General features: G+C 38.7%; 1 protein-coding gene across 10 annotated transcripts; it reads right to left on the bottom strand.

The window, feature by feature from the left end:
• Positions 1-33,374: 33,374 nt before the first annotated feature.
• On the bottom strand, positions 33,375-125,905 carry A1CF (APOBEC1 complementation factor). 10 transcript variants are annotated; one of them, XM_006072976.3, is made up of 14 exons: positions 125,782-125,905; positions 94,349-94,492; positions 78,003-78,137; positions 76,059-76,189; positions 70,776-71,014; positions 64,236-64,400; positions 58,247-58,344; positions 49,690-49,963; positions 47,513-47,718; positions 44,327-44,463; positions 43,464-43,615; positions 40,484-40,581; positions 39,355-39,477; positions 33,375-38,809 (listed from the first exon to the last, which is right to left on the bottom strand). In XM_006072976.3, exons 2-13 carry the CDS (start codon positions 94,445-94,447, stop codon positions 39,397-39,399), a joined length of 1,815 nt encoding a protein of 604 aa, XP_006073038.1. In that variant the 5' UTR covers positions 94,448-94,492; positions 125,782-125,905; the 3' UTR covers positions 33,375-38,809; positions 39,355-39,396. The 10 variants fall into 10 exon arrangements, 8 of the variants coding, with proteins under 8 accessions (XP_006073038.1, XP_006073039.1, XP_006073037.1 ...); XM_006072977.3 differs by having other exon boundaries at positions 33,375-38,726; XM_006072975.3 differs by having other exon boundaries at positions 33,375-39,477.
• Between the last annotated feature and the right edge of the window lie 18,274 nt (positions 125,906-144,179).

Raw genomic sequence — 144,179 nt, 5'->3', positions numbered from 1 at the left:
TGAGAATGTCTGTCTTCCTAGAGCCATGCAAATGGTATATACTGTCATGTTTTCTAATTCTTACTAACCAATTGTAAATGGTGGTATTTCAATGTTATTATTTTGGATTTCTCTTATTAAGACTGAGATTTCTTTACATTTTCCCATTTATTATTCATATATTTTTTCCATTTTAGTTAGTTGTATGTCAATTTTTCTTAGGTTTTGTTTTATTAATTAAAATTTAAATTATTTTATTGACATAAATATTATATATATGTTGTATTAATTTCAGGTGTGCAATGTGTTGATTTGATACTTGTACGTATTATGAAATATTATAAAATGATCACCACAGTAAGTCTAGTTAACATCTGTTATCATACATAGTTATACAACTTTTTTCTTATAATTAAAACTTTTAAGACCTGTTCTCCTAGCAAGTCTTGAATATCCAATACAATATTATTAATAAAATGTATTAGCACATGTATATACATATGTTTGCATGCGTGCATGCATGCTCAGTCAATTCTAGCTATTTGTGACCCCATGGAGTCTGCAGGGCTCCTCCATGAATTGTCCAGGCAAGAATACTAGAGTGGGTTGCCATTTCCTCCTCTAGGGAATCTGCTTGAACCAGGGAACGAACCCACATCTCCTGCATTGGCAAGTGGATTCTTTACTGCTCAGCCATCTGGGAATTCCCATGTATATGTATATCACATTTTATTTATCCACTGATGGACACTTAGGTTGCTTCTATATCTTGGCTGTTGTAAATAATGCTGCAATAAACATGGGGGTACAGATGTATTTCCAAGTTAAAGTTTTCGTTTTCTTTGGATAAATACACAGAAGTGGATTTTGCTGGATCGTAGGGTAGTTTTATTTTTAATTTTCAAATATACTCTGTACTGTTTTCCATAGTGGCCCCATCTGTTAACATTCCCACCAATAGTACACATGGGCTCCCTTTACATCCTTACCACACTTGTGGACTTTACTGCATATGTTTTCTTCTAGGCTTTTAAAGTTTCAGGTCTTGTGTTCACGTATTTAATCCATTTTAAATCTAGTTTTGTTCCATAGTGGGCCAGTTTCACTCTTTTGCATGTCCTGTCTTCCCAATGCCATTTATTGAAGAGACTGTCCTTTCCTACTTATATATTTTTGGCTCCTTTGTTGTAAATGTATGCACTGGTTTATTTTTAGGCTCTGTGTTCTATTCCATTGATCTATGCGTCTGTTTTTATGCCAATACTATACTGTTTGATTACTGTAACTTTGTATAGTTTGCAATCAGGAATATTTTTCTCAAGTTTTAGACACTCTTTACATATTTGGTATATTGGTCCTTATTCAGCAATTTAATTAGTTAATTTTTTCCCAGTTTGTTCCTTGTCTTTTGACTTTGCTTATAGTAGTTGTTTTCCACATTAACTTAAAGTTTTATTAGCTGTATATTACTTATTATTTTTTGGTACCTGGATTTTGAGTAAAGAAAATTTTCTCTGCTTCTAAGCCTTAAAGGAATTTACCCATATGATCTTCTCATGCTTACCTGGCTTCATTATTTATATTTAGAAGTGTAATCCATTTGAATTTACCTTGGCACATGGATCATACACCATTCTGTCTTTTCAAATGACTGTCCACTGTCCTAATACTAACTCAAGTCTGTCTTTTCTTCACTGATTTGAGATTCTGTTTTTATTAACTACTAAATCTTTAACGCACTTGGATATAAAGACTTGGACTTCTAGATATTTGTCAAGAGTTTAAATTCCAGTATATTGCTTCCTTGGCATCCATCCTGTGTGGTCACGTGTCTTGCAGGGGCCATCAGCTGACACTGGCCCATGCTGCGCCTGCTCTAGATAATTACCCACAGAGTCATAAGTAGATGTAAATTCCAGATATGACTTTCTCAGTAGTCCTTACGATAGAACAATGCCCCTCATCTTCCAGGGCACTCACAATTTGTGCCCCTTAGATAAGACCTTGTAGAGCTCACTGAAACCCTGGTCTTTTTGGGTTTTAATTAACCAATCTGGCCTTAGCCTTGGCATTCTTTTTTAATTTTTTTGGTCAAGTATCTTTCTGACATCTATGGAGTGATTGTACGATTTTTCTGTTTAACTCTATTAATACGATATTCCATATTCATACAGCTTCTAATAAAAATTCTTGAAATAAAAATAATTTTGTAATGATGTACTTTTTAATACATTGTAGCATTATGTCCTCAAAATATTTAAGATTTCTGCAACAATATTAATAAATGAAATTGATTTGTTTTGTGTGTATGTTTTCAGTATTTTCCTGGTTTTTAGTAACAATGTTATACTGAATTTATATAAAGATTTTGAAAATTTGAAGCTATTTTTCCCTTTTTGTACTTTAGACCATTTAAAATGTTTCAAGGATTACATAATTATTTAATGTTTTATATAATGCTTTTGTGGAAACATCTAGGCCTGATGGCTTTATTTTTATTTTATTTTTTAAAATTTATGGGAAGCTCTTTGACATTATTACTTCTGTGGAGATAGGTCTATTTAAACTTTCAACTAATTTCCTAGGGAGTCATCAATTTTTTCTGTTATATTTATTTGATAGCATTGTACAAAACAGTCTCTCATGATATTTCAAAATTTCCCTTTGGTTTTCCAATGTGTTTTGCACATGCTCTTTCTCATATTTGTACTTCTCTCTCTTATCTTGGCTTCCCTGGTAGCTCAGCTGGTAAAGAATCCACCTGCAATGCAGGAGACCTGGGTCCATTCCTTGGGTTGGGGAGATCCCCTGGAGAAGGGAACAGTTACCCACTCCAGTATTCTGGCCTAGAGAATTCCAGGGACTGTATAGTGCATGGGGTCGCAAAGAGTTGGACACAACTGAGTGACTTTCACTTTCTTCCACTCTTATCATGTAATTGAATTTCCCCTTATCAGAGGCACCCTCCTTGATCACCCTATCTAACATAGCTCCCTCCCCCTTTTTCTCTTGTCTGTATTATTTCCTTCCCAGCAATTGTCACCTTATGAAATTGACATATGGAACTGTTTGTCTTGTTTACTGTTGTGGTCTCAGTACCTAGAAGATGGCCTGGTTAATAACTTTTCTGAAATGAATGAGTAAATGAAAGAGTGAACGTATCTTTTATGTGCCCAGAGATAGACACAAGTTTTAGAAGAGAAGAATACTACAATTTCTGTCCTATTTTTGGTGCCTTTCTCCCCAGGAAGAAATTATATAGCTCCTTAATCTGCTCTAGAAGGGGAAGGTCAGTCTTTTGATTAGGCCTTGATGTATCTTTGAAATTAAAGTTCTTTCCAAATACAAGGGTACTCACTGCAGATGGTGACTGCAGCCATGAAATAAAAAGACTCTTACTCCTTGGAAGAAAACTTATGACCAATCTAGACAGCATATTAAAAAGCAGAGACATTACTTTGCCAAAAAAGGTCCATCTAGTCAAGGCTCTGGTTTCTCCAGTAGTCATGTATGGATGTGAGAGTTGGACTATAAAGAAAGCTGAGCACCGAAGAATTGATGCTTTTGAACTGTGGTGTTGGAGAAGACTCTTGAGAGTCCCTTGGACTGCAAGGAGATCTAACCAGTTCATCCTAAAGGAAATCAGTCCTGAACGTTCATTGGAGGGACTGATGTTGAAGCTGAAACTCCAATACTTTGGCCACTTGATGTGAAGAGCTGACTCATTTGAAAAGACCCTGATGCTGGGAAAGATTGAAGTCAGGAGGAGAAGGGGACGACAGAGGATTAGATGGTTGGATGGCATCACCGACTCAATGGACATGAGTTTAAATAAACTCCGGGAGTTGGTGATGGACACGGAGGCCTGGTGTGCTGCAGTCCAGGAGGTCACAAAGAGTCAGACACGACTGAGCGACTGAACTGAACTGGTGTATCTTTGAAATTAAAGTTCTTTCCAAATATAAGGGTATTCATTTCAAAGTGTAGTCACCTGGGACTGTGGATAACTCTGTGGACAAGCTAGGTAGGAGAGAAAATGGAAGAAAGCAGTCAAGATCCTGGCAAACCTGGATGCTCACTTAGCTGCCCCAGATAATTTGTTTATGTTCATCTAGGCAGAGAGAACAAGGTTGGTCAAGGTAACATTGGGGCTTTGGGTCCTAAACCCTAGAGACTAAGACAGGACCAGATGTGAAGTGTAGGAACTCTAATACATATTTCCTGATAAGTCTACATCAGTGTTTATCAAACTTGAGTCATAAATTAACTGCAGTTAAAAGGAAAAACAAATTTATTATGGATACTATAATTTTACTTAAAACCTGTTAATAAAATATTGTTTAAATATGCTGAAACAAAATTAGGCATACATTTGTTTTATTTATGGGACTTCCGAGGAGGCCTTAGTGATAAAGAACCCACCAACCAATGCAGGTGATGCCAGAGACATGAGTTCAATCCCTGGGTCTGGAAGATCACCTGGAGTAGGAAATGGCAACTCACTCCAGTGTTCTTGCCTGGAAAATTCCATGGACAGGGGAGCCTTTTGGGTTACATTTCATGGGGTCATGAAGAGTCAGACATGACTGAGTGACTGAGTTTCCCTCTATTTTCTCTCTCATTTTATTCGCCAATCTAAAAGCTAAATACATCAAAAAATTTTAAATGTACTGAAAAACCACAAACTAGTAAAAATCAAATAACAACAGCTATTAAATGTTATTGCCTATACTGTTTTGCTGAAATTGAATGCCACTTGTAATGTGATTATGGTTCTGGCTGGTTTGTATGGACTCTTTTGAGCCTTTCTGTCTCTACTATAGTGAACAATGGTGCTTCTGCTGCTGCTAAGTCACTTCAGTCGTATCCGACTCTCAGCGACCCCATGGACTGCAGCCCACCAGGCTCCTCCGTCCATGGGATTTTCCAAGCAAGAGTACTGGAGTGGGGCGCCATTGCCGTCTCCTGAACAATGATGCCTCGCTTCTAATCATCACTCTTCTCTGTTTGTTCTGTTGCAGAGTTCGTATCTGAGTAAATGCTATGGCATTGGTTGGTCTTCACGTGGCACAAAGCACTGATCACATTTAAGCTCATCATCTTCTCTTAGTTGGAGAAGGAAATGGCAACCCACTCCAGTACTCTTGCCTAGAAAATTCCATGGATGGAGGAGCCTGGTGGGCTACAGTCCATGGGGTCACAAAGAGTTGGACACGACTGAGCGACTTCATGATGTTATTTGGTGACAAAGTAATGCCATTGTAGTAACATTCCAAGGAGTAGCATAAACTATTGATTATAAGGTGAACCTGGGAGCTACGTGGTTTGGGTTTTAATCTCAGTGTCATTAGGTATCAGCTGTGCATTTGGGGGCAAGTTAGTAAGTGTTTTATGCTTTTTCTTCATCTCTAATACGATTGAATACTCTATCCCATGGCTGTTGTAAGGATGAATGAGGTATGTATGTTAAACACTTACCAGAGTGCCTCCCATATAGCAAGCACTCAATATAGTCCTTTGAGGCTTGTGTAAATTTTGTAAGACTTTGCTTGGCATCAAAATGTAAAATATAGAATTCTTAAAGGTAATTATTGAACTCCTGGAAAGACCTCAGTTTGAAAAATACTGACCTATAGTAAAAGCAGACAAAATAGCCATTTGACTCATTTTTCTTCCCACAGCCTAATATGAGCTTTTTGGATTGCAGCTTCTAATCTTTCAAGGTTCACAGTATTTTTAGAGTACTAAAAGTGATACATTTGAAGTGATTAAAAAGTAATCACTGGTATAGATAAAGAGCAAATTTCAGGGTGAAAAAAAAATACAGGTTCTTGTATTTATTCCAGAACCTGAGATTAGACAATACTTCATACTTTGATAAATGGGTGCAATTTATTTTTTACTACTGACGAGAATATAAGCCATAATAATAACACTTGTTGGGTAGAACACTGAGTTGAGTGAGGATTTGTGTGACACGTTGTAGAGCAGTAAAGGGCATTTAACTTTCTGCAGGTAAGAGGTATTCAAAACACTCAGCTAATGTGAAAGAAATACATCATCAGTAGAATCTGGAAGGACTTAGCTTTGGGGTTGTATAAGCACACAGTCATTTTCTCGGGCTCCAAAATCACTGCAGATGGTGACTGCAGCCATGAAATTAAAAGACGCTTGCTCCTTGGAAGAAAAGGTATGACCAACCTAGACAGCATATTAAAAAGCAGAAATATTACTTTGCCGACAAGGGTCCGTCTAGTCAAAGCTATGGTTTTTCCAGTAGTCATGTATGGATGTGAGAGTTGGATCATAAAGAAAGCTGAGCGCCAAAGAATTGATGTTTTTGAACTGTGGTGTTGGAAAAGACTCTTGAGAGTCCCTTGGACTGCAAGGAGATCAAACCAGTCAATCCTAAAGCAAATCAGTCCTGAATATTCATTGGAAGGACTGATGCTGAAGCTTCAATACTTTGGCCACATGATGCAAAGAACTGAGTTCTTGGAAAAGACCCTGATGCTGGGAAAGATTGAAGGCAGGAGGAGAAGGGGACGACAGAGGATGAGATGGTTGGATGGCATCACTGAGTCGATGGACATGAGTTTGAGCAAGCTCTGGGAGTTGGTGATGGACAGGGAAGCCTGGTGTGCTGCAGTCCATGGGGTTGCAGAGTCAGACACGACTGAGGGACTGAACTGAACTGAACCGAAGCACACAATCAGTGCAGTAAATGTTTCTACACAGATAACAACAGACTGCTCAGGGTGATCAGTTAGAGTATAAAAACAATATGTATCTTTAGCTGGAGCCCAAACCACTGTGCACATTGAGCACATTGGCAGAGTTCAGCAGTGCACCACGGCCCACACCGAGGCTCACCGCTGCCCTCAGTGGTTCTCAGCCCTGTGGTTCTCACCATTGCTTTGAGGTTCTCAACCTTTTCCGTACATCAGAAATACCCAAGGAATACTTTCAAAATATACTGATGCCTTGAACCTACTGTTGACATTTTCCTTTTATTGCTGGGATAAGAGTCCCCGAGTCAGTGGGCTTTTAAATATCCCAAATAGGGGACTTTCCTGGTGGTCTATTGGCTAAGACTCTGTGCTCCCAATGGAGGGGGCCTGGGTTTCATCTCTGGTCAGGAAACTAGATCCGACATGCCACAGCTAAAGATCCTGTATGAAGACCCAGTGCCACCAAATAAATTAAATAAATCGTAAAATCTCCCAGGTACTTTGAATGGGTAGCCAGAATTGAGATGCACTGTTAAAGATATTATTACTACATTGTAAGAAGAATAAAGGCGTGATGGACTCAAGGGAGTTTGTGTCAACAGTAACAAGTGATATCTTGCAATTCACCTTATTTACACTTCTTCCAATACAACCCCATCTTTTAGTAATGGGGCACAATTTTAATTTTATCCTTGGAGTGTGTCAGTTCTTTTCTGAAGCTATCTAGGGGATCTGGAACTCCCCCTAGAAGCTAGAGGAGTCCACTAATGAATTTCTGGTAGAACTTAGAAAACTCTGGAGAATTCAAGAGAGCACATATTGGCTGAGCTCCTAGGAACAAGGCATTGTACGAAGTGTGGACATTAGGAAAAAAGCCACATGAATATGATACTGGGGAGAAAGGCTATTGATTACAGTATAGTTTTTAATTTTGAAAAATTGCAAAGTAACCTGTCTTTCAACAGAATAAATGGATTACTAAACTATGGTATTCCATACAAGGAGATGCTATAAAAAAGTTAACGTATGTGAACTAGGGTGGCCTGTCTCAAGATAATTTATCAAAATATGAGGAAAAATATGGTAAGTTGCAGATCATATGTAGTACATGTTAGTAGAATACCATTTAAATAGTTCTAAAATGTGCAAAAGAACAGTGTATACTATTTTGAATATATACAATGTGATAAATGAGAAAAGATATGAGAAAAAAATTGGAATGGTACTTCTGTGTGTAAGCTCCATGGAAGCAGAGGGTTTTGTTTCATTTACTGATGTACTTTCATTCCTAGACCAGTGCCTGGCATTTAGTAGTGCTTGAAAAATTTTTGTTGACTAGAGCAGTGGGTAAAGGGGAGGGAAATGAAGTCAGGAATGAATTTACAAGGTCTTCAACTATAAATGGTACTTTTCTTTCTTAAAAAAAATTAAGGAATAATAGCAAAACACAAATATTTGATAGAGCTTAAGGTGGATACATGGGTGTCCATTATGTTATTCTTTTTATTTTTTCTATATGCTTAAAATACTGCATTGATAATTTTGGAAACACCACAGATGCAGGACAGACAGGAATGAATATAATTGATGAGAATGGGGTGAGGGGGCTTCCCTGGTGGTCCAGTGGCTAAGAATTCGCCTGCCTAGACAGAGGACACAGGTTCAGTCCCTGCTCCAGGAAGATACCACATGCCACGGATGAACTAAGCCCATGTGCCACGGCATCTGAGCCAGCGCTCTAGAGCCCTCAAGCCTCAACTACTGAAGTGCGCATGCCTGGAGCCTGTCTGTGCTCAGTAGCAAGAGAAGCCGCCGCAACGAGAAGCCTGCGCACCGCAACTAGAGAATAGCCCCTGCTCTCTGTAACTAGAGGAAGCTCGTGTGGCAGCAACAAAAAGCCAGCACAGCCAAACATAAATAAATAGATAAATCTAAAAAAAAAAAAAAAAAAAAAGAATGGGGTGAAAAAAAGTGGGAGTTGAAAATGATTGAGATTTCAAATCTGGGGAACTGAAGAATAGCAATGCCTCTAAGTTGCCACCCTACTCCAGTACTCTTGCCTGGAAAATCCCATGAATGGAGGACCCTGGTAGGCTGAAGTCCATGGAGTCGCTAAGAGTTGGATACGACTCAGCGGCTTCACTTTCACTTTTCACTTTCATGCACTGGAGAAGGAAATGGCAGCCCACTCCAGTGTTCTTGCCTGGAGAATCCCAGGGATGGGGGAGCCTGGTGGGCTGCCGTCTATGGGGTTGCACACAGTCGGACACGACTAAGTTGCCATTGCTAAATGGAAATCAGGAAGGAAACAGGATGACGGCAGCACTTTGGGATGTATAATGCTTAACATTCAGGCTGCATTTCATCTACAAATGCCCCCAGACCTCCTGGAAATGTTCATTCTGATACCATCAGTTTTGAGAAGAAAAGTATCAGGATGTCATTTAAGGGCTTCACACTCAGCTTTTCCTGATGTACTTTCAGAGCAACACAATTAGAAGTTTAAAACTGTGGAAAGTTCCTGAAAAGCAGTATTGATGAAGGGACCTGCCATTTGGCTCAAAATTAATACCTGATCACCTTAAGCGCCAAGGGATTAAAAGCCTTGGCATATGGAGGTGGTGAACTCTGGGGATGGAGTGACTAGAGGGAAACAGAACAGGATTTTGTTGGATCAAGATAAAATTGGCCTGCCAGGCTGGTTGCACAAATAATACTAGGCCCCACAGGCAGCTTTTGGGTTTAACTTCTCCCTATTTTTGCCTACCTCATTCTCTCCAAGTGGGTAATTGGTTCGTGTGAAAACAGAAAGACCCCTAGTACTTAAATTATCTGGACTTGGTTCTTAGGACTTATACTTAAATAGCCTGGCTCTTAGCAGGAGGAGATGAAGACTGGGTGGAATGAAAACTCTTCAGTGAGAGTCAAAAGGCCTGGATTCCTGTCCTGGTCCTGTGATAAACCAGCTGGTAAGTTTCGGATAAGTTTGTGTCTCACCAAGCATTTGGCGAAGTGTCTGAACTCTATGGCTGGTATTATAAGTAGATTTCATCTTTAGTGCTCTTGTAGACTGATAGTAGCTACTTGGAGACCTGTACAGAAGAGAACTGAGAGGTGGTGTCTGGGTCCAGTGGGAAATTGTGATCTCATTGATTTGCACTGTCTAACGTGTGGGGACTAGATTGTGTGTGCTTGTGTTCAGTCATGTTTGACCCTCTGCGACACCTTGGACTGTCGCCCGCCAGGCTCCTCTGTCCTTAGGATTCTCCAGGCAAGAGTACTTCTAGTGGCACCTAGGAAGCCCCGGGGTCTAGATTAGTGATCAAATAATGGTCTTTGCCCTTCCTGATCTACAGAATTCTATAAATGAACCTTTTCAGGGAGAACATATGTGTGTGTGTGTGTATATATATATGTGTGTGTGTGTATGTATGTATACATATATACATATACATATATATAGTTTCCAGAAGGGGAAGAAAAACACTTCTTATCCAACTTCAACCTTCTTCCCCTCCAGCAAAATATACCACTGATAGATAATAGCCTCTCCTAGAGAGAGGAAGGGTGAATCTACATTTACTCTGTGGGATTTTTTTCTGTGTTAAATCTACAGTGCCATCTACTGAATCAGGTAGGAAATAATACAAAGACTGTAAAAGCATTTTACAGTCAAAGGATAGGATGGCTGGATGGCATCACCGATGCAATTGACGTGAAATTGGGCAAACTTAGGGAGATGGTGAGGGACAGGGAGACCTGGCGTGCTGCAGTCCATGGGGCTGCAAAGAGTCAGACATGCCTGGGCAACTGAGCAACAAAAAAGCATTGCAGATGACAATGAAAGGAAATCTGCTCTTCATTTAAGACCATATATTTTAATCTCATAATTTAGCTGCAATTTCATTATCATATTTTGATATGAGAACACTTTTGAAAAACTCACAGCATTTTTAAATCCATGTAAACAATCATTAGTATGTTGTCGATACATGTTGAATCACCTGTTTCCTTTTTTTAAATTAGTTTTTAAAATCATAGAGTCGAAGATTAAAAACTCAAAACCCCAAAGTATGTTTCTAATGTCCTTGTAGCCACAGTAAGGGTTGAGTCTATTAGGTTTTGCTCCAAATTAGTATTGGCAGAACTGTTTATACCAGTGTCATGAAAACTGTTTCACGATCCAGTAAATTTGGGAACTACTGTATGCTCAACCCCAATCTCACAGATTCACAATGTACATTATAATCACAGAGGCTTTCAGACACTCTGAAGGCCAAAAATTTATTTAACCTGTCTAATTCAGTGCTTTCTAAAATTAGTTGAAGCATTTCAAATATTAGGCTTCACTAGGGGCTCAGTGGTAAAGAATCCTCCTGCCAATGCAGGAGACTTGGGTTCAATCCCAGGTTGGGAAGATCCCCTGGAGAAGGAAAACGGCAACCCACTCCAGTATTCTTGCCTGGGAAATCTCATCAACAGAGGAGCTTGGGAGGCTACAGTCCATGGGTTCACAAGAGTCGGACATGACTTAGTAACTAGATGGCAACGATTTCAAATATTGGTCTTTTGTATGCCAGACACGGTGTTGGGTGCTTCACATATGTTAACTGATTTATGCTTCCTTACAGCCATTTGATTCTAAATTGTTGAAATGGTTGAAACATTTGTGGAGCGTATGATTAGAATGTGGCAGTGTTAGACCTAAAACCCAGGCCTGCCTGCTTCCTCAGAAGCTGCTGTTTCTAACTGTATCACAGGATCTCTCAACAAGGCCTTTCAGGTACCAAATAGCTGAGGACAGAATCTTCTGCTTGACAAGGGGGTGCGAGTCACAAGAGCCCTGCTTTTAGTTGGCTTTTCCCTGGGGTAGAGACACTTGCAAAGCCTGCTATTGTAGAAGCAGCTGATTCTCATCCCCAGGAGGTAAGAAATCCTGGCCTGCTGAGCCAGCTGGTCTTTGTGTGTTACTCCTCAGAACCTTGACCACCTACTTCCACAGCTGCCCTTGTTTTGCAGAATACCTGGAGAGAAACAGTGTCCCTAGGGCACTCTTAATTTGCATGAGATGTTTTGCCTCCAGTCTCTTTCCAGGTCTGAACTAGGCATTGGTTTTGTTAGCCATGAAAGCAGAGTTTATAGTCTAATTCTCTGAGATTCAGTTTTCAAAGTCACTTCCCTGAAGAGATCATAGCTTTTGTACCTTACTAGTGAAGAACAGCTATTAAAGAACAGATAACTTCAGAAGGTCACTTTTCAAGAAGCTATTTTTAGGGATACTATTTTGGGTACTTTCTGTAGGAAAGTTGGATGAGAGCGGGCCTTTGGGACAGAGGACAGGAAAAGATGGGCTCTTTAAAACCCTGCTGAAACTCTTGCTTTCTGTGTAATTCTCAGAGTCTCGGTTTCCTCAGGTATTGAAAGGAAGTGAATGTACCTAGTACTTGAGGCTGAATTCAGTACCAAATGAGATCCTGAAGATCTACATTCTCCCACTCCAAGTTGCTATAAGTCTATAAAATCCAGCAAAGACAATGTGGACAAACAATTGACAAGGTTGAGGAGATCCAACCAGTCCATTCTGAAGGAGATCAGCCCTGGGATTTCTTTGGAAGGAATGATGCTAAAGCTGAAACTCCAGTACTTTGGCCACCTCATGCGAAGAGTTGACTCATTGGAGAAGACTCTGATGCTGGGAGGGATTGGGGGCAGGAGGAGAAGGGGACAACAGAGGATGAGATGGCTGGATGGCATCACCGACTTGATGGACGTGAGTCTGAGTGAACTCCGGGAGTTGGTGATGGACAGGGAGGCCTGGCGTGCTGCGATTCATGGCGTCGCAAAGAGTTGGATATGACTGAGTGACTGAACTGAACTGATTAATATGGCGAAGGAAACTTGCATGTCTGACCCATGATGTAGAAACTATTTTGGATTCCCTCACCTCTTCAAATGGTAGATTAAAAGGAAAGTGAATTTTAACAGTTTGATTTGGAGAGAGGCAGCTAAGATGGTGAAATAGGGAGACCCTGAACTCGTCTCCTCCCATGGGTACACCAAAATTACAACTACTCACCGAGCAACCATCTATGAGAATGACCTGAAGACTAGCAGAAAAGATTTTTCCATAACTAGACACACAGAATGGAATCACAATGAGACAGGTAGGAGGGATGGAGACACGGTATAGTCAGGACACCCTCCCTGGGGTTGCTGCCCCACAAACAGGAGGAGTATGACCATTGTAGAAGTCCTCCTGCTCAAGGAATGAGGGGTCCAAGTCCCCCATCAGACTCCGCACCCTGGGAGTCCTGCACTGGGAAGACAAGTTCCCAGAATGTCTAGATTTGAAACAAACATCAGGGCTTATGTTTGGGAGAGCCAGAGAGTTATAGGAAATAGACTCTGCTCTTAGAGGGTACAAGCAAAATCTCACACTCTTGAAGTCCAGGTAGAGAGGTAGTAGATTGAAAGAAACCTGGGTCAGACCCACTTGCTGATCCAGGAGGCAACAGGGACTGCCTCTGGGGATGGAGATGCTAGTGGCAGGCCTATTTGAGAGCTCATTCTACCATAATAACATTGATTCTGGCAAGCAGTATTTTAGAATTCTCTCTTTAGACTATTAACCTTAGAAGTCCAGTCCCACCTTCCAGAAGACTGACGTCAGCTCCATGTCCCCCCATGCCAGGGTCATACAGCCAACCATGCAGGAAACCTACCTTTATCTCCAGCAGTCCTGCAGCCACTGCTCAAGGCTCAGCCTTACAACCAGCCAGACTGGAGGCCATCCTTGCCTAGCCACCCAGAGGAGTCAGCCCACTACAACAGAAAGGCACGTGCAGCCCACATAGAGGGCACACCTAGAGCACGCAGCTCTGGTGACCATAGCGGACAAAGCTGTTGAGCCACAGAGGACATCTATATGAGGCCACTTGTCCAAAATTGGGAAATATAACCAACCTACTAGCAATGGCAGCCCACTCCAGTACTCGTGCCTGGAAAATCCCATGGACAGAGGAGCCTGGTAGGCTGCAGTCCATGGGGTCGCTAAGAGTCAGACATGACTGAGTGACTTCACTTTCACTTTTCACTTTCATGCATTGGAGAAGGAAATGGCAACCCACTCCAGTGTTCTTGCCTGGAGACTCCCAGGGACGAGGGAGCCTGGTGGGCTGCCGTCTATGGGGTCGCGCAGAGTCGGACACGACTGAAGTGACTTAGCAGCAGCAGCAACTACCTAACACAGAGACACAGAATTGGGCAAAATGAGGACACAGAGAAATATATTCCTGATAAAGGAATAAGACTTAATCTCAGACAAAGAACTAAAAAGTAGAGGTATTCCATCCAATAAAGATTAAAGGTTATGATCATAAAGATGCTAACTGATGCAGCAGAAAAATGGATGAACATTGAAAATGTCAACAAGGAGATGTTATAAAGAACCAAACCAAGTAGGGGGTTCCCTGGTGCCTCAGATGGTAAAGAATCTACCTGCAATGTGGGAGACCCAGGTTCAGTCTCTGAGTTGGGAAGATCCCGTGGAGAAGGGAATGGGTACCCACTCCAGTATTTTTGCCTGGAGAATTCCAAGCACAGAAGAGTCTGGCGGGCTTAAGTCCATGGAGTCGCAAAGAGTCACACATGACTGAGTGACTAACACTCAACAGAGCAGAAGAATATAATGACTGAAATAAAAATTACAGTATAAGGAATCAACAATAGATTAGATGATAAAGAGGTATGAATCGGTGAACTGGAAGACAGAGTTGGGGAAATCATCCAAGCTGAAAAGAAAAAAAGAATTTTAAAAAATTAGTATAGTCTGCGACCTCTTGGACAACATCAAGTGTACTAACATTGGCATTTTAGAAATCCCAGAAAGAGAAGAGAGTAAGTGGTATTTCTTCTTATTTGAAGAAATAATAGCAGAAAATTTCCCTAATCTGGGAAAAGAAATAGACATCCAGGTCCAGGAAATACAGACAGTCCCAAACAAGATGAAGCCAAAGAAGTCCACATCAAGACACATTATAATTTTAAAAATTAAGTAATTTATTTTAATTGGAGTATAATTACTTTATAATATTGTGATGGTTTTTGCCATCAGTTCAGTTCAGTTCAGTCTCTCAGTCGTGTCCGACTCTTTGTGACCCCATGAACTGCAGCACACCAGGCCTCCCTGTCCATCACTAACTCCCGGAGTCCACCCAAACCCATGTCCATTGAGTCAGTGATGCCATCCAACCATCTCATCCTCTGTTGTCCCCTTCTCCTCCTGCCCTCAATCTTTCCCAGCATCAGGGTCTTTTCAAATGAGTCAGCTCTTTGCATCAGGTGGCCAAAGTATTGGAGTTTCAGCTTCAACATCAGTCCTACAAATGAACACCCAGGACTGATCTCCCTTAGGATGGACTGGTTGGATCTCTTTGCAGTCCATACATCAACATAAATTGGCCATGGTATACATGTGTCCCCCAATCCTGAAACCTCCAACCTCCCTCCCCGCCCTATCTCTCTAGGTTGTCCCAGAGCACCAGCTTTGGGTGCCCTGCTTCATGCATTGAATTTGCACTGGTCATCTATTTTATATATGGTAATGTACATATTTCAATGTTATTCTCTCAAATCATCCCACCCTCAGCTTCTCCCACTGAGTCCAAAAGTCTGTTCTTTACATCTGTGTCTCCTTTGCTGCCTTACATGTAAAATTGTCAGTATCGTCTTTTTTTTTTTTTGTCACCCTCCCCACCCAGAGCAGACCTCAAGCCCAGCCCCTTTCCCTCTGGCCCTCGAAGGTTTTTCTTGTGGAAACAAGGTTCTAATTGCTGATTTCTGTTTTGTTTTTATTTTTTTGCTTTTATTTTTTTATTTTATTTTTTTAAATTTTATTTTATTTTTAAATTTTACATAATTGTATTAGTTTTGCCAAATATCAAAATGAATCCACCACAGGTATACATGTGTTCCCTATCCTGAACCCTCCTCCCTCCTCCCTCCCCATACCATCCCTCTGGTTCGTCTATTAAAATTCCATATATATGCAATAATATACAGTATTTGTCTTTCTCTTTCTGACTTACTTCACTCTGTATAAAACGGCAAAGTTAGAGATAAACAGAGAATCTTAAAAGCAGAAAAAGGAAAGCAACTAGTTACACACAAGGGAAGTCCCATAAGTCATGTGTGACTCTTTGCAACCCCGTGGACTTAAGCCTGCCAGACTCTTGCTGACTTTTCAGCAGAAACACTGCAGGCCAAAGGGAGTGGCATGCTATATTCAAAGTGATGAAATGAGAAAAACCTATAATCAAGAATATTTAGCAAGACTATCATTCAGAGACAAGAGTGCAGACAAGCAAAAGCTAAAAGAGTTCAGAACCACTAAACAAGCTTTACAAGAAATGCTAACATGACTTCTCTAAGTGGAAAAGAAAAGGCCACAGCTAGAAATATGAAAATTATGAAAGGAAAAATCTCACTGGTAAAGCAAACATACATTGAAGATAGTGTATCAACCACTTATGAAGATAGGAGGGGGTTAAAAAGACACAAGTAGCAAAATCATCTGTCTCTATAATAAGTAGTTAATGGATATACAAAACAAAAGTATGCAAAATATGTAATCGAAAATGTGGTGGAGGGAGGAGTTAAAATGCAGGGTAGCTAGAGTGCATATGAATTAGACCAGTTTAAAATAGTTATATGTAGGTTGTTACATATGGACCTCATGGTAACCACAAACCAAAAACCCATAATAGATGCACAAATGAAACAGAGAAAGGAATCCAAACACAACACTAAAGATAGTCATCAAATCCTAAGGGAAAGGAGTAAGAGAAGAAGAACAACCAAGAACTATAAAAACAACCAGAAAACAAGCAACAAAATGGCAATGTGTTTAAAACTCCAGAGATTCAAGGTCAAACCTGACACAGGTCTAGTTGCCTAAGAAATCCAGGTGCCTGTGGTGAGAGAAAATTGACCCTTGCGGCTCAGCTCATCTGCAAAACTACTCTTGGTTCTGGGGAAATCATTTAAACATCACAGCCTGCACTTGATGGGCAAGGAGTTCAGTCTGTTAGGGGGATGCTGTGCATCTTCTTCCTGGAGAGATGAGACCAGCTGCAAGGGAGGGGTTAAGGAATGTCTCAGGGTGTGGGGGTCCTCAGCTTGGCTTCTGGCCTAGCTTCCTGCAGAACAGCTCTTTGTCCTTGGAGGAGGGGAGCTGTAACAAAAGATTTAATCTAACAGAGTGTTTGTGGTAGTTTGGAGTAGATGAGCAGCAGCTGCTGGGTATTTCGCCTTTACAAGAGCCCAGTAATAAGCCCAGAGCTGATTCTTATTAGTTCTTATTAGTGAAAGATGGAGGCAGGATGGTCAGAGAGATTTGAAGATGCTTTACCACTGATTTTTAAGATGGAGGAAAGGCCTTGAGCCAAAGAATGCTGGCAGCTTCTAGAAGCTGGAGAAGATAAGCAAACACATTTCCCTTTGGTTTCCGGAAGAAATACAGTCTTGCCAACACCTTGATTTTAGCTGGTGAGATCCATCTTGAACATCTGATTATACTGGTAAAATACTAAATTTGAGTTTGTTTTAAGCTATTAAATTATAGAAGCACTAGGAAACCAAACTGATATCCTGAGTTTGGCCCTTCTCTAGGGATTTTTCCCAAAATGTTACATTTTATGTTTCAAAAATGCTTTTGAATCAGCTCTTTCTTTTTTAAAAAATATGTATTTGGCTGTGCTGGGTCTTAGTTGTGGCTTGCAAATGCTTGGTTGTAGCATGTAGGATCTAGTTCCCTGACCAGGGATGAAACCTGGGGCCCCTGCCTTGGGGACATGGAGTGTTAGCCATTGGACCATCAGGGAGTCCTCAGTTAATTCTTTCTTATCCAGCCTCACACTTTTGCCCCTGGGTCAAGCACACTCACAATCTAACCCCAGGGTCTCTGAAGGACCTGCTCATACCTACAAGGTGATTCTTGCTATCCCTTCTGGGGATATAATTTCTTTTCTCTCTTATTGAGCCCAGCATGGTCCAAGCTGAATTATGCTGGATTTAACCCTATCTGTCATCCTGGCAGTTAGGAGAGGAGGTGGGAGCATCACTTTGGGAGTTACCTGTTGGAGTAGGAAGGAGAAGCTTTGGTAGTATCTTCTCACACAGGAGAAGTAGTAGTTCTTACTGTGGATGGGACCTCTGGAAACTTTTGGGGGAAGGTCTATGGAGTGAAATCCTTGAGGGAATCCACTCAGATGTCTCCATCCCACATTTCTAGAGTCCCGTGTTTTCCCAACCAGAGCCCTGGCTTTAGCTTAACTGACATATTTTGGCTGAGTCGTGAAATGTGAGTAACTGTATAAATCCAAGGGCGGCACTGCAAGAGTCAGGCAAGTTATATACTGTGCACAGTAGACAATCAGTATTAATGAAATAAAGAGGAATAGAGTGGACACCCTCCGATACTTCCGAGAGGAATATGTGGACTCGAGAAAAAGATGAGAACAGGTGCCAGAGCCACCAATGATGTTTCTTACTGGAATATCTTTGGAGTTTTGCAACACTGTTGACTTCTAAACATGCTCTTCAGCTGTGTCTGCTTTTCCCCTGCAAGAAATAAGCTACCAAAGAGGCCCTCTGCTGCTCTCAGCCAGCTAGCAACCACCACACCTGTTTCACATTACCCCTCTGTGGAGCACTAAAACAACTTGGTAACTAACTCAAGAGACTAATTCTCTTGTCTTTGTAGGAATTGTTCCCCAATATCTTTCAAATACCTGAGTCATTGTGTGGCCAAGAGCATTTCCTTCCCACAGAGCATTTTCCAGATCAGCACCGGTGAAATCTTCAGCAGCTGGACTGGCCTCTGTGCCAGGGACTATCTGTGCCCTGCAGTCTCTTCAGAATGGAGTCATCCCTGACATTCAGTTAGTGAGTGAGCCAGTCCCGACACTTTGTAATACTGCCTGTTTTCTTGGACCATTTCTGGTATCGCCCGTGTCATCCAGGAAGCAGATACCAAGATGAAATGAAACATCCAAGAGATTTATTGGGGAAAATGCACATTTAGGGAAGGGACCAGAAGCAGGTTAGAAAACCTATAGGCTATGGTGCAGACCTGGCATTTGTAAAAGGAGAGAAGAAGGGAAGGAATGATTGCATAGGAAACTCCCCAGACCATGATGCCGTCCTGGGAAAGGCTTGGTTAGGCTGATAGGGAATCTCTGAGCAAAGTCTGATTGATAGAGGAATCCTGTGCTGGGCAATGATGGCCCGGTTCTAATATCTCTGCTGTGCTCATTGTCTGGGAGCATCCTGGGGTAAGTGTAGCCTTGTCATGAATGACATGGTAGATCCAACCATGCTTCCTGTTCTCTTAAAGAAGGTCTGAGTGGTGGCCTTCCATGGCCATGACAGTGCTCAGGGTTTGAAATTTGTGCCACTTATTTGCTGTTTGGTTATTCATTTCTCTAAGGCCTAGTTATCACATCTAAAGTTGTGAGGTTTATAGTAAACCTCACATATGAAATGCATATGAAATGCATAGAAGACAGATTTTCACATGGAATAATCAATGATAGTAGACAAAATAGAATTGGTGACTCTGGAACCTATTCTCTTCTTTGAGTCTACTTATTGCTCTTGTGAATATTGTAGGGTGTCCACTCTATTCTTCTTTAGTTATTTTACAAATACTAGAAGTATCCTAGGCACAGTATAGACTATTGCTGACTCTTGTAGTACTATTTTAGGATTTTTGAGGCTCAGGAGTGAATTCTTGGAAATCCTCATAAACTTGAACTGTGGGGCTACCACACAGGGTCCCTTTCTCGTTCTTACCTAGATTCTTTCCTCCTGTGGTGTTTATATGGTAGAGAAAAATCTCATTTGTGCACATCAGTATCTCAGGTAGTTTTTCCTAGGAATTTGAAGTTTAAAGCTGTTCCTATCTCCTCATACTGTGCAACACCAAATTAGTTCACATATATTTTATTTCATTCTTTCTTTCTTTGGCTGTGCCAGGTCTTCAGTCTTTAGTTGCAGCGTGTGACCTCTTCGTTGCAGCATGCAAGATCTATTTCCATGACCAGGGATTGAACCCAGGCCCCATGCATTGGAAGTTCAGAGTCTTAGCCAGTGGGCCATCAGGGAAATCCCATTCCTCAAATGTTTATTGAGTATAGTCAGTGGTCAGGCATGAAGATGAAATATTAGTAAGAGGATTGAAATACTCAGAAACTCTAGTCTCCAGGCAAAGATAGATAAGGACACTACTCTGAATTTAATGTGAAAAGCCCAATTAGAAGAAAAGCCATGAAAAAGACAAAAAGATATAGTGAAATGATTCCCAGGAGACTTCAAGGAAAACACGGCAGCAGGGACAAATCCAGAATCATATGTAAAGAATGTCAGGAGATTTTGCCTGACTGCAGTTCAAGCATCTCAGAAGACTTTATAGCAATATCACATTCTTCTTCATATATTTCTTCCAAAGCCCTTTAGCAGATAGTATCTTAGGAATAGTGCTGGGGATACTGTGGCTTATGAGTATGCAAAGTGACTCTGATAAGAGTTTAGGGCCCTGTGTATATATGTGTGTAATGTGATTTAGCAATACAAGTAATACATGCTTTCCGTGTTGGTGATAACCTACAGTGGTTCCTTGAGCACCATTTTAGCTCTAAAGTATTAGCTAGTCAACCTGCTATTGGGCTTCCTAGGTGGCTCAGCAGTAAAGAATGTGCCTGCTAATGCAGGAGACTTGGGTTCCAATCCCTGGGTCAGGAAGATCCCCTGGAGAAGGAAATGGCAACCCATTCCAGTATTCTTGCTGGGAAATCCCATGGGCTGAGGAGCTTGGAGGGCTATAGTCCATGGGATTGCAAAAGAGTCAGATACGACTTAGTGACTAACTACAATAGCAACCTGCTATCACTTTTGCAGAGGTGGAGCAAGAATCCCCCTAGTTAAAGTTAACAGGAAATGAATAAGAGCAGTCTTATATCCAAAGCCGACATGGAGCAGCACTTTTGATATTGTCACTCCAATAGATGAATAATAAAATCCCTGGAAAGAACTGAGTTTTGTGCTAGAAATACTCTTTTCACAACTGGCCCAACACAGTGCAATCCTTCAATTAAACTATAAAGTGGCCTGGGTGGGGCATTTCTTCCCATCAGAGGAAATTTTAGGTGGACGTAATTTTTTCCTTTTTGGCCACACAGTAGGGCTTGCAGGAAACCAGGGGTTGAATCCACATCCTTGGCAGTGGTAACACCAAGTCCTAACCACTGGTCCACTAGGGGAGTCCCTAGATATACATTTCTTTGGAGAAAGGAACACATGAGGACAGGACTCTGAGCAAAATTACTGAATTCATGTGGGATTATTTTCATTCTCCTAGATGCCCAGATTTTTCTTGATTTAAATTAGAGGTGTTAAAAGATAGATTGAAGCATATTAAAACTTTTCAGATTTTTTTTGAGCAAAAATCAATTGGAATTGGGCAGCACCAGATTGGAAGTGCGCTCTGGGTCCACAGGAACCAAGAGAAAGACATATATAGAAAGTGCCAAAGCAAATTATTTGATCAACTACCACTTGGCTATGATCAGTTATCTATAGATTTCTATTTCATATCTAGACATTTACAGGGTTAGAGTTAGGTTTCCTTATATAGGCCCTCATAGCATTAGAGACACCTCAGTCCAATGGCCTCCTTGTTTAACAGAAATAAATTTTACTTCCAAAGATTTTTCTATTGGAGATTTTGAATTTGAGAGGCAGCAGTTTTCAGGAAAGAAACAGTTTTATACTGATCATGGTCTGGATTGCCTGTGGAACCTGAAGAACCAACCCACTGGAAAAGACCCTGATGCTGGGAAAAATTGAAGGCAGGAGGAGAAGGGGACAACAGAGGATGAGATGGTTGGATTACCTCCCCAACTCAATGGGTGTGAGTTTGTGCAAACTCTGGGGGATGGTGAAGGACAGGGAAGCCTGGTGTGCTGCAGTCCATGGGGTCATAGAGAGTAGGACGTGACTTAGCTACTCAACAACACAGAGCATTGTAATGTGTAAATGAAATAGTTTAAGTAAACTCATTTAGTAAATAATCCAAGTAAAAAGATGCTCCAGAAGTGCTAGCTCTGTTCTGTTTGATAACACACATGGCAAAAGCTTAGCCAACTGGGAACTAGCTTTCCAGAAAACGCCATTAAACACATCCTTTCATCTGCATCTCACAGAAGAAAAGCTGGTATATGGTATAAATATTAAGTTTATAAACTTCAAACCCAACTTCATACATTCTAAACTTGTATAATTACCAAGAGAAAGAGAAAGGGAGAGAGGGAGAAAGAGAAAGAAAGGGAGAGAGTAAAAGAAAGAGAATTTTTGTTTACCATGGAATCTTTAGCACTTAGAATTACTTGGCACATTGTAGGCACTCAGTAAATATCTGTTGAATGAATGCTGCTGCTTCTAAGTCACTTCAGTCGTGTCCGACTCTGTGTGACCCCATAGACGTCAGCCCACCAGGCTCTCCTACCCCTGGGATTCTCCAGGCATTTCCTTCTCCAGTGCATGAAAGTGAAAAAGTGAAAGTGAAGTCGCTCAGTTGTGTCCGACTCTTAGCGACCCCATGGACTGCAGCCCACCAGGCTCCTCCATCCATGGGATTTTCCAGGCAAGAGTGCTGGAGTGGGGTGCCATTGCCTTCTCCAGTTGAATGAATAAGGACCCAGAAATCCTTAAGGAGCTTCTTTCTTTTTTGAACTTTCTACTTTGTATTGTTGTATGGCTGATTAATAATGTTGTGATAGTTTTGGGTGAATGTGAAGAGACTCAGCCATACATATATATGTATCCAATCTCCCCAAACCCCTCTCCAATCCAGGCTGCCATATCAAGTTGAGCAGAGTTCCATATGTTATACAATAGGTCCTTGTTGGTTATCCATTTTAAATACATCAGTATGTACATGACCATCCCAAACTCCCTAACTATCCCTTCCCCCCAGCAATCATAAGTTTGTTTCCTAAGAAAGAGCATTCTTTATTAGGAGTTCAGTGATGCTGTAAGTCAGAAAAGGAGACAAACTTATTTTACCAAGGTTTTCAGTGAAAGATGTTGCAAGTAAAATACTTAACTGGAGATTTCTCTGAGTTTCTCTGAAATGTTCTGTTTAATCAGCAACTTATAAGTATTCAAAAATTCATTAGTATTTATTTTTTGGTTACTATATGCAAAACAGCAAGATATAGAGTCACTTTTCTCAAGGAACTCAGATTCTAACAGGAAGATAGAGAACATCCGGCCTCATTGAAAGAATGAACAAGCATGAACTAAAATTGAAGCTGTGATACAGTAGAATAAGGAATTCCCTCTTAGGGAGAGGCACAGGGAGTTCTGTGAAGGGGAAATTTTACTGTATTTGAGTCAAACCCTAAAGTGGGAGTTAACTCATTACAAGTGGGAGTGACTAAACTGATAAAGAAGACTAGAAGGGGGATGGTTATGAGGGGAGAAATTCTAGGCATAAGATAAGACATGGCTGGTAAAAAAGCAGAGAAAGCTTGTTCTGGGGATTTTGAACGGATAGGTCCCAGAGAAGACACAATATGTTAGAAAAGTAGAGAGGACAGGTGATAAGTTTTACCAAGTTCACTGCAGATTTTGTACTTGGATGCCCTTCAGAGTCACTTGGGAAATATAAAGAGTAAAATTCCTTATAAATTGTTTCTTGAATGTGAGTCTGAGACTGAATTGAAAGAGACTAGATTTTATCTGGGAAAAATAGGCAAAGGGTATTAAAAAATAGTTCCTTAAATGGGAATGGTGCCCCCATATTTGTAGCCTAAACCAAAGACTAATGGCAGAAGAATTTCTGGCCAGACGATGGATGTCATCTGACTATGCCTGCAGACTGCTCTCAAGGGTTTAGAATGTGGCAAACTAAAGCCAGTCTTTGAGATAAGCTATTTAACTGCAGAGAAAATGTTCACTCATTACTTTGGCTGTTAAATCTTTCTCAATTAGATTACATATTTCCTTACTTGATTAAACATAGAACTCTAAGAATAATTTAATTGCTTTAATGACTCAGGGGTCATCATTATGGACATTAATTATTATGCCAGGTTGTACAGAGTGAGACCTTTGGAACTTAGAGTGTGTCAGACTTCTTGCCTCTGTATTCATGATATTACCATCACATTAAAGTTGTTTTTTTTTTTAAAATTATTGCTCGTTCCTTTCTCTCCTTTCTGCTGCCAATGCTTGGTATGAAGCAGAAGTTCATTTCTAACCTTCCAGTGGTCAGAGTGGGAGCTTTTCTCTGATATAAAGCAAAGGGTCTTTGTATTTCAGGGGCCCTGGTGGAGATAAAAGATGTTCTGTTTAGTGCAGTTTATAATGGAAATATTAATTGGTGGGTCTTCTGTAAGACTTGAGTTTTAGCCTCAGCCTTTTCCCTAGTTGCTATTAACTGTTTGGCATCACTTAACCTTCCTCAGACTAATTTCTACATTAAAAATAGAAATTTGAAGACATGTACTCTATAGTCCCATAATGATGGATGCAGCATGGATTCAGGAGTCAGACAGTATTTGCAATTTCTTTTTTCCTTTTTCCCCCTGCATTTTTTTTTTAAATTGGTGGGTAATTGCTTACAATGTCATGTTGGTTTCTGCCATCAACAATGTGAATCAGCCATAAGTATACACGTGTCTCCTCCCTCTTGAGCTTCCCTCCCAGCCCCCACCACATCCCAGCCCTGTATTTACAATTTCTTCCATGCAAGCTTGACAAGTTACTTGGATAAGTTAGCTCATCTCTATGCTTCCTTCTGTTCCCTTTTCCATTTTGGTGGATGATAACACTGTTTTCACTGTGAAGTGTGGGTAGGCTAAATGGGGAAAGTTCTCACAGTGCCTACAACCCAGGGGAGAATACTTGTTAGTTCCAGTTCCCCTTCTTCCACTGGAATCTTTTCAGCAAAATTGAGTGCCTGAAAGATCAGAATTCCCCAAGCTATTGAAAGTCTCTAAGTGTCATTAGCCAAATAGGCCACTGGATGTCACACTTGATCTAAGCTACTGTACCTACCTTGTCCAGTGCACTCTGGCTCTGGACAGTCTTGGGCTTTTAAAGCTCAAGTGGAGTTTGTCTGACAGCCAGGAAAAAGTGGACCTTAGTGATCTTAGAATCAGAGTTTGAAAACTGAAATTTGTTTTGCATGTGTTTCATTTTGTGAAGTTTTAATGGAACATAAATGCACTCAGGCAGAGGGTGCCCTATTCTAATCTGTAGAGCCCTATTTGGGCCTTTGATTCATCTGGGTTACCCACCTGGTTCCTCAAGGCAATGGGGTGTAGAGCGCCTGATCTCATTTTACAGAGGAGGAGACTGACCACCCAGACACCTTACATGGTTTGACCGAGGACATGGGTTGAATTGGTGGTAAATCAGGCCACTTGCCTTCCTGATTGGTCCCTGATGTTTAGCCAGGTATCCTTGATTCCATCAAGATTATGCACCTTTAGAAACTTTCTACTGCACAAAAGCAGCTGAGAGGGCTCATTATCTGACGCTCTCTCCTAAGCTCTGTTCATCCACAAGCCTCAGAATATTTTGACTTTCACCACAGCACTAGATGGGCAGTTTTATCTCATGAATGTTTTATCTCATGAACTTGGCTGGGGGGTTGGGATGGTGGTTGGACATTGGAACATGTTTCCCAAAGCACTTAGCAGAGAGACATTAGGCTAACAATAAAGTCCACAACCTCTAACAGGAAATCAGTAAGACAAGCCAAGGGTCATGATTTATACTGACTCTTATCAGAAAAAACATGACAACAGAGCTCACTCTGAGGATTAATAAGTTATAATGTAACCGTACACAACTACACAGGAGTTTAAATTTTCATAACTACCAGACAGAGGATAAACACTAACATTGCTCACGCTCTACCCACCACGTTTGGAAAAACCAGATCAGAGAGAGTAATTATCTTGCAAATTTAGATTTCCCTGGTTGTGTTCTCTTGAGAATAGAAGAAGGTTCTTTCTGGGACAGGGTCAGCCGAATCGTAGGCCTATAGGAATTAACAAGAGTAAATCAGGCTTCCATTGAGAACATTTTACTGCCTAGGTCAGGGGTCCCCAGCCTCTGGGATCTAGTGCCTGACGGTCTGAGGTGGAACTGATGTAATAATAACAGAAATAAAGTGCACAACAAGTGTGATGTACTTGAATCATCCTGACACCATCCTCCTGCCATCCCCTGGCCCATGGAAAAATGGTCTTCCATGAAACCAGTCCCCAGTGCCAAAAAGGTTGAGAACCACTGGCTTAGAACACTTGTTGGGATATTCTGCACAATTTGGGAAGGCTGTGATCCCTTCCCTGGCAGCCAGGAGTGTGGAGGGTGAAGCAAACCTGTCTCTTTAGTTGATAAGGATTTTGAAGGTTCTAAAAGGGAGCTTGCTGGCAGTCTCTTTAAAGTCTAATTTGAAGAACTCACGTCAGTGATCAGAAATTGTAGCGCAGTCTGTTAAAAGGGGAACAAATGTTAAAGAGCATGAAGTCTAACCATTTTCACATTGTACAACCAAAAACAGGTCCAGAGGAGACAGAGGCCCTGGGTTCCACAGCGATTTAGCCGAGCCAATACTTTTTTCCTTTCTTTTTCTTTTTGTCAATACTTTCTTGTACCCATATCATCAGAATCTCATCTCTTGATTTCTCGAATTACCCTGATGCTTTTACTATTCCATACTCATTTTTAAATATTGAGGTCTTATTGACATAGACCTATACAAATATACATAATAAACTATACAAAATAAAACTATACAATTTGGCAACTTACTCCAGTCTTCTTGCCTGGAGAATCCCATGGACAGAGAAGAGTGGTGGGCTACAGTTCATAGGATCACAGAGTCAGGCATGACTGACTGAGCATGCATGCATGACATATATATACTCACTAAGTTGTCCTTGCTGTCTGGATGATGAACATATTCATCACACTCCAAAAGTTTCTGACTGCTGCCTGGTAATCCATCCTTCCTTCTCTCCCTAGCCCCCACCCCAGGCAAACCCTGACATGTTTTCTCTCACTATAGAAGAGTGTGCATGTTCTAGAATTTTATATAAATGAATTTCTTTTGTCTGAGTTCCTTCACTTAGCATACTTACTTTGAGCTTCAGTCATGTTGTAGGGTGTATCAGTTGTTCATTCTGTTTATTGCTGAGCAACAGACATTACTTTGTCAACAAAGGTCTGTCTAGTCAAGGCTATGGTTTTTCCCGTGGTCATGTATGGACGTGAGAGTTGGGCTATAAAGAAAGCTGAGCACTAAAGAACTGATGCTTTTGAACTGTCGTGTTGGAGAAGACTCTTGAGAGTCCCTTGGGCTGTAAGGAGATCAGTCCTGGGTGTTCATTGGAAGGACTGATTTTGAAGCTGAAACTCCCACATTTTGGCCACCTAATGTGAACAGCTGACTCATTTGAAAAGACCCTGATGCTGGGAAAGATTGAAGGCAGGAGGAGAAGGGGATGACAGAGGATGAGATGGTTGGATGGCATCATCGACTCGATGGACATGGGTTTGGATGGACTCCGGGAGTTGGTGATGGACAGGGAGGCCTGGAGTGCTGTGGTTCATGGAGTTGCAAAGAGTTGGACACGACTGAGCGACTGAACATTCATCTGCTGATGGACCTCTAGACTTTTTCCAATTGTTGCAAATAAAGCTTCTATGAATGTTCACGTACAGGTCTTTGTATGTGCACGCCTGCATGCGTGCTCAGTTGCTTCAGTCATGTCCCACTCTGTGAAACCCTATTGACTGTAGCCTGCCAGGATCCTCTGTCCAGGCAAGAATACTGGAATGGGTTACCATGCCCTACTCCAGGGAATCTTCCCGATCCAGGGATTGAACCCACATCTCTTAAGTCTCCTGCATTGGCAGGCAGGTTCTTTGCCACTAGCCCCACCTGGGAAGCCCTGGTCTTTGCATGCATCTATACTTTTGACTGAGTGACTGAACTGAACTGATACTTTTGATTGGATCAAGACTCAGTAAAAGAATGGCTAGATAATAGAATAGGTATGTATTTAACTTTTTTAGATGAAGCTTAACTGAGTTACATTTGATCTATAACACACAGTACATATTTAAATTACACAGTTTGATGTTTTGACACATTTATACACCTGTGAAAACATTACCATATTCATACTAGTAAACATATTCATCAGAAATGTTTCCTCAGGATCCTTAACTGTCACTCTGCCCTTCTCAGCCTCAAGCTCAGGCAACCACTGTTTTTTCTCAGTATGGATTAGCTTGTGTTTTCTAGAATTTTAGAAAGTGTAGGCATACAGTATGAGTTATATGATGTTTATTTTCTTTCACCCAGCATAGTTATTTTAGAAGTCATCCATGCTGCAGAATATCAATACTTCATTTCCTTTTCTTAAAGAGTAGTATTATATTATATGGATGTATTTTTGTTTATTACAGATAAAGCTGGTAGGAACAGTCATGTATAAGCTAATACTTTGGCCACAACTCATTGGAAAAGACCCTGATGCTGGGAAAGATTGAAATCAAAGGGAGAAGGGGGCCACAGAGGATGAGATAATTACAGAGCATCACTGACTCATTTGACATGAATTTGAGCAAACTCTTGACAGATTGTGGAAGACAGAGGAGCCTGGTGTACTGCAGTCCATGGGGTCACAAAGAGTCAGACATGACTTAGTGACTGAACAACAAAATTCTTAGATTTTTCTTGGGCTGGATCATATAGTGCATGTACATTTAACTTTCTAAGGTGGAGTTTTCCAGAGTGATTGAATCATTTTACCTTCCAAATGTAGTGTGTAAGAATTCTGGTTCTTCCACATTCTTGCCAATGTTTGGTAGGTCTATCTCTTTAAGTTTTGGTTACTCTAATAAACGTATAGGGACATTTCCTATGGTGTTAATTTGCATTTCCCTTAGGACTAATAATGTTGAACATCTTTTTATGTATTTATTTGCCACTTCACTAAAGTGTCCAGCCACATCCTTTGCCCATTTTTTTATTAGGCTGTTTGTTTTCTTAGTGTTAAGTTTTGAGAGTTCTTTACATAGACTGTGGTGTTGGAGAAGACTCTTGAGAGTCCCTTGGACTGCAAGGAGATCCAACCAGTCCATCCTAAAGGAAATCAGTCCTGAATATTCATTGGAAGGACTGATGCTGAAGCTGAAACGCTAATACTTTGGCCACCTGATGCGAAGAACTAACTCATTTGAAAAGTCCCTGATGCTGGGAAAGATTGAAGGCAGGAGGAGAAGGGGATGACAGAGGATGAGATGGTTGGATGGCATCACTGATTCAATGGACATGAGTTTGAGTAAACTCCAGGAGTTGGTGGTGGACAGGGAGGCCAGGTGTGCTGCAGTCCATGGGTTCACAAAGAGTCAGACACGACTGAGCAACTGAACTTACAGCCTGGATACATGTCCTTTAGAAGATACATGCTTTGCAAAGATTTTCTCATTATCTGTGTCTTATTTCAGTCTCTATTGAATGCCAGAAGTTCTAAATTTTGATGAAGCTCGATTTATCAGTTTGTCTTTGTATGGACAATGCTTTTGATATATCTAAATAATCTTTGTCTAAGGGTCACAAATTTTTCTTTTGTTTTTTTATTCTATAAGTTTTATTTTAGGTTTTAAATTTTATTCTGTCATTCAATTTGAGTTAGTAGTTATGTACAGTGTGAGGTAGGGATCAAAATTTGCTGTTTTACATATAAACATCCAATTGTTCCATCACAGGTTGTTGAAAAGGGTAGACTTTTTTCACTGACTTGACTTTGAATTTCTGTCAAAAATCAGTTGTGTGTGTGTATATATTTAAACTGTTTCACTCCATTGATCTATTTCACTATTCTGATGCCAGTACCACAAGATCTGGGTTACTTTAACTTTATAATAAGTCTAGAAGTCAGGTAGTGTAAGACCTCAAGCTTCATTGTTTTCAAAGATGTGCTAACATATTCTTTGGAATCATCTTGTCAATATCTAAAATATCTTCTGGGATTGAGATTTTGATTGGGATTGTATTGAAACTATAGATCAGTTTGGGGAGAACTGACATTTTTAGCAACATTCAGTCTTCTGACTCATGAACATGGTGTATCTATCTACTCATTTAGACTTTCTTTAACTTTTTTTACTTTGTTTAATCTCGGAAGTGTTCTGTAGGTTTCACTGTATAGGCCTCACATCTTTTGTCAAATTTAAGTCTTTGTATTTCACATTTTTTGATGATGTTGCAAATTGTATTTCTTTTTAAATTTCAACTTTGGATTCTTTGTTGCTAGTACATAGAAATATAATTGATTTTTGTATTGATCTTATATCCTGCAACCTTGCCAACTAAATTATTAGTTCTAGTAGCTTTTTTCAGAGTCCTTCAGGTTTTTGGTATAGACTATCATGTTGTCTCTGAATAAAGACAGTGTTACTTCTTCCTTTTCGATCTAGATTTTTAAAATTTCCTTTTCTTATTGCACTGGCAAGAACCTCCACCACACTGCTGAAGACAAGTGGTAGAATTGGCCATCAATGTTTCTGCTGTTACAGCCTTTTTCCTTTGAGAAGTCCCTGCTGAGGTTGGGGGCATGGGTGTCTATTCAAGCCTGCCTGAACTTGCTCTGCAGCCATTCTTCTCTATGATCTTATTACCATCTGGTGGGTGCTGCTTGGATGCAGAAGCCAAATTCCCTATATTCTTGGCTTTTCGGATCTCACTGTTCTCTCTCTCCCCATCCCCATCCTCTCTCTTCTCTATGATAGTCTGTCTATACTATGAATCACTGTCTCCTACTCTTTCACTTCTGTAAATTCTTTGAATTGATAAAGCTTTTGGAAAAACACAGTCAAATATCCTTGCATGGAATCTCCAATGTGTGGCCAGATACCTTTACTGAAGCAATGTAGACAAATGGACCTGCTGAGAAAGGTGGACAATACAGTGAGAGCAGAAGTGAGTTAATGCCATCCCTTCTTTCCCTTTTTTTTTCTCTTTCCCTTTCTCCCTTTCTGCTTTCCTCCATCTTTCACGCTCTCCCTCCCTCCATCCCTCCCTTCCTTTCTTCTTTCTATTCAACCAGCAATTCTGAGCACCTCCTGTCAGGTACAGCCAACCTCCTTAGCTTTAATCCTCTGCTGTAGTGGGCAAGTGCTCCTGCATATGGACAACAGCAGAGTGATTCACAAATCCAAAAACGGAGTTGGGTTCTCTGATTTTTCTAACAGCTTCAGTGACTCTTAGATAATAAGCACAATTTACATTCATTCTAACTTGATAACTTTTCACTGTTTTATTATTATCTATTTCTTCCCAATGAATTATCCTGGAGCTTAGCAACTCAGAAAAGACTTATTATCTCCTATAAGGATCCAGGGATCCAGTTGCAGTTTAGCTGGGTCCTCTGCTTCAGAATCTCTCATGATCTGCCATTAACCTTGTTAGCCTGGGCTACGGTTCTGTCAAGGCTCTGCTGGGGAAGAATCTGCTTCTGAGTCCATTCATGGGTTCTTTGCCTGATTCAGTTCCTCACAGGCTGTTCCTTGCCATATGGCCCTTTCCATAGCACAGCTCACAACATGGCACTTGGCTTCACCAGAATGAGCAAACGAGATGAACTAGCAAGATGCCAATGAATGGAAATTGTAATCTTTTATAACCTTGTCTCAAAAGTGATACTCTATATTCTCTTCATTAGAAGTGAGCCACTTGGTCCACCTTGCGCTCAAGGAGAAGAGATTATTTAATGGTTGTAAATACCAGGAGGTGAGACCAGTGGAACCATCCCTACCATAACTATACTTTGAATGGGTGCCAGTATCTCAAGAAATTGAGGTCAATTGGCAGTTCTTTTTTGTTTGGTGAAGGGGAAGGAGCCAAGATTTATATGCATCTACCTTGTGTCAAGCCCAGTGTTGAATGATCTTATGTGCCTTACTTATTTCACTCCCACATCTTTCCTGTGATATATTTGTGGCAGATGTATTGAGGCTTTCCCTCAATATTCATTCTTCCATTCTTTCCTGTTGTTGTTCCCTCGCTAAATCATGTCCAACTCTGCAACCGCATGGACTGCAAAATTTCTGATGGTTGCCCGGGTGAAGACTACATTTTCCACTCATTTTCTGCAGCTAGGGATGGCCATGGGCCTAAGTTCCAGTTGATGGGTTGGAAGCTGTAGTGTTGTGTGGCAGCTTCCAATAAACCCCCTTTTGGGACAGCTAGTAGGTATCCTTTCCTCTTCTTTGTCCTTCCTCTACCCTCCTATTTGGAATGCATAAAGTACTCTTGCCTAGAAAATCCCATGGACGGAGGAGCCTGGTGGGCTGCAGTCCATGGGGTCGCTAAGAGTCAGACACGACTGAGCGACTTCACTTTCACTTTTCACTTTCGTGCATTGGAGAAGGAAATGGCAACCCACTCCAGTGTTCTTGCCTGGAGAATCCCAGGGACGGGGGAGCCTGGTGGGCTGCTGTCCATGGGGTCGCACAGAGTTGGACACGACTGAAGCGACTTAGCAGCAGCAAATGCCATAATTTTAGGTCATGAGATTGACACCATGCAAGTAAAACAACTAGAAGAGAGACCTTCTGTTTATGACATTGCTGCTGCTAAGTCACTTCAGTCGTGTCTGACTCTGTGCGACCTCATAGACAGCAGCCCACCAGGCTGCCCCGTCCCTGGGATTCTCCAGGCAAGAACACTGGAGTGGGTTGCCATTTCCTTCTCCAATGCACGAAAGTGAAAAGTGAAAGTGAAGTCGCTCAGTCGTGTCCGACTCTTTGCGACCCCATGGACTGCAGCCAACAAGGCTCCTCCGTCCATGGGATTTTCCAGGCAAGAGTACTGGAGCGGGGTGCCACTGCCTTCTCTGGTTTATGACATTGGGAAACACAATATCAGCATTGTATTGCCTTTTGGGACTTTAGGGGAGGGACACTAAATTGCTATCTTATTTAAACTGCTATTTTGGGTACTGTCAAAATGTCTGGTTTTGGTTTAGCGCAGGGTTGGCAAATTTTTTGTAAAGGGCCAGATAGTAAAGTCTTTAGTCTGTGTGGCCCATCTATGGTCCTTGTCACAAATTCTTCCTTTCTTTTTTCAAAACAACTTTTTAAAATGTAAAAATAGTTCAGTCCTTTAAACAACAGCAACCATCCATAGCTCAAGGTCCAACAAAACACAGGCAGATGGATTTGGTCATCAGGGATGGTGTGCTGACCTCTCTGCTCTTGTCTTTTAAGGGAACAGTAGGAACCCCAGGGTAAATGTTGACTTTAGGGTCCACTTACCTTCCTGGAGCCATGTTTTCTCATTATTTTTTGTTTCTGAGTATTCTTGTTTTCTTTATTGATTGGGAAATAATGCATTCAATCATTAAAGTTACATTTACTCTCGGAAGTTGCACCAGAAGAAACTTTTATAAAAGATGTGAATGCAAAGAAGTCACCAAAGAGACAGTGCAGCTATGGATCATTAATATTTAGGTATTTACTCAAAGGGGGAAATTTTTAATTTTCAGGAAAGGAAAATGAATCAGCAACACATGTTGATACTTTTAAAAACTTTATAATGGTACTTGAAAATTTAATTAAAATCATTTTACCATCCTGGAATTACATAATCATTACAATATCACATTATTGATTATCTTACGAGATTCATGCTTCTATAGTGCACATTATATCTTCCAAACCAATGATTACTTTCCCAATGAATGAATGTTGTAATTTTACTCAGTATGTTTAGATAGATCACAGAGTTTTATAAAATATTGTACACAAAGTACAAAAATAAGTGCCTTATGCACACTCTTTAATACTGTTTTCGTTTCTTTGGTACCTCAGCTAACTAACTTCACATAAATAATGTCAATAATAACAAGAAGGAAAAGAAGCAAGAAATTGCTTAACATCTAGAAACTAGAGATGCATTTTGCAGACAGCATGCTTTTTATCAAGAGAAGAGATAATATCTGGCTATATTGTAGTCAGAAAAGTAGAAAAAAAAAAGAACTCATGAAGAAATAGGGATAAAATGCCAATAATTACATCACATATTTAAACCACTGATAATAACAAATTGATTTAAACAGACTGATCTTCAGCCTAGGAGCTCAAATATCGCTTATGAATTATTACAGAAAATGCAAAGTTTCAAAATTTACGTTTGGAAAAAGTATGTATACTTCATTGTAAATCATCTACTGGAAAGAAATAAAGGTATAGACAAGGCTTGTTAAACATTGTTAAATTTTATAAACACAGGTATATTTAGAAAATAGAAATAGTTAATAACCAAAATGTTCTCAAGTAAATAAAAAGCATGGATCCCTGCTCATTAAGATCGTAAGTCAATATGTGAATTTGTCAACTCTATGTTTTAAAGCTCCTCTGGAACTCTAACTATATTTTTTTCTTCTTTGAAAATTTTTGGATAGTCTATTATGTTTCTCCTGGGGAAAATATTTGAAAACTCATTTTTACTTAAGTAGAAATAACAACAGATTGAGTTAAATTTGTCTTTAAAAAGGCCTACTGTACCAACCTAGTGTTTGGCCGGAAACAAAGTTTAGAGCAGAGTTGATTTATTTTGGGGATTCCGACTAAATGACAAAACCTACCAGCTGATGCACTTAAATATGTGCAATTATATTCATTTTTTAAAACTGCATAATGGATCATTAGGCTGTGTACCCCACTGAGGGAAAAAACTTTTTAAAAAATTTGTATTCACAGTTTCTGGCATAAGAGTAAGTGCATAGTAAAAACAGACTCATCATACATTCTATAAATATTTTTATGGGCTAATAGCAATAGAGACTAATAACACTCAATATTAGTAAAGAGAATAAAGGAAGAGTGAAAGACTTTCCTTTTTAACAGGAATTTCTATCTATTAATATTATTTTCCATTACAAATAATAAAATCTTTATATGGGATTATATGAGGATTAGGGGTGAAGAATAGTTGATGAATAACCATAATGGTGAATTAAATGCAAGGGAGTTAGTGTTTGAGCAAATCTGTAAGACACAGAAGGAGGGGAAAAGGCAACATGCCTCTTAATTTGCAGCTTTATATAGGAAATCCTTTCTGTTTTGAGGTGCAGGTAACTTGATTCAAGAAAGAAAGAAACCAGCAAGTGCTCTAAGACCTTGTTAATGCCCTCCGGATTTTGACAGACCAAGCACATGCCTCTAAGGGCTGTTTTTCATCTTTTCTGCTGCACTTTTTGGCCAAGTGGCTGTGAGTTCAGTGAATGAAAGGCAGGACTCAGGACCCAGCACCCAGGGGCAGTGGGAAGCAAGCAAGGGCCAGAATGGGGTCATGGAGACTCAGCTAGACAGACAGTGGATCGAGGGTAACCCTGGAGGAGAAGAAGATGCATTCTTATGTTCACCATGCTCCTACCCCAGTCAGAAAGAAGTGGTCAGGTCTTTTAGTTTAAGCTGTATCTGCCCTAGAGACAATAAAGCCACAGTGACAACATCAAGAAAACAAAAAGAGCCATAAAGATGGAGTCACTGTATAATTTGTTGTCTAAACTGAGACACATTTGAGAGTAAGGGGGACAATTGTTAATTTTAATTGTTGATAGTTAATATTTATAATGGGACAACAGATGTAAGCCTACACTGTCCTGGCAAACTAGGATGTACAGTCACTCCAGAGAGATGCTATTAAACAATGAGTGGCATGGATGCTCTTTGGTCTCTAAGAAATTCCTGCTGGCAGCTTACTTTCTTTAAAGAGCTGTTTCTTGCTATTTCTCCTCCCCTTAGCAAAGTAACATATGTGAAGAGAGAGTGGGGGCATCTTCTTTTCTTGATTTCTCCCTCAAAATAGGAGAGATGTCCATATGAGAGAGGTAGATGCAGAAGTGTTCTACATTTTATTCCAGGCATTTTTGAATGAATGAAGCCTTCTGGTTTCATATTGTTTTTTACTTCAAGATTGGTTATGAACTTCTCTTCACTACTAGCTAAAGTATAAGGTATTGCTTTATCTTTCCTAGAAAACTGAGGACAACGGGGGATGTGTAAAGCCTGCTATCTCCCATAAATGAGTCTCTGTGTCCAAGGTATACATTGCTGTCCCTATTATACCTGTTCATTCTATATTCTGTATAACATTGCAAGAAAGAGCTGGCTTTTAAAGTGTTGGCATTTGAGGGGCAATAGAATATTCTATACCCATTTTTTTATTGAGTAAAAAAAAAATTTAATGTTTTACCCCATAAGTAAAGAGATAGGTATGGGGGGAGTCAGGAAAAAAATCTTATTTTCCTAGTAGTTTTACTCATTATAGCAGGATATGTTTGGCTTTGTTCTAATGTTGGCAAATACAAATATATAGCCTGGTGAATACTTGACATGTGTTATGACTATGTCCTCATTTAACAGAGTATTTTTAAGATATTGCTAGAATGAAGTGAAATATCAACATCAGATTTGACAAATTAACAAAACCAGTAGACAACTGTTGCTTGTCAGGTAGGAATGTCTATTGCCTTGTTTCTCTTTCAATAAGTATATTAAAATTCCTAAGTTGTGCTATTAATATTTTCTCTTAAAAGTGTTTATCACAAAGTTCACTTATGGTATCATATTTGAAACTTAGTTTATCTTTAATAGATGTCTTTACAATATATAAAAATGTATCTACAAAATATAAAAAGTATGGATTCTCTAGTTTAAACTGTAGCTATGTTTTCACCTCCTGGAAACTTCTATATGAGTTCAAGGGTGAAGGGGATACGTGACTATGCACTTGTATTGTTCCCTTTTAGTTGTAAGTTACTTTTGGGAAATCTGGGATAGGGCTGGAGTTGCACAATAGTAACAAACTTTATCAAACTTTGTAGCTTTGAATACAAGACAATTTACTGAAAAATCCTAGCTTTCTTTATTGACCCTTATTCTGCCAAGCCACCCTGGAAAATCTCCCTATCCCCATGAATTCAAATTGTGACCCAGTTGCCCAAGAAAGAACTATAAAATAGTCATTTAAAAATACAGTGAAAAAGAACACAAGTTAAAAATTAACATCGAGGTAATATTTCTGAAAAGCTAATCTATATGATTGGAAGAATATTTTTATTTTTTGAAAAAACTTTTAAGTTAGACTGAAAGTGATTTCCTGCATGTCTGTTATCAATACATAGCTATAATTTAATTTCCATCCACCATTAAAAAGTTAAATATCTGTGGTTTGGAAATATGTTCTCATTTGTTAGATATTTTTTGAAGTTGATGTTTTCTTACCATGAGGTAGCTTCCTAGCAGCATTTTGGGTGCTGTCACCCAAATACAGTGTGGTTTGGCATGATACTAGGTTTGAGCAGGGTTGGCTGGGTATGGATAGTCATCTAGGAAAATTGTATTTTGTGGCAGTTAAGGGCAGTTCTAGCTATATTAATGGGGTGGGAGAGAAATTCAACAATTTAAGAAGAGGAGCATTTTTACAGAGAAGAATTTACATCTAATTTCACTGCTATTTCATTTCCTCCTAAGAACTATAGGACTGATTTTAATTCTCACTAAGCTATTAATCCCCAAATTTAGAAACCCAATTCTAACATACTAGATGTTTCTAGATTATTGGCTTGGGTATTTTGTTATTATCACTTGGTAGGTTGATTTTAAATTTTTCTATGAAGATTTTTTTTCTACTAAGCAATAAATTAAGAAATAGGAAAATATCAATACACAAAGAATGATAGGTATTAGATAAGTGCTAATTTCTGAAGTCCAAAAACAAGAACATGCAAAAAGAAACTTTGGTTCTACATTTGCTTTTTTTAAAAAAAATCTCAAGTTTTAAAGTTTCAAATTTATCATAGTGGGACTTATTCTACATTATTTAATTTGGGCAAAGGAAATGAAAACATATGGTATGGTGAACACACTGAAACTTTCATGATTTATGTTCTAAATGGGATTCCCTAAATTTTACTAGCATAAAGTTTTAGCAAAAAAATAAAACTATATCTACTCACTTGAATAAAACTAGCACTTAGGAAGTAAATGTCATGAATGCTTGTTTTCCCTTGAGCAACAATGAGCTGATATTCCAGTGGAAATTTTCTTTATACTTTGGTATTATTGTATATTTATGTTTCTGCTCTTAACCTTTAAAAAAGTGATTATGATTTAATTGGATTATGATTATTAATTAATTTTTAACTAATAATTTTTTTCCTCATAAAGAGATTCTTGTATTAACTAATTGTTCTTTTTTATTACATTTTAAAGTACTCTGGATGGGACCTTCTATTGTACATATACTAGCCATGCAGAGTGACTTTTTCCGTTTATTTTCAAAGATTTTAAAGAGCATTAAAACTTTTGTCCTTGGAATTTGAAATGCTTCTTTGGACTGAGTAGAAACTTGCCTGCCTTCACTGTAATTACTCTCCATGACTATGAAAGCAGATCCATGGGGGAGTATAAATTTAAACCTAAGAATTGCTTAAGGAGATATTTTTCACTTTCTTCTATGTAGAATTGCTTTGGCCCAAGAGTTAGTTTGAAGCCAGTATGAATTATAGTCACATCTATACTTCTTATGAGATGAATATATGTAAAAATAAGATCTGGCTATTTGTTTTCATTTATTAGACATTTTTTTTCTTGCATCTTTCTACTTAATGAAAGTGAAATTAAAAAAAATTTTTTTAAACAGAGTGGAAATACAAAGAATACAGTTCCCAAATTTAGCTGCATACTTGAATCACCTAAGGATCTTTAAAAAAAAAAACAAAACAAACAACAACCTACTGATGTCAGGCTCCGATCCCGGGACATTCTGATGTAATTGGTATGAGGTGCGACCTTGGCTTTGGTGGGTTGAAAAGCTCTCCAGGTGTTTCTAACGTGCAGTCAAGTCTGGGAAACACTGTCCTTGGAAATAGGAACAGTAAAACATAAAATTGAAAGCACGAAGCCTTTCAGTGTTTCAGCTGTAGCCTGGAAGCCTTCGATACCTGATTGGAGTTAACAGAACTGGAAGGTTACAAGGACTCGTAATTGTTGTTGGAATTTACCTGATTTTGACTGGAATCTGGACTGATCATTTGGATCATAGAATTCCATTCAAGAGTTAACAAATTTTTCTACGCTTTGGTGTTTATGTTTGCCCGATAGTCTTGCAGAATTTTACAAAGCCCAGGGGATTTTTGAACTGGAAATTGAGTACTGAATGTCTTTCACCACCACTGAGACTGCAGTGGGTCATAATAGGTATTCTGTGTTTGGACTTTGCTTATTTCTGTTTTGAACAAAAAGCCATCCTTTACAAGTACAAAAAGAAAGCAGCGCCTTCTACTCCCATCTCCATCCCAGTTTCTGTAGCAGTCTCACCTCAGATGTTCTAGAGAAGAGGCCCCAAACTCTGGAGATTTTGATAAATAGCACCTTTGCTGAAAATCTGAAGACTCAGCTTCTAATAGTCAGTGATGGACATGAGGTTCTCCTGTGATAATTTTCAAGACCAAAGGACTCAGATATGGTAAAGCGGTCTGATACTTACTGAAAGTAAAAGGAAGAAAAGGCAGTGGATTTCTCAGCAGATTTAGTACAAGTGGGTTAGAGAGTCCATGGCTGAACGTAAGATGATATAACTGTCTCTGAATGCTGGATGGTGGGCTAGGTGCTGCAAAAACATCAAAAAAATAAGAGTAAATCTTCACTCCTCTCTTAGTTTGAAGTGACTTTTTCAGCCAATTTGAATAGGGAAAAGTATCATAAATGGTATTCTGTAGATTTGATTTAATTTTTACAATATTGGAGATGAGCAAAATGAGACTGAGAGGAAAATAAATCAATATGAACAAGTCAGGATGTTTAAAATGAGAAAAAGTCATTTCATGTTGGTATGACAATTATCGTCTGGGGATCCTTGGGATTGGTAGGAGTTCTAGGGAAAAAGAGGTATGGGCTAATGAGTTAACAAACAATGGGCCTGAATTTGTTTTAACAATAGCTATAACAGATCACATCAGTTACCAACTCCCCAGGGGATGAGAAGATCCTGACCCACAACCAAATGACTGGATGGAATTTTCAGACTGATGTGATGCTGATTCCCTTAAACCTTGGACAATCTCTCACAAGCTCCAGGCTGTGAACATGCCCCATGCAGTGGGCAATGGGAAATGGACTTGGAAACGCATCTCCTACCTTCCCTCTGTCTTTTGTGACTGTGTATTAAAGCTGTAAGCCAGGGGCTAACACTCTGGAACTACTTGGCTCCCTTGGTTGGTACTGGTTGCCCAAGTCTGTTTAGCTCCTGAATTCTTGCTGGCTAAAAGGTCTCTCTCTACTTTGTCAAGGTTTGTAAACATGCTCCCAAAACCCTCAGGAACCCTGAAAGAAAAACTTTTGGGGAAAATAACTCTTTAGCTATCTGTTAGATAAATGGCTCCTTAACATTGCATTTAGTTAGAAATAAAGTTCTCTTAGCATAATTTTACAATTAGTATAAGCTGTACAGTCTCAGGACAGGCATCACTTGGGACAAGTATTGTGATGATTGGGGGACTGAGTTAGAGGTTTATTTCTTCTGGACTGAGTTTGTGTGTTTTATTCTTAAGACAAAGATGTCTTCAGAAGGTTCCATATCCATCCCCTCGGGCAGTCACTGCAAAAGTGGGGTAGACCTCATACGCTGCATATGCTGCCAAGTCTTGTCCCAGGGTCACCGCTTGCTTGAGCTGGGCTGCAGACACAGATGCAGTTGGACTGGGGACAGCGTAGCCTGGAGGAGGAGGCAGAGAAAACTTCATGAAGGGGGTTTAGATTTGCTTCCTTTTGGCTTGCTGTCTTCTTTTTGAAAGATGACAATTTAGCATGGTTGCTTAAAGCCCAAAATTAATATGTACATTTTAAAAGGTGCCCTCTGAAGACATAATATCTGGACTCATTCATTAGGGAACAGTGTTTCTCAGAGTAGGGTCAACCACCTAGGTCAGAATCATTTCACTTTTAGGAAACTAGAAACATTGGGGATAGATCCCAAGAAACAGATACTTCACAGGATGCTGAGATGAGAAAAGCTTGAGGTTCAGAACTTTTTCAGAGGGTCTCAAAACTTATAAAGGAGGGTTGGCACGGCATGAGGGTTGGGCTCTGTGGGTCCGGTTCTGCTGCACCCCCACCTCACCTAAACAGAATATTAAAAATCATTGCTGTACTCAGGATTGTAAGGACTGCGTAGACCAGTAGGATAAATATTTAACATTTTAGCACATTTCTATGTAGCAGCATAAAAGCAAATACCTAGTGTGGCCATATTTTGACCTAACTGGACAGGGCCAAAAATACCTAACCCCACCATCAGTCTGTCTTGGGTGTATGTGGAGGCCTTGATGCTCATCCTGTCAGAGAACCAAGGGATTTGAGTAATAAGGACATAATCATGTACTTTCCTATTACTGCTTTTCTAGCTGATCAGTATTCCCTTTTGAAGAAAAGAGCATAATAGCTGTTATCTACAAGCAATATTTCCCTGTTAATGTTTTAGATCAAAACCTGGTTCTTTCTGAGATGATTCCCCAAATTGTGAAAGATAACAAGAAAAAGGGAAAAGTGTGCTTAAGCCACAAAAGGGGACCTCATTTTTTTACTTTTTAAAAAGCCCATTGGTTTCTGTGTTGTGGAAGTCTGCCCAACCCCAGACACATTGATTTCTTTCTGGTGGCTTCTCAGGAAGTGGTGGCAGGAAGCTGGCTGGACTAGTTTTTAAAAAATTGAATCCTCTCCCTGGCTCATGGCCTTGGGGTAGTAATGCTGACTAATGCACGAGTGGAGTTTGGTACATTTTCCACGGATATGAGAAATGTGTTAAGAATTACTTTCATAACTTTGGAAACAGTATTTCTAAAGTAAGTAAAGTGTGTGTGTGTGTGTGTGTGTGCATGGGGCATAGATTTTATCTTTAGGGATTTTGAGTTTTCTTTTTCAATTTGGCTAATTTCTAAAGTGCAAGAGTATTTGTGTTCCAAACAGAGTCTTCCCTTGGAGCCTGTTATTGCTTGACTTCATAGTGAGTTATAAAAGATCATCTCAAATTCTTCGGCATTCCCAAGATGATCCTCCTGCTCTAAACAATTTTTTATTTCTTGTAGGGGCAAATAAAAGTGAGGATAAGAGAAAACGTTTTTGAGTAAAAAGCAAATCCTTTCCAGTGTGAAAGCAAACTTTAACATTCTTCTGGCAGTGGCTCATTTAATTTTACATGAATTAGATGTCTTTGGGGTACAGCTCTCTGTAAGGCAGGGCTTTAACTTGCTGCAGGCACTGAGAAGCCTGACACAAGTCCCCAGAAGATGGATGAGTCAACCCCCTGTTGTATGGAAAGCCAGCACAAAGCTTATGGCCCCAGCACAACCCAAGAGGGACCTGGCCCTTGGCAGTGGCTGCCGTTGGCTTGGTAACCTTGAAGGCATGCGTCACACATCTTCTCCACATTCTACAGAACAAAGCTGGAATTGAGATCAACCTTGTGTGTGAAGTGTGATTAGTTCTAGCTTCACTTGCCAGAATGGAAGACATATTGGCAAGTTTTGAGAAATAAAAGGAAATGAGAGTAGGCTCAGGTGTTACGGATGTGAGGCATATAGCAGTTCTCGTACCCACATGCGATCAGTATATAAATTAATCAATTGATAGGAATGTCCTATTTCTAGGTCTAGTCTGATTTGGGCTTATGGGAAGTACGCCAACAGTGACAAGTCAGAATGATATCTTTCTTTGAAAGATACAAACTTTTATTATTAAGAGTGGAGTTGCTCAGACTAACTGCTGAAGGAAAATTTCCAAAAGACATTTCTTGTCTGGTCCTCTTTAATCTCTAGAGGATTCATTTTAATTATTAGCATTTTTTGTGGGTACATAATAAATGGGGGAAAGTCTTTTAAATGTGACCCTGAAGGCATGTTGAGCTACAGATAGGCTTTACTTTAAGTGATCAGCATACGCCCCAGACCTAAATTATACAACAGATAAAATGAGCCTGATTATCCCCTTATTGAAAGGGTCTCTCTCTTTTCTCTCCCTCTCGCAAACATACAGAATTTACTTCAAATAATAAAAAAAAATCTGCTCTACACGTTTCTTTCAGAAAGCAAAGTAATAAAAGTAGGATTGAATAGAACTGAAGATTAGAACTGGGGAGGGAGTCCAAGGATTGCTTCAAAGCTGATGAACCTTGGCCAATGGCTTAATCTTTCCTGTATTTGGTTTCTTCATCTGTACAATGGGCATGATGGTAGAGCCTGTCTCTTGTGGTGTCGTGAGCGTTGCTGAGATAGGTGAGTGCCTGGCACATAGTTAGAGTTAAAATAAATATCAGCTATTCATAGGCAGTTCTAAACTCTCTTACTAAAAGTAAAAACCAAAACAAAGCCAGAGGCAGAGTGACTGCTTCATTCTCAATCACACAGATACTTATAGCTGAGCCAAGACTAGGTGCCCCCGTCCCTGCTGCCCAGCCCTATTCTCTCGCCTATACATTAATGGCTCACTAATCAGATTTAGAGTAGATGTAGTTCACTAACAACTCTGTGAGTCCGTGGTACCCAAGAGGGTCTCCCAAACACTCTCTGTAGGGTGTCATTTCTAGCGCTATTTTTTCCAAACCTGGAAACGCGGTAGCAGAAGCGGCGGCAGCAGCTGCGGTCTGGGCGTCGGCTCCATCAGTGGGGATGCCCAGGGCCTGCAGGGTGTACTCGGCCGCGTATGTCTTTGCTTCATCCACATAGGCACTTAGCTTCGGAGGTGTGAAAGGATGGCTGGAAAGCAGAGTCAGTCAGGGTGCACATTTTATTAATAAATGTGTGCTGCTGAGACAGATGAAAAGCTAAGGCGCTGTATGCTTTTTAAGATGATCGGATAATGGAAATTTGTGTGGGTACTTATCTTTCTTTTTGCTTTTAAACGTTTTAAGTATCTATGCATGTCGGAATATTTGTGAACTTATTTAGAACATGGGCGGGATGACACTCCTGGAACGTACTCGCAACTCATTATAAACCTTTTCTAACATATGTGTGAATCATGATGGTTCCTAAAACGTGTACAAATGCAGGCTCAAGGTAAAATTCTGAAGGTAATAACCACTAACAGAGAGGTTATGTCTTTTGTCCAAGATTTAAATGGCAGAGGATGGTGTTATAGGTATAAAATGGTAATTTCATATAGTTCAACCCAAATATTACACAGATAAAAACATGGGCTATAGTTTTCATTTCTATTACACTTCGTATCCTCAGTTTTCCATTGGTTGATGAGAGTACCCAGTCTTCACTGTCTCTGAAATTTAGGGGCTTTGAGATGCTAGTCTCATAGCTGACACACATATCCCAAATACACATCTCAACATATGCTTTGAATAAAATGAGTCGGTAGTAAGCTTGAATATTTATCTTCTTTAGATAGGGATATATATACACTACGTTTACAAGACTCTTATTCTAAAATCTAAATGATGAGAAGTTACGCACATGGCAGGATTCTGGCTGGCCAGGGCAGGAATGGTTATTTTGTATAAGAAGAGTTGTCTTTGGTCTTGTCCAATGGCAGAGTGAAGTTGATACACAGGTTGTCCCCAGTTATTTTTCTGACAAATTTCTTCCAATATCTACAAGAGTGGGAAAAAAAAGTGACTTTTCTTTCAAATGTCACATTTGCATTATTTCTCCAGCTTTCAGGTTTTTAAATTGAATCTTTAGAGTTTAAGCAAATATAAGAAGATATAAAATGCCACGTGGTTTAATGACTCATAAAATTTAAGATGACCTCAATTTGAACTCCATTGAAAATGTTATGTCTATTAATTCATAAAAATCATTTTCACACCATTTATTCTAATATGCTTTTAGTTTAGTCCATTAGCTCTAACTTTTTACCAATACTTTACTTTTACAATTTGATATATTCTTTTTTTTTTTTTAATTGATATTCCAGCACTGTGTAGCTGGATTTACTCATTATTACTGTGAATTCTTCTTTTTATAATGGGTTAGAGAAAATAACCTAAGGATTTATTCCTATTTCATGGCATTTGTCATAGGGTTTTAACTTTACATTTTCACAAAAACAGAGTTAAAAAGTTTGATGGGTATTTCTTGATGGACATGAATAGATGGGTGTTGATAGTTGCCTTGTTTTTGTTTGGCAAAACACCACTTCTGGCTATTTTTACAATGATCTGATTTTTAGAAGCTGCCTTCTGTCATTACTCCAAACCAAATCTTTCCTAACGGCACATATTTTCTTCATCCTGAGGCCATTTTTTGTTGGCCCACAAGCCCTGATGCTCCCACTGGGCAGCAGATTCAGTAAACTGTGCAACATAAGGCATAAATCTGAAAAAATAACTCCCGGGGTAGAACTGTTCCCTAGACTGAGTCCATGGATCTTATCTCATTTGCTCAAACACTCGTCCAGCAGCAATGGCACATTTTCTTGTTTATTAAACTTTTAGGTTGTTTCTATTTCCTCTACTAACTTTTGCTTTTTAGTACTCTTAGCTTTGTAGCATCTTTTTTCATCTACAAAGTGTTCTCTAAGGTTCCAGGGCAATAGCCAGTTACTTGAGCTAGTAGGTATTTTGCCTGCTTCTTTATGCCCATTGTGCAGACACGTGTAAAGGATTTTAACTCTAACCCCTGACTTGCAGGGCAGCCCTAGTACCTCTGCTCTTCTTGTTGCAAGTTCATAACCCCTCCAAGAATTTGTCAAGGCTCCATCTAGGCTGGTTGGTGGTGGCATGAGCCTTAATTTCTAAGCAATAGTTGCAGAAATTCAGAGAGATTAATTTTTAAAACTTTCATTAGTTCACAGAGATGGTTACTGATGGTACTATAAAGCATGACCAATTTCTCACCTGGGTTAATATAAAAGTGGAGATCATTACACACTCTATAGTAGCTCTTAGAACTATTACATAGAATTGACGACAGTGATGGGGCTTCATATGGGACATGGGTTCAGTTTCTGGGTCAGGAAGATCCCCTGAAGGAGGGCATGGCAACACATTCTAGTATTCGTGCCTGGAGAATCCCATGAACAGAGGAGCTAAGAGGGCTACCATCCATGGTGTCACAAAAAGTCAGACATGATTAAAGTGACATAGCATGCAGCATGCACATGACAATGATTCTTTTTTTTTTCCTTAAAATGTTTCTGGATACCCCAGTACTTTAATTAGATTGCTTATTTTAGATTTTAACCCAAGATATATTGGATGACTAGCTTTTGTGTTTTCTGAACAAAGCTCCATCATTGTACTTAACTAGATTTTATTGTAGTTATTTATGTGTCAGGATCCTCTCACTGGATTGCCATATGATTTTTGATGGCAAGAATTATGTTATATTTGCTTTTCCATCTTTAGCTCCTAGCATAATACTTGGTGCATAATGCTGGCCCCCCAAATGGTTTTAAACAGACACATTAATACTGTTTACTACTCTAATGGGCATCCTTAAAAAAAAAATTACCTGGGGAGGGTTGCAGAAACTATAGATGAGCTCCTTTATATGTATAAGAAAGCTATTAATCCTACCAAAAATAATCAACCAAAAAAAAAAAAAAAAAAAGAAACCATTCAAGATGAGCTTTTAGAAAATCAAGTTTTCTACTCGATTGTAATCATAAGGCTACTTCCATAAATTTGGGGCTTATACCTTTGGGGTGGGAGTCAGAAAGTTTCCTTTAGGATGTGCAAACTGTCAACTCGATATTGATTATTCAGCCAAAGTATCTTTGCAGAGCCCAACACATAATGCACATCCAGAGGGAACAGTCTGAGGGTTAACACAGATCCCGTTTTGTTTTATTTTTAACCCTGTGAGTCAGTTTCCATGCTGGAACAACTTTTATAGCTTTAAATTTTCCAATAATAAAAATCATACCCTCATGCAGGACTATGGAAACTTAAAACTGAGAAATGAAAGCAAAAAAATTTACCATAAAGCCACTGCCCAAATATAATCACTGTAGAAGACTTGATTTGATATGACTGATGGCATATCATAGTTAATATGAGTAATGATACACCATAGATTGCATGGTGTTTTCACTTTAACAGTGTTTCCAAGAAAAGATGTTCTAATGAATCTATTCATTCCCTGTTGTGAGTGCTCTTCATTTGCTAACCAACCTTGCTTTATTTTGTTTTCTTTTTTTTCCTGAGTTCAGATTTTTTTTTTTAATTTTATTTTTAAACTTTACATAATTGTATTAGTTTTGCCAAATATCAAAATGAATCTGCCACGGGTATGCATGTGTTCCCCATCCTGAACCCTCCTCCCTCCTCCCTCCCCATACCATCCCTCTGGGTCGTCCCAGTGCACTAGCCCCAAGCATCCAAAGTACTGGTTGATAATTCTTAGTAGTACTCAGGATTTTGCATTTCAGTGGATGATTATTTAAGATGTCAAATTTTATAATTAAGAAAAACAAGAAAGAGTCTGAAGTAGACCAATGGTATTCAGTGCCCACTGTTGTCTCACAATATGTTAGGTTGATTGGTCACTTTATCTATGTAATAAAACAAAAGAAAACAAAACAAGACAACAGCCCCAAGTAGGGATCAAGTCAAATCCATTGATGAATGGTGAATGATGGTCTTTGACCCAACTTATACAAACTATCCAAGCTGCCTCTGGAATAACATTACATACCTGGGGAGCAAGTTTAATTCCTTGAGGCTTTAAAGTGACAGGATTCATTGGGGTGAGCTCCATCCCAGGTAAAAGGTCATAGAGTTTGTCTTCTCTCTTGTCTCCTTTGACCTGGTATCCCCGGCCCAGGCCTGTGTAAGCCAAATAGCCACGGCCGCCCAGGCCTCTCACTCCCGCAGCCCCTACAGGTACATTCATGTAAATTTCTAGGAATGTAAGAAGGCATTAAACTGAATCAAACCACCAGAAAATCACCCTGAATCTTACTGTAATGGAAAAGTTAGCCCAAGTCACATTGATTATTGCCCTGAAGATGGATAGAAAACTCCAGGATTCTAATGTAATGAAACTCAACATAATACGGCATTTACCATAGGCATCTTTTTTTCTTAAAAACTGTATATAAAAGAAAGCAATACTATCAAAGCTCTGGATAAGTACACATGCCACTTTAAAACTTGGGTATAGAGAATATTTTTGCAATTTCTCTCTTCAGTTAATTTTGTGTTGACATTTTTTTGTAGACTAATAAATGTTGGGAGGTATATATTTTCACATTTCACAGTGTAATATGACCACATGTATTAAAATAAGTCTTGCCTTTGTGTCTTTGACCAGTAAATTAGAAATGAATTCTAGTTTCCCTAATGTTACATTCCTGATGACCTGTTGGAAAACCAATGTTTAGAAAATGTGTTTTAAAATACACCATTTTCTTATATTCTATTAATGTGAGGCTTAACTTTCCGTTGAGTTTCATTAATAGATTACTTTTGATTTTTTGTTTTGCCACATTGCTACTTTGATTTCCTATTAGTGTTGTAAAGAGATAAAAAGTTGATTACCCTTCATCCATGAATATCATTCATTGATTTCTTTCTTGTTATAAGACAGGTATTTTTCCCCTTGGAGTACAGTTTGTTTTTTTCCTACATTACAACTGGTTGACAACTTATACTTAATGTAGGGATTGTTTAATGATGTGATTTTAGATGATAAATGTACAATGGTTTAATGACATAATTTGTCATCAAACATATAAAAAGTTTGTCCTGAATGGATTTCCTTCAGGAAAAGGTTCCTAAAGGTTTCTTTTATATTACAACTTTGGGTGAAGTGATTGTATTATGAGTATGGAACTTTCAAGGCAGTTGAAGACTAGAACTCCTAGGATGGCCAATTCAGTTCTCCTGAAAAATAGTAAAACACAGTAAGATAATTGTTTCCACAGTAATCTAGATATGCCCCTTGCTTCTAGTCAAACCCAAGAAAAGATTTAAGTACACAGTTTGTCGTTGAATTGCCCAGACTGTTGTCATATTTGGAAGACAGAATTGAGATTCTGTTGGCATTGATTCCTAGCAGAACCATTCTGAAGGATCCCACTAGGCAAAATCAAGACAATTTCTTGAAAAAATGTTTTCCTTATCTTTGACATTTTTTGAAATAACGGAGCTCAGAGAACTGCTTGAACACTTGTAATTCTCATAGGATTCAGTAGGAAAGATTTGTTTGGCAATGAGATTGAGAGTTGTATATTTATTTATTTATTTTTTCTATTTGGACTTTTTCTATTTAGTTCCCCCTATCCTGGAGAAACAAGTTGATTTCCCCAGTAATGTGGCTTTTTGGAAGGCATTGTACATATTTCTCAGGGGAGGTCAGATGAGAGCCTCTCATGTATCTGTTAGAATATATTTGTGATAACTTGGGATTTATATGTGGACATGATGCCACTGAGTCACCATCCAATACACGTGTCTTGAGATTTGATGTAGTTGGTTTCCACTGAACAATACTGCTCCCATTTGAAAGTTTTGTAATGAGTCACATATGTTTGTAATATGGTAGTACAATGATAAGGGAGAAACTAGTAATTGTGGATTTGAATTTTAGTGTGTGCATATTTTATGGGCCTATGCAGAGATCAAATGCATACCTTAAATTCATTTACACTGTATTCTGACCAAGTTTTTCAATAACCAGTTGTAATGTGAAAAAAGATTCCTATGAAAGGAAAAATATTAATGTAATATTTGATTTTCAATAAGCAATTTTCCAGTTCTTTTCTCCCAGTAGACTCATCCAATTAGACATAACTTAGACACAAGTCTATTGCAATACACATAATTTGAAATTGCAGAGCTTCATCTAAGACAAGAGCTGATTAATGTTACCTCTAACAGAAGGGGCCCGGATAATGGCCCTGTTGCCAAGATGTCCTTTGGTGGTTGGGAAATGAAGGCTGGGAATTGCTGTGTAGGCCTGGGGGGCATAGAAGACAGGCGCTCCAAGGTAGGTGGTGGTGGGATCATAAACATGGCCCAAAGAGTAGGTATACTCTCCCTGCAACATGGGGCCCCTTCCACCCGTTCCTCGGGTGTACCTAACATAACTGTCCTTGTCCACTGGTTTGGCTAGGGTCACTTCAATGGGGGACCCATCCAGCACCTGTTGTAGACAGTAAGGAAAAAGCATGTGAGAAGATATGAAGACAACCAGGTGTGGCTGAGTCCTAGTAACACATCTCCTTCTAAGGGTTTGCCTATTTGCTGCTGTGTGTACTATTTCACTTATCTGTTTGAATGGAAAATGTTGCCTGTCATGTCGGTAAACAAAGGATGTTGCAGCCATCAAGCCATCACGTTACAGCTGCCCCCAGTGGTGACCTCAAAGGAACTCAGGATGGGAAAGAACAGGACACTGGCTCTAGATAGCTGAGGTGCATATCAAAGGAATGATTTCACTGACTCTTGCATCTTCCCATACACTGAAAAGTGCTAAATTCCTTAACTTGACATATCAGGTTTTCTTTACCAGTTATCTTTTGTTGTTCTAACTACCTGGTCTTTGTTGCAAAATTTCTATATATCTGGCTCCTCTCTTACCTCTTCAGAGTAGTCCTTTATAACTATTGAGAGGCTGTCTCCCAGGCTTCAAGTCCTCAGAATATCCTCACAATGAAACAGTTCTCAACTTGTAGGTTGTGTAATTTTTCTAATCAACATACGCATCATCTTTTCATAGGTTCTTGTTTTGTGTGCCAGTTGAATTTTCCCTGAATGGTTTGTTGGTAAATTGCATATAATCTGTCAACAGGCCAATAATTGGCCACTGTCTGTTGACATATTAGTTACAAATCTATTAACTGAATACAGTCACTGAGACAGAATTATGTAATATTTTTATGGGATGTATTTTAAAATACATACATATATAATTACATAATTCTAAGAAATTTTAGGTTAATTATGGGTGGAATATAATCTCCAGTACCTAGCACAGTGCAATGAAGATGAAAGGAGATCAATAAAATATCTTATCAATTGTTCACACTTTGTTATGGGGAGCCTTCAGGCCTTTCCAGTTGCCAGCCAGCTAAGTGTCTTACTCTTTGGAGCTACATAATAGCTGAGTTTGTACTGGAAAAGAAGAGAGGCTTAAAAGTAGGACCCTACTTAAGGAAGTGAAATCACTGAGTACTGCATTTGTTCTCTATAGATATTTCCTTAAGAAGCAAACTTTTGACCTGCTAAACAAACAGGAATAGCAGGTCAGTACTAATGTTTCTCAAGTCAGGTGCTACTTAAAACTTGTCTTCAAAAATTTTTGAAGTGGTTCTTTTCTGATAGAATTTTTTTTACATTTTGCAAACAGATCTGGATGTTGAAAATAATGGCCATGTGTAGATCTACAAGTGTGATTTGCTTTTTTATGTGTTGTTTGCATACATAACAGACAAAGATGGCTCTCAACAATTACTTGATACATTGATATATTTACTATCAAAGAGACAAGGTGTTTTGAGGAGGCATTTGTAGCTTCTTTCAAATAAGAATATTTTTTTTAATAAAGAAAAGAAATATTAAGTGTTCTTGCAAATATTCCCTTTCACAGCAGCTGATGGTTTCATGGGTGATTCAGTGGTTCCTGGATCACTGATGTCTGCTGGACAAAGTTCATGCTTTATGATCACCCTGATCATTTGGGATCAGCCTCTTGTTCCTAGTTACATGTAGGAGATACCCCTCGTCCAAGGTAAGAAGCAATGGCTGCGCTTTGCTGGAGCAGCCGTGAAGAGATACCCCACGCCCAAGGTAAGAGAAACCCAAGTAAGACGGTAGGTGTTGCAAGAGGGCATCAGAGGGCAGACACACTGAAACCATACTCACAGAAAACTAGTCAATCTAATCACACTTGGACCACAGCCTTGTCTAACTCAATGAAACTAAGTCATGCCCATGGGGCAACCCAAGATGGGCGGGTCATGGTGGAGAGATCTGACAAAATGTGGTCCACTGGAGAAGAGAATGGCAAACCACTTCAGTATTCTTGCCTTGAGAACCCCATGAACAGTATGAAAAGGCAAAATGATAGGATACTGAAAGAAGAACTCCCCAGGTCAGTAGGTGCCCAATATGCTACTGGAGATCAGTGGAGAAATAACTCCAGAAAGAATGAAGGGATGGAGCCAAAGCAAAAAGAATACCCAGCTGTGGATGTGACTGGTGATAGAAGCAAGGTCCAATGCTGTAAAGAGCAATATTGCATAGGAACCTGGAATGTCAGGTCCATGAATCAAGGCAAATTGGAAGTGGTCAAACAAGTTATGGCAAGAGTGAATGTCGACATTCTAGGAATAAGCGAACTGAAATGGACTGGAATGGGTGAATTTAACTCAGATGACCATTATATCTACTACTGCGGGCAGGAATCCCTCAGAAGAAATGGAGTAGCCATCATGGTCAACAAAAGAGTCCGAAATGCAGTACTTGGATGCAATCTCAAAAACGACAGAATGATCTCTGTTCGTTTCCAAGGCAAACCATTCAATATCACAGTAATCCAAGTCTATGCCCCAACCAGTAATGCTGAAGAAGCTGAAGTTGAAGGGTTCTATGAAGACCTACAAGACCTTTTAGCACTAACACCCAAAAAAGATGTCCTTTTCATTATAGGGGACTGGAATGCAAAAGTAGAAAGTCAAGAAACACCTGGAGTAACAGGCAAATTTGGCCTTGGAATACGGAATGAAGCAGGGCAAAGACTAATAGAGTTTTGCCAAGAAAATGCACTGGTCATAGCAAACACCCTCTTCCAACAACACAAGAGAAGACTCTACACATGGACATCACCAGATGGTCAACACTGAAATCAGATTGATTATATTCTTTGCAGCCAAATATGGAGCAGCTCTATACAGTCAGCAAAAACAAGACCAGGAGCTGACTGTGGCTCAGACCATGAACTCCTTATTGCCAAATTCAGACTTAAATTGAAGAAAGTAGGGAAAACCACTAGACCATTCAGGTATGACCTAAACCAAATGCCTTATGATTATACAGTGGAAGTGAGAAATAGATTTAAGGGCCTAGATCTGATAGATAGAGTGCCTGATGAACTATGGGTGGAGGTTCATGACATTGTACAGGAGACAGGGATCAAGACCATCCCCATGGAAAAGAAATGCAAAAAAGCAAAATGGCTGTCTGAGGAGGCCTTACAAATAGCTGTGAAAAGAAGAGAAGTGAAAAGCAAAGGAGAAAAGGAAAGATATATGCAGAGTTCCAAAGAATAGCAAGAAGAGATAAGAAAGCCTTCTTCAGCGATCAATGCATAGAAATAGAGGAAAACAGCAGAATGGGAAAGACTAGAGATCTCTTCAAGAAAACTATGGATACCAAAGGAATATTTCATGCAAAGATGGGCTCGATAAAGGACAGAAATGGTATGGACCTAACAGAAGCAGAAGATATTAAGAAGAGATGGCAAGAATACACAGAAGAACTGTACAAAAAAGATCTTCACGACCCAGATAATCACGATGGTGTGATCACTGACCTAGAGCCAGACATCCTGGAATGTGAAGTCAAGTGGGCCTTAGGAAGCATCACTACGAACAAAGCTAGTGGAGGTGATGGAATTCCAGTTGAGCTATTCCAAATCCTAAAAGATGATGCTGTGAAAGTGCTGCACTCAATATGCCAGCAAATTTGGAAAACTCACCAGTGGCCACAGGACTGGAAAAGGGCAGTTTTCATTCCAATCCCAAAGAAAGGCAATGCCAAAGAATTGCTCAAACTACCGCACAATTGCACTCATCTCACACGCTAGTAAAGTAATGCTCAAAATTCTCCAAGCCAGCCTTCAGCAATATGTGAACCGTGAACTTCCTGATGTTCAAGCTGGTTTTAGAAAAGGCAGAGGAACCAGAGATCAAATTGCCAACATCCACTGGATCATGGAAAAAGCAAGAGAGTTCTAGAAAAAACATCTATTTCTGCTTTATTGACTATGCCAAAGCCTTTGACTGTGTGGATCACAATAAACTGTGGAAAATTCTGAAAGAGATGGGAATACCAGACCACCTGACCTGCCTCCTGAGAAACCTGTATGCAGGTCAGGAAGCAAGAATTAGAACTGGACATGGAACAACAGACTGGTTCCAAATAGGAAAAGGAGTATGTCAAGGCTGTATATTGTCACCCTGCTTATTTAACTTCTATGCAGAGCACATCATGAGAAATGCTGGATTGGAAGAAACACAAGCTGGAATCAAGATTTCCGGGAGAAATATCAATAACCTCAGATATGCAGATGACACCACCCTTATGGCAGAAAGTGAAGAGGAACTAAAAAGACTCTGTGAAAGTGAAAGTGGAGAGTGAAAAAGTTAGCTTAAAGCTCAACATTCAGAAAACGAAGATCATGGCATCTGGTCCCATCACTTCATGAGAAATAGATGGGGAAACAGTGGAAACAGTGTCAGACTTTATTTTTCTGGGCTCCAAAATCACTGCAGATGGTGACTGCAGCCATGAAATTAAAAGACACTTACTCCTTGGAAGAAAAGTTATGACCAACCTAGATAGCATATTCAAAAGCAGAGACATTACTTTGCCAACACAGGTTCATCTAGTCAAGGCTATGGTTTTTCCAGTAGTCATGTATGGATGTTAAAGTTGGACTGTGAAGAAGGCTGAGCACCGAAGAATTGATGCTTTTGAACTGTGGTGTTGGAGAAGACTCTTGAGAGTCCCTTGGACTGCAAGGAGATCCAACCAGTCCATTGTGAAGGAGATCAGCCCTGGTATTTCTTTGGAAGGAATGATGCTAAAGCTGAAACTCCAGTACTTTGGCCACCTCATGCGAAGGGTTGACTCATTGGAAAAGACTCTGATGCTGGGAGGGATTGGGGGCAAGAGGAGAAGGGGACGACAGAGGATGAGATGGCTGGATGGCATCACTGACTCGATGGACGTGAGTCTCAGTGAACTCCGGGAGTTGGTGATGGACAGGGAGGCCTGGCGTGCTGCGATTCATGGGGTCGCAAAGAGTCGGACAGGACTAAGCGACTGATCTGATCTGACCCTACTTTTTAGTAGCAGGAATCAGTACCAAATATCTTAGGTCGAACACACACACACACAGAGAATTCAGCTCATATTCTACCATATTATATTGATGTTGATGTAATTAGAAGAAACAAACTTGGAGTATAAAGAAATACCTTGAATGTAATTCTTTGTCTTTGTTCCTGTCTTAAGAAAGATAAGATACCTAAATAGGTCTGTACTTACAGGCACTTCTATGTCAAGAGATGTTTTTAGCGACATGATTCTTTACTGAAAAGTCAGATTTCTTACTGTAATAGACTTTGTCCTGATGCCTCTGCTCCTTCACAGTGTTATAAACCAAGTATTGTATTTTACTTATTTTGTTTAGGTGTTTCAAGGTCTAGAACAATATCATATTAACCTGTATAGCCCCAAGCCCAGCGAGATTTCTTCCTCATTGTAGACATTCACAGGTATTTGTAGAATAAATGAATAATCACATGCAAAGCTCAGTTCATCACCTTTCTGTCCAAATAGGTTTCCCTGCCTGAATTCCCTAACATCATTATCCTGGTTCTCTATATTGAAAACCTAAAATCACTCATCCTTCTTTCCCACTGTTCTATCTAATCAGTTCCTGGATCCTTTGAATTCACCCTGCATAGTTCTGTGTAGAGCTTTCTCCTACATTCCATTCTCACCCTCATTCAAGCCCTTATTTCTTCCCATTTGAGTGACTATAATAGTTATTTAACTAGTTCCAATTACATCTCTCTCTCTATTCTATGAAACTTCAATTCTTAATAGGTTGATTTCCCTAAATTGTTAATGGGATCATTACTTCACTGAACAAAAAACTTCAAAGCCTCACCTTGTCTAATAGATTAAATATAAATATCCATATGGATACTTAAAAACTTTCATAGTTCTAGGCAAACTTACTTTTGCTTTTCCCATATCACATTACAGTTAAGTATTATTATAATATTTAATATATATATTTAATAATAACATTGAATGTGTATTTAACTATATAATACATGTATACATTGTTATAAAAATATCTAGCCATGGGTTTCCCTGATAGCTCAGTTGGTAAAGAATCTGCCTGCAGTGCAGGAGACCCAGGTTGGATCCCTGGATCAAGAAGATCCCCTAGAGAAGGAAATGTCAACCCACTCCAGTATTCTTGCCTGGAAAGTCCTATGGACAGAGGAGCCTGGAGGGCTACAGTCCATGGGGTAGCAAGAGTCAGACACAATTTAGTGACTAAACCACCATAAATATGCCAGCTGCAAAAATTGGAAACAGTTTGAATACTTTTCCACTATGATGATTCCAATGCAATTATTTAGCATTTAATTTACCATGGTCCCTTCTTTGCAAGCATCATGTATCCTCAGAAATGTTTTCAAAGTGAGAAACTAATCTATCACATTTTTTCAAAGAAATATTATTATGACACTAAATGTAATTATCAATGAAGAAGAAATAATATTTTGCTTTCTAGACATATATTTAAATATCCATTAATATTTTGCTTTCAAGTTTTCTTTTGTGTTTTGGAGTCAGTAGTCTCCCCTACTGGAGAAGGCAATGGCACCCCACTCCAGTACTCTTGCCTGGAGAGTCCCATGGACAGAGGAGCATGGTGGGCTGCAGTCCATGGGGTTGCTAAGAGTCAGACACGACTGAGCAACTTCACTTTCACTTTTCACTTTCATGCATTGGAGAAGGAAATGGCAACCCACTCCAGTGTTCCTGCCTGGAGAATCCCAAGGACGGGGGAGCCTGGTGGGCTGCCGTCTATGGGGTCGCACAGAGTCAGACACGACTGAAGCGACTTAGCAGCAGCAGCAGCAGTCTCCCCTACTATGCAGCCCCCACACCACCCTCCCCCCACAGCAGGATTCACACACTTCTGTAGACAAGGAATAGCTCAGAAGCCCAGGCCCCACTATGTCTGAAGGCCTTGTGCGGAGACCCTCTATTTGCCCTGTAGATCCACTCCCCACTGGCTGCCAACTGCCAACCTCCAAGCCCCCACAGGGAGTTCTGCACGGCTCCTCTTCAGGGCTCCTGGGCCTTGCAGATTATGATTGAATTTAGTCAACGGGGAGGCCTGGCCAGAGGTTGGTGGGAGAGAGAGCAGCAAGTGCGAGCTATTTCTTCTCTTGGCTCCTTCTCTATGACGTGACCTTGGCCTAATATGTCCACTGGCCAAAGTTCATTACTTTTCTCAACAAGATCTGCTCTTTACAATCCTCTCTCCTTTAGGTTTCCTGTTACTTCTCTAGTCCTTTGTCTCCTTGGCTCCAGGAGTGCACAAGCCCCAGGCTCCTGCACAGTCTCTCTTAATTCTCCTGCCCCAGGCTCATATCTTTATAGTTAGTCCCTTTGCCAACTGTCTCCTATTAGGATTGACCACTGCAAGGCCTGGCGGGTGAAACAGCCCTGTGATCATTCTATTCATAGCAAGGCAGTCCATCTTTACTGTTCTCCAATTATACTTTGCTCTTTACAAATTCTATGCCTCTGTCTGAGATTACCTCTCCTTTGCCATGTTTTGTTATTTTTTCCTTTTGGAATTCTTCCCAAGTGTCATGGCTTCTCTTAAAGATTATCTTTTCACATCTGTGAAGATTTTCTGATTCTTAATAACCCACTCCTCTTTGAACATTGTCACCACTTAACCATTTTTTCTTTAAACAAAATTTATCTGACTGGACTTTGCAAAGGTATCTGAGTACTTGTCTTAATCCTCAGTTGACTTTTAGCCCTTTGATAAGCATCTTTGGTTTGATCTTTTAAGTATTCCAAACAATATTTAGCATGATAAATGGTTTACAGAAGATTTTCAATATTATGGGATTAATAAGTTAATGTTATACTGGTTTCTATATATAAATCATAAGTTAGAATATAATATTACTAGTTGTTTTCCCCAGAGCTTACTCTTGGCAAGGTGAAGAGATTCCAAGCTTTCCAGACTTGGAATATCAAACTATAAGTGCAGAATGATAACCTTGACATCTTGTCAGATCATCAGTCTCCAAAATACTATACTACAAAGGTTATAATTTCTTTGAAATAATGAGAGAAAACTGAAACTGGGAAAATCACCTTGGGATACTCCATTCCAACTCTCTATTTCTAAAAAAATTGAGGGCCAGTGACTTGTCCAGATCAGCCAAAATTAGAGAGAGAATTGGACATATAAGCTGCATCTCATTGAATTTTCCATCACCCTTTTGTTCATCTTAGATGGATCAAGGCAGCCATGTCAGAGATCGAGGAAGCCTGAGTGGGATGGACTTGTAGGTCTGTTCTCCTGAATAAAACCTCTACAACAAACTTTGGTGGAATCTGTACATAGTTTTTCTTTGTCCTTCATTACCTTCCCATTTAAAGCTTTCATAGCCTCCACTGCATCTTCTCGGTTAGTGAAGTGCACAAAAGCATAGTCTCGGATTTTCTTCACCCTTTCCACAGCACCTGGAAGCAGAGTGAAAGTAGCTCTCTTAGCAAACCTGAGATAGCGCTGAACATGATACACTTAAACATTCAGCTTGCAAGAATCTTTTTGTTTTTTTTGGAGATTCAGTATTTAAAGAGCCCATTGAGAATATTTCCTGTGTTCAGGTTTAAAATTCTGCATATTCAGCAAAAGATTTTGTTTATAATTTTTTAATAACACTTATGTTCTGCCTTATTATGTATATATTTATTTATGGATTTGTTTTTCCATTTCCTAGATCATTATCTTTGAGGATAAAAGGGTATCTTTTTCAGTATATTATATAAAGGATAGTAATTTATACATGGTAAAATATTTGTTGAGTTGAACTCAGTTATTGGTCATCTTATATATTTAGGTAATTACCTTTTTAAATTTTATGGCTCCTTCCTCAGAAAGACATCTTGACTCCTTTGATTTGTACAATAAAATTTTAGAGGTAGAAGAGACTTAGCAATAATTTAATTTTTAATTCATCTTACCTTTATTTGTTTTCAACTTAAAGATTCTGAATCTAAATCTCTGACAAAGTAAGTGAAATTTATGAACTCACATTGCTAGGAACTAGAACTCAGATCTCTCATCTGCTTATCTCATTTGATCAAAACAAACAAAAATTCTGAAAGTACATCTGAGAACCAAGATAGTTTCTTACCACCTGGTTTAAAGTATCAAAGGTTGGAAACAATGTACATATCCACTAATCCTACTAGAGGAATCTCTTTAATAGAAGTATTCACACATGTGCAAAAGGATCATGTGTAAGAATATTAATAACACTAGTCAGTTGAAATAGCAAAATAAAACAACTTAACGTCCATTTTCATGAGAGTGATTAAATCTGGTACATTTGTATTAAAGAATACTAAGAAGTCTTTAAAGAGAACAAATAGGCTCGTGTGTACTTACATGGAAACCTTCAGAACCTGTTGCTAAATCTAAAAAGTTACAATATAGTAAGTGTAATATTATAGCATTTATATTTATAAAATCCCAACCCACATATATGTTGCACATAAATATGAATATACACACAGAAAGAGAACTGAAACAATCAAGATTGAATTGTTAATAGGGGTTAGTTCTGGAGAAGATCCTGATGCTGGGAAAGATTGAAGCAAAAGGAGAAGAGGGCAGCAGAGAATGAAATGGTTGGAAAGCATCACCAACTCAATGGATATGAACTTGGACAAACTCCAGGAGATAGTGAGGGACAGAAAGGCCTGGAGTGCTGCAGTCCATGGGATTGCAAAGAATCAGACACAACTTAGTGACTGAACAACAACAGGAATGGGGAAAAAAGTTGGGGAGGATAAAGGGGACTTTCAAATTTTAATTTTCATTCTTTGGTATTTTTACAAATATTTGCAATATGATATATATTCTTTGTGTAATAAAAAAATAACAAATCAACCTAACCTATTATTATGTAGAGGGACTGCTATACATGTTGATGGACATGTGTAAAAATAAAGTTCTACCAAGATGGTTGAACTTTAGATTTTACATTTTATTATTAAAATGTCCTTGCTTACTCAATTTTAAAAATAGAACTTTTGCCTAAAGATAGAAACTTGTTTAATATTAATTTGTTAGTTTACCATGCAAATTATCCTTTTTCGGTTAGTCACTTGGATATATTTTGAGCACTCAGGTTTTCTTCCATCCTTAGTTTCCAGGGACAACCGAGGATGGGACCCTATGCCAGGGAGGATCAGAAAAGGATATGTCTTTTCCTTTTTCCCTCTCACTGTCAAAGTTCAGTTATCTACTCTCTTAGATTCAAGGTCATGAAGACAATTTGAGTTTCTACTCTGCTACATGTTTCAATGGCTATAAACTGTCTTCCTTTGGAATAATGATAGGGTGCTAATGTAAAAATAATTTTAAAACATTGTGATGCTTCTTTTTCCCCTCAGTATTTGATTCTTTACTTCTTATGACAGTGGTTGTACAGAACAAAGTTATATGGCTAAGTTGAGAAAATAAAGGTATTTGAGAGCATGAACCATGCAGACATGTAATTAACTGCATTGCAAACGTGGTCTCTCTATTCCTTCAGTATCAGGCTGGAGTAATTATTGTGACTTAACCTCATGCTTTTCCTGGGTATTAACAGGTAAAAGATGGGCCAGTGAGGACCTCTACCTTCCCGGTCTTTGCCCCATTCACTCTGCAGTGCCATCCTGCAGCTAGTCTGTTAGCTCCCAGAGGCATCTTGGTACTGTCCTTATCTAGTTCCTGCATAGTATTTTGTGCACAGGGGCTGCTGCTGCTGCTGCTGCTGAGATGCTTCAGTCGTGTCCGACTCTATGCGACCCCATAGACGCAGCCCACCAGGCTCCCCTGTCCCTGGGATTCTCCAGGCAAGAACACTGGAGTGGGTTGCCATTTCCTTCTCCAATGCATGAAAGTGAAAAATGAAAGTGAAGTCGCTCAGTCGTGCCTGACTCTTAGCGACCCCATGGACTGCAGCTATTCAATGAATATTCCTGGAATGAGCAAATATTTTAGTCAATTCATTTTCTGTTATCATTCACATTAGTTAGGTGGCATTTCAGATGATAATAGATTTTGGTGTACTCAAATTATACTTGCAGATATTGAAATCAGCTTGGGTTTTTTGAACAATAATGTTTAGCCACACGTGCTTTTAGAAATCATGGCATGTGAAAATGTAACCTCATTAAAAATGCAGACAGATTAGAAAGTGAGAGTTTTCTAAATCATAAAAGCTGTTTTCTCTACAATGGTGTTTATCATATGGCTTATTTTAATATGTTTCTTCTTGTTTATTGATCAATCATCATTTTGCCGAGGGTGAGGCAATAAAATACCAGTGGTCATCCATAAGACTCTAATACAGGGAATTGGAAAACAATGACTGGTTCATTATCAACTTGTCAGCAGCAGTTGAATTACCTGAAGACAAACACATCTGCAGGAGAGGGAAATGGCAACCCACTCCAGTGTTCTTGCCTGGAGAATCCCAGGGACAGGGGAGCCTGGTGGGCTGCGTCTATGGGGTCGCATAGAGTCAGACACGACTGAAGCGACTTAGCAGCAGCAGCAGCAATCCCAAGGGGAGACTTCCAGAAGATCATGTTTCCCAAATTATGTTCCTCAGACCAGCAGTATCACCTTCCCCAGAACTTAATGGAAATGCAAATGCTTGGGACCCATCCCAGACCTATTGTTGTTGTTCAGTCGCTCAGTCATGTCCTACTCTTTGTAACCCCATGGGCTGCAGCATGCCAGGCTTCCCTGGCCTTCACTGTCTCCTGGAGTTTGCTCAGGTTCATATCCACTGAGTCAGTGATACTACTGAATATGAAATTCAGGTGGGCGGGGCCAGTAATCTTTTAATAAGCCCTTCAAGTGACTCTGAAGGTAAACTGTTTTAAGAAAATCAGATTTTATAAAATGATTATAATTGGAATTTCAGCAGATACTCTTAGGCTACAGTGAGGAAGAACATACATTTTCTGGCTCTAGTTTTTGTTTTAATTATCATTATTTCTCTGAATAGCAATATAATATTTTCAGTTTAATAAGGGTTAACATAATATATTGATAATTATTTGCAAGAATACTCAGGGTCCTTTGAGGGATCCAACTTTCAATAGAATTTTTTAAAAGTTATTTTTTTGTTTCTCAAATTTTTCTAGGTAAGTATAAACATCATTTCCACTGGAAAAGAAACTGGTTAGATCTTTTTTTCCCCAATACAGCAGATGTCTGCTAGTCGACAACCCTCTGCAATTCATTTTTTTTTTTTTTTTTTTTTTTGCAGAGTGCCAAGAAGCAGCAGATACATATCATTATGGAGTCCTAAGAGTTGTGCCACCAGCCTCAGAGAGAGAGAAACAGACCTGGTATTTATTATTTTCACTATAATTAACAGGGCCTAGACACTTGTTTCTCTTCAACATGCAGCCTAGAAAGCTGATAGCCAGTGATGATGAAAGGAAGCAGCCTTTTAGTAGTTTCTCATTCCAGCCTTTCTGCACCGACTCCATCCCAAAGAGTAATGTTTTAATTACACAAAATAAGTATTAGTCACTATGGGAAGGAAGAAAGTCAGTGCTAAGTCAAGGTGAAACAATGTTTATACATGCATGTATCAGTTTCTGTGCTCACAATTGCATCGACTTCCAGATCTCCAATTTCGTGTCACTTCTCCTAAACAACCTAACCCCAGGAGTTAGGTTGCCATTGCTGTTAAACTCCTTCCACACACACACATCCTACCTGTTAGTTCTTCCCACCGTGCCTGGCACCTAGGAGCTACTGAAGAAATGACAGGTGAGTGAATGAGTGGGTGAATGGACTATGTGTAGGTCATGGGGGTCCTTGAGTTGTTAAGAACAAGCTCTTAACCAGACCTGGATTTAAGTCCAGACCCTGCCACTTTCTGGTTGTATGACCCTGGACAAGCAACTTATCTGCTCTGGGTCCTGGAAAATAATGGAAGTAGTAAGGTATCCTACATCACAGAGTTGTTGAATACACCATTATACTCAAGTAGCAAGGAAGGCAGAGTTCCTGAAGTGTGGAAAAAGATAAGTCTCTGGTGAATCTTTAAAAAGGGAGAAAACAGAGCCTTACTAATTACCTTTAGAATAAATCATCAATTTATGCTATTCCACTTGACAGAGCAGTCAGAGTTGAAAACAGGCAACATCACTATGTGATGTGAATATTCTCAGGCAGTTTTAAGGTGATGGTATCATGACCCATGCTTATCAACAACCTAGGAAATTCTCATTTATGGAAAGATGTCACCATAGTGATAAACTTAGACTAACATGCTCTAAGGCATGCAAATCCCACAAGATGGTCTACCAAAAAAATGGGATCCATGGCCCTCAAATTGGGAAGTGAGTCATTCTACAGCTCCTCTTTTGGAGACTTTCAAAGCAAATTAGAAGGTTAAGAACTATGATAAGTCCCACAGACAAACAAATTTTTAATTTCACTGAATTTGGTGTTAACAAACTTATTTGACCATGGATCCCTTTTAAGAGTAATGTCTATTGACAGTTTATAGAATTAGTGTTCTGCAGAACTGGCTTTGAGAAATACTTGCTTGGACATCATTTCTTAAAATGCTTTACCTGTCTCAGTGTTGCAGTTCCTATATGAGGAAAAAGAGATAGGGAGTCCAATCTCATGGCTTAAAACTGACAATGAAAAATATTGACAAAATGAAGAATAATAAATTCTCCTCCACCATCCTTTTTCTTTTCTATTCACTCAAATCAGTTTTCTAGAACAAACTGTTACTTCCTTTCTTATGTATCTAAAGTCATAATCATATTCCATTAGACCAGTGGTTCTCAACTGGGGGCAATTTGCTCTCCCAGGCACAAAAAAATTCTAGAGACATTTTTGGTTATGAACATTACAAAACATTACATTCTGGAAAGCACTGGACAGACCCCCACAGCCAAGAATTATTGGCCAAAAATGTCACAAATACTGAGGTTTAGAAACCTGCATCAGATCTTTAGTTATGGCCATGCATTCATTACCACAGTAAATTTTTATTGAACATCAACTAAGTCCCAGGCACAGAAATAAGAGCTGAGGAGACAACAGAAAAAGAGCTCATGGAATTTATAGTTCAGTGAAGGAAATATGTATTAAGTAATCACCCAGAAACATGTAAAATCATAATATTGATAAATGTTATAGAACCTTACGTCCACATTTTCTAATCCAAAGGTAGAAATATAGTTTTAATATTCTGCATGTGATTATGAGAATGCTAAGTGAAAGCTATCTTATTTAAAGTTACAGGAAGTAAGCTCAAGCATAAGTGTTTTAAATATATTTTGAAAAAGTGATCTTGTCTGGCATGTCCTACCTGGTTTAATATTATTGAATTCTTTCTCAATCATCTCTTCTGAGGTAGACAGCATTAGGTTTCTAACGTACAGGATTTTCACTGAGTTCATTGTGTCTTCATCAACTTCTACTTCTGGTTCTGCCCAGTCTACTGCAATAGGATGTCCCCATAACTGAATTCTTCCTGTTGAGAAAGATCAGATATGATTAATTATATAGAAATTAGGACATCACCGCAGTTCATACTAAAATGGCCTTTTAAATTGAACCTTGAGATGTTGATTGAGCAAGAACACTAATATTAAAAGAGGTGATGGTTGATCTTAAAAGGCATTTCAAATAAGAGCTAGCTGGGAGCAAGTTCCGGGCTTCCCAGGTGGCAGTAGTGGTAAAGAAACCCGCCTGCCAATGCAGGAGACATGAGATGTGGGTTCAGGCCCTGGCCCAAGAAGATACCCTGGAGGAGGGAATGGCAAGCCACTCCCATATTCTTGCCTGAAAAAATCCCAGGGTCAGGGCAGCCTGGCAGGTTACAGTCCAGAGGGTCACAAAGAGTCGGACACAACTTAGCAACTGAGCACACACACACACAGAAATGAGTTCTGAATGACAAGTGGCTTATTATAATGGTTGGGTATAAAGGGAACTAGAACATGATTTGAAGTGGAACAGAAAGGAGGCAGCAGATGTCATGTTTGGATCTTAGAACAGTTCTCACAGGGTGAAGGTAGTCACTGAAGACGGCAAAGGGGAGAAAGGGAAAGAATGAATTTAGGGCTCAGACATAGAGTCTGGCTTCATGAAGCATTAGAAAGGTCACTAGAATCTTTGTGATCAAGTACCACCACAGAACTGTCCAAAAAAATGGCGCATGTGAAAGGTGTGTAGGGCTCAGGTGCATTCTCTGTCCCTTACACTCAGAGCTCTGATCAACAGGATTCTCTCCTAGTTCTTTGCCAGAACATAGAAAAAGTTATTATGTTTCCAAATTAGGATAAAGAGCAATGGTAGAGTCTCTGATGGGAAACTGAACTCATCTTAAAAAGGTAGCTGTTATCCTACATAGATTTTTGTATTTCTATAATTGTAATTAATTGAGTGTCTTGCACTCTACTATCTGTTTCCCATATTCTGTCTCAAAGTGACTTCTCACAGTAACTCTGTGGGGAGGGGTATGACTTTCTCAGTTTTACAGAAAAGGAAATGAACTTTTGAGATGATAGGTTGCCCAGATCCACTTTACTTCTCCACTGCTCCCTTTTGATTTTTATTACTCAATCTTGTACCCCTATACAGTGAAGTGATAAGAGGAGAGTGAGGGTCAACTCAGTTTCTAAGTTTGATTGGAAATATGTTTATTTTTTATTAGTTTTGGAACAAGTTAATCCTGGAAGCAATAAAAAGTGTGAGAAAATAAAACCAGAAATCCTCAGTATTGGTAAGAGTTTAGTTGTTTAAGTATTACATGTTTAAGGCAATTATTGTCAATCAAAATGTATCTTTTTATCCTTTAAAAAGCAGTCAATGAAAGCATCTGTGGCATTGACATTCTAAAACCCAAACAAAAGATAGAGGCAGCCTAATGAGTCAGCCAATCCTGGGGAGGCTGTTTCCTACTCTTCCAGTCCTTCCTTGCATCCTAGAGGACAGTTTTGTCCATCACTCTCTTTCCCCCCTCCCTTCCAATCCCCTTCTATACCTCCCTCCCTTTTTATACCATTCCCTTCCTTTTCTATGCTTTACATAGACTTTACTAAAGGTCTTACCCCAAGATCCCTAAGGTTCCCAAGTGACTCTGGTTTCTGTAGCTCAGTGGTTCTTAGTCTTGACCCCACAGTAGAAGAGCTTAAAAAAACATGGGTTCTACTGAATCTTCTGGACCGAGCTCCTTCCTACCTGAAGGGATAGACTCTTCAATTTTCAGAATTTTTTGAGTCAACTGATGTCACCTTGGTAGCTTGAAATGAGCCACAGTGGGAGTGTTAACACTAAGGAAATCCCAAAATGCTACAACCGAGGCTTTTGATTTTCCCCTAGGAATTGCCTCATCTCTGATCCCAGGATCCTTCTTCCAAATTCTGATCTAAGTGGTCTAGTCTTCAGGAATTTGAAAAGCATCTCAGTTAATTCATCCAAAATTGAGAACACTATTCTAGCTCATTGACTTTTGCCTACCAAGACTGAGACCACATTAAGTCATTCACAAGCCTGAAGATGTGGAAAAGGTTAAAATGGAAAGAAGTGAGAGGGGATGCAGGAAACAGCGATTTCCATAAACATCCCTGTGAAAGTCAGTATTGGAAAGTGATTTCTGAATATGAACTTTGAAGTCAGACAGGTTCAATAATCAGATCAGTGATCTTGGCTAGGAAACAACCCTTCTAGCTTCCCCTTCCTCATCTGTAAAATTGGGATAATAAAAATACCTACTCATTAAGGTTCTTGTGAAGACAAAGAAGATGATGCATGGAAGGGAGAATTTTCATTTTTAAATGATAATTCAATAATGTACTTTCCTCTTGATACTTTTTGGTGGATTTTGGAGATGTCTAGTTTATAAAGAATATGCGTCCTTTGAGTCTAATGTAAATGGTGTCAAATTAGAAATGATTTTTTTTTAGACTCTCCCTTCTCCTTTAGAAGAAAACAGTGTACATTGTAGACGCTTAATAAATGTTTCTATCCTGAGTCATTCCCCAGGTTTTCCCATATCTCCCATGCAATTAAATGGCTAATATCATTAGTTGATGGATATAGCAGTGGATCACAAAATTTGGTGCCACAGTAGAATTACCTTGAAAACTTAAAAATATCAGTGCCTCAAGGCTATTCTCTGCTTCCAGAGAATCTCTGATTAGTGACTGATTTGGATACTGACATTGTTTAAAAACCTCCTCAAGGATTTCCCTGGTGACTCAGTGGTAAAGAATTCACCAGCCAAAGCAGGGACACGGGTTTGATCCCTGGTCCAGGAAGATCCCGAATGCCACAGAACAACTAACCCTGTGTGCCAGAGCTACTGACTGACCCAGCACTCAGGAGCTTGTGTTCTGCAACTACCGAAGCCTGCATGCCTGGAGCCCATGCCCTGCAACAAGAGAAACTACTGCAATGAGAAGCCCTGGCATCGCAATTAGAGAGTAGACCCCGCTCACCACAACTGGAGAAGGCCCTCATGCAGCAATGAAAACCCAGCACAGCCATAAATAAAACACACAAATCTTAAAGCCTTCTTAGGTGATTCACATTTGTAGCCCACCATGGACAATCCTTGATTTAAATGACCAAATCTCAAGCTTAAAGTCTGAGGGGCAGTTGCATCCTGGCAACCTGTTATAAATACAAACGATCAGACCCCACACCAAACCTTGGGGTCACAAAGAGTCTGACACAACTTAGCAACTAAAAAACAACAACAAAACAAACCACATCAGACCTACTGAATCAGGAGCTCTAGTGGTGGGGCCTCCAGCACTGTCCTTTAATAAGCCCTCCAAGTGATTCTGATGGAGACTAAAATGGAAAAAGCACTCTTGGAACTCTTTTTCAGAGCATCCTCAGAATGCTTTGATAAACTCTGCTCAATGCATCTTCTTTGCTCCATATATGCCTCAGCAAAGATGCAGTGTCAGGAGCGAGTTGCTACTGTTGATAAGGTAGGTAGGGGAGAGGGAGAGTCAATACACCACTTCAGACCACAGTTTTCTCTCTGTCTCATCTGGATCAATTAAGGAAAAGCTTCTTGTGGTCCTTGCTTATCATGTTTCTGAAAGATCTCCTTATCCTTTCAAACCAGGCTCTCCTGAGGATTGCCCATTACTGAAATCCTCTTTTGTCGTTTAACTGGTGAGGTCCAAATGGGTAATAGATTTTACTCTCAGGCTTTTGTAGAAATGAAACAGTTTGCTCTGACTGGCTTATTTGCTGCATCTTGTTAGTCTGCTGCTGAGGCACTCTGATTTAAATCCAACCTGACTCAAACTCCAACAGCTGAGGCCAATTAAAGGGTCAGGCAAGGAGGGGCAGCCTCAGATAATGAGGAAATGAGGAGCACCTGGGGAGTGGGGCTGCCTCTATGTTGCTGCATCCTGGCCAGAGAATCATGGGGAAGAGTGAGGATCTAGGGTGGAAGCTTAACAGAATTCTTGCAGCCTCCGTGCTCAGCCCTGACCCAACTAGTCGGCTCAACTCAGGTAAAGACAAAGGCTTTTTCTGTGACTCAGTGTGCTGTTTTCTTTGAAGAAAGGAAGCTGATGGGAAGTTTTAATTCCCCAGGAACACTGGTTGACTTCTGAAAACCCTTTCTCCTATTTTGGATTATCTTTCACTGCCTTTCTCCCGCTACCCCTCCCAAATGATTGTATATATCTGTACAGGTAATAAAAGAGGAAAATAATTAGTGTGGGCTGAAACAGTGTAAGGCTGGTTTCTTCACAAAATGATGGCTAAGGGGGGGCCTTAGAATCAGTGAGTCAGGAGAGGGGAAAGGGTAACTCCTTCTAGTAGGAGATACAGCATTGGGAATAAAGGATACAAAATGAGCAAGGCGTTGTCTAGGACATTGAGTTTGTCCTGAGAGAAAGGGGTTTTTATCAGAAAACAGAATGTACAACTTATGTTTGAAAAGAACTGGAACCCTGAGTGAAAGGCCTTGAATGACAGGCTCAGAGGTTTACGGTTTATCTCATATGCAGCAACAAGACAGTTCAAATAATATTTTTTAATATTTTTTAACTAATAGTATTTTTAACTAATTTTTTCACTGAGTGAGTGACAACATTCAGCCTCTTAACAAAGAGAGGCTGAATTTCTGCTACGTAAAAGAACTTGTAGAAAGGATGATGGGATATTTTAGGAAGACTACTCGGGGGTAAAGTTCAGGATGGAGTCAGTTGAAGGTGTGATCCATTGAAGAGAAAGCAGAGCTGAGAGAATAATTAGGAGACCTTGATTAAAAAAAAAAAAAATCCAAGGTTGGGCATATATGTGTTAAAGCCTACAATGGTGGCCCAAGAACACGATGGAAATGAGGGGCTTTTCGATAGCAAAATTGCTGGTATTGAAGAGGACAGTAAAATATTAAGTTCTGGTCACTGAGAGGCTAGGTAAGAAGTGTGAGGAGTCTTAGTGATTCTATGCCCCTATGAGTCAGGCACCTTGACCAGCGGGTAGTGAATTTATGTTCATTTCTTTTTTATTTTGATTATTCACTTTTTAATGGACATTTCCATGTTGAAACTATCCACCTCTCAGGACAAAACGTTTTTACTGTTAAATTTTAAATATTGATTTCATCTTCCCTAATCTTTGTAAAATTTCCCTTTCCTATGTTTTCTAATACTAATGTTGTTCAGTCACCCAGCTGTGTCCAACTCTTTGGAATCCCATGGACCACATGTACAAAATTTTTGAATATTACTTTAGATATAAAAATACCCACCTCAATAGATTCAGCAATTTTGGGGGCTAGCTCATATTTTTCACTTTAAGCTGCCTTCATAGTATTAAAAAATATTCCTCAAGCTCAGAAGCCATATTTCAATTTTGAAAAATTTTAGAGGGCTAATCCTGTTAGTATTTTTTAAGAATGTGTATAGAGCAGCATATGTCTAGGTATTGTTGCTGTTTTGCTTTGTTTCAGATTAAGGTGGTCTTCCATAGTGCTTAAGAGAAACATTGATTCCAGTGTGTTCAATCAGTTATTCTTGAAATCCTTATCATTTTAATGTTGATTCATTTCAATACCTTACTTTGTGTAAGTTTTGGCAAATATTTTAAAATAAGCACAGACTTTCAATAATTTTTCCTAAGTTGATCTGACTGAGACAGTGTCTTGGTGGAACTTTCTAAACCTAGGAATTTATGGTCTTTGCCCAGACAGGACCTGCGTTGTATTTATAGCACCTAACTAAGGTGTCCTTTTATGGAAAGCTATTATTTCTAATTTCTGAAATTACAAATTATTAGACACTTAGTTCAGTTCAGCTGCTCAGTTGTGTCCAACTCTTTGCGACCGCATGGACTGCAGCACGCCAGGCCTCCCTGTCCATCACCAACTCCAGGAGTTTACTCAAACTCATGCCCATTGAGTCAGTGATGCTACTGGGGGGTTATAATAAAAGTATGCCGCTTAATTGTCATTGGGATAATGTTTGGCTTGCATATTTATTATTTCATTATGATGGATAATATACCTTATTTCTAATAAGTCTGATAATGAGAATGATACATAAAGATAACTGTTGATTGATAAATTTAAGGAGATTCTTCAATTTAAAGATTCAGTACAGCGTTGCTATAGCTCGAGGTTCTAGATTTCTCCTATGCATGTGTATTGGATTTAATGCACAGAGTGAATAGTTTTCCGAACCTAATCTGTGAAAACTCTAGGGAACAGAATCAACTGTGAGGAAAGAAAGATGGAGAGTTTAAAATGTTGCATAATGAGAGATAAAGAGCAAAGAAATGGACTGCAGGGTTTTGCTTCCTTTGCTAAGAAGCGCAGCAGCCTGAAGCAGGCAGGAGGGAGTGACGCTTCCTCTCTGAGGATAGTCCTAACCTGGGAGAAGCTTCCTCCGGGCCATGGCAGCTGCCCGGTGATTCTCATATTCCACGAAGGCAAAGCCGCGGTTTTTGGTTTTATCTGCAGCACTTGGATAGACGATGACATCCACGACTCCTTCGGTGACCTTTTTCATCTCTGATAAGATTTCTTCTCTCTTTTTGGTCTTTGGAATTCCCCCGACAAACAATCGGCAGTTGTCCACACTGGCACAAACCCCTAAGAGACGCCCATTTCTGCCAAAAGAGCAGGTGTTTTGATTGGTGAGAATCCTTGTGTGGTTAAGGTTTAAGACAGAAGTTGAACATGTCTGGCCTTGGAACTTTTATTAAGGTCTGTGGATGTGTGACGTTTGGCTATCTTTAGGGTTTAGATTGCTTTTGGAAGGGAACTGCTTTTGGGAAATTCTGCTTAAAAAAATTTTTTTTTAATTGGAGTACAATTGCTTTACAATATTGTGTTAGTTTCTGCTATACAACAAATTAAATTAACTATATGTAGGCTCCCTCCTGAGCCTTCCGCACACCTTTCCATGCCACCCCTTTAGGTCATCACGGAGCCCGGAGTTGAGCTCCCTGTGCTATATAGCAGCTTCCCATTGCTATCTTTTTTTTTTTTAAATTTTATTTTATTTTTAAACTTTACATAATTGTATTAGTTTTGCCAACCATTGCTATCTTAAAAAAGAAAAAAAATTGAAGCTGAGTATTATCTGCTGTCTTTAGACTCATCGTAAATTCACTAGCTATTGCCAATCCTCAACCCTCCCAAATATTAATATAGGGCACCATATATTAATAAAAAGGCACCAATCCTGAGGCCTTTACACCTGGCCTAACCTACACATGTAACTTGCCTGGCTGCCCTGAAGGTATCTGAGGTTGCAACCCCTGGTGCTCCCTTTCTTTTCCAACCAAATAGAAGCTATTCTGACATCACTATTCAAGATAGGCCATATACAGAACTGATTTTCACATATTATCTTATTTGACCGACACAAGGAGAATGTGAGATGGGCAAAATAGGTATTGTTTCCATTTTTCAGTTGAAGAACTCCAGACTCCAAGAAATGAAATGACTTGCTTACAATGTTGCAGGTTTTAAGATATAAAATTGGCCTCTGGGCTCAATTCAATCTCCGTTTCTCACACTGTACATGTTGCTTATTGGCAAGTTGATGGGTACGTTTGCCAAGATGAGATCGGTTCAACTTTTCCAGGAGCATTTGGCAAAACGCATAAAAAAAGTCTTCACTGTGGGAAACCTTTGGCCATATAATGGCCCTCTGTGGTGAGTATCCTTAGAAATAGAGATGAGCACTAGAATTTTGTGTAAAGTTATTCACTGCTACTATTTAAAATCTCTCCCAAATTGGAAATGAGCAAAATATTCCATCATAGAGAGCTGGTTTAATGTATCTCAGCTGAGATGACATTGATTCTAGGGCCGGGTATTTCCACATTGTATTCTGTGGTGTGTTTGTCCTCCCTCGTTCTCACCCACTAAATGCCAGGAGCCACCCATTAGGTCATCCAAGAAAGCCTCTTCACCATCTCATGTCCCTTAGGGTAGACAATACTGCTCCTGGCTGAGATGCACTGGGAAAAAAAAGATGAGCATTCGTGACACAGAATGCTCTGTAGTCAATAAACACAATAACATGGGAGAGTCTTTGATAGTTGAAAACACCAGTTCAGCCTGTGCTATTTGGTTAAAAAAAAAAAGACTCTAAAATGAGTATATGAGAAAGCCACTTTGATTAAAATTGTATAGAAAGTCTAGAAAGACTATAAAAATTCAACATAGGGCAATGAAGAATGGTTGAACTTTTATTACTTCTTTTTTTTTTTTTTTTTTTTTGGCTGTTTTTGTGTGTTGTGTGTTAGGCTATGTGACTTTTGTAATAACACAAAGTTATTAAAAATGGGTAAATTTCCCTTAACAGAAACCACTCATTCATTAGGAATAAAAAGTGCTTAAGGGGGAGATTGCTCTTAATTCTTGCTTCTGGTGGTTCTCAGTTGTGTGGCAGATGTTTGACCAGGGTCTATGCTTTGCTGAAGAATCAATAATTGCATATCAGACCTGTGACAGGTCCGTTTCTATTTGGTGAACATTGTCCTAGGAATGTGGTTTTTCAGGAGGGGTGAAAGGGTTGATAAAATGAACTTTTTTTTTTTTTTTTTTTTAAACCTTTTGCTTCAAGATATTATTTATTTAGAAAATATATTATTGATCATTAAGGGACTGGTCTTATCAGTTACCAGTAGGGGGAGCCTGGAGGCTCCATATCCTGTTTTCAGAGCTGTGTGATTTGTCAGGCAAACCACTCCAGTATTCTTGCCTGGAAAATCCCATGAACAGAGGAGCCTGGTGGGCTGCAGTCCATGGGGTCACAAAGAGTCCAGCATGACTGAGCGACTAACACTTTCACTTTTCCAAGAATTGCTTGGAGATGAAAAACTACGTCTCAAAAGCTGAGGGCATGACTTTAATGTCGCCAGAAGCCAGGCATTTAGAAGATACTCAGTGGATATTTGATGAGGAGGAGGCTGACATGACAATTGTGAGTCTTTTCCAGATAAGAACTTTATCTACCTCCTGAGAGATAGTGGCCTTTATCCTACTCATTAAAATTTAAAGTCACTCTGTGCCTTCACCTTGCTTCTGGCATCCAACCTGAACTTTGGAATTTTGGCCACCACTTTTCTCTTTCCAAATACTTTGTCATATTTCTCCTCTTCCTTCTCAGCCTCCTCCTGTCATCGCCATAACCATCAGCAGACATTTATAGAGCATCTGACGTCTCAGGCACTGAGTTCTACGTGCATTCTCTCTCTTTTTTGTTCATTACGCCCCCCATGAGGTACAGAGACTTTTATTTCTATTTTAAAGATGAAGACATTGAAATTCATAGAGGAGAGTGTTATTTTTCAGTGGGTTGTGTTTAATGTTCATACCCTGTTTTCAAAAAGTATTGACAGGCTCCAGTGTGTAACAGTATGCTAAGAAGATCCAGCAAACTCTATTGATTCCCTATACAGCCAATTCTACACCCGTCTCAACTTAAAAGCTCTTTTGGCAATAATCCTTACTGTCAAGATATCCAGATACCATGAGAGATCAAGGAATGGAGAATCCTCTAATTCCTGAGAACATATAACTAATATTAAGCTATACTAGGATATAGCTTTTTATAGCCCTTTCTGAAACAATTTGGTATGTATTATTTCATATGATGGATGCCCAGAATAACTCTGTGTGATCATGTGATAGTATAACAATGATGCTGAAAGAGGTCAAAGGATTTGTTCCAAGGAATCCGGACTAGACCTCAGATCTCCTGATTCTCATCCCCCAAAATTCTGCACATAGCAGAACTCTTTTGGATCCATGGAGCCATATGTTGGGGGAGCCTCCTTTATGTTTTTTCTAAGACTCTGTTCTAGAATCCAATCTTGAGATGGAATGGCTAGACTACTAGCAGTTGCCAAGTCCAATCAATCTCATTGTGGCTAAGGGTTTTAAGAAAAATGATCCAGTAGTTGACTGACTTACAGAATTACAGGGATAATGTGGCACTTATTTTGGGCCTATAAGAAGTGAGAGAAAAATAATGGTGGGAAATCTGCTGTCTTTGTACTCATCGAATTTCAGATTCCATCACTTTTAAGGTGTGACTCTGTTACAGGAAGGAATGTCTTCCTTCCTTCCTGTGAAAAACAGCATCTCAGAATTAATGTTGCTAATATGTGACTTCTATCATTTATTGACCTGTTACTATGTTCTGAATACTGAGCTAAACATTTAAAAATCTTGATAACATCCCCATAATAAACCTATGAAATAGTATTATTATTCTTCCCACTTTGTAGATGAGGAAATTGAGGCTCAGAGAGGTCAAGTCACTTTTTGACACTCACCTGAAACCTGTCTGACCCCAAGGTATTCCTTTTTCACTTAGTACACTAATCTTTGCTCTTGGTGACCCTGGGCTTCCTTAAGAAAGTGTTTATGGCACTTCCCTCTAGTTTACATTTTGGAATTCAAACATTTTCATGAAGTTTAGTCCTATTGCCAATTTATTGATTGTATAGGGTCAGGTGTGTCCTGGAACCTTCTGCTAATTTCATGGCTTCAAATATTACCTTTATTTGGCTGACCCCCAATTCATACTCCAATCGTGACCATTCTCCTGACTCCGGTGTCACACGGTCATCGCCTCAGTATCTCCCCTGGGACATGCAATGTTCATCTCAGGTGTTGCCTGTCCCCAACATAGCACTTCATGTTTTCCTGCTATTCTCCCAGCCTGTTCCATCTCAATGACAGTAGCACATCCACAGAGACTTGAACCAAAATCCAGTTTTCTTCTAAATCCAATACTTAGCCAGTCTTGTCTATTCAACCTCCAAAATATCTCCCACATCTGACTATCACCTACACCACTAACCAACCTCTTTGTCTAACCACCACCATTTCCTGCCTAGTTCTAGACACAGTGGCAGCCGTGGAACTGATTTTCCCTCTTTTAGTCCTTACCCTGGGCACTTAATAGCTGGAGGAATATTTTTTAAAAGTATGACTCTAGTTAAACTCTTCTGTGATTTCCCCTTTTATTAGACTAAAATCCAGACTCTTAAAGATGAAATATGACTCTCCAACTAACTGTATTGCCCTCAACTCTCCTCTCCTTACTCTGTTCTGAACATTGGCTTTTTTTCTGTTCTCTAAAACATCACGCTTACTGTCATTTTGAGACCTTTTTCACTTGTTGTTCTTTCTTTCTCTGCAATAATCTTCCTCTAGGTCTGACTCTCGTGGTGGATTCTTTTCATTCAATCTCAGATCAAATTTTGCTTCCCAGAAGAGTATTCTCTTAAATACATCAAGTTAGAACAGCGACCTCTTCACACAGCTTTATCCCATTTCCTGGTTTTGTTTTTTCACTCTTTTGAATACATCCAATTGCTTACTATGACTGGAGGAAAGTGTTCCTTGATACTTCTAATGGTTTGAACAGTGGCCAGCATGTATTTATGAAATGGATAAATGAATGAATTTTGTTTCTTTGAATAGTTTACAGAACTTAGTCTGGCACCTTATATAGTGTTGGCTAAATAAATGTTTCATTAAATTGATTTCCAAGGAAAAGAACTAACATATTTTTTTTTCCTGATTTTGGCTATCTTTTGCATATACTAAAATATAGATAAACTTGATAGAAGAATAGATAAAGGTACATTGATTCACTTTTAATCTAGAAGAGATAGATCTTACCTGATTTCATAATTATTAAGTTGCTTGATTGCATTCTTGGCTTCCTGTTTATTTGAGAATGTTACAAATGCATAGCCTCTATTGTTGCCATTAAAATCCATCATCATTCTCATTTCATAAATTTTACCAATCTACAAGTAATGAAAAGAGAGAATTCATATTTAAACACACATATACACAATGTTTTGTGAAATCTGCCTCTACCACATTTGGTATTTGCATCTCATATAAATGAATGGTTCACATGTTTTCATGCTGGCTTCAAATTTGTCTTCTGACTCATCGGCAAAGTCAAGATAATAAAGAAAACGTGTGCAAGTGGCATTTCGGCCTGAGTTACCAGGATATATATTTTTTTGACAGAGCAAGTGACCTTTCATCACACAATTATCTGGGGATTTATACACCATTTTAGGGACCAGAAAACACATTTGTCATCAGAAGTACAATTTTTCGATAATTTGTCCTTATTCTCTAAATTGACCTCTGAAGTCTCTATAGTTTTATCTTTACTTGGTTGTTCTCTACCCTTAGTGTTTAAAAACCAAAACTAGGAACACTCATTTGGAACATTGCAAAACTGACTTATTTGCTATCTTTCCCCCCACCATGATACAAAGGTGAACAGAGCAGGTGTATTTCAGAGGATGGTCTGGGAAGCCCTGTTTTTGCCATCTGTAAGCAGAAGGCAAATGCTAGTGTTAATGCAACTGATCTGGGGCCAGACCTCCGTGGCCACAGGGTGCTCCCTCTGTCCCTCAGTGCAGCTCCTGTGTTGCCTCTATACTACTCTCTCCTGCTTCCCCAACTTTTCTTCATAATCCAGATACAGTAGCTCATTATTGCTGGCTGCTGTAAGAAGGATGGTTGACATAGATGTGAGGGATGCGTGTGAGAAGAGGCATTATTCAGCAAATGCTGTTTTTGCAATGGTGGCTTCCCCTCAGCTCAGCCTCACCCCATGCCACCCCATGCCACCCCATGCCACCCCATGCCACCCCAGGTATTCAGTGGTGGACACCTGTTTCTCCCGGGCTCATTAGAAAAAAATTCAAGCATGGTTCATCTCTGCATTTCAGGGGGCTTTGGCACTTATTTTCACATTCAGTATGTAAGATTCTTACAGGATGAAGTCCTCATAATTTGTGCGTGTGCCAATTGATGTTGTTTGTATAAAATTAAAAGTAGTTCTGAAACAGGCTGAATTACACACATACAAACACATAGATGATTTTGGCATTAGGAAAAGAAATAGCCAAACTCTCATTTTCACTAAATTTTCTAGGAATGTGATTGTTTTAAACACCTACTTGGTAAATTATCAAGAATGTCAATTTTGCTTTTTCGATTTAACTTTGGGTTCAGTAGCAAAATATAATTTAGAGTTAAAACTGAGGAAATTTATTCCTCAATTATGTAATAACTTTGAAAAACCATGTTATTAATCTTGCTCATCACATTCAAATTTTTAGAAGGAATTTTTTCTTTCTGGATCAATATATACAGGTACATGGTTGAGCCATGACAAACATACACATTTTTTTTAATGTGACAGTCTTACACTTTATAAAACCATAGTAACATTTCAAGTTGAAGCAATATCTTATTTTAGACAGGTTGTTATAGTGTTACTCTAGACTGACAGATATGTTGAGTTTGCAGTAAGATGGCTTTGCCAGTGGAGATGGGGGATTGAAATACAGATTTAAAAGTCATCAGCAATGGTAGTTTCAGCTGTGAGTAATAGAGCAGAGAGAATTCAAGGCATTGATAATTAGAGGCAAATCACTAATAGCTAGGAAGGTTTTAACTCTGTCCAGGATTGAGGAGTGGCAATTGGAAAAGAAACCGTCACTGACCAAGAAAAATGAGGCTGAAAGCAAGGTGAAGAGAATAGTATCTTTTTCATTAAAAGATTAAAAAAAAAATCATCTTCAGACTCACTTTTTCACATAGTGGGATAAGCTCATCTTCAAAAAGGTCTCGGGGGAGTTTTCCAATAAAAATTTCACAGCCCCTTTCTGGGGGTGCAGCATCCCAGCCAGGTGGGGGACCACCATATTTTCTTTGTCCATTTTCCTGCAAATTCCATATGACGTATAGGAGGGAGGAAAAACCAATACAATCTTTAGTTTGAATTCCTCGAGCATTTTCAAAATCATTTCTTAATAAGGAAGATGCTTATTGACAAGTAATAGTAGACTGGTCAGATAAAAATTGAAGTCTCTTCAATGTGGATTTTAACACCATGTTCTTTGCTTCAGGGACTGGCTCCAGATAAGCACAGTGAAAACTTATAAAGTGCTGGACAAATATAAGGGGTCATTGTTATTTTTTGATTGCCATTCAAACTCACCAATGCCTCATCATCAAAGAATCCGACCCTAATTTGAGTCTAGGGTTCTGATTTAATGTTGAAGTCTATGAGGGTTCTGGACCTGGACTATTTGGCTCTGGGATCCACTAGCTGTGGGACTTTGGACAAATGTCTTGACTTCTCAGATCCTGAGTGTTTTTCATCCACAAAGTGGAGACATAATCAGCTTTTGATTAAAGGAGATAATGCATCAGATGTGCATGGCACAGGTCTTGGCATGTGATATATATTCAATAGTTACTAATCCTCTTCTTGCCTGCTTAGATTGAGGTGGTTTCATGAGCAAGGCAATGTGAACCCCTAATTAGAAACATCATGAAGGTTAGCATTGGAACTGGCTAATTTGGGGGGTCCCCAGTGAGGGACTTAAATCTGTCTTTGAAGTTGACAAGACTGGTGAGAGGTGTTCACTAATGTTGGATCTTTGTGGGGAACCAATGCTGTTCTCAGCCCAAATATAATTAGCTTCTATTTTTTCCTTTGTCATAAAAAGACCTTTGGTAAATTCAGTGTCCTTTTTTATTTTTAATTGGAATATAATTGCTTTACAAAGTTGTGTTAGTTTCTGCTATACAACAGTGTGAATCAGCTATATAATGTCCTTTTCAAGGAGGAGTAATACAGGGTTTTCTGCCAGTGCTGTCTTTATTTTTCTGAAAGTTAATGACCCAAAAATAACTTCAGGGGCCCCAAAGTGAAAGATAGGCCTAATCCGCCACTACTGAGCTGACAGTTCATTTGCTAGAGAGGGATAAATTTACTTTTCACTTAGGCATAGCCAGAGCTCTTTGTTGTTTTACTTGATTGTGATTTTTGGAAAAAGGAAAATGTAAGGAACCAAATGTCCATATTCATTACTAACTTCTACCATGATTACTTAAAACTTTTTTATACCATAAAATGATACATGATGTTGGAAGAAACATGGTAATGTATAAAGTAAAACAGAAAAATTTCTCAACGTGTCACCCTATTTGTAGAAGCAGTTGTTGAGTTTGTCTGCCTTTCCAAATACTTTTCTATGTATATTTCTAAAAGACACATTTTAGTTATTTAAGGACTTGTTTTACATGGTAGTTGTTTGTTAAAAATCAAAGTAAAGCAGTTTCTAGTTTCACTGTTAAATCTTTGTGAATACTAACTTGAGACTTTCTCAATTATTTTATAATTGATAATTCAAAAGCTTTTTGGATTACGGTATCTAAATAGTGTCTTTAATTGTAATCATGTTTAAAATTCCTAATAATTTAATCATGTTGCTTTAAATTAAAAAGATGTCATATGGGTGTTCTACCTTGCCTTGATTATTTTTTGCTTCAAACAAGTAGGTGCTTCTAATTTTACCAAACATGGAAATATTTGCCTCAAGAGTTCTTATATTTTTTTTCCTTCCCCTATATTCTTTTAGGATTATTCATTAAAAAAGCTTTCACTGAGAAATCTGAGAAATGAAATGTATTATACTTATAGGAAAAAACAAGAATTCAATGAGCTGTGTCTCAACCAAGAATTTCCTAAAAAATGAATTTGATATTTTTGGAGACATATTTAAGATTTTATTTATTTAACAAATGTTTATACAGTGCTTACTACATGCCAGTCTCTCTCCTAATTCTCAAATAGTATTATAGGTTATGAACTATGCCTATCCTGATTTTACAGAAGACATTTTACAGAAGCCCACAAAAGATTAAATAATTTGCCAAGATTCTGTGGTTGGGAAGTGGGGAAGTCAGAATTTAAAGCCAGGCAGTCTGGTGTCAGAGTCCATCAGCTTAATTTCTACTATATTTTGCTTTGTTATATGAAAACCTAGTCACTTTTAACAGATTCATACATTCAGTTCCTTATTTATGAAAAAAATTGTCATGCCATTAAATTGCAGACTCTCTGTTGCTTTTAAAATCATTCCAACTTCCAATCATTTTATTACACAAATTTTGGAAAGAACATATCTCACACCTACTTCTTACAGAGAGAAATATTTCTGTTGCCCATTCTATAGTCCACCTCCTAGGACTGACTGTTACCATTGAATTGATGCAGATCCCTCTGAGGCCATTTCTATTTATCATAAGTATCTGGAGATATACTTCCCAATGGATTATTGGAATAAATTTAATATAAACTTGGGAATATTTGTATCTTCGACCTAAGGAAACAAAGTTTCATTGCATAATAGTGAAGTGGCTATTCCAGAATTTCTCATTTGACAAGTTTTGATAGCTTGAAAATAAATAGGCAACCAGCAGATTGACCTTTAGAATTTCCTCCTCAAGTTTCTTGCTATTACTAAAAATGTCACCAAACTGTTTTGTGCATATCATATATTTAGAACTCATGTGATTATGAGCCAAAATGATTGATTAGGAGAGATTATTAATTCTGTTGTTTCTGTAACACCAAGAGTATTTTGGGGAATCACCAAGAATCTGACTGATGCAGAGATGCCATGAAGTTCAGACACTGGGGGAGATTTATCCTGTGAACAACCCACTGGGCTCAGAATGCACCAGTTAGTGGGGGTCCAGGCCAGTTTAAGACAGGCTCTGGGCATTAGTCATGGGGTTAGAATAGCTGTCCACTACTTGGACAGTTGGAAGCTGAATTGCTGGTATTTTAGGCACCATGTTTATAGTTGAGGAGTTTAAAATAGATGAAGCACAATCAGAGCTGCTCCTCCCTCTCCTGGCTGATGTCCTTCTTATGGGGAGCATTCTTCCAGCAGCATACATGTATAAATAGTTAGAGATAAAAAATACAGGTTTTTGTTTTCTATGAGAGAATGTTCATTAAACTCTGGGATCTTTTATTTTTCCATTCAAAGATGTGAATGTCACATATAAATAGGTGAAAATCTTCAACTATATAAATTTCAAAATTAAAGACCTAATTCTAACTATAAATCCAGTGGTTTTAATTTAGATACTGAATACTGAGCTTACCCATAACTCAGTTATGTGTTAAGAGTATTTGGAAGTCCCTTCTGCCACAGATATTTTAAGCCCTTTCATGAAGGAACCACAGAGTCTTTAAGAAATTTTATATACCGTCTTCTTCACCTTGGTTAAAACCACCCAACCTTTAATACATGATTCTGAGCAATACATCTTAGCTTGAAGGGCAAGCAGACCGAGTTAATTTGTGCCACCTGGCATCTGATCTTTGCCTACATCTGAGAAATCTGGGCAAAACTACCTTTTTCCTGTAAGAGTTAAAAATGCCCAGATACTTGCTTTCCTAGTGTCCCTTGTAGCTGGGATAGTTCTAGTTATAATAAAGTTGAGTTGAGTTCTGGTGCAGAAACAGTCATGGTGCTAACATTAGCATTGACGATGGATATGTCTTATTACCATTCCAGATTTGTGCGTGGTTCTGGTTTCATTTCTAAGAGTTTACCCTTTTTGAAATTATTTTGTTTTAATATTATTATTTATTTTTTAAATTGAAACAATTGATTTCTGATGTTGTGTTATTAATAGTTTCAGGTGTATAGCAAAGTGATTCCATTATACGTGTGTATATATTTATATATATATTTTCATAAAAGCTTACATCTTTTTTACTCTTGAATCTAGTTCTCTAAATCCAAAATTTCTAGAAACCAATACCCTTTTAATAAACTGCTTTTCTGCTTAATCAGCCAGAGTTTACCTCTAACACTTGCCCATTAATAGTAACAGCAACTGAAAAAACAACAGCTAACCCTGAGTCAGGATCTCTGCAAATGCTTCCCATGTATTAATTAATTTAACCTTCTCAACAAACATATGAGGATATTATTATTACTTTCATTTTGTGGGTAAGAAATTCAAGGCACAGAAGGTGTCCAAAGACATACAAACAGTAAGTGACAAAGACAACATTTGACTCCTGAGTCCATACTTGTAGTTCTAGCGTTATTTTTCTTTTTAAAAAATATTAACCTAATATGCTCATTTTACAGAAGAGGAAGCTGAATCCAGAGATATTATGTGACTTCCATAAGGTTTCATTGGTTTAATTTATTGCAGAAAATATAGACTAAAAGTTCTCTGGTTCTCAATCTGGTGAATTTGGCATATGTACTGTTCAAAATTCGTGATGACCTTTCTTCTCAGGCTTAGCATCTCACAATTTTGCCTGTTGTGAGCCACACTCGCTTTCCTGTTCAGCCTCATCAAACATGGATACCAGATGGCTGGTTGTCTTGATAAATGAGCCCATTCATAAACTAGGAGGACATTAATTAATGAACCCTCATTCAGTCTATTTTCCTGAGTAGTAATTTCAACTCCTTTAACTGGTTCTTTGGAAATTTTATATTCCAAATCTGTAATCATCTTTGTGGTTCCCTTTGGTCCTTTGTTTTTTCTTGCCAAGAGGGAAGAAACTGTGTATGTTTCCTTACTAGACTGCTTTCAGATGTTCTCCAACCCATTTTCCAATTGACTGTGTTCGTATCGATTTCTATTTCCGTTCTCTTAAGTGCTGGCCCATCTCCCTGAGTTTGGTGGCGTTTCTAGCCTTCACAAGCCAGTCACCAGCGTCATACCGAGAGCCACGGTTCTACGGCTGCACTCCTGTGGTCTGTCCTCATGGTTGATGCCTACACCTGGAGAACAGCTCTATAGACTGTCTCTGTTGCAGTTCACACATTACTGCTGTGTTTTCCTAGTTGCTGATTTGTGAAATTGAATAGAGGTCTTTACTAGACCTTATCATTATTACCTTCCACCTGTAAAACACCTATACCTCAGCATGTGATAGTTCAAGGCAAATCTTAGGGGCTTTAAATAAGAGGTACCAAAAGAATCTCCTTAGTTGTGATTTTACCTTTGATCTGCTAATGCTATTATTGTTGTGGAGGACAACAGACAGTGCTATAAGGAATGTTTATTTTGTTAATTCTGTCTGAAAGATAACAGTCTGTTTTGTGTATTGTTTGTTTACCCACACATTTTAAGATCAGTGACTTCAAATTGGTAAAATCTACTTTAGGCTGAGAATTTTTCCAAGGCAGAATTTATCTAACTTATATATGTTGGAACTTGGCATTACCCTTGTTAGGTATTTTATTTTTTTTTTAACAATTTTTGCAAAGCATACACAATAAGAATGCCAGATATTTTTCTTAAAATAGAAAAATAACAATTGTAGTATAAAACTGAATAAGTGGGATGTTGGAATTTGTAGAAACATGGTACTATAGTTAGTAACAAACAGGCAAAGCCAGGGCATGACTATAATACATGAATTTAGTTTATTATCATACAGCCCAGAGTTTCTCAAAATATCATATGTGAGGTGATATTAGGTAGTTTATAGTCAATGTTTTATTTTAATAGTTATGTTTTATTTTAATAGTTATGCATTTATTTTACTGCACATTAGGAATGTCAGACTTTTCCCATTTACATAAGTTAGAAAAAGTCTACTTTTAAAAGTAAACAGTATTTCTGTTCAAATTTTTAAATAAATTTTTAAATGTTATTGTTGGTGGTATGCATTTATGGCAAAAATCACACAGATGCAAATAGATTTTGGCTTTTGAAAATTTATCTATTTGTTTCAGTCTTCAAAGGGCTCTCACATTTGATCTTTAAAAAATGTATGGTTTGTCCATTGAAACAACTGTTAGTAAATTATGAATCATGTTCTTGATGTATCATTTTGGAAGAGTGACTGTTGAAATCTTATCACCTAGGAAGAGTTCTGATTTCAAGTTGTTAATTGTCTTATGAAGGCAGAACTAATTTGTTATCAAATGATGACTTTAATGATATCTTCTAATATTTCCCCTTTATTTTTAAGGTGTATGTGTGACAACCACCCTTTAGGATTTCAGTATCTCTGTAGTGGAAGTATTTAAAAGCAAACAGGTTTTTAAAAATAACTTGTGTTTTGTAAAGCTTCCTAGACATTTATGGCTAATTCGTGGGAATATGAAATTCAAGAATATCCTTATACAAATTTAGAAATCAAAGAATATATTTTTTGGAGTGTGTATGTGTGTTTCTGCATAAGAGAACAAGTGAAATGCCAGTTCACTTCTAAGACACTCTGTTTACATTTGCCCGAGGTTCACTGGTGTGGACTGCAAAGCATGTATTATCTTGAGACCAGGATTTACTGTGTTCGTGTTCGCTTCTGGCTCTGGGTACATGTCTTGTCTCACTGCTCCAACCTGCAGGAACCTATAAATTATATCTAAGAAATAGCTAGATGAAAGCTTTGGTGATTCCTTTATCTGTTTGGGGCTTTTATCATTTTGGAATGTGTAATTTATTCAATAGGCCCATCCAACGTTTTATTATAGTTGCCCTTTTGCATTGACTGACTGATAGTAGCCGGAGATCTGGTAAAATGACATAAAGATACTCACATGCAGATTTGACCTGATGTAGATAAAAAGCATTTGTTTTGGGTTAATTGTTCTATCCTTTTCTAGTTCAACATATGCCAAGGAGAATTCCAAATGCACTTGTTCTTTGAGCATGTGAGAAATCTTATACAGCAATTGTTCTCCTTACCACACCCAGAAGAATTTTTGACAAGCTAAGGGACTCAGCAAGGCACTAAATCTTTCCTCAGGAAATTCTTCATTTAAAAGGAAAAAGATTAATGAAGTGATTGCAGAGGTCTTGGGAGCGTGTTAGGATACTTGTGAAATGGAGTCTGACTTTTGCCATATTTAAACGTGGAAACATATTCATAGAATGTGTTTTGAGTTAATTAATAGGATCCTTAAAGGAAATATAGGGATTTTTAAAATCCAATTGCATATTCATTTGACACTTTGTCCATTAATTATTCAATACTTAATGACTTTCTTTTCATTGATTCACTGTCTTAAACTTATGCAAAAAAGAAAGTATCATTCTCTTTCGTGGAGTATAATTTCCCACAAATGGAAGGTCATTATTTAAACAATACAAAAGAAGGAAACTGTGATTAAATTCTAGCCAGACATTGTTATCTACTAAAAACCGATCCCTAGTCTTGTTCTCTGTTTTAAAAGATTAGCAGGGGAAGGAGAGGTGTTTAAGATGTACCTCTAAAAACTTTCCTCATTGGAAAACTTAAAAAAGAATTGAAAGTGGAATAATTCTCTCATGATGAAATTCAAGTTTATCGAATGCTCTGTCAATGTATTGCTCCACATCACTTCAGCTCTCTGCCCTGCATCTCTGAAACAATGTTTAAAAAAAGGATCACAGCTACTGAAATCCCACCCAGCTTCATGACTGTATGCTTTTGTGCTCTCACTTTTTTCTCTTTAGCTTATGTTAGAGAGTTCTCTTTGCATGTCATAATAAGATTTTAGGTGAAGATTAAAAGCCACTTATTTTTTGTTGCTGACTGATATTAAACCAACAGGTAACAGTTTTAAAAGTCCTGAAGTTACCTGCAAACAAAGTCTAAAGTTCAAAACTGCCATCAATGCTTCTGTGTGAGTCATGAAATTTACACCCTTTTTTAAGCCAACAAAACAGAAACCGTCATGTCCTTCTATTTTAAGGGAAAGCACTATAGTTCATATTTTGCACATATTTTGAACGTTATATGGAAGACCTCATATGTAACCCACTCCCTATTAGGCGAGTGGAGAAGGTATTCATTGCTGTTTGAAAATAGCTCCTGGAATGCGTTTCTATTCCTTGGGATGCTGAAGTTCCCATCTCATGTCAGGTACATGCACTCTCTGCAAAAGGATTCACAGAGCTGCTCCTTCATCTGGAGTCTTCCACACCAGGCTATGGCATTGCTGGCCAGTAAAAGCAAAGCTTCTTAGGAGCTTGAAAATAAAGTTAGCCTATGGGTGGCTGGAGTGGTGACCTTAAGGAATCATGCCTGTGATGATCTAATGGTACCATCCTGTTCTCGTGTTTAGTGCCACCTATTTAAGGAATTAGCATTCATGCACTTGATGAATGACATAAGTCCTTGAATAATGGGGACTGAAGCAGGTGGTAAGAACAGGCAACAAAAGAAAAAGGAGGACCCAAGAGCTATATTTTGTCATGGAGTCAAACTTATTTCTGTCCCTAGGATTTTTGTGTGGTGGTTGGAAAAGAATGTCAATACCACAGAGTTTTTCCATCTGCTTCTCGCTGATCTAGTCTAGTTGAAGCCAGTTGTAAACTCTGGGATCCTGTTACTTATTTTTATGGCATTGTTTGTAGAAAAAATGGCCATTTTGAAAGTACCCAGGGAAAGTTACTAAAGCACATTATACCAAACCAAAGAGATAGGGGAGTTAATTTGAGGCACATAAGCAGAGAATGGCCTTCTAATCAGATTAATGTTGATCTAATGCCATCTTCTGTACCTTTTGGCTTGTAGATATTTACTTAGGAATTGAACAAGTTAGAAAATTAAAATATATAAGTTGCAGTGAAACTCCAAATAAGAGAACACACGTGGAAAGGAAAGTTTGAGAAATGGGAATTAAAGTCTGTATTTTGTCCCTAGTTTGAGGAAATTGCTCCTGGGAGCAGACTGATGACTGATTGAAAAAGGAAGAGAAAGATGAAGCGCACTGATTTCTTATTTATCTGCTGTAATCTTACTGAAATTGAGGCACTCTGTGGCACCCCACTCCAGTGCTCTTGCCTGGAGAATCCCATGGATGGAGGAGTCTGGTGGGCTGCAGTCCATGGGGTCGCTCAGAGTCGGACATGACTCAGCAACTTCACTTTTCCTTTTCACTTTCATGCATTGGAGAAGGAAATGGCAACCCACTCCGTGTTCTTGCCTGGAGAATCCCAGGGACGGGGGAGCCTGCTGGGCTGCCGTCTCTGGGGTCGCACAGAGTCGGGCACGACTGAAGCGACTTAGCAGCAGTCGCAGCAGCAGCATTTAACATTCTATGCTATTATTTTATGTCTTGCTTATTTTCTGTCTTCCTTTGAGTAATTTTCATGAAGTTAGGCACCATGTCTCTATTTGTGGAGTAAATAAATAAGTGAAGGAATGAGGGTTTAGGCTTGAATTGGTGGGTAGGACAAGGAGGGATGCTCCTACTTCCTTTAAGGAATCTTAAACCCTCATCTATGTTATAGGGCATTTTCTTTAAGAACTGTGAATTAGAGAGCGGACTTGTGCTTGCCAAGGGGGAGGGGGAGCAGGGGAGGATTGGATTGGGAGTTTTGGGTTAGCAGATGCAAACTATATATATGCAGTGGATAAGCAAGGTCCTATAGTATAGCACAGGGAACTATATTCAATATCCTGTAGTAAACCATAATGGAAAAGTATATGAAAAAAGAATATATATAGGTACACACACACATATATATATAGGTACACACACACACACACACACACACACACACACACGTATAACTGAATCACTTTGCTGTACATCAGAAATTAACAAGGCACTGTAAATCAACTGTACTTCAATATTTTAAAAACCTATGGATTAACTTATAGAGTACTAAATGAAGGATAAGAGTTGGGAGTCAGCAAACTTTTTCTGTAAAAGGCCAGATAGTTGATATTTTAGGATTTAAAAAAAAACAACCTTCTAAAATTGTGAGAACCACTCATGTCCTTAAATTACTGCAAAAACAGGCTGTGGCCACATTTGAGTCACGGATCAGTTTGCTGACCTCTGGCTTATGTCTGTACTCAACTGTATAACTCTGGACCTTGTTTTCCAACAGTGAAATGGAAGTGTTGGATTATATCAGTATTAAATATGCATACAGCAAACATATAAAGAATTAGAATCGCCTAGTGAACCCAAGCATCTATCATCCAGCTTCAATAATGAAGTTTTCTTCATGAAACTTTCCCAGGTTTTCTATTCCTAACTGAATGCTTATAGAAATACTTTCTACTTTATGAGATTTTTTTTTCCTCGAAATAAAAAATAATCCATATTTATTATAAAGAGTTTGGAAAATAAAGAAGAGCACAAGAAAGAAAAAGCTTTCCTTATCAGAGATTACCTTTTATTATCTTCTAATATTTGTGTGTAAATAATTTCTTAAAATATGATCTGTAAGCTGATACATACAGGTTTGCTTTCTTATTTTTAACTAAATTTTTAAATTTGGACATTTTCCCATGTCTTTCTTTGAAATTACAGCTTTATATGACCATATAATTTGGAAATATAAGGGTGACATATTTTATATGACCAGTAATATTTTATTGGACATTTATGATGATATGTCCAATATTTTTAAACATTTAAAATTCCACTATGATGAACATCCTTATGTCTAAATATTAGTCCTTATTCCTTAGATCAAAGACTATGGTCAATTTTAAGGCTCTAAACAGAAATGTTGTATCCATTTAATGCAGTCTTATGTTGTCCTTTTAAATTCTAGATAAATTAATTTTCATTGCAATTACTTGATATGCATTTTAGGCCAGCTGCTATAATTTATACTTCTGTAATCTCAAGGACTAATACTAACACATTGTGTTTTATAATAAGGATTAGGGGAAAAAAGCAAAGAAAATTTTGTTAAAAACAACCACTGCATTAGACAAACAGTAGGACTGACATACCACATAAATATTAGTGTTGTAATAATTTTTAGAAAATAGATGATCTATAGGGTAATTGGACAAAGTATTAACACACACCATATTTTAAATCACTTAAAAATACTATATAACCATCGGGTCTTCTTTAAAATATATTCAGACTACTTATGAGTGATCTTTATTAACTATATATTTAGACTTCCCTGTAGCAGAACTGGTGTAAACTGACTCCACATTGGGTAGAAAGTTGTCTGAAAATATTCGTCTATGAAAATGTATTTTTCTAGTTTTAAGGAGAAAATTCTGGAAAAAAGGCTCATCAGATGTCACTGAGTTGATGACCCACACTAGTAATACATTCTGGAGGAAAGGATCATCGTAATGTTATTTTTTTTCCCCTGTGAGTCTCAAATATATGGTAGTTTTGGAAGATCTGGGAAGTACAGTTAAGAGTGGAAAAGTGAAAAAAAACTCCATATCTAATTCCATTGCCTAGAGACAGATTTTATTTACAGGTTAACATTGCAGCACACATCTGAAATCTCTCTATGTGGCATAATGAGACCAAGTTGAAAGTTTAGCTTGTCAACATTACACAATTTTTATAGCAATATTTATTGAACCTCTATTCATTAAAATTATTTTATCATTTAAAGAAATTTGATAAAAATTTTAGTTATCAATTCTAAAGATATCCAATTATTATTTAAAAAGAATATCACAAGGCTTATTTTCAGATCCTCATGAGCACGTTTTATTGCATCAGTGTGGATATAAGAGACTGACTCATGTTATTAAGTAACCTGCAAAATTCTATTTTTGGCAGCTGTATTTGTCCTGCTAGTGATAAGAGTGCACAGATTAGTCACACTCTCTTTTTGGAATTCTTGTTTTGCAAGTATTCAGCATTCAATATCAGAGACTGCAAAGGTACAGCTGAAGCAAATCCTTCAAACCCTAACTTAGTGAATACTGTAATATTTAAAAATATCATTATATAGGTACAACTCCCTGAATTGTATTAATATACTTATTAATGTCTGCGCTTTTGTACAGAGACTTTTTAAAAAGTACATCTGATGTTCTCTTATTTGATGATGATGCTAATGTTTTCTGTAATCCAGAGTAGGAAGACTGAAATACTGAGAAGGCTGAAGGATTTTCCCTAAACTGCAGAGTTTGAAGCTATATTTCAGTACATGCTGGTTTCTTTTTCCAATTCAACAAGTTTGCTGACCAATAACTAGATTGAGCATATGCTAGAATAACAAAACCTTGACTCAGAGTGGAGTAGGTCCTAGCCAATCTTCTGGGAAGTTAAGGCCGAGAGCTGTTAAGGGACTTGAGTTTGGGGTTAACATATACACACTAGTATATGTAAAATAGGTAAACAACCTATTATATGGCACAGGGAGCTATACTCAATATATTGTAGCAACCTACAAATATATATACTTACCTATATTTTTATATATAAATCTTAATCACTTTGCTGTATACCTGAAAGTAATGCAACATTGTAAAGCAACTATACTTAAATTTAAAAAAGGAACTAAAATGATTATTCTTGTGTGTGGTAGAGACTGAGTTAAATAACAGGTCTCTGATTTGAAGTCTTGGGTGACTTTCTACACTTTGCAGTCAAAATTAGAAAGGATTTTCTAAATCATTCAAAATGATTGAACTGGATCATGTGCATATTTACATCTTATTAGAGGCTTTCGATCTACATAGCAAAGGTTTCAGAACTTTAGGTTTCTACATCACTAGAAAATTTCTGATCCAGTAATCATTCTGCTAATAAATGATTACTTCAAGCGAATCATGTTACAAAGTTTAAGCTCAACAAAGTGCTTTTAGCATGCTCTGGCATACTGATCTCTCAAATAGCAAACTTAAAGATAACATTATAATAGCACTTAGTTCTGTAAATCTTGCTGGAAATTTTAGCCAATTGCAGTGGAATTATGGCCCATAAATCTTGGGGAAACTATCGAACTCCTTGAGCTTTGTTTTCCTTATCTGGAAATTGCAGATAATCATAGTAACTACTTCACAGTGTTGTGGTTAGGACTAAATGAATTAATAGGCATAAAGCATTTGGAATATAAGTGCCCAATAACTGTTCACTATTTCGTAATTGCTATTAACTTGACATCTAAATCCTTATTATTAATATTTTCTGAATATAATTGATTATGTAAGACTAAAGTGATAGGCAAATAGGCCATATATTTTTAGGTGTATTTTATTTGAAAACATTTTATATAATAAGGGTAAAATAGCCCTATTATTTTTTCCTTTTTAATGAAAATGTTCTTAAATTATTAGGTTTATGAAAAGGTCTCCATTGCTATTTGAGCCTTTTAAAAAATGTATTGTTATTTGCAAGCTTTTTATATTGCTTTAATATGCTAAAATGTTGTATTCTGCAGAATTTTCTAAATGATTACTTAGTGACATTTTACGTTTCATTTGTAACAGGAGTTAAAGATGGAATGGAATTCTTCTGGCCTCTGATGTGGATATGAAACTTACTGGACCAGCAAGCAGGAAAAGGAGGTAGAGAGACACTGTTTAACAACTTCTCCTACCCCTCCCCATCTGTGAGTTTAGAAAAAATATGGAAGAGTTGAAGAGGAATTTTTGGAATTGATTCAAAGATCTCTGGAGCCCATTGCTGGTGTGTTGTGAAATCCTAGTGCCCCCTAAGTGGGAGGAATTTTGAGGTGCTTCTCAGCTCACCTAAAGCAGAGGCGGGGAGTAAGGAAAAAGCTCATGGAGCTTGCTATGTACTCCCTGCAGTTGGGAACACCCAAGGATGGTAGGTCTAACTTACCCCTGGAGCATCTCATGGTGAGCAATAGGCTGGCCATTTGCTTTGATGTTGGTGAGAAGAACTGGTGAGAAGAACTGGTTGCTTCATCTCACCTGCACTTGCAGATTTTACTGGGTCAGAATGTGAGTTTCCAGGGGTCTAGAGTTTGGCCACATGTAGGAATTAGGGTTGAAGTTCCATCTCCTCCAAGAGGGATGCTAGGAGTGTTAAAAAGAGCTCTGTCGAAGGAGACTGGGTCTCAGGGAAGTAGCCTCTAGCTAGAGGGACCCCTGGCAGTGGAATTCAGGGTGTCCCTGGTAGGCTGCTGTCCATGGGGTCGCTAAGAGTCAGACACGACTGAGCGACTTCACTTTCACTTTTCACTTTCATGCATTGGAGAAGGAAATGGCAACCCACTCCAGTGTTCTTGCCTGGAGAATCCCAGGGACGGGGGAGCCTGGTGGGCTGTCATCTCTGGGGTCGCACAGAGTCGGACACGACTGAAGTGACTTTGCAGCAGCAGCAGCTGATGACTCTAGAGAGTACCCTAGGAGCTTTACACACCTGCCAGGCCCAGAGACCAATGCCAAAAGCAGGCAAGCGAAAACTTTCCTGCCCCTCTCCTTTACTTTCATCCCTTTCTTCTGTTTCTGTTGAGTCAGGAATTCTAGTTAGTAAACTGGTGTAGGGAACTATGCTTCTGAGAGCATAAAGAGAAAAAAAATAGAAATTGCCTTCTACCCTGATATGCGTGGGAAAGGGAAATAGCTTTCACTTTGAATGAAGTTAAGTTTTTATTCTACTGGACTAGACATATTCATTATTTAGCGGCTGATCTTTTATTAGCTGAAAGTTACCAGAAAAGTCATGAGACTTGCCCTGAATTTCATCTAGGGGAAATGAAAGAATCAGTGCCCAGAATAAAGTTAAATGGACAATTTATATTGTTTTAAGGTAATTTTCATAAACTTCTGCTTGTTGAGGGTAATTATATATTCACAGTTAAGACGTTGATATTAGAAATAGTGTCACACTAGAAATGTTTATATATATTTTCATCATTATATTTCAGATCATTAGAGGTTTGTTTCCACAAGGAGAATACCCTTATGTATGAATATTGACAAGGGTTTAAGTGCTTTTCACTATCACTGTTCTTATATGAGTGTTTCAGATACAAAGAAGTTAAAAAGATGAACTGATTTAAAAATTATTGATTTATAACATTTATGAGACTGCTGTTTACAAAAGAAAAAGAACTTTTTTTCAGCTAACCATACCTAAGCAAATGTAAAAAATTATTCTAAATATTTCTGGTTTATAGACTATAAATGCTATTGAATTTTTTCTGTGGCTTATGAAAACCCCATTATGTAGGAAAAGACTGCATAAAAAATTTCAGTCAGACATTAATTTTGAAGCACATTAAATTTGGAGATAAAGGCATTTAGATTATTAATGATCCTAAAATAGACTTTTATTAAGTATTAAAAACTAATAATGCATTAGTATCCCCCTTGGCTTAAACTTTTAGGAGTCTTCTGTGACATAATACTTTCTGAGATCTTAAAAAAGACTAAATAAATACTCTTCATTAGGATGAAAAATTAAAAATAACTTTGAGCATTATCTCTAACAAAGTGTGCCATGACTCATAAGGTTATTACAAAGTGTGCTACATTTAGTTTTCAACTGATCTGACAAAGTAACTTGCAATAAAGGACACTACTATATATTTTATTGTTATCCACTTATGACTTTCATTTTCATAATAGCACAAAGTTTTGGTTAAGTCAGGGAAGTATGTAGGAAAAAGATAACAGCTGAGAATTAAAATATTAACACTTTGTTTTACTGTAAAAAGAGCAACATTAAAAAAGAGCAGCATTATTTCTTCAGATAAGATAATTTATATGTATAATACTAGTTTGCTTTTCAATGTATCATAAACTCTCTAACAGAGGTTATCATAAGGACAATAAAATGCAGATAATTCTGAACAACTAGTGACCATGAATAGTTAGTTTTAGGATATTTTTTCTCCTTTCTTTTACAAAAATGCTGGACATGGAGAGAAATTATTATATATCCTAAATGGCTTGAGTAGTTGTTTTGACAAAACATCCTGGAATAGCTATGCTGACCAAATGGTCAGTTCTTAGATCCTTCATCTACAAGTTGTCATACATCCATAGTCAGAAATCTCTCCGGAAATCAAAGCAAGTCTCTGGATAGTTTGTTTTCTGCTGATTTCTTGAAATACCAACTTGGTTCTACTTCACTGACTGCTCTCGGTGGTGAATTCCAGATGCCTTTTCTTATTCTAAATTGGCCTTTCAGAACTGTGATAGTCTTCATGACCGTGAACACTAGTTCAGCCTCCAAATGACAAGGCAAAATTGAGTTGATAACCCAGAGTAGAGAGAATATCACTTGTAAGGTCCCCTGCAAGACCGAAAGGATCCAACTTCCTCTGCCCCAGGAAAGGAATGTCCATCTTAAGAGTTACACAGCTGACCAGTCACATTTTACATGCTAGGACCACCGATATTCCCACCACTCTGAGTTCAGTGGTGAACCTCAGCAGATGGCACGAGAAATTCCTACCTGGACCAAGCTATATCCTGTGCGCTGGACCAGTGCGCGAAGAGCTGCTTCCTTCTGGGTTCCGCTCAATCCATCCCCGGATTTGTGATTTGATTCCATTGACAGTGATTATCAGCAAAAAATCAGGTTAATTAGGGTTGCTCACTGAAACCAAATTTAAGATAAATTAAGTAAATTGCTATTACCTAGTCCAAACGTGTCCCTTTCATGAAGGACATCTTCAGGAAACATTCTCTATAAATGAGTCACTAAGGATAGAGTAACTAACAGTCACCCACAAACCAGACCAGTTAAATGTCCTCGTTAAAAAAGAGGTTTTTAAAAATGTTCAATTTTAGTTTTGAAATTTAGAAGTAAAAATGGAATAATATCTTTTTTTACACTTAGATGACAGACCAGCATTTCTCAATCCAATTATCCCAGAATGTCACCAAATGCTCAAAAACAAATTCGTTCTTACCAATTAAAAGAATACGTAGAATGGTCCTTGCAAATGTGGGGAAAGAGCACTGTTACTAAATCAAATCAACTAGAATATGGTATGAGGAGCCTGAAAGTGTCAATTTCATTTATCTGTTCTGTTACCTAGGACATTTACCAACTTATCCTTCAAAGATAAATTTCTAGACCAGAGTGTGCTGGTCCCAGATATAGAAAAGCCATGCAAACTACTCTGTAATGAAAGTGTCACGTGGGGTTTAGCAGAACAAGGACAAGGGGTCCTTTTGAGTGGTGCTGAAAGTGCCTACTGACACCTGGGTCACATACGACATGGACCACTCAGGAAAGGGTGTGAGGCCTTTGTAAAATCTAAGAAATTACAAAAATTTGCATATGTCAATGTTGATCTATCTGGGCTTCCCAGGTGGCTCAGTGGTAAAGAACTTGCCTGCCAATGCAAGAGACACGGGTTCGATCTCTGGGTCGGGAAGATTCCTCGGAGAAGGACATGGCAGCCCACTCCAGTATTCCAGCCTGGGGAGTCCCACGGACAGAGGAGCTTGGTGGGCTACAGTCCATAGGATTGTGAAGATACGGACACGACTGAGCGACTGAGCACACATGCTGACCTATGTAGCTACCGATAGGAAACTTCAGCATTTCATTATCTATACTTTTTGGGAACATTATTTGAGCCCCATTCCCAATTTGATGGTTGCTCAAATCTACAGATTCCCAGAGCAAGGACACATCCATGGCCAAGGTCCCAGTTCACAGTGGTGAGAGGCCCTGGAGGTTTTCATGTTCAGAGAGGAATGAACGGGAGTGACTCAGTGAAGCTTCTGTGCTGGATTTTCACTCTGCCTGATGTACTCTGCCAACCAGGACAGAGGAAGCTTGTTTCACACTAATTTGAATCACATGCAAATACTATGCATTTCACTATATGGCCCTCTAAAAACTTCTCTGTCCTGGGCACTGGGGTTTCCTGTACTACTTTGGTTTTCATTTAAAAATTCAGAGTAAGCGTACCATTAACAATACAGGAAATGGGTAAAAAATTAGGTGACATAAGTGAAGCTGAGATAATCATTTGAGTAAAATGCAGCTTCAAAGTATTCTATTACTAAAAGTAATAAAATAAAAATGTTCCCAAATTAATAAACAAAAATATGTAATATTTTTCATATAATTTGGAAAACTCAATCAAGATTCCAGCAAGAATATTCATTAGCTGTTAAAGGGATAGAACAGTTTCTTGTTCTGTATATAAGCATGGCCATTCCTGCCCAGAACTTTTCTCATAATTCTTGCCTACTTCTGACCCAGATCAATTCAGTGCTCAATCATTCATTCTCTCAAGAAGCAATTAGTTAGTGTTGTCTGTATGCCAGTTTTATTTTCTGCCCAGCTTTATGGCACTGTGTTCTATGGACAGTTGACTAAGTTTCTGTGTTTGTTACTTTACAAAAGGCAGAGCTTTTTTTGTTTCCATTTTAATTTTGTATCTTGGCTAAGACAAACTGGAATGTATTTTATGATAGTGGTGGTTTGATATATATGTATATGCAGCAATTCAGAATGACTTGTAGCTTTACTGATACATTTATAGTATAAATAATTTCTATGCATACCGCAAATTAGGTATAAAATGAGACCTATATTTAGTTTATAATTCTAAACTGCTGGTGAAATAGTTACAGAAGTTTCTATGAAACAATATAAATCATCTTAAAAAATAAAACTACAAAGGCATTTTATATATATAAAAAAAGGCATTTTATATATATAAAAAAAGGCATTTTGTGCTTTTGGCAGCAACACAGATGAACCTAGAAATTATCATACTAAGTGAAGTAAGCCAGACAAAGACAAATATCATATGTTATCATTTATATGTGGAATCTAAAAAAAAATGATACAAGTGAACTTATATTCAAAACAGAAATAGACCCATAGACGTAGAAAACAAACTTATGGTTACCAAAGGGGAAAAGAGGGAAGAGGGATAAATTAGAAGTTTGGGATTAATGTATACATATTACATGGCACCCCACTCCAGTACTCTTGCCTGGAAAATCCCATGGACGGAGGAGCCTGGTAGGCTGCAGTCCATGGGGTCGCTAAGAGTTGGACACGACTGAGCGACTTCACTTTCACTTTCCACTTTCATGCCTTGGAGAAGGAAATGGCAACCCACTCCAGTGTTCTTGCCTGGAGAATCCCATGGACGGAGAAGCCTGGTAGGCTGCAGTTCATGGGGTCGCACAGAGTTGGACACGACTGAAGTGACTTAGCAGCAGCATTACCGTATGTGAAATAGATAACCAACAAGAACCTACTCTATAGCAAAGAGAACTATACTCAATATTTTGTAATAACCTGTAAGGGAAAATAATCTGAAAAGAATATATATATTCTCTATATATTCAGTTATATATTTGTGTGTGCGTGTGTTTGTGTGTGTATAAAACTGAATCACAGTGATGTATCAGTTCAGTTCAGTTCAGTCACTCAGTCGTGTCCAACTCTTTGCGACCCCCTGAATCGCAGCATGCCAGGCCTTCCTGTCCATCACCAACTCCCGGAGTTCACTCAGACTCACGTCCATCGAGTCGGTGATGCCATCCAGCCATCTCATCCTCTGTCGTCCCCTTCTCCTCCTGCCCCCAATCCCTCCCAGCGTCAGAGTCTTTTCCAGTGATGTATACCTGAAACTAATACAGCATTTTAAATCAACTGTACTTCAAAAACTTATGTTAAAAAACCCCCAAAGGGATTTTGAAGATCCAGAAAGAAAAAGCTAGTTGTTAAGACTAATTCTAACTTGTTCACTTTTCCCAAATGTTACTAAAATTGCCTTTTCATCCAGATATTCTCAAATGATCCCACAGTGCTAGATTTAACCCCTAAAAGCAAAGAGATCATGGATGGACTGGGATCTGATGAGGTTTGTCTTGTGTGTGTTACAGATGTTAGAAGGCAAAATCTGTTGTCTTCTAGCCAAGCTGTAAGTTTACTTTTTGCTGAACTTCATCTTCTCCATCAGGAAATAACGATTTGTGGTGAAATGACAAGTTTTATTTGCAAAACTTACCTTTAGTTTTGGTTAATTATTAGTAAAGGTGATTAAACATTTGACATCAGAATGACCTCTTGATCACATACAGGTTCACTCCAATATTATTGAGAAAATCTGTAGAATATCTCAACATAGTATCAAATCTTTGGAAATTAGGACATGAAAATAAAATTCAAAATTTGGACAAGAGACACTTGATCTTGAATGTTTATTCCTCAAAAACAATATCCTTTCAACACTGACCTAATCTAAGCAGTGAACTCAAATCCAAGATAAATATATTCTTAAGCAAGTCAAACTTTTGTTAAAAAATTTGGTCAATTTGAAAAAAAGGCTTTGCAATACATTTTCTAACACATAGAGTCGGACACGACTGAAGTGACTTAGCAGCAGCAGCAGCATACCTTATAAATACATCAGATCTGAGCTTCTGAATTTTGAAAGAGTAATTTCCAGTATAATTTATTGAGGCAATAGAATTCAAAACCTATACACAGCAGACATTCAGAGCTAAACAAAAAGCACTCATAAACACGTATCACTTATTCATTCAAAAGTTGTATACTGGGTGCATGCACACATGCCAAGTCAGTTCTGTCATGTCTGACACTTTGTGACCCTATGGGCTATAACCCATCAGGCTCCTCTGTACCTACTGTCATCCAAGAATTTTTGAGACACTAGGGATAAAGCAGAGAGCAAAACAAATCCCTCTCTCCCCCAGATCTCATGAAGTTCTATAGTGGGTGTGATACACAATAGTAGGCAAGATAAATAGGCAAAATATGCACTGTGCTTATGTTCATTTCAGAGAAGAAAAAAAGAATGGAAAAGGAATGTGAAGTATATGTGTTGGGAAGGGCATGGAATTTTAGATGGTGTTATCCTGACATAGTGAATCTGGGAAGGGACCTGGCTGAAGTGAGGGAGGTATTTGGGAGACAGCATTCCAAGAAGAGGGCTTGGCAGGTATGAGGGCCCTGAGGTGCGAGCTTGTTGATGAAACAGTGGAGGCCTAGGTGGAGAGGGTGCAGCTGAGTGAATTAGTAGAGAAATGGGATCTGGTATCAGAGAGATGATGGCGGGCCAGGTTGTGAAGGATCTTGTAGTTCATAGGTAGGACCTTGGCTCTTACCTCGAGATGTGAAGATGTGACTCATGTTTAATGGAAAAGTTCTAACCATCAAGAACACATTGATTTGCATTTCTCTAATAATGAGCAATGTTGAGCATCTTTTCAATGTTGAGCATCAAATGTTGCCATCTGTATATCTTCTTTGGAGAAGTGTCTATTTAGGTCTTCTGCCCAGTTTTTGATTGGGTGTTTTGTATATAGTGAGCTGCATGAACTGCTTCTACATTTTGCAGATTAATCCTTTGTCAAAGAGGCTCAAGAGGAAAAGGATATATGTATTCATATAGCTTATTCACTTTGTTGTATAGCAGAAACTAGCACAGCATTGTAAAGCAATTATACTCCAATTATATAAAAAGAAAGGTAAGAAAATACATTTAAGGGAGTCAGACAGGCCTAGGTGAAGGTGAGGCAAGGGAGTCAAGGCAAACAATCTGGTTCTGTTTTCATTTAAAATCTGCCATTTTGTTCACCATGAATTCTTTTCATTGATTTTGATTTTTTAAAAAATATTCCATTAGTTTATCATTTGTCTTAACTACTGAGTTTTATGATGCCTCTTACATTTTGCATTTAAGACAGGGCCTTGCTTCCCTTGCTCTGGTTGGAAAGGCTGAGGGGAGAAGCAAGGAGACCAGTTAGAAACACGGCGACAGCCAGGAAAGAGAAACAGTGGCTTGTGGTAGAATGGTGCCAGTGGGTGTGGTGAAAAGTGATCAAATTTTGGAATATATCTTACAGATGAGTTGTATGCACTGGGAGAGAGAAAAACAAGAGATTGAAGATGATACTGTTCTTTGGCCTGGACAGCTAGAGAAATGGAGTTGCCATTTTACTGAGATGAGGAATAAGGAGTTTGTGAAAAATGAGCAGGAACTCAGTTGGAGGCACGTTGATTTCAAGATGCCCATTAGGTAGCCATGTGAAGAGGTTCAATGCACAGTTAGATATATGAGTCAGAATGTTATAGGAGATTTATAGACAGACGATACCAATTTGGCTACAATCTGCCTAGAGATGATGCTTAAGCTGTGAAATTGTATGAGATCAGTAGGGACCGGGTGTTAGAAAACAGGTCAAAAGACTAATCTCTGGGGTACTCCAACTTTTGGAAGCCAGGGATCAAAGAGGAATCAGCAAAGGGGAATGAGATGAAATAGTCAGACAGGTAGGAGGTGAACCAGGTGAGAGAGGAGGATTGGAAGCCAAGGAGAATGAGATGAAATAGTTAGACAGGTAGGAGGTGAACCAGGTGAGAGAGGAGGATTGGAAGCCAAGGAGAATGAGATGAAATAGTCAGACAGGTAGGAGGTGAACCAGGTGAGAGAGAATTGGAAGCCAAGGAGGAAACAAAAAGGATTTTGAGATCAAGTCCCTGGTCAGGTGTGCCAAGACCTGCTAAGGCAAGTAAGATGAAGCCTGAATAGGGATGCAGACCCTGGAGCTAGACCTCCTGAATTCCATTCTGCCTCTTACTCTCTGCCCTGGAAAATTTCCTTAACTTCTTGGTCACTCAAAGTCTTCCACTCAGGGAACAATGGTCTTTCTCTGGGGATCACTGGCTGAATATTACATGAGTGAATATTTTGGGAGGGCTTCGGAAGAGTTCCTGGAATGTAGTAAGTGCTGGATTCGTGTTGGGCACAGATAAGGAAAAATAGAAAAGGAAAAAAAGAAGAGGCAATCACCCCAACTTCTCACAGATTGTACAGTAAGAAATTCCAGAGGTTCGTGGGACAGTTGGTTACCTAGATGAGAACAGAGAAGAAAGGGGCAAAGAAATGGAAGTTGGATAGAGAGAGAGATTATATGGGAAATATTAGGAAAGCATAAAGGAAAGAATCATGGATTCCCCTCCCCACAGCATCAGTTTGCTTATTTGTGAATCAGGATAAAAGGCAGGTTGTGACATTGCTGTTGTGGAGATGAAATGAGAAAACATCTATGAAGTGTTGAATTAGGTCAGCACACTAGGTACTCCCACCTGCCTTTCTGTCGCTGCTAATTTCTCATGTTGGAGGGGAGAAGCAGAGGAGGGGAGCAGCAAAGAGATTGCTGAAAGGTCTTTCTTGACATAGCAGCACTTCCTTCTCCTCCTTCCTTATTCATTATGAAAATGAGGTGAAGGAGGGGCTAATAGTATGAAAAACCAGAGGTCTGTTCCAGCTCTGCCAACTTTCATTAATCTGCCCTCAAGCCCCACCATCCTGTTTTTTCTTAGCAAAGGAAGACTTTGTTCAAGTGTATGCTCACCACCAAACCTGCTGCATAAATATGCTGCCCTCTTTTGTTCTTCCATTCAGTGGAAACTGAGTCTCAGTTTCCTAACATTTAAAATTTAGGATAGTATTAGTTCCTACTTCATAGGGTTGTTTTTAAGGATTAAGTATTTTAAATGTATTCATATTTAAAATGGCTACTGACATTTAAAAACTGCCCAGAAAGTGTTTGCTATTTTATTATTTAATTGTGATTATAATTAATCTCTAATTGCAAGGGGGTAGAGTTGCAAAACCACTTTCTGGGAGGATAAAGTCCCAAGTCCTTAGGATGATACATCATATATTCAGGACCAGCTCCCAGATTTCCCTTCCAGTGTCACTCAGAGACCCTGCTGCTGGGAATTCCCTTGTTTTCTTATATTGATACTTCTGAGCTCTCTGTTTCAAATGCTCTTTCTTTCTCTTCCCTTCTCTTTCCTACCATTCCCTTCTCGCATTTCACCTGACTGCATCTGCCCTGTTCAGCCTTCCAGACTACTGAAATATTGTCTGCTCTGTGACGATTTCTTTGATCCTCTCTATTGATAATGTTAGATGCCACATCCTTAATTCCCTCATGAAAGCTGGTACCTGCCTTGGTTGTTGGAGATAGTACTATAACTATTTGCTTACTTAACTAAATTGTGAACGTCCTGAACATAAGGAGTATGTTGTACTCATCTTTGTCCAGAAGGTTTAGCCTGACTTTATGCTTAGTGCTTAGTAAATGCCTGTGGAACAAATGAAGGACTTTGCATGGGCATTTTATAAACTGTAGTGACTTGCACTGATCAGAAGTAAAATGAGTCTGCATCTAATTTCCTAATACTTATTATTATGCTTGTTCCAGTCACTTCCTGAAAGTTCTATCCTAGAATGAATTTGCTTTATGTAGGAATTGATTTGCAGGTTTCTCTGCATTTATGAATGAGTCATCATATCTGAGAGAATACAGTTTAATAAAATTAGAAAGATGGTAACAATAACCCTGTATGCGAGACAGCAAAAGAGACACAGATGTATAGAACAGTCTTTTGGACTCTGTGGGAGAGGGAGAGGGTGGGATGATTTGGGAGAATGGCATTAAAACATGTATAATATCATATAAGAAACAAATCGCCAGTCCAGGTTCGATGCAGGATACAGGATGCTTGGGGCTGGTGCACTGGGATGACCCAGAGGGATGGTATGGGAAGGGAGGTGGGAGGGTGGTTCAGGATGGGGAACACATGTACACCCGTGGCGGATTCATGTTGATGTATGGCAAAACCAATACAATATTGTAAAGTAATTAGCCTCCAATTAAAATAAATAAATTTATATTTTAAAAAAGTTTGAGTGCAAAGTGATTGAAAAATAAGAGCATATGTTTGGATTTAATTTTCTTCTCAGGCATTTCTGGTTTTATATTTGCAATGTTAGTGCCTATTTGAAAAACATAAAGTGAACCTGGAAGTTATTGGGGGATCAAGGTTTCTGCCTGCCTGAAAGTCACAGGTGGATTGGAATGAGCAATCACCTCATCACTTGGCTGAAACTGATTGATAGAAATTTCCAGAGTTCACTATTGGACAAGATCAGAGCTTCTGTTCCTGACCTTTGACCCTGATGGCTTCCAATGCCACTGGGTCCAACTCAGGGAAGGTAGCAGGGAACAGAGATAAGAAAGAAGCTGGAAGAAAGAAGCAGGTAGGAGGGGAAGATCATGACTTTTCCAAATCTAGAGCTGTCAGAAATACACTGTACGACGCTCTTGTTTCTCCTTGTATTCTACTTCTGAATTAGAACCCTAATCTGTAAAGAAAAGCATACAAAAAAGTGGAACATAAAAATTGGGCTTACATAGAGAACCTAGTTGTTGAAGGAAAAATATGAGAATATGAGGGGAATTTAGGTGATATTTGTATCTAGATTTGCCTGAAGTTATAACAATATGGGAAGATCTTAATGCCCTGGTGGCTACTAGGGAAACAGAGAAAGTGGGAAAATAAGTTTTTTGTTTGATTGCTTTTAAAGTCTCTCAAAACAGTAAACTGAGCAAGGCATGAGACAAAGGTAAGAGACATGCACGATGGAAAGCACACTTACAGGACGAAGAAAGAATGGCTCAGCAAAAGCTGAAATGGTAGCTGTGAGTGAGAGGCAGAGAGGAACAAAAAGCAGGCGAAGGACAAAGACAGAACTCAAGTTAGAAGATTTCTTGGTGAAAAACTAAATGAAGTAATTATCCTCAACTTTAACCAAGAGGCCGACAAATACTTGATTATCTGTTGCAAACGTATAATGCCAGGCATTGGGCTAGACAATTTAGAGTTAGGAAATGGAGTAGTTTTGTTCATTTATTTCTATCTTGTTTGTTTTGTGTTTTGCTTTTTTTCTGAAGAGAATGGATAGGAATAGTGTTAAGCGGTTCTTTGTGACTGAGGATTCATGGGGTCCTGTGCTAGCTATGTGCCATGTGCACGTCAGATTGACGGGAGCTTCACTTGCTGCTGGACCTCTCCAAACCAAATCCAGTCTTTCCCCAAAGTCTTATTGTTGCATGATCTAGGTCTTGTGGCTCAGATGGTAAAGAATCTGCCTGCAATGGGGGAGACATGGGTTCGACCCCTGGATTGGGAAGATCCACTGGAGAAGGAAATGGCAACCCACTCTAGGATTGTTGCCTGGAAAGTCTCACGGACAGAGGAGCCTGGTGGGCTATAGTCCATGGGGGTCACAAAGAGTCTGACATGACTGAGCTACTAACATACCAGGTTGGACATAACTCTTAGGCAACATGCAAGTTGTACAAGTGATTTTATCATGAATTTCAGCCTTCTAATATCCACTGGGAATCTTACACAGGAGTTTCAAATTGTACTGAAATGGTTTGTGAAGGATTTATGGTCAAAGTTTACATATTTGCCTAATGAGATTCAGTAAAAATTACTCTGTATTACTTGATACAATAATTTAAATTAACTCTAAAAGTCTCTTTGGAAAAGTGTTTACAATTAGTCTTAAGCTCATTTTGGAAGTGAATTAATGTGATAGCTCTTTATTTGGCCATGAATCATGAACGGTAACAAAATTAATGCAGGATATGCATACATAAAATTCCAGAGTGTAGCCGCAACAACATCTCACAAAGTCCTAATACTTGGCATCTTATTTTAAAAAAACAACATATATAAACAAAAAAAATCAAATTAACCAGAATGCCTTCTATTTTTTTCAAGCATTAGTAATGAATTATGCATTAAGTTGGGCATGGTCAGTTTGAGCTTAGGCAAAGCTTAACATAAAATAATAAAAACTTGTTCATAGTAGTTATATTAATTTTACTGGTAAATACTGACAAAATCCTCCTTTTAGAGTAGCCTGCACATTTTTAGAGAAAGACATGTTTGCGTTTAAATTTCAGTTCTGCCACCATGATTTTCATTCTTCTGAGACACTATTTCCTATTTTAAGAAAAGAATAGGAACATAGGTACTTATATGTTTTTCTTTCCTTTGTTTTTTTAAACACAGGATAAAATAAATCAGATCATGGATATAAGAGCATCTTACAATGTGCCTGGCATACAGAAGACACTTAATAAGCATTCCTTATTTGTTCCTTATCTGCTGATTTGGCTGACTTTTTAGCCATCATGGTCTGTGGCTCTTTGAATGGTTATTCTCCTTTCTAGAAACTGAGGGGAAGAGAAGTACAGTTTTAAATGTACTATATTATCTTGACTTCTTTCTTACTGCTTTCTTCCTTCCTCTTCTTAATAATCTAGTTATTTCATTTACTTGCCTTCATGTATCAGTAGAGAAAATCTTCAGGGTCCTCAGTGTTTGTGTGATAGTGTGTGTATGTATGTGTGATGTCTTATAGGGCACATTCATGTTTTAGTAAAAATTAGAAACAATCTAAATATCCAATGATAAATAAATATGTTAATAAGCAGTGGTACAGTATAGCTAATGAAATTGATGTTCTAGTAAAACACATCATGGTCCCATCACTTCATGGGAAATAGATGGAGAAACAGGGGAAACAGTGTCAGATGTTATTTTTTTAGGGGGGCTCCAAAATCACTGCAGATGTTGACTGCAGCCATGAAATTAAAAAATGCTTACTCCTTGGAAGAAAATTTATGACCAACCTAGATAGCATATTGAAAAGCAGAGACATTACTTTGCCAACAAAGGTCCGTCTAGTCAAGGCTATGGTTTTTCCAGTGGTCATGTATGGATGTGAGAGTTGGACTGTGAAGAAAGCCGAGCACCTAAGAATTGATGCTTTTGAACTGTGGTGTTGGAGAAGACTCTTGATGGTCCCTTGGACTGCAAGGAGATCCAACCGGTCCATTCTAAAGGAGATCAGCCCTGGGTGTTCTTTGGAAGGAATGATGCTGAAGCTGAAACTCCAGTACTTTGGCCACCTCATGCGAAGAGTTGACTCACTGGAAAAGACTCTGATGCTGGGAGGGGTTGGGAGCAGGAGGAGAAGGGGACGATGGAGGATGAGATGGCTGGATGGCATCACTGACTCAATGGACATGAGTCTGAGTGAACTCCGGGAGTTGGTGATGGACAGGGAGGCCTGGCATGCTGCGATTCATGGGATCACAAAGAGTCAGACACGACTGAGCGACTGAACTGAACTGAAGCAGATATTTGTAAAATATAATAAAGTAAAAAAAAAATGGGAGGTTATAAAACTCTGTATAGGCTGATTTCATTTGTGTTAATTTTTGTATTGTAATCATCGGACTGACTATAAAAGGCTAACTGATTATATCTGGGTGGTTAATTAAAAATTGTTTCATCATTCTTGCTTGTTTAACTATCTTAGCTATCTATAGGAGAAGGCAATGGCACCCCACTCCAGTACTCTTGCCTGGAAAATCCCATGGACGGAGGAGCCTGGTAGGCTGCAGTCCATGGGGTCGCTAAGAGTCGGACACGACTGAGCGACTTCACTTTCACTTTTCACTTTCATGCATTGGAGAAGGAAATGGCAACCCACTCCAGTGTTCTTGCCTGGAGAATCCCAGGGACGGGGGAGCCTGGTGGGCTGCTGTCTATGGGGTTGCACAGAGTCGAACACGACTGAAGTGACTTAGCAGCAGCAGCAGCTATCTATAACATACAGCTCTTACTCTAATTTTAAAAAGTTAAATTATATTAATAAATGCATGTCAATGTAAGCAAATCATCCAAAAGTGAGTCATCAAAAACTATGAGATATGGTCAAGATTCTGTTCTGAGGAAGCTGTTTATTTTCAGCATTTTTCCAAGTGATAATCATTTCACTAAAGAGGCCAGGAAAAGAGCAACATAGACTAAAGGAAATCTGAAGGAATTAAACATAAAAGTAAATTAATAAAACAAAAATTTGTAGATAAATACATGTAAGAGCTGATTGAAGAGATGGTAAATTAGCACATCTCTGCCAATCTTGACAAGATGAAGAAAACTGTTTTAAAAATAAGGGGAGAAATGAATATAACCACAGAGCAAGAGACTTTTAAAGAGAATGTCTTAATCAATAAATTGAAAAATACAGTAGTCATTTACCTGGGAAACTGTGAATTTTTAAAACTGTTTCAAGGGTAAGTTAAAAATTTGAATACACCAATGACTGTAAACTGTATTGAAAAAAATGATTGTATTCTTCCCAAATAACACAGATCCAAGTGGCTTTATTAGGCAAGTTTTATAAACTTTGTATGTGTCTGTGCATCCTCATTCGTGTCCGACTCTGCGACACCATGGACTGTATGTAGCCCACCAGGCTCCTCTATTCATGGAATTTCCTAGGCAAGAATACTGGAGTGGGTGGCCATTTCCTACTGCAGGGGATCTTCCCAACCCAGGGATCAAACCTATGTCTCTTGTATCTCCTGCATTGGCAGGTAGATTCTTTACCGTTGTGCCACCTGTTATAAAGTTGAAGTTTTCTTAAATAAGTTTTACAGACTCATTTAAGAAATATATATTATTATAGAAAGATTTTGAAGCATAGAGTAATAACAGAAAACATGTGGAATTTTGACAGATTTAGCATATGTCTTATACAAAGCCAAATATATCACAAAACAGAAAACTATAGACCAATATCACAAGTATAGATATGAACTGCATACAGCAAAATATCAAAAGATTAATATATAATAAACATGGGTTTATTACAAGACTACAAGATAATTCAGCATCAGGGATTCTATTAGTTTAATTCATTTCATTGGTTTAAAGTAGAAAAAATATGAACATCCCAGTAAATGTAAATTAAACACACAGTATTGGTTTAAAAAAAGGAAAAAACTCTTAGTAATAGAATAGTAATTCTTAAGTTAATAGAGTATCTATCAGAGACATTCAGCAAACATTATACTAAATAGTGAAATACTGCAATAATTCATTCTCAGTAAAAAGAAGTAAATCAACTATATAAAACTATTAGAACTAATAAGGAATACTACAAAGACAGTTATAAAATGTTTCATACTTAAGCAGAAAGAAACAAATGAGTATCTAAAAAATATAAAAAAATTTTTAAATAACAATAAACAACGTGAAATATCCAAAATCCATATGAATAAAATATGAAATTCTACTGAAGGATTTAAAAGCCTTGGTAAATGGAAGTCTTATTATAAAGATTAATTCTTCTAAAATTAAACTAGTGCGATACCAATTTAAATTCCAATAAATTATTTTGAAAATTGACAAACTGACTCTAAGTTCACCTGGCAATAAAAATGGCAACATATGTCACAGCGTGTACTGAAAGTATAAAGTTACTTGTAGCCATAGCCCAATCAGAAGTTAAAACAGGCAATGGTGATCATCTGAAATGCACAGAAATATTGAATTACCATGTTGTGTACATATAATTATCTTCGTGTTATAGATCAATTATACTTTATTAAAAATAATTAAAATAGGCACAGGAATAAACAAATAGATTAATGGCATGTTAAAAAATATCTAGCTAGCCCCATAGTTATATTTGTATTAGACCTGCCAATAGGTGTAATCATAGGGAGATCATAGACAGTTTGAGACCAAGATGAAGTTGGCATACCATCTCACAGCATATACCCGTATTCTAAGTGGAAAAGAAAGAACCTTTATAAACATTGTATAACTGCTAGAAGAAAGTATGGGAGAACATTTTTATAATCTTGCAATGTGTAAAGTCTTCCTAACTAAGCATATTGAAAGCCAGAAATGAAAAGACTAATAAATGTGACTGGTTCCAAATAGGAAAAGGAGTATGTCAAGGCTGTATATTGTCACTCTGCTTATTTAACTTCTATGCAGAGTACATCATGAGAAACGCTGGGCTGGAAGAAGCACAAGCTGGAATCAAGATTGCCAGGAGAAATATCAATAACCTCAGATATGCAGATGACACCACCCTTAAGGCAGAAAGTGAAGAGGAACTCAAAAGACTCTTGATGAAAGTGAAGGAGGAGAGTGAAAAAGTTGGCTTAAAGCTCAACATTCAGAAAACGAAGATCATGGCACCTGGTCCCATCACTTCATGGGAAATAGATGGGGAAACAGTGGCTGACTTTATTTTTGGGGCTCCAAAATTACTGCAGATGGTGACTGCAGCCATGAAATTAAAAGACCCTTACTCCTTGGAAGAAAAGTTATGACCAACTTAGATAGCATATTGAAAAGCAGAGACATTACTTTGCCAACAAAGGTCCGTCTAGTCAAGGCTATGGTTTTTCCAGTGGTCATGTATGGATGTGAGAGGTGGACTGTGAAGAAAGCTGAGCGCCGAAGAATTGATGCTTTTGAACTGTGGCGTTGGAGAATACTCTTGAGAGTCCCTTGGACAGCAAGGAGATCCAACCAGTCCATTCTGAAGGAGATCAGCCCTGGGATTTCTTTGGAGGGAATGATGCTGAAGCTGAAACTCCAGTACTTTGGCTACCTCATGCGAAGAGTTGACTCATTGGAAAAGACCCTGACGCTGGAAGGGATTGGGGGCAGGAGGAGAAGGGGACACGACAGAGGATGAGATGGCTGGATGGCATCATTGGCTCAGTGAACATAATTTTGAGCAAACTCCAGGAGATAGTGAAGGACAGGCTAGCCTGGAGTGCTGCAGTCCATGGGGTTGCAGAGTCAGACATGATTTAGCAACTAAACATCAGCAACATCTCAGAAGTATTAGGCAAGATTTGACAGGGAGAAGAGGGAGATTATATCTACTAGCCTCCCTTAGAGTGTAAAAACCATGATACCATGATATAACTGATGAAGGTGATACTGTGAGTCTGTGTTCTCTTCCACGGGGACAAATGTTATTGGTCATTTAAGCAATATGGTAAGTTAGTCTCTTTGCTTGAATGAAATGAGCTATTGTTATAATTTTTAAATAGTGCTGTGGATGGACAGTCTGATGGTTCAGGTGGATGCATTTAGAATCTAACATCTGCTGGACATAATCCAGAATGGACACATGGTCCTTACCAGCCCTCTGTTAGGGACTTGGTCATACGTCACTAAAACATCACTCTTTGACAAAGTGTGGAGTCTTCACATGTGACCAAGTCATGTATCATTTGACAGGATCTGACAAAGGATTGACAGGAATTTCAAGTTAATTCTATTCCTATATTTAAATTAAAGCATTATTTGTTTCTCATTTTATCTTTAGCTTTTTTGGATTGTAGAAAGTCAGAGAGGAGGGTGTCAGCTATGGACCAAAAATCTGATGCAGTAGGGCAGTGGTGGGTAACCAAAGCCACAGGTACTTCTAATGGGCACCAAACACAACTATTTTGGTAACAGGGTCTTCTCTCTTTCTCTTTCTGTCTCCCTCCTCCTCCCTCCTTTCCTTCCTTCTTTAAACATCCATTTAACTACTGTTTTCCTTCTCCTTTCTCTTACTGTCTTCCACTCTTTAATCCTGTACTTTATTCTCTCTCCTGCTCCTTTGGAGACACCAATGGCTAAAGAAGTTGCTGATTCCATCCAGAAGGTATACCATATTTTTAAGACAAGTTATTAACAGTTGTAGAGAAGCAATGCTGACAGACACCATTTCTAAATAAATGGCTATTTTTGCAAAGATGTATAGGGCCAGCTGATACTTTGATTACTGTTTGTTGATGTTTAAATCCATACACCATCCTACTTGGAGTCATTCTGAGTCCTAAATAGAGTAACTTGAAATAGCAAATCCTAAGATACCGGGAAAATTGCACTACAGTAAAAATATCTATGGAGAAAAATAAAACTGTACCAGAGAAAAAATACTGTTGGGGCTACCAACTAAGAATTTATCAGAAAAAAAAAGAAGCAGCAGAAATATAATAGACATATGATTGGATTGCGGTTTGTGTACATTTCTTTGTGTATATACTTACACCTGGACTAAATTAGAGCGTTATGAACATTTGGGTGATGAGAAGGCATGTATCTTCAACTTTTGTTTTAATAATTAAAAATCAGGAATCACACACAATCTCTTTTGGAAAGATAAGACTAGCCAGACTCTTGGGAAAGTTAAGCACTTTCATCTGGCCCACAGATCATTATTACTGCAAAACAGTCCTGACATCTAGAAATCCTTCTTGTTTTGTTTGAGGAAAAAGTCATTTCAGATAGTCAAAATTTTTATTTTCACTTTCAGTTCAGTTCAGTCGCTCAGTCGTGTTCGACTCTTTGCGACCCCATGAATCGCAGCACGCCAGGCCTCCCTGTCCATCACCAACTCCCAGAGTTCACTCAGACTCCCATCCATCGAGTCGGTGATTCCATCCAGCCATCTCATCCTCTGTCATCCCCTTCTCCTCCTGCCCCCAATCCCTCCCAGCATCAGAGTCTTTTCCAATGAGTCAACTCTTCACATGAGGTGGTCAAAGTCCTGGAGTTTCAGCTTTAGCATCATTCCTTCCAAAGAAATCCCAGGGCTAATTTCCTTCAGAATGGACTGGTTGGATCTCCTTGCTGTCCAAGGGACTCTCAAGAGTCTTCTCCAACACCACAGTTCAAAAGCATCAATTGTTTGGCACTCAGCCTTCACTTTAAAAGTCTGTTTAGAACTGCAAAATTTATGGTCCAGTAGAAACACCTGCTGTTTAGCATATTCTCGTTAAGTGGTTATTACAGAGGCACATTTTATCTTCTTCAAAAGATATTTCATCATTTATTTGCTTTAAATGCCCTTTAAATATCAACAAAGAGTCTTTAAATCCCTGGAATTTAGCTTGAAACTATAAATTACATGAGGAAAGACAGGAGAGGAAGTGTTAACCTATGCGTGTCTTGTCAAATTAGGACTTTGAGATTTAACTGCAAATGTTCCGCATTTTAGCAGAAACTATAGCTCAACATTCAGAAAACAAAGATTGTGGCATCTGGTCCCATCACTTCATGGGAAATAGATGGGGAAACAGTGGAAACAGTTTCAGACTTTATTTTTTGGGCTCCAAAATCACTGCGGATGGTGATTGCAGCCATGAAATTAAAAGATGCTTACTCCTTGGAAGGAAAGTTATGACCAAACTAGATAGCATATTCAAAAGCAGAGATGTTACTTTGCCAACAAAGGTCCATCTAGTCGAGGCTATTGTTTTTCCAGTGGTCATGTACGGATGTGAGAGTTGGACTGTGAAGAAAGCTGAGCACCGAAGAATTGATGCTTTTGAACTGTGGTGTTGGAGAAGACTCTTGAGAGTCCCTTGGACTGCAAGGAGATCCAACCAGTGCATTCTGAAGGAGATCAGCCCTGGGATTTCTTTGGAAGGAATGATGCTAAAGCTGAAACTCCAATACTTTGGCCACCTCATGCGAAGAACTGACTCATTGGAAAAGACTCTGATGCTGGGAGGGATTGGGGGAAGGAGGAGAAGGATATGACAGCGGATGAGATGGCTGGATGGCATCACCGACTCGATGGATGGGAGTCTGAGTGAACTCTGGGAGTTGGTGATGGACAGGGAGGACTGGCGTGCTGTGATTCATGGGGCTGCAAAGACTCGGACCCGACTGAACTGAACTGAACTGATAGAGAAAGAACAGATTCCCTACCTGGCCTCATGGCATATTCACCTGTATTTGGTAATCATCCTTACCACCTCTAGAAGAATTATGATTCAACTGGTTTGGAATGAAACTTAGGATAGTCTAAAATGGTATGGTCTGAAGCCTCCTCAGGTGATAATATGCAACCAAGTTTAGAACTTCTGAATTAAACTCTAGTCTATATTTGTTAAGTGTCAAACAAAATGAAATACGAGAGTAATTTATTCCACCTGCCAAATACTTGGGATATACACATTTTTAAAAATTACTAAACAATTCTATAAAAGAAAGGCAGAGACTAGGTTACAGGAGAAGGAAAATAATTCAAAATTGTCTTTAATATTTGTCCTGTCTATATTCTCATTACTTTCAATGAGTAAATGTTTTTATAATTGCCAGCATTTAGAAATAATATCCTTGAAGTATCAAAACCCCCCACATTCTTCCTAGAGTCTGGCATAGGTGATTTGTATCCAAATCCATTTCCATGAGGACCAACCAATAAGATATTCGTATTACCACTGTATGCATGAAACTCTAGGTCATGGCTCTATATATGGAGGGGAAGCAAAAGCTGTGAGGTAGAGAATGGATAGGGGGTAGAAAGTCAGGATGGCTTTTCGAAGAGAGAGGAGCAGTTGTAAAAAGTAGTTTTGTCAAGAGAACAGTGAAGCAACTTAGCAGGTCTATGAATCCCTACAGCTGAAGTCCTTAAGGCCTCTTCATCCAGAACAATCTCCAGGATAGGCTCCTCATGGAGTCTGAATCTTGATTTTTTTTTTTTTCTAACTATACATATGTATCCATACTTGTTGCTTTTCTTACTCCTATCGCCATCCTTCACCCTGTCTTCCATTCCTAGACTTAGCCAAACTAGAAAGAAATTTCACTGCTTACTACCCCTAGTTACTGTCTACCACTGCTAGATCAATCTTCCTAAAATATCCCTTCTAATATTCTTCATTGGTCTCATCACTAACTATGAAGAAATAGTCGAGTTCCTTAGCCTGATATCCAACATCCACCATGATCTGGCTTTCACTCTACTTTCCTGACTATCTTTCAGTGCATGTCTAGAGCTGTTCTGTGCTCAAGCCCATCAGGTCTCCTGGATACATCAGTGACTTCTTCTTAGGTTTCTTTGCACTTGTTCCCCATTTTCCATGTGCCTGGAGTCCCCACCCTCACTTTCACACTTTCCCTGGCTGAGATGAATTTATGCCTGTACCATCAGATTGTGTGTGGTTGTACATATATAGGAATGCACAAGCACACATGTGTGGCTATGAATATGTATATATACACAAGGGTGAATAAACTCCTGGCAACCAGTGTTGACCGCACAACATCACACAGAAAGTTTCCTTTCATAGCTGGCTCTGACACCACCACTCCCTTACAAATCCTCCAGCCTCTGCTTAACTTGGATAAGAATATCAGAAACTCTGAACTAGAGATCCTTATAAGTGATCTGTACTTGACACCACTGAAGATGATTAAGTTTTTTAATCCAAAAAAGACATTGAAATATTTTAATGACAGACAGAAACTGTGCATGTATTGGAGGAGGGAGTGGGTAATAGAGAGGAAATGGAGATTCTTAAGACCAGACAGCATAGGTACTTTCTATGCCCTTAGGGTTATATTTTGATAGTTAATTTTATGTGTCAACTTGACTGGGTCACACAGTGCCCAGACATTTGGCCAAGCATTCTTCTGGGTGTGTCTTTGAGGATGTTTCTGGATGAGACAGATATTTGCATCTGTAGACTGAGTAGAGCAGATTGTTCTTCTAATGTGGGTAGGCCTCACCTAATCAACTGAAGACCTGAATATAATAAAGGCTAAATAAAGGGAATTCTGCCCAGCCTGAGTGCTGGAGTTGGGACAGCAGTCTTTTCCTACATTCAAAGTTGAACTGAAATGTTGGCTTTTCTTGGGTCTCTAGGCCTCTGGCTTCCAGATAGGAATTACATGTTGGCTCTCCTGGGTCTCCAGATTGCCAGCTGCAGATCTTGGGACTTACGTGTCTCCATAATGAGATGAGCCAGTTCTTCATAATAAATCTCTTTATCTATTGACAGATAAACAGATTTATATATATCTTATAGATACCAGAACATTGACAACACTAAAATCATGGACATGTATTAGCCAATTAAGATTCCAATTGGAATATTGGTTCTGTTTCCCTGGAGAACTCTGGCTAACACATATACATACATGGTTTTGGTGTTGTTATTGTCCTGGTACATTTAACATCAGGGTATCAGCCATCATCAGATGGCTATCATGTTACCCTCACTCAATAATAATGTTCAACTCTGATCCTATGCCTGACTTTCTCAAAGATCCCTGGGAAAGAGAACTGGCAGACTTTAGAAATTCTAGAATCACATAACCTAACAAGAGTAGGATTTCCTTGCAGTTTAGTTCAGTTGCTCAGTCATGTCCAACTCTTTGTGAGAGTCAGTCACTCTTTGAGACCCTGTGGACTGCAGCATGCCAAGCTTTCCTGTCCATCTCCAATTTCTGGAGCTTGCTCAAACTCATAGTCATCGAATTGATGATGCCATCCAACCATCTCATCCTCTGTTGTCCCCTTCTCCTCCTGCCTTTAATCTTTCCCAGCACCAGGGTCTTTTCCAATGAGTCAGATCTTCATAACAGGTGACCTAAGTACTGGAGCTTCAGCTTCAACATCAGTCCTTCCAATGAATATTCAGGACTGACTGATTTCCTTTAGGATTGACTGGTTGGATCTCCTTGCAATCTAAGTGACCCTCAAGAGTCTTCTCCAACACCAGAGATCAAAAGCATCAATTCATACACCCAGGAATTGAACCCAGATCTCCTGCATTGCAGGCAAACTATTTACCAACTGAACTACCAGGGAAGCCCCGAATTTCCTTGCATGTATGTTTAATTTCTAAGTTGACTTAGAAATTGGTAAAGTGGTAATCAGCATACAATGTAGATATCCCTCAGCTTAAAGGCAGATACTTACCCAATAGTCCTGGGACCAATTATTGGTGGGCAGATTACAGAAATCTGATTAGCTGGTGAGGTCTGGTATTATCATGTGTCTTTTTATTTTTGTTGAGATTGTCCTTTTGAACTCATTTGCTGCTTCTGGTATCCTCAGACCAATTTGGAAAAAATAAGTTGAAAACTCAATTCTTACCCGAGCTGCCCATCACTGACTAATGGGATACATTCAATCCTGAAGAGAATCTTACAAAATCAACTATCTAAAGCTCTGTACTACGGTGACCCTGAGGCAATCTGACACTTGCCGTAAAGGACAACCTGATGTTTCCCTTGAAAAAGCAGCTTATATAAATTCTGATTTTTTTTAATTTTATTTTTAAACTTTACAAAATTGTATTAGTTTTGCCAATGTATTGGTGTAAAATTCCCTCATTAAATTGTTGTCTCCTTATTTCTAGTCAGCCATCATGTTCTGATATTTAGCTTTCTTTTGAATTCCCACGGCCATTAATTTTCATTTATGCAACCCTTATCTAATATCTAGATCACTGTTACAATTCAACCTCTAGTTTTTCTAACTTTAATGCCATCTGTGTAACACTGGTTCATTTTCTTAAATATCTCTTTAATACTACTCTTCTATTAACATAATTCCAATGGCCTTGTATAACTATCAATTAATGTCAAATTTTCTATTTTGTTACCTATCAACCATCTCTAATACTTTATATTAAGTTGTACTCCATATTAATTTCCAGCATATACCTTCCCTCACTCAGGCCAACTGAAGGATGGCTAGGTGTTAGGTGAAGGGAGAAGATGAGAAAGGAACTCTAGGGGACAGGATGTAAGTGAAATGTTATGGATGGTTGAGAAGTTGAGTATGATTAGAATGTTGAGTACAATTTAGGGAGGGTTTTCTTGAGGTGTGTCTTTGAGGAAGTTTCTGGATGATATGAATGCTTGAATCCATAGACTGAATAAAGCAGATTGCTCTTCCTAATGTGAGTATGCCTCATCTAATCAACTGAGGGCCTAAATAGAATAGGGGAAGGGAATGAGAGTGACAGTAGATAAGGCTGGTAAGGCAGGCAAGAATTAAATAATGTATCTATTGGCATAATAGAGCATTCTTGTTGTATTATGAAGCCACTGAGATCACCTTGGAAGAATTCTAGGACCCTGTGTACTTTAGAAAGAAAACTCTTGAGTTTTCTTGCATGCATGCATGCCTTGTTGCTCAGTCATGTTCAACTCTTTGTGACCCCATGGACTGTGGCCTGGCAGGCTCCCCTGTCCATGGAATTTTCCAGGCAAGAATACTGGAGTTGGTTGCCATTTTCTACTCTAGGGGATCTTCCTAAGTGAGTGAAGTGAAGTCACTCAGTTGTGTCCAACTCTTCGTGACCCTGTGGACTGTAGCCGACCAGGCTCCTCCATCCATGGGATTCTCCAGGCAAGAATACTGGAATGGGTTGCCATTTCCTTCTCCAAGGGATCTTCCTGACCCAGGGATTGAACCCGGGTCTCCCACATTGCAGGCAGACGCTTTAACCTCTGAGCCACCAGGGAAGCTAACCCAGGGATCAAACCCACATCGACTGTGTCTCCTGCATTGCAGGCAGATCTTTACCCACTGAACCATCAGGGAAGCCTGATGCATTATCTTGAGGATAGTTTAAAGGCAGAAAGACTAGTTTAGAGGCAGATGGGGAAAAAAGGGCAGAACTATAGTTGAGGAATAAATGTAGCATGAAGAGAAGGAAGGCCCTAAACTCCCCAAGGATATACACTCATCTTCTTAGCCTTTAGCCTCATTCTTAGTATCACTTCATACATATTCGCTGAACAGAATGGAAATTTTATATAACCTCTCTGACTATTCCAGATTGTGCTCTTTAACTTTCTAGTTTCACCACATGATCTTGGAATATACAATATTTTGCTCTGTGTTGTTCATTATTGGTTCATAAGTCTAAGGGTATCATAGTCATGAACAAAAAACTATGGGATCACAAATTCATACTGACTTAGGTTCAGATGTTGAATTCTATCCCTTAAGAACTTTGCAAACTTGGTTTAAGTTATTTAACCAAGTCCCAGTTTATTAATTTCAAAATGTGGGATGATGATGCCTTCCTTGTTGGGTTATTATAGTGATCCAAAGTGACTGGATGAGCGCACAGCCTGGTACATGGCACTCACTAATGTTTTCCTTTACCTCTTCTAACCTCTTCTCCTTCTTCCCCAATTATGTGGCTGTTTTATTCAATAAACAGTATTATGCAGCTGTTATGTATATATATAACACTTTTAGATTTGGAAATTAAATAGGATACTTTTCTTGCCTTTCAGAAACTCCTAATTTTGTAAATAATACTTGTTTCAAACACAGTAAGAAGCCTTGAAGAAGGGAGTGATTAATTATCCCAGAGCTACTGTGGGAGCTCTGGAGAATCCTTCATGGGTTCCTTGATTTTAGGGACAAATGTACAATATATCTTTGTATCCAACGCAACATCTAGAAGAATGGTGAACTCAACAAAGTCTCAGTAAATCAATTCCCAGTGGGTACATTAACATTATAATCTTCCTGGCACCCTTTCAGCTTGCCACTTCCCTTAAAATGAACACGGACACCAACCCCTTCCATGGCAGTGCTGATGCCCCAAAGCTCCTCCACATACAATTTCCTCTTCAGGTGTCTGTTATCATGCCTGTGCGGGGGACTGATCTGGGGGCAGTTTATATTAGCCCATGCTTGCTTTTTTGCTGTGCTAATGACCATCATTCAGCAATCTGCACCTTTATAAGTGCATTTGAATACTTTGATAATTGTTGTTGTATTAACTATGAAAATAATAGAACCTGAGAGGTTTGTTCTCTGGGGTGATTTCAGATCAGATTTTTAGGCTTCTGCCCTTGGTAATTACCCAGGTCCCTTTAAATCACTCTATCCTGACTTTATTAAGAGGCCCTGCCTGTGATAGAGAACATCTCTGCCTTGGAAAAGATACCACAGAGTCAGGGAGAAAATCGCTCCCCATTTACAAAGCAAGCCAGTCATGGGGATAGATAATTTCTAAGCCACTGACTTCCACGCTAAAACACTTTCTACATGTTGACTTCATAGCCTCTCTCTCTCCTAACCATTATCTTAGTAAAGCATTGTGTAATCAACACAGAAATGAGATGAGAATTACAGCTGTAATCGCTGAGGTTTGTGTACACTTACTTGGCATTGTTCTGAGAACTTCATGTGTAATTTCTGATCCAATCTCAAAGCAACCCTGATTTTACAGCAGAGGAAACAAGCACAGAGAAATTACCTTGCTAAAAGTCACAAGGATAGTAAGTGGTGAAGCTAGGATTTGAGTCCAGTCCTTCTGGGTCCAGAAGCCCTCTGCTTTAACATTGGAATCATCTTCCTCTTGGCCATGCCAGCACCATGAATCAGCTTTCTTGTTTTCATCAGAATTGTGGGAATACTTTGAAATCTTGAATTATTATTATTGGAAGTATTAAACTGAGTTATTATTATTATAGTAAATATTTGATTTTATGGCTTATTTTGAAAGGCAAATAAAAATGAGAGTTTGTAGACATTATAAGACTTTCTCTTATCTTTATTCTCCTCTGGGACCACATAATGGCATTCTCTGATTGATTCCAATGTAAGTAAATGCACTTGTATTAAATAACTGTTTTGAAATGAGAGAGAGATGGAGGAATTAGTATCTGGTAGGCATGATGCTCAAATGACTTTAATAATAAATCAAAATTATTTAATAAGTAAATTCTTTCTCAAAAATCAAATACCATTCAGATCCCTTGTCCTCTGATTAGCCATGACACTTCCGCCCTGAGCCATATCTTCTCAACTTCTCTTCCCCACCATTGAAACTGACTTGTCCTAAGTCCTCTTTCCATAAGACTTTACCAGGCTGGTGACCATGCTAGGTGACTTTAGTCTTCCCTGGTGGCTCAGACTAGGTAAAGAATCTGCCTCCAGTGCAGGAGACCCACATTCAATCCCCGGAAGATCTTCTGGAGAAGGGAATGGCTACTCACTCCAGTATTCTTGCCTGGAAAATCCCATGGACAGAGGAGCCTGGTGGGCTACAGTCCGTAGGGTTGCAAAGAGCTGGACACAACTGAGCGACTAACACTTTACCAGGCTGGTAACTATGCTTGATGGTTTTAGGCTACAGTGTTCCTGAATGTTAACACCTCAGAGTGCCCTGATCACTCTCACTCTACATCCCTACTAATTTGTATCTTAAAAAGGAACTTCTGAAAATATATTCTTTTTAAGCTAAATGAAAAACTCTCTTGAGGCTGGTGGAACTGCTATTTGGGTGCATCTGGGTCTCCATTTAAAGCTCCAAATTAGGTCAGTTTAAATATGGGATTCCCTTAGCATTCATAGACCCAATTATCCTTTCCCTGGGGAGAAGGGTGTGCCCTCTAGGTGCGAGGTGCTATGTCCTCTTCAGACACTAAGAGAATTCTAGTGTAAGGCAGCCAAGTCCTTCAGGACAATTACTGTATATTTCTAGAGATATCTCCACTGTATTCCTGGCCTGTGCCTGCACGTATTTCCTCTGTGATCTGGGCCTTGCTGTCCTTTCATTCACAAGATGGGTCTCCTTTGACTGAGTCTCTGCTGTGTCATCTGTGAATCTGAGCAGAGTGGGGAGAGGAAGACTCAGAATGGAGGGAATATTTCTCATAATCGTGGAAGTCTTATTACTCTTTCTCTAAGAATGTGTATAGAGAATCCAGCTGAATTAGAAATGCTATCCAGTGGGTGGTGGTCCAACAGAAGGGACCTGCCTGAGGACTGGAGTCCTGCATATGGGTTCTCACTCTAATAAAAAGTGTCTTTTATCCTTGGGACACTCACTTAGCTTTTTCTCTGCTAAATAAAGGACCCCAGTTTTCTTCTCACTCCAAGACTCGAGGCTTCTCAGTGTTCCATTTTTACTCTTTTTACAAGATCCCTGTGCCAGACTGCTGGAGTTCACTCCTGTTTCTACCACTGATTAACTGGGTGATCTTGGGCAAGGTTTTCCTCGTCTCTGAGACCTCACCTTTTGTTTGAAAATGGGGTATTGCATTGGTACCCATTCCAGAGCATTCCAGAGGGTTAAATGAGTTCATCTGTGTGTTTGGCATATGGCATAAGCTATGTCAGGATATAAGACCTGCTATTAATATCCTTGCTCTCACCCTCGTTATCATAGGGTGTTAAATGGTTGGTAGTAAATGCTTTTACTGTGAGACAGTGTTAGGGTTCTTCAGGACAGAAGATTGAAAAGAGGATTCATGAAGTGAGCATTTGTATGTGCCAACACAGTTTTCTCCTCCGTGGTATCAGATTCTGATTTCTGACTTCCACTGCAAGTAAGCAGAGGTTTTAGGCTAACAAGTCAATTCACTTCATGCAGAAGGCCCCAGCTGAGCACTAAATATAAACCTAAGAGACAAGCTGGATAGAATTATACTAAAGATGAGTTAATAAGAATGAAAATCAGTCGCATGTATACCTAATACCCTGCCAATTTTTCCGTCAGTTTTTCAGGAGACGTTACGGATTTGTCCCTTCTTTGCTTCCTTCACTATGTTAGTTGTGGTATCTGCACTGGTTTAAATCTTTCCAGGATTGTTTTCTTCTGGGACCTGCGTGGAATTGATTCTCCCCTCACCTTCCATGGGGTTCCTTATGCCTTCTCTTCACAGTTTCATCACACTTCTTCATTCATTCATAGACAAATCAGTTAATGCCCAGGACAGCAGTTGAAGGCTCCCAACATAGTCTGCATTATGCTACATAAACAGAGCTGGGCTTATAGACTCTAGGTGAGAGATCATTCAATGATGAATAATGACAATAACCTTGAAGAAACCAAGATTACTAAGTTGACTGTGAAGAAAGTTTCTTTAAAAAATCTAATACAATATTGTAAAGTTTAAAAATAAAATAAAATTAAAAAAAAATCTAAACTCTTCTGTATTCAATGCCAGAATAGTCTATAGAAATAAGGTAGCATAATTGTTAATTCTGCTATGTATCAATAAACCTCATATTCTTAAGTCAATTCAGCATTCCAAAAACTGGTGGCTTTTTAACTGCTCCAGGAATTAAAGAGATTATTATGTCATTGAAGGAAGGAATGTTTTTTATAGAATTGCAAACCAGTTTGCTTCCTTAGTTATTCCGTGTGGCCAAATTGTCATATGTCATATGTCTCCTTAGCCATACTATTGACTGTAGCAGAACCCTGTATATAATCTTGCAAACTAGAGGAAGTTATCTTAATTCTTCTTCTTACTTTCGTCTTAATATTAGCAGGGATGAATCTGGAAAATATTCTCCATATGATTGTTAACACCTACAAATATAAAATTCCACATATATATCCGAATAAGGGGGAAAAAAAAACAAGCTTAGTTTATACATCTTTAAAAGAAAATAAAATTAGCTTAAGAAACCAGCATATTTTAGTCAAGACAACCATTTTTATAAAGGGAAATATTTTAATTTTGGATTTGGATCCATCCAAACTATTCACCACAAAATGTCAATGTATTAAATTAAAAATGTAAAATAGTTTTTAAAGCTGACCACCTAGTTGGATAAGGTTTAATGGGATAAAATGAAAAACTGCTGATTGAATCAGCAGTAAATATTTGTTAATTACTGCCTGGATTTTACCTTATCAGGCAAAGAAGCAGATGGGCCTTAGATTTCTGTATAGAAGGTCACTGCAGTCCTGCTGCTCCTTTTCCAGGTGCTTTCCCTGGGGGGAGTTTGGACTGTGAGGACTGCACTTTAGAGGAGCCTGGTTACTGTTTCCATGAATAAGATAAAATGGTGTTTATCCTCTGTGGATCAATACCCTCTTGTTTGAACTTATTGAGTCATTTAGAGACACAGAAGGTAATGAAAACCATTGTGCAATAGTACCCAGCGTAGTACCCAGCATCCCGAGGGATGACAGCATTTTAAAAGACAGTTATTGAAACAGATTTGTAACATCAACTGGCTGAATGATGAAACGAACACACACTGTGACAAGGTGTCCTGTGGGTTTCAGTGGAAAAGGCTTTGGATTCTTAACTAAGAGCCTTCTTGAGAAACATTCTCTAAAATAAAAATGGTATAGGATGCTTGTTTTTTGGAATAAAAGAAAATGATAAACTCTCTTATTTTCTGAACAAATAGGATTTCTCTTTGTGACTCATCAAAACTTCATTGTTTATGTACAGTGTTTGATTTAAATGATATTAGCATTGTTTTGGGGAGAAGGCAATGGCACCCCACTCCAGTACTCTTGCCTGGAAAATCCCATGGACGGAGGAGCCTGATAGGCTGTAGTCCATGGGGTCGCTAAGAGTCGGACACAACTGAGCGACTTCGCTTTCAGTTTTCACTTTCATGCATTAGAGAAGGAAATGGCAACCCACTCCAGTGTTCTTGCCTGGAGAATCCCAGGGACGGGGGATCCTGGTGGGCTGCCGTCTATGGGGTCGCACAGAGTCGGACATGACTGAAGCGACTTAGCAGCAGCAGCAGCAGCATTGTTTTGACAAAGAGGAGCTAATGGGGAAGTTTGGAAAATTTTAAGAAACTCTGAAAAGTTTTAGGAAACTATTGGAGGTTTATACCAATAGGGAAATGGACAGGGAAGAGAGTTTTGCTGAATTTTTGAATTCACATTGCCAAGGACTATGCTTAATTAGTTTTGCTTTGTCACCTCCTGTGATCTTTACTAAATTCTGCAGGACAGATTTAACCCCCATTTTATATTTGAAGGGGCTTCCCTGGTGGCTCAGATGGTAAAAAAATCCGCCTGCAATATGGGAGACCTGGGTTCAATCCCTGGGTTGGGAAGATCCCCTGGAGAAGGGAATGGCATCCCACTCCAGTATTCTTGCCTAGAGAATTCCACCGACAGAGCAAGGCGACAGTCCATGGGGTCGCAAAGAGTCAGACGTGACTGAGCAACTTTCACTTCACTTTTACATTTGAAGAATCCGAGATTCAGAGTTGAATATCATGCCTAAGGTCACAAACCTAAGGAATTTGGGAACAGGCATTCCAGCCTAGCTCTGTCAGGAGAAAAGTCCAGTGTTCTGTCTATAATTAATTTGAAAAATCTCTAAGATAAACATGCTTCTGTTTGACGGAAGATGGTTAGACTCTAAATTGCCTAAGAGGTTTTTGATCATGATGATTGAAATAGTGATGGTTTCAGTCAATTCTGGTTGCTATGGATGCTGGACATGGACTATAAAAATGATTTGTTCTGTCTTCATTTGTGTTCAGAGGAATACCATTTCTGAGATAATGTCACCAAAAGAAGATGCACTCTTGTAAATTAAGCTTAGGGAACAAAGCATTGCCTACTCTCCTAGATAATCCCAATGAATGAACATATTTGTTTGTTGCTGTTTAGTTGCTTGGTCATGTCCTATTCTGTCTGACCCTGTGGACGGTAGCCCACCAGGCTCCTCTGTCCATGGGATTTCCCAGGCAAGAGTACTGATGTGGGTTGCCATTTCCTTCTCTAGGGGATCTTCCCAATCCAGGGATTGAACCCACGTTTCCTGCATTGGTAGGCATGTTCTTTACCATTGAGCCACCAAGGAAGCTATTTATACATAGACTAAATCTTCTTGTGAGGACAGTCTCATGATTTTATGCTTGGGCTCTGGAGTCAGAACACCTGATGGGGCGCTTAGCTCTGCTACCTCCTAACTGGGTGATGTTCAGCCCATTTGGTAACTTATTCATGCCTCAGTTGTAAAATGTTATAGTAGTATCTAACATATATGGCTATTCTAAGAATAGCTTGAGATAAATGCATGAAAAGTACTTAGACGTGCGCTTGGCCATATGCTTAATAAATGTCTGTTATCGTTATTATTACTCAAAATACTCATGTAGTAACAAGACCTGCTTTAATTGTCTAATTGCCATTTCCTCAACTTACCTAACAACACAGTCCCCCTTTGGAAGCCACATGTATTAACATCCACTGAATACAGTGTAGGGAAGGTTACATTTGAAATGACACAAAACCAACGTGGTATTAGCCCAGGTGAACATAACAACTAAATATTCAGTGTTTTCATATCCACTATGTTACTTTAGGTTTGTCCATGATAACTAATTTCTTTTTTTTTTTTTTTTTTTTGGACAATCATCTTTCCCCTTCCCTTACATTTGATAAATAATAAACTGAAACAGTAAAATGTGAGAATTTTCTCAAATGGAGAGTATCCATACTATTCCAGAAAATATGGTCCTTAAAAATGAACCTGTAAGTCATTTGTTTATTACCTATATTTAGCAGAGGGATGCTTCGGTGCTTTAAAATAAGTGATTTCACTTGTTTTTCTTAATCTATGCTCTATTGTATGCATCTCAGCACATATAATAAAGAATTTTTCAGGCCAGACCATCACATCTTTGATGCTTCTAAATTATAGCAAGAGTTAAATTTGCCAACGCATGTTTTACAAAACACTAATCCTGCCCAATGCAAAATAATGCTATGTTAGTCATCTTCTTGAAGACACAGTACACAGCTGAACAGTCCAAAAAACTTATTTGACTTGGAACACGCTTCTTTACCATTCTCCCTGGAACTTACTCTGGCAATTATAGAACAAAACTATTTCAATTAGAATATTTAAGAGATTTCTGGGAGGAATGGGATATTCCTGGTAAGTGCCCTGATTGATTTCCTTTTTTAGATAGAGTACCATCATAGTCTGATTGTGAATCATCTTTTTGGAGTGAACAAAATGATCACGTGAAATATATCCACTGCAGCACAGCTGCCCAAACCATCCTGAAAGGAAAAGATCTAATAATTAAGCCATCTGAAGGTAGAGATTTAATACACTCAAGACCAAAAATTTTCCATGACTGTCTTTGTTTCTTTTTCTTATGTTTTTGGTGCTGGTGCAGGATAAAGGAGGAAAGGAAGGGAGATAAATGAATATGTGAAATCTAAAGTATGGTAGAAATTATGACCCCCACAGAGAACACAGAATCTGTCAGTGCTGTTAATACCATTTCTCTTGTTAATTACACTTTTATGCTTCCCCGGATCCGAGGACCAGAACAGACAGTCAACCACAACTCTCCCGGCTGTCTGGCTATTGCTAAATACATTTCTCAGAAACATTAGCCTGACTCTTGACCCTGATGTGATAAATCTACATTATTTTTTTACCCTCAGAAATTGATTAAATCAAAGAACAAAAGCTGGCTGTTGTCTCATTTTGAGATTATATGATAATTCTAATATTTTCTTTTGTTTTCAGATGGCTTTATCAGTATAAAAGCAAACTAGAAATATCCCTGAATTCAGCTCTCTTGTGGAAGCGCGTCAAAGCTGTTTCACTGCATTCCCACTGATCCACACGGCACAGTTTCACAGAGTTGAAATAGAAAAATCAAAACACATGGACCATACCTGAGTGATTTCAGAGATCCCCACCCGGAAAAGGTTTCCTTGATTATGGCGAATTCAACGTGTCACTCTGGTTATGCTCTAATCATCATATCAAACTCCAAAGGTTCAGTGGCTTTAGGTTTGGTTTACAATTCCTGGGAGTTAAACTTTAACTCACCCTGTCTCTTGCATCCATGCAGCCCTTTGACCAGATAACTGGGTCACTACAACCCAAGCAGAATCTACAAAATTACTGTTGTCATTTGTTTACCATATTAAAATGAATTTTATATTACAAATCATTGAGGTGAATATTATTTTGATGTGTTTTAAGTGACATATATTTTAAAAAGTAGAACTCAATGCAATTTGGATAACTAAGCTTTCCTTTATATTAGGTCCCTTGTTTTCTGCTATGCCAAAATGATATTAAGCCTATGGTAATTTAAGAGAATGTTTCACACTCCTTATATCATTGTATTACATGGAATAAAGTGTGGAGTTTTAGGTCAAGTATGCAGATAAATGCAGGCTTAGAAAAATAGAACACATAAGGTATTTACATAACCAAATAAATAGTGTCAGATCATGTTGGGGAAAGCAGGCTTCTTTTTATATAAGCTGCTCATTCAGATTTTAAGAGAGCCATGTAATCAGCCATGTACTGAGGTAATATGAGAGCCAAGGCTGTTCATTGCTTGCAATCTCAGTAGCAACTGTTTATTAAAGAATAGGCAAATGTATTTCCAAAGATATAAACTCAACATTCTCAATTCTCTGATAAGAGCTCCAGTCTATGGAGGAAATTTCTAAGAGTCATAAAGCCCACTGAAAAAAATAAAAACCCTCCTAATTTTGAGTAAATTGTAAGGGTTTATAAACCACAGGCCCCAACACTGAAATTAAAGGACATGCTCAGCTTCAGTTCTAATAAGAGGAGTCTGCTTTTCTAGGAACCAACTACTAACAGAAGTACTTGTTCATTCTGTGTTTTATTTTATTTTATTTTATTTTACAATCAATCATTCCATAATATGGACATAGAGGAAGATAAGTCGGTTGCTGACATCTGATAATATAAAGCATACTATTGGAATGCTAGTTCTGCCCACAGTTTTCAGCTCTCAAACACAAGGAAGTCTAGATATTCCTCAACTTTTCCCAGAGCAATGCCTGACAAAGTTAAGCAAAAACACTCCTGGAACTGTTGCTTTGCCCTGGAATTGGAATGAATCCGGAGGGAGGCATCAGGCCCCTCCCAGCTGACAGCTCTCTAAGTACTGCATCTCTCTACAACCTCCTCGGGAGAGGATGCCCCTCACCAGGCAGTTTTTTTTGGTTTTCCTAGTGAAGGCTCAGTCTGGGTGTGTATGATTTCCCAACGTGTGGGGAAATCTTACCCTGAATTCACCTGGTGCTGCAGAGAACTGTCGATACTGTGAGATGGTCGGCCTGGGAGCATTTGTTGGTTGCTTGGTATGGTTGGTGCCTGGATGGTGAGGAGTGGAGATGATGAAAAGAAAGCCAGAGGTTTGAGGTATCTCATGGAGTAGCAAAATATGACAGTAAAAGAAGGCATTATATTAACTAATTATTTAAAAATGTATCAGTTTCCTATCTGAGGCGTCCTGGCATTCTCTGTGGCCTTGGGACAAAGAAAAACCAACTGATCAGAATGAGATCAAATAGATGACCTTGATCTCATCTGTCTAATCAAGGGGAATGAAGTTCCTTGAATGGCAAGGCTTGCTTTCACTATGTAAGAATAAACCTAGGTTAGCCCTCCTGGGGCCTCCTTAGCCTAGGAGAGATAAAGCAATGATCAAAATGTTATACAATGTAAACAAACAAATTCGGTTTAAATAGTGACTGGTAAATATTTTTCATTTGTTTATTCTTCAATTACCTAAAGACCTACAATTTGCCAAGCATAGATGGACATTTATTTATTTAGTTTCACACATTTTATTACAAGTACAATTTTCAGAATACCATAAAACTGCTATAAACGGGCATGTATGAGCACACTGATACTAGGTAATTGATTTCCATGGCTAGTGTAGGATTTATTGACTAAGGTGTCTGAGTTTTTATTTTTTTACATTTAAACTTGTAAATTTTTAAAAATTAACTTCTTTTCCAGCCTTAATAGAGTATAAAATACTAATGATAATAATGATAAGGCTAATTATTCTTAAGGCATATCATACCATCTTTACTTTTTATAATCCATATATATAGTTTTTTATATATTAAGCATAGAATGTTGGTCTTTTTCTGTTTTATCCAAGGTAGTCCCAGTATATTAGATGAGTAATTTTTTAAAATGAAGGTTGAATTTATTCGTAGACTGTAAAATCAGGATACTGAGTTGTATACAACATATTCAAGCCAGAATATAATAGAAAATACAAAGTGAATTGCTTCTAGAAAGGGTATATAGTGTTCCTGAAACTTTTGTTTGTTATATATATGTGTGTGTGCTATTTTTGATATAAATTTTATTTTTTGTATTGTGAAGCACAGTTTGAAAAGCTTGCAGAATACTGCGTTAGTCTTTAGGTATTCAGTGGTTAACAAACCAGATACAGGGTATATGCACTGAGCAGATTTCCCCCCAATGACTGACTGAGTTATAAGTATCATAAAAAAGAAGTTCAGGATGCTAAACAGAACAAAAGACAGGGATCTGCAATGATACCTAAAAAATAAACACATTCCTAGCAAAAGAGATGAGATTTGTAGGTACCAGAGGACCGCATGAGGAAATTGGATAAAGGCAGTCAAAAGGTGCAAACTTTCAGTTATAAAAGTACTAGGGATGTAATGTACAACATGATAAATACAATTATCACTACTGTATGTTGCATATGGATGTTGTTAAGAGGGTGAACCCTAAGAGTTGTCATCACAAGAAAATTTTCCATTCAATTTTGTACCTATATGAGATGATGGATATTCATTGATATCGCTTGTTAATAATCATTTTAAAAAGAAACAGAAGCAACACAGAAACCTAACCTAGTGTGGGACTGGGTGGGAGTGAGGAAAGCCTTTCAGAACAGCAACTGTTTACACTGAGAACCAAGGCATGTGTGAGTGGAGAATGGGCATTCTAGTAGGGGGAAATAGCATGTGCTAATGCCCTGGGGGTGAAAAAGTTGGCTTAAAACTCAACATTCAGAAAACGAAGATCATGGCATCTAGTCCCATCACTTCATAGGAAATAGATGGGGAAACAGTGGAAACAGTGTCAAACTTTATTTTTTGGGGCTCCAAAATCACTGCAGATGGTGACTGCAACCATGAAATTAAAAGATGCTTACTCTTTGGAAGAAAAGTTATGACCAACCTAGATAGCATATTGAAAAGCAGAGACATTACTTTGCCAACAAAGGTCTGTCTAGTCAAGGCTATGGTTTTTCCAGTGGTCATGTATGGATGAGAGAGTTGGACTGTGAAGAAAGCTTAGCACGGAAGAATTGATGCTTTTGAACTGTAGTGTTGGAGAAGACTCTTGAGAGTCCCTTGGACTGCAAGGAGATCCCAATCAGTCCATTCTGAAGGAGATCAGCCCTGGGATTTCTTTGGAAGGAATGATGCTAAAGCTGAAACTCCAGTACTTTGGCCACCTCATGTGAAGAGTTGACTCATTAGAAAAGACTCTGATGTTGGGAGGGATTGGGGGCAGGAGGAGAAGGGGATGACAGAGGATGAGATGGCTGGATGGCATCACTGACTCGATGGACGTGAGTCTGAGTGAACTCCGGGAGTTGGTGATGGACAGGGAGGCCTGGCGTGCTGCAGTTCGTGGGGTCGCAAAGAGTTGGATACGACTGAGCGACTGAACTGAACTGAATGCCCTGAGGGTGGCACATTAAAATAACTGATAGAAAGCCAGTTATGAGGGGTGAGAGGGAGGTAGTGGGGGAAAGTGGCCCCTAAAGGGCCATGTATGTGGTGTTACAGATTTCCAGCAAGGGAAAGTCACTGAAGAGTTCTAAGATGAATCACATTCTCTATTTGTGTATACTTCGGGTATAGAGTTGAGAAAAAAATTGTCATGAGATAATACTGTCTGTCTATTTCTTTTTTATTAAAAAAATGAGGCATAATTGATATGTTCCTACTGTTCAGTTGCTAAGTCCTGTCTGATTCTTTGTGACCCCATGGACCGCAGCATGCCAGGCTCTGTTCTCCTCCATAATCTCCCAGAGCTTACTCAAATTCATGTCCATTGAGTTGGTGATCTCCTTTTGCCTTCAATCTCTCCCAGCATTAGGGTCTTTTCCAATGAGTCAGGTCATATATTACTGATATATGATATTATATTAGTTTATCCTTTTAAAATCAAAATCTGCTTCTCTTAGAATTATTTGATTGCTGTATGTATTTAAATAAGAGTTAGTCATTTGGATCTGAGGGATGAAAAGCATCTAATAGACTTCATGGTGGTAAAGATTAGGACAGTGGCACTGGAGCAAGAAAGAGTGGAATAAGAGTAAAAGCTTTGCGAAGTGGACTGTAGCCGTCAGGCCCATAGAACTGCTCTTTAAATAGGAGCTGTCGTCCATCATTTGCTCTCGGGCTTGTGGATTTTAAAAAATCTTGCCTTTAATATCAGATAACTTTGCCACCTAGCAGAGCTGGCACACTTATGCAAAATTTGCTGATAATTGCTGACTTAGGTAAAACGAAAGTTTAAAAAAATGTAAGATACAATTGGTTCAGACGGTAAAAAGCGTCTGTCTGCAATGCAGGAGCACCGGGTTCAATCCCTGGGTTGGGAAGATCCCCTGGAGAAGGAAATGGCAGCCCACTCCAGTATTCTTGCCTGGAAAATCCCATGGATGGCGGAGCCTGGTAGGTTACTGTCCATGGGGTCGCAAAGAGTGGGACACGACTGAGCGACTTCACTTCACTTCAAAGCAAAGGTTACCAAGTGTAAGAAGCTTTAGTCCCACTCATAATCTTCCCTCTCCTACCTTAATAAAAATGTTCTCCATTTCTTAGGAATGCAAAATTTATCTTGGATCTCTGATAGGTTGGTGGAGTTACTTAATTCCCTGGAAGGGAGCATTCTAGATAATGTGAGAGCCATGTTGGTCACATTACCTAGGGCACAAGCCTAATTGTCTTTTCTTGTCTGTGATGTGGAAAGAGCTTTAAGCATGGAGCTGGTGCCTGAGGAATCCAGGTCTGATGCTGCCACTTGTGAGCTACCTGGCCCTGAGCAGGTTCCTGCCCCTTGTCTGAGCCCATGTCCCTGCCTTTAATGAGGCAAACCTCTACCTCCCTTATCTACCTCACTGATTATTGAGAGGGTCAAAGTATATGCGAAAATGATTTGAAAATAGAAGAGTAGAATGATTACAGAGCAGATGAAATTACACCCTTGAGGTTACGTCAGTGCAACTTCTGGTTTTAATCTGTGAAATACACGGTCTTCCAGGATTTTAAGTCTGCTCTTTTAGAGATTTAGAACATGTCAGGCCTAGAAGCCTGATGCTATTATTAAGGCGTGCAAGACTTTAGAAGACAGTCGAATTTGATTCAGTGGGTTAGAACCCATCTCTTCTTGAAATGCCATATTCCAGAACTTTAGACTTTTGACAAGTTATTGGTTTTGTAACTAGAGCCATCTAGTGTTGAACTGATTAAAACACACACTTGCACATACATGCACACATGCGTGCACGTGCATACAAACACACACACACACACACACGCACACACACCCTTCTTTGGTTTGTGCTTGAGGAAATTGCATTAGGTTCTCCTGACATATCTGAATGGTATTTTCAGTATCGCATAATTGTAGGATTAAATGAAGTCTTGAGAATTTATCTAAAGTGTAGACTAATCTAAAAATCATATCAGCCAATGGGAAGCCACAATGGCCCCGTCCTTTAAACATGAATGGTGTACCTTCCATTTTATAATCCTTGGTCCTTTTGATTAGCATTCCTATATTGAAATAAATGTTCTTGAAATTTTAGTTTGCAAAAATCATATTACTTTTTTAAAGCAATATTACTTAGTTCAACCCCAAAGCAAAAGCAAATATTATTTTTTTCAAATAAAAGAACAATTTTAGAAAAGGAAATCCAGTTGGCAACCTGGTGTTTTCTTTCTTGATATTGGAAATTTCTGCTCATTAGATTTTAATCTATTTAATGTCCTGTGTCCAATTTTCTTTAGCGAAAATAATTCCCACAGAAGAATCTCCACTAAGCTCTTAGATACCTTCTAGAGAGGAAGTTATTATACAGTCTCTCTTAATGATTATAATATTACCCATTTTCTTGAGTTAATTTTACTAAGCTTTGGAAAAAAAGATCATTTCGAAAGGTAGGAGATATTCTGGGGGAAGCAAAGTTAAAACGCATATATACACATACACATCCCAGATTATTATGGCATAATCATATTTTCCCTCATTTTCATTCAGTGTACCACTTGTTATGACTAACTGGTATACTGAATTCTTCAGGTTCACAAAGTATCTGGGAAGTATTGTGGCAATTTGGGCAGCATCTTGAATTTTTTTCCTATAAAACTAGATCTGGCTAATTCAGCAAATCTAGCTTTTCCACCTCCAAGCAGGAAAACATTAAGTATTAGTTGCTCAGTAATGTCTGACTCTTTGTGATCCCATGGACTGTGGCCCACCAGGCTCCTCTGTCCATGGAATACTCCAGGCAAGAATACTGGAGTGGATAACTATTCCCTTCTCCAGGGGATCTTCCCAACCCAGGGATCAAACCTGGGTTTCCTGTGTTACAGGCAGATTCTTTACCATCTGAGCCACCAGGGGAGGTGGCTCAGATAGAAAACAGTATTGTATATAAAGAGGGGACTTTTTTCTGATTTTCTTAAATATTAGAATAACTTTGGGGTTAAGGATAGCAGAAATGGAATAATAAAATGTTAATTATTTTCATTAATCATTTTCAAATGGTAAAAGGAAGCTGAAATTAATGTTGAGATGGTTAGGAAGAGAACATTAACTTTTCAAACATAACCGAAGCTGCTCTTTAATGGGCCTGATTCCTAATTTGTGTTCATTGTGGTTTATACAAAATGAAAACTTAAGTTTCAAATGCACTTTGTATTTCCAAAGCACTTCTAATGGATCTTCACCACAACCATATTGGATTAGGACTTGGTAGAGTTTAATGTTTAACAGCATGATGTTAGCAGTCCATTCTCTTGGGTTATAATCTCAACTAACCCCTCAGTATCTGCATCCCCTCAGACAAGTCTTCTAATCTCTGAGTCTCTATTTTCACATCTGGAGATGGAATCATGGTAACACCTGCCTCAGACTTCCTATGAAACTCAAAGGAGAGAAGGTGTGGAAAGAACTTAGTCCAATGCCAAATGCATAGCAAATATTTATCTATTAATTGTATATTGGTTTTAAAAGGAACTTTGAGAGTTAGCTGTCCTTCTATCATCCCAGTGAACAGAAAACTGCAATTCTGTGTGGTCTCAAATGTACTGCTCTGAAAATTGTTTCCAGTCAGATGCTCCAAGATCATTCACATGGTTTGGTGAACAGCATGCATCTGCAGTGTAGAATAAACAGTGTGCATGTGCTTCGAGACTCACAGATCATTGTAGGAATTAAGATGTCATACGCATTACTGCTGCTGCTAAGTCGCTTCAGTCGTGTCCGACTCTGTGCGACCCCATAGATGGCAGCCCACCAGGCTCCCCCATCCCTGGGATTCTCCAGGCAAGAACACTGGAATGGGTTGCCATTTGCTTCTCCAATGCATGAAAGTGAAAAGTGAAAGTGAAGTTGCTCAGTCGTGTCCGACTCTTCGTGACCCCATGGACTGCAGCCAACCAGGCTCCTCCGTCCATGGGATTTTCCAGGCAAGAGTACTGGAGTGGGGTTCCATTGCCTTCTCCGGTCATATACATTAAGATGTATGTTTTTCTTTCATAGAAACTCTAGGAATTGATGAATGCAAGAAGGCAATTTCCTCTGTTTTGAGGAAGAGAAGATGAGCTAATAAGAGGTTAAATGTTTTAACAAAGTGATATTATACCAGGAAATAGTACAAAGATGAAGCAAAGCATGCAGGCTTTTGCCATTTACTCACCAAGTGGCCTTAGAAAGTTTCCTAATGTTGCTGAATATCAATTTTTCCTCATCTGTAAAATGGAACTGGTCATCTCTAATTTATAAAATTCTGTGGACAGAGGAGCCTGGCTGGCTACAGTCCATGGGGTCACAAAGAGTCAAACACAACTGAGCAACTCACCAACAATAACCAAAGAGTTCAATGAGCTTTGTGTTTGTACCATGCCTGGCACATGGTAAGTTCCTGTCTTATCTCTGGGTCTCTTGCTACCACACTGGAATCCATCCAGACTAGGGTTCTTATTCTGCTTCTTCACTAACAAATCAGAATTTTTATTTAGACTGCTTGAGAAGCCTTTTGTTTCCTGAATCTGAGGATCTAAGTCTTTGATTGCTTACTCTTAAGCATTGTTCTTTTAAATGTTGCCTCTGAACTGATTCTCTCTCATCTTTCCATGCATGTAGATATTAGAAGTTCTACTTGTTTTTTTAACAGAGCTTTGTGTTATTGTTTATTTTTCTTTGTTTTCAGTTCCATCTTTTATTTTGTGTATTATGATAAACATTTATTTATTGTCTGTATATGATTCTGGTATTATAAAGTGATGCATTTCCAATTCTTTTTGTTATTTTTGAGACTTTCTTTTAAAATGTCTTATGTTCTTGTAGTTTTGTCATTTTTAGATTGTTATATTTAACATATAGAGGTAATATTTCATATGTGCTTTTATAAGTAGAAATCACAGACCACCTAGATTTGCCAACTGGGTTGTGTCCCTCCAGAGAGGTTTTCTATTTGCATCCTCTGGGGACACTGTTCTACATTCATTTTTTAGCTTGGTATTTATGATATTATGCAATGCATATTATACACACATATATTTATAAACATACATCATATATGTGTGTGTATACCTTAAAACTTGTGTACGGATATACTAGGTTATACATAGTAGAAGAAATTTGATCTCATTTAGATCTAAGATTGACACAGACAAATTCCACTTTAATTTTCCTTTGCCAGTGGGCAAATATTTTCCAGTCTGCATTTCATTTTGGATGGGGCTGCTGCTGCTGTTAAGTTGCTTCAGTCGTGTCCGACTCTGTGCGACCCCATAGACGGCAGCCCACCAGGCTCCCCTGTCCCTGGGATTCTCCAGGCAAGAACACTGGAGTGGGTTGCCATTTCCTTCTCCAGTGCATGAAAGTGAAAAGTGAAAGTGAAGTCACTCAGTCGTGTCCAATTCTTAGCTACCCCATGGACTGCAGCCTACCAGGCTCTTCCATCCATGGGATTTTCCAGGCAAGACTACTGGAATGGGGTGCCATTGCCTTCTCCGTTTGGATGGGGCAGTTACATTCAAAAGTCCTGGCTTTATGAAGGCACTCAATACCAATGCTAATACCATGCTTATTTCTGGTCCAAGGTCCCCACCTGGTTACAAAGATCCACTTCACTTGGTTGCTAATGATCAGCTTCTGTCAATTTTCATGCATTTATATGAGTATGTTATATTCTATCCACATTTCTAGGTCTTTTAGTGGAAATTATATATATTTGAATGAGGTTTTAGATTCATATAATAGGAAACCCCAAATAGCAATGACTTAGATAGAAATTTATTTATGTAAAGTCAGTCCATGAGGAGGCAGTAAAAGCTGGCCGGGTGGATACAAGCTTTTTTCAGAGACCTGGGCTCCTTCCTGCCATCAGCTATATTATGACCCTCATCTTCATACACCAGAATCCTGATTAAGCTGGCCATCACTTCTAAGATCCAGGCGGCAGGATATAGAAAGGGGTTTAAAAGTCATATGCCTTCTCTTTAGTGAAACTTTCTCCAAAATCCCACTCAACACTTCTGCTTACATCTCATTGGCCAAATTTTGGTCATAACGGGCTCATTTAGATCCTAGTTGGAGGAATTATTCTTTTAAGGCTGCCCCAAATAAGTACTCTTGCCTGGAAAATCTCATGGACAAAGGAGCCTGGTAGGCTGCAGTCCATGGGGTTGCTGAGAGTTGGACACAACTGAGCGACTTCACTTTTCACTTTCATGCATTGGAGAAGGAAATGGCAACCCTCTCCAATGTTCTTGCCTGGAGAATCCCAGGGATGGGGGAGCCTGGTGGGCTGCCGTCTCTGGGGTCACACAGAGTCAGATACGACTAAAGCAACTTAGCAGCAGCAGCAGCAAATAAGATCAGGTTTCCTTTACTATGTAGACAGAACTGAGGCAAGCGACTAGTCTTTCTATCACACTTTTTTGAGAGGTCCAGTGTACAGGATTGTACCTAAAGGAACGATGTCCATTGAGCACTTGGGTCATGCTTGATATGGGAGTTATTGAAGCCAGCAGGTATGGTCTCTGCTCTCATGAACTTTTGTCTAGAGTGATAAATTGTCATATACATAATAACTTAATAATTATAGAGACAATTTCATGTCTCTGAATCTGTTTTATCATTTGAAAATTTATATCCAATTAGGAGCTTTTTTGGTGATAAATTTTATCTGTCAACGTGGCTGGTGTATAGTACCCAGATACTTTATGAAACATTATTCTAGATGTTTTTGTGGAGGAATTCTTTAGGTGAGATTAACATTCAAATTGATAGACTTTGAATAAAGCAGATTATCCTCCATAATGTGGGTAAGCCTAATTCATTCAGCTGAAGCTTTAAGAGAAAATGACCTTCCTCAAGGTAGATGGAATTCTGTCAGCAGACTGTCTTTGGGCTTGAAATATGACTATTCCCTGAGTCTCCAACCTGCTGGCTGACTGTGCAGGTTTTGGACTCACCAAACTTCCAGGATTGAATTACATGAACTAATTCCTTAAACTCTATTTGTCTCTCTGTCTCTGTCTGAATAGACACACACATACACACACACACACACTCAAATACTTGTTAGAGGCAAGCTACTATAAAACCTACATTAGTTAGTTAGTTAGTTAAGTCGCTCAGTTGTGTCCGACTCTTTGTGACCCCATGGACTGTAGCCAACCAGGCTCCTCCGTCCATGGGATTCTGGAATGGGTTGCCATTTCCCTCTCCAGGGAATCTTCCTGACCCAGGGATCGAACCCAGGTCTCCCGCATTAGAGGCAGACGCTTTAACCTCTGAGCCACCAGGGAAGCCCAAAACCTACATTAGAAATTTGATAATTATCAAAGAGTGATGATAAAATCAGAAATGAACAGACAAAGTCAATAAACATTTATGTGTGTTAGTCGCTCAGTCCTGCCTGACTCTGTGACCCCGAGGATTGTAGCCCGCCAGGCTGCTCTGTCCATGGAATTCTCCAGGCAAGAATACTGGAGTGGGTTACCATTCCCTTCTGCAGAGGATCTTCCCAATCCAGGGATCAAACCTGGGTCTCCTGCATTGCAGGCAGATTCTTTACTGTTTGAGCCACCAGAGAAGCCCCAATAAGCATTTGGGGAAAGGCAAATCTGTGAAACATAAGTAACAAATTCAGAACATAGCGTGTCCAAGAATTACTATCCTCAGATATTTAATAGGAATTGGTATTTATTAAAAAAAGAATTTGTTGTTGTTTAGTCGCTAAGTCGTGTCCAACTCTTTTGTGACCCCATGGACTGTAGCCTGCCAGGCTCCTCTGTCCATGGGATTTTCCAGGCAAGAATACTGAAGTGGGTTGCTATGCCCCACTCCAGGGGATCTTCCTGACCCAGGGGTCAATCCCACATCTCCTGCGTTGGCAGACAATTCTTTACCATTAAGCCGCCAGGGAAGCCCCCACAACAATAATGAAAAGAATAGTCTACTATAAAAAAGAAATCTTGGGCAAGTGAAAATACTTATCATTTGAATTTCAGCAGTAAGAGTATATTTAGTTATAATTTTTAATACTAATTATTTTGAAAGTGGAATCTTTATACTGCTGTTGTAAAGAGTGTGCTAAACTGGGTGGTAAAGAGAAGCTTACTTTGTAAAACTGTATTTGATATGTTGGAATGAAGCTGAGTCAAGAAAAAAGAAGACAGAGTTCAGTTTAAATTTTGTTCCCTTCATAAGAATGGCAGTTACGGTATAAAGAAAGCTTTGGAGAGAGGAGATTTCTTCACCACCTGGTTTATCATCCATACCCTTAAGCACTGCTTTCCCTTCTTTTTTTTTTTTTTTTAATAATTAAGGGAATCGAGTCCCAGAAAGAAGTGAGCTGTGCAAGGCTGACAAAGGTTTAGTTTAGTGGAGACCATCAAGTTCTAGGATAAGCAACTCCAAAATTTGAATTCCAGCTTTAAAGCTTGGTTCTAGGTTTGAATTTGGAAGTTGAGACTAGAATTCTCTGGATGATATGGCTGTGTAGTAATGTCTGGTGACATGGTGCAATGATGAAGCATTTAGGCTCTCAAGCTTGATTTCCTGCTTATTTACAACGTAGCTTCCCCACTCACTACTTGTGAAATCTTGGTGAAATTGCTTTGAAATTTTGGTGCTTGAATTCATTCCCACTGGCATGAAGTATTTTGAGGATTAATATATTTATATAATATGATAATTACATAAAGCCCATAACCCATTGCCTGGCATACTTTAAGGATTCCATGGATGTTAGCTATAGATTCTTGAAGTAAAACTAAGTTCCCCCCCGCCGCCCCAAAAAAAACCCCAAAACTAAGTTCCCATGATATGAAGAAGTCACTATACAGAAAGATTTCTCAATAAACAAGGAAGGGAAGACTTCCTTTACATTGTTATTTGACAGAAATATGCAAGAAAGGATGGGAGGGCTCACAGTATATCCAGTCTTGGTCAAAATGTGAGATAAAATGTGTGCTTTGTGTTCAGGGAAGCGCTATGATGCCTGAATCCTGGAGTGAGAGAATTGGAGAGGAAGACATAAAACGCATCACAGGTCGTGTTTGTTTTGGCCAACTCAAATATTCCTGGATTGGTTGCTGGAAATATTTGACCTGGCCACACACATTACTTCTACCCCATTAACTTCACACAGCGGAGCACCGCTGAAAAGAGAACAACCAGACTTTACAACATCACCCAATTCTGTTCACTCAGTTGGAAAATGAGCTCCATGTTAATGGCAGTTATTGTGGATCCCTTTGCTACAAAGGGAGATTCACCCAAAACACCAATTAAAGATACATTTAATTCAGCAAGACCTACTTTGTTGAGATCTTTTGAGTTCAAACATCTGACTGCTGACTTTATGCCAGAGGAGTTGTTGTGGTTTTTTTTTTTTTCCATTTTTAATAGGGAAGTAGATTGACATTTTCACCATTCTGTGATTTTTACATTCCCATATAACTGTGACTAGGATAGCCCTTTTAAAATTATTCATCTCATTAGGGCTATGCTCTCTGTGTTATAAATACAAAATGAGCAATTATTTTGAGTGGCTTCCCAGGTGGCTTAAGTGGTAAAGAATATGCCTGCCAACGCAGGAGATAAGAGACATGGATTCGATCCCTGAGTCAGGAAGATCCAAACAGAGAGCCAGAAATAGTCCAATTTAATGTGTCTGAGCTCTGGCCAATGTGGTTGAATGCTTTCTGAGCCTTAGTTTTCCCCATCTGTAAAATGGGAGTTTTCAAACTTCAGAAGTCTATGAAGAGTAGGTGAAATTGGTTCTATTTAAAGAGCTTGCTACGTGCTGAGCACACAAGCATCAGTTACCTGTTAGTTTCCTTCTTAGACTGATATAATTATGGTAGGTAGCATCTAGGACTCTCAGATGAAACTGTCAGACTTAGGAATCTTGTCCCCTCTCCCAGGCAATGGCCTTTAGGTTGCATAACTCAAATCAGTGACTCCAACAGAATAGATTTCTGACTTAGGAGGCAGAGCTCTTTTTTTAAAAAATCTAGCAAATTTTATCAGAATAAAAAATTAGCTACTGCTAAATGAGTCCAAACTCAGCTCTTCCAGTACTGCCTCAAGAAAACTGTTGTACACACATATATAAATCCAAAAGCTGGACATTAAATCTAGCAATTGCCTACTCTACAGATTCCATATGCTTCTATTTAGGAGCATGTCTGAAAGTTTTTGAAAATATGTTTATTAAAGTTTACAACAGCACATTATAGACTTTTAAAATATTACTTTAAAATAAACTTTATTTTTAGAACAGTTATAAATTTACAGAAAAATTGTGAAGATGGTGCTTAGTTCCTTTATATCCAGCACCCAGTTTTCCCTTTTATGAACATTGTATACAGGCATAGTACATGTGCTACAATTAATAAACCAGTATTGACACGTTATTTCTAACTAAAGTGCATACTTGATTCAGATTTCCTTAAATTTCACCTGATATTCTCGCCCCATCACAGGTTCTCATGCAAGATATAGTGCATTGAGTCATCGCATCTCCTTAAGTTCATCTTGGCAGTGAGAGTTTCTCAGACTTTCCTTGTTTTTGATGACCTTGACCATCTTCAGGCATACTGATGAAGTGCTTTGTAGGGTATCCTTTAATTGGTTTTTATCTGATGCCTTTGTCATGATCAGACTAGAGTTATAGATTTTCTGGAAGATCACAGAGGTGAAGTGCTATTTTAATCCCATCATATCAAGGGTACATACTATCATCGTGATTTGTGACTGTTGATGTTGACCTAGATCCCCTGGCTGAAGTAGCATTTGTCAGGTTCCTCTGCTGCAAAGTTGCTTTTTATCTTGCCCTTTCCATACCATACTCTTTGGCAAAGAGTCACAATGCACAAGTCTGTGCTTTTAAGGAAGAGGGAGCTGTGTTCCCTCTCCTTTAGAGTATAGTATTTACCTACATAATCTATTTGAAACTCTTCTGCATAAGAGATTTGGCTCTTCTCCCCTATTTATCTATTTGTTTATTTATTAATATTTATATCACAATGGAATCATGGGTATTTAATTAATTTTTATGATAGTTGATTTTCAATATTGTGTTAATTTCAAGTGTACAGCAAAATGATTGTTATTCCTGTGCTATACAGTAAGACCTTGTTGTTCATCTGTTTTAAATATAGGAGTAAATGCTAATTCCAAACTCCTAATTCGTTCTCCCCTTTCCCCTTTGGTAGCCATAATTTTATTTGCTTGTCTGTGAGTCTATTTCTGTTGTGTAAATAAGTTCATTTGTATCACTTTTTTGGATTTCACATATGAGTTATATCATGTGATACTTGTCTTTCTCGGACTTATCTCACTTAGTATGATAATCTCTAGGTCCATCTATATAACCGCAAATGGCATTATTTCATTCTTTTTCATGGCTAAGTAATATTCTATAGTATATATTACTATGCATATACACCAAAAGGCAAAATGGTTGTCTGAGGAGGCCTTACAAATAGCTGTGAATAGAAGGGAAATGGAAGGCAAAGGAGAAAAAGAAAGATATACCCATCCAAATGCAGAGTTCCAAAGAATAGCAAGGAGAGATAAGAAAGCTGTCCTCAGTGATCAATGCAAAGATATAGAGGAAAACAACAGAATGGGAAAGACTAGAGATCTCTTCAAGAAAATTAGAGATACCAAGGGAACATTTCATGCAAAGATGGGCTCAATAAAGGACAGAAATAGTATGGACCTAACAGAACAGAAGATATTAAGAAGAGGTGGCAAGAATACACAGAAGAACTATACAAAAAAGATCTTCATGACCCAGATAATCACAATGGTGTGACCACTCACCTAGATCCAGACATCCTGGAATGTGAAGTCAAGCAGGCCTTAGGAAGCATCACTACAAACAAAGCTAGTGGAGGTGATGGAATTCCGGTTGAGCTATTTCAAATCCTAAAATATGATGTTGTTACAGGGCTGCACTCAATATGCCAGCAAATATGGAAACTCAACACTGGCCAAGGGACTGGAAAAGGTCAGTTTTCATTCCAGTCCCAAAGAAAGGCAATGCCAAAGAATGCTCAAACTACTGCACAATTGGACTCATCTCACACACTAGTAAAGTAGTACTCAAAATTCTCCAAGCCAGGCTTCAGCAACACATGAACCGTGAACTTCCAGATGTTCAAGCTGGGTTTAGAAAAGGCAGAGGAACCAGAGATCAAATTGCCAACATCCGCTGGCTCAACAAAAAAGCAAGAGACTTCCAGAAAAACATCTATTTCTGCTTTATTGACTATGCCAAAACCTTTGACTGTGTGGATTACAACAAACTGTGGAAAATTCTGAAAGAGATGGGAATACCAGACCACCTGACCTGCCTCTTGAGAAATTTGTATGCAGGTCAGGGAGCAACAGTTAGAACTGGACATGGAACAACAGACTGGTTCCAAATAGGAAAAGGAATATGTCAAGGCTGTACATTGTCACCCTGTTTATTTAACTTATATGCAGAGTATATCATGCGACATCCTGGGCTGAATGAAGCACAAGCTGGAATCAAGATTTCCGGGAGAAATATCAATAACCTCAGATATGCAAATAGCACCTCCCTTATGGCAGAAAGCGAAAAAGAACTAAAAAGCCTCTGGATGAAAGTGAAAGAGGAGAGTGAAAAAGTTGGCTTAAAGCTCAACATTCAGAAAACTAAGATCATGGCATCCAGTCCCATCACTTCATGGCAAATAGATGGGAAAACTGTGGAAACAGTGACAGACTTTAGTTTTGAGGCTCCAAAATCACTTTAGATGGTGACTGCAGCCATGAAATAAAAAGATGCTTGCTCCTTGGAAGAAAAGTTATGACCAACCTAGATAGCATATTAAAAAGCAGAGACATTACTTTGCCAACAAAGGTCCATCGAGTCAAAGCTATGGTTTTTCCAGTAGTCATCTATGGATGTGAGAGTTGGGTGTAAAGAAAGCTGAGTGTCTAAGAATTGATGCTTTTGAACTGTGGTATTTAGAAGACTCTTGAGAGTCCCTTGAACTCCAAGGAGATCCAACCAGTCTATCCTAAAGGAAATCAGTCCTGAATATTCATTGGAAGGACTGATGCTGAAGCTGAAACTCCAATACTTTGGCCACCTGGTGCGAAGAGCTGACTCATTTGAAAAGTCCCTGATACTGGGAAAGATTGAAGGTGGGAGAAGGGGATGACAGAGGATGATATGGTTGGATGGCATCACTGATTTAATGGATATGAGTTTGAGTAAACTCTGGGAATTGGAGATGGACAGGGAGGCCTGGCGTGCTGCAGTCCATGGGATCGCAAAGAGTAGGACAGGACTGAGTGACTGAACTGAACCATATACACTAAATCTTTATACATTCATCTGTTAATGGACACTTGAGCTTGTTTCTGTGTCTTAGCATTGTATGTAGTGCTGCTAGGAACATTGGGGTGCATGTATCTTTCTGAATTAGTTTTCATCATTTCTGGGTATATGTCTAGGAGTGGGATTGCTGGATCATATGGTAGCTCTTTTTTTTAGTTTTTTTTTTTTTAAGCAACCTCCACACTGTTTTCTGGAGTGGATACACCAATTTGCATTCCCACCCACAGTGTAAGAGGGTTTCATGGATATTTTGGATGTTACTTATTTTATACTTTGAGTTATATTCTAATGCTACTTTTTTTTCTTGCTCAAATTGTTTCAGTTTTGATTACTGGGAGCTCTTTCAGTTAGCTTCTCTTTCTAGGTGTACTTTTCACAGTTGTGACTTTACAAATATATTTTTATGACTCATTGATTTAATGCAGTTCCTCACCAAAAAATGTATACTTTATGAGGACAAGTTTGTGTCTTACTGAGTTGGTTGTTTACCTCTGTGTCCTTAATATTTAGTAGTGTGACTGGAATAGAGTAAGTGCTCAATGAATACTGAAGGGCTAAATAAGTGAATGAATGAGTAAGTGAATGTGTCAGACACTGTAAAAGGCATATCACATATATCATTTTTAAACTTCAAAATAATTCTTAAGAGGAAGCATTATTATTCCCTATTTTATGGGTGGAGGAACTAAATTCAGAGAAGTTAAGTAACTTGACCAAAGTCACACAGCTGGTAGCCAAGAACTGGAACCCAAGATTGCCTGACTTGATGTGCATGGCAGCCCTGAATGTTGCAGTTGGGAAATATATTAAAGATCTTAAAAAGTCTAATTATAAAGTTATATGTGTCTATAGTTGTACTCTCATTATTTATTTCCTTACCACTCTCTTTATTCATACTTAAAACCAGATATTATCTATTGTCATAAATAGGACCCAAAAAAGTGAGTATAATTTTCAAAAAATTTTAAATTTTGCTAGTCCTTCACTCAGTGCATAAATTACTTAACTCTCAACCAATTCTTACATATCCTGGTTTGCAGGAGAAATTCCAAAATTTGAGTAAGCTATATATTTAAATCAACATATGTTTTTCCAATATACTGA

Source organism: Bubalus bubalis, chromosome 23 (assembly GCF_019923935.1).
Source record: "Bubalus bubalis isolate 160015118507 breed Murrah chromosome 23, NDDB_SH_1, whole genome shotgun sequence".
Classification (NCBI taxonomy): Eukaryota; Metazoa; Chordata; class Mammalia; order Artiodactyla; family Bovidae; genus Bubalus; species Bubalus bubalis.
The sequence above is the reverse complement of the archived record's forward strand: the minus strand, read 5'-3'. Positions and strand labels throughout refer to the sequence as shown.

Excerpts from the sequence above, each read along its gene's own strand:
- A1CF (XM_006072975.3), bottom strand. The coding sequence starts at position 94,447 with ATGGAATCAAATCACAAATCCGGGGATGGATTGAGCGGAACCCAGAAG. Across the intron at positions 71,015-76,058 it reads CTTAATAATTATGAAATCAG|AAATGGGCGTCTCTTAGGGG; the intron begins GTAAGATCTATC and ends CTCTTTTGGCAG. Across the intron at positions 47,719-49,689 it reads CCGGGCCCCTTCTGTTAGAG|AAATTTACATGAATGTACCT; the intron begins GTAACATTAATC and ends TTACATTCCTAG.